Source organism: Garra rufa, chromosome 17, assembly GCF_049309525.1.
Source record: "Garra rufa chromosome 17, GarRuf1.0, whole genome shotgun sequence".
In the NCBI taxonomy this organism is placed as follows: domain Eukaryota; kingdom Metazoa; phylum Chordata; class Actinopteri; order Cypriniformes; family Cyprinidae; genus Garra; species Garra rufa.
The window spans coordinates 21,667,948-21,812,126 of NC_133377.1; the positions used below are offsets into that span (position 1 = coordinate 21,667,948).

General features: G+C 37.1%; 1 protein-coding gene across 3 annotated transcripts; it reads right to left on the reverse strand.

The window, feature by feature from the left end:
- Positions 1-5,577: 5,577 nt before the first annotated feature.
- col16a1 (collagen, type XVI, alpha 1) lies at positions 5,578-110,361 on the reverse strand. Of its 3 annotated transcripts, XM_073821331.1 has the most exons (71): positions 110,213-110,361; positions 104,874-104,967; positions 97,369-97,437; positions 95,274-95,391; positions 88,970-89,093; positions 86,441-86,722; positions 85,839-85,919; positions 78,979-79,053; positions 70,695-70,727; positions 66,939-66,974; positions 66,020-66,076; positions 65,594-65,629; positions 63,158-63,202; positions 62,977-63,015; positions 62,804-62,866; positions 62,125-62,169; positions 61,895-61,990; positions 59,991-60,029; positions 59,795-59,839; positions 59,477-59,512; positions 58,976-59,101; positions 58,150-58,185; positions 55,417-55,452; positions 55,182-55,292; positions 54,753-54,797; positions 53,929-53,964; positions 53,768-53,812; positions 53,272-53,322; positions 52,650-52,781; positions 52,475-52,510; positions 52,288-52,395; positions 51,940-52,062; positions 51,259-51,312; positions 51,139-51,180; positions 50,962-50,997; positions 48,341-48,394; positions 48,176-48,244; positions 47,834-47,887; positions 47,320-47,346; positions 44,276-44,332; positions 44,063-44,104; positions 43,584-43,655; positions 41,299-41,352; positions 39,715-39,756; positions 37,519-37,635; positions 37,279-37,320; positions 35,413-35,487; positions 34,334-34,378; positions 30,634-30,678; positions 28,951-29,004; positions 28,806-28,859; positions 28,177-28,230; positions 26,929-26,973; positions 26,487-26,540; positions 26,128-26,163; positions 25,898-25,960; positions 25,566-25,637; positions 25,396-25,449; positions 24,439-24,483; positions 24,180-24,224; positions 23,731-23,784; positions 23,199-23,252; positions 20,252-20,302; positions 20,072-20,161; positions 19,935-19,970; positions 19,177-19,221; positions 10,394-10,591; positions 9,046-9,109; positions 8,555-8,731; positions 8,384-8,461; positions 5,578-8,293 (listed from the first exon to the last, which is right to left on the reverse strand). In XM_073821331.1, exons 2-71 carry the CDS (start codon positions 104,947-104,949, stop codon positions 8,097-8,099), a joined length of 4,827 nt encoding a protein of 1,608 aa, XP_073677432.1. In that variant the 5' UTR covers positions 104,950-104,967; positions 110,213-110,361; the 3' UTR covers positions 5,578-8,096. The 3 variants fall into 3 exon arrangements, with proteins under 3 accessions (XP_073677432.1, XP_073677433.1, XP_073677434.1); XM_073821332.1 differs by lacking the exon at positions 66,939-66,974; XM_073821333.1 differs by lacking the exon at positions 41,299-41,352.
- Between the last annotated feature and the right edge of the window lie 33,818 nt (positions 110,362-144,179).

Below are 144,179 nucleotides of genomic sequence, written 5' to 3' on the forward strand. Positions count from 1 at the left end.
CAAGGAGAAGAGTGCAAAAAAAAAGGAACAAAAGGCGTTTGTGGTTGACCAAACTAAACCAGGATTTCCAGGGTAAGAACCTTTACAACATTTATGTTTGTTCTTATCATTTCTAGTCATGTAGGTGAAATATTAGGCTAATATACGGTGGCCGAGAGAGCTCAACGCACTGCAAACTTAAGAAAACACATGCAAACAGAAAAAACGACAACAAATTAAGAAAACATCTTCATCAGTTTGACAACACAGGCAAGTAGGGCTCGCTGCAGCCTGCGGTGGACATCCAACCCCGCCCACATCCATGTGTGACGTCAGACACCACGCCCACGTCAATGCGTCATCGTGTGACTCCCCTCCCCATCGGTAGCCTTAAAGCGGTGCATTTCAAAATACTTCACGAAATTTATCCATGTAAAGTAGCTCTTTCTAAATTCATGGACATTGATAATACCTGCAGTTTCTGTTAATTATATGCTTTCTTTAAAAGATGTTATCTGTACTTATTCTCATAAAAGTAAAATGATTGAGTACGTTGTTAACTTTTACATTTTGCAAGGCAAATATCATATTCATAAACAGAAATTTGCTAAATGCATACCAAAATGTAATTTATTTTTATCAGAAATAGAAGTTTTTTAAAAAGTCTTTAAAACAAATGAATACATTTGTTGTCACATTTCACGGAGAACTTTTTTTCTGGTTATGCTCCCACAATATAATTTTTGTATATGTAAGGGAAAAGGAAGAAAATTTGAACTATTGTTTAGTTGTTTCTAGGTTTTAATTTAGTTTTTGTTTATTTATTAACTTTTTATTTATACGTTTATTTTTTTTTTCTCTCTATGGTATTAGTTTATTTTTATTTATTTTTTTTTATTTTTTCCCCCTCTTATTACATATTGTATTACTGAATACAGATTAAGCTTGTATTTTGTGTATCTGGATTTCTATTTCAATATTTTTGTAATGTCCAATTATTCTTTAATAAAATAATAATAAAAAAAAGAATCCCGATGTTGCATGTGCAAGAATGGCGGAAGTATGTTGTATCGGGGATGTAAACAAAACAGTTTGTATTAAATAATACAAATTAAACCTAGGTCATCTTTCATATGGAACTAATTACATTCAAACAGCTGGTAAAACGCTTGCTTTGGTTGATTAAAGTTAGGAAAATGGTAATTGGTAATAAAACATTTAAACCTTACCCTATTTGTTTGTGTAATGACATAAATTCACGTTTATTATAATCGATTTTGACATAGCTTAGACAAGATCAGATTAGACGGACAATTAAGTTTTGTTATTGTAAAAGTAACACTTAGCATATTTTCATTTTCATCTAATTCTCTAAAGATATGTCCACAAATGTGAACATTGCTAATCATATTATCACTATTTTAATATGTGTTAATACTATTTAATATGTTGGATGTGTGACGTGTTTGAACATGGGCGTGGCGTCTGGCGTCACACTTGGATGTGGGCGGGGTTGGATGTCCACCGCAGCAGAGCCATTTAGAAAGAGAGTTGCGACACGCTTTGATCTCGCCGCCGCGCGGTCACGTGGTTCATGGAGCTCTCCATAGTTCCAAACAACTCCGCGCTGTCAATGTGTTTGAATGGGTTTAAGCAGGATAGACAACAGTTTTACTATATTTGCAGCAATTTCGAGTAATTATTAACACATAATGTGCATTGATTGTGTGTTGATAACTTCTCTGAATACGCTTTACAATCGCATTTATTTCTGGGGAGTGATAAAGAGACATAATTAATATGTCCTCATACTTTTTGGCAGTCAAATGTGATCAAACACCTTAAGTGTAACTTTTATTCAATTAAATAATTGTAATATATATAGTTCAGTTCTATTTAGTTAATATTTTGAGGAGTTTTTTTGTACTAAATAATACAGTATGTGCAATAATGATCCTGACCATTTAAAAGATAACATTTTCTAATATAGTATTTATATTATAGTTAGTGTGATATTTAAGGTAAAATACAGTTGAATGTGTATTTGGACATGATCAAAACACTCTTTTTTTATATGTTTCGATTTAACGATTTAATGTTAAATAAAAAAAAGTAATTTACTCGTGTTATTTTATGATATTCAAATATACAGCATAACTGAATATTATAAAAGGCAAGTAAAAATTGCATTTAACATAATGGAAAAGATGAAAACAGTGTTTAAAAAAACACAAGGCAACCAATTGCATTCAGCATACATTTTTATCGTATTTCTTGAATGCAGTCTTTACTGAAACTTCAACCTCCTACAGTGAGAGAAAGATCGCAGAAAGACTAAAAACGTAAAAATATGACAACTAGTATCTGGTTATGGTCGCTATTGCGGTGTTTTTCTCGTTATCTAACTGCATTTACAGTATAACTGTTTATTTTTTTAACGATAAACATTAACTATAACACGCTTCATAAAATACCACTACTGGTCAGTTTTCCGAGAGGTCAACTGATGCGTTAAAATGTTAAAAAATGCAGTAATTTCTTCAATTTACCGGCGACTGTGCTTGAGAAACGCAGAAATGAATGGGCTTCAATGGAGGAGCTATTGGTTGTTTGGAACTATTGGCCGCTCCATGACACGCTTTACTTCCGCATTCCTCAGTTCCTATGGAAGCCTATGGGAGTGTCGTAACTCTGTTTCTCTATGGCTCTGCACCGCAGGCTGCAGCGAGACGCTACTCAACACAGGCGCTGCAAATCCTCACAACGCAACCAAACTAAGAAACGCGCTGCAAACTAACAAACGCGCTGCAAATAGCACGGTCCACAACGGAAATGTTTCAGGGGGACCTCAAAAAGTGACGAACTCATCTGGGACCTGATTATTTGTATCACTATATTACCTGATTATTTATATCACTATCACCTTTAAGTGATACTATACTATCACTAAAAGATGATAGTTCACCGACAACACCTCTGCTCTGACCAACAGCCACTGAACAAATAATCAGGTCCCAGATGGGTTTGTCACTTTTTGAGGTCCCCCTGAAACATTTCCGTTGTGGACCGTGCTATTTGCAGCGCGTTTATGTGTTTGGCTGCGTTGTGAGGATTTGCAGCGCATTTCCGTGTTTGTGTTTGCGTTGCGAGGATTTGCAGCGCCTGTGTTGTCAAACTGATGAAGATGTTTTCTTAATTTGTTGTGTTTTTTTCTGTTTGCATGTGTTTTCTTAAGTTTGCAGCGCGTTGAGCTCTCTCGGCCACCGTACTTATATCCTAATTAATACTGCTTGTACGTATCTTTACACCTTTTAACTTTAGTTTGTTAAAATATTGCGCCCTTCCACGCTTACTAAGTCCTTCTCTATATAATTTAACAGCTTCCACTTTAGCAGCTATATGATTTAGCAGCTGCCTCTAAGTATGTGTCTAATTTTTTATTTACAACCTATTTTGGGTTCATTTTAATCCAGCCATATCGTATTTTTTAACCTGTTAAACAATAGTTGAGTTAAATAAAACTACCCAGAAGGTGGGTTAAACATTTCACCCAACGGGTGGGTCAAAACAACCTAACTTAGTCGCTGAGTTTTTCCATATTTCAGCATCCAGCATTTTTAGAGTGCATTAGCATGCATTCTACTAGCATATTGGCTGTTTATTAGTACTAATAAGCACATACTATCTAATTCTGCGTGACTATATTTTAGATCCCTTAATTATACCCCAAACATTAACTTTGGGACATCGCATTCCCATTTTCCACAAGCTGGTATTATTCTTTTAGGCTCTTCACGAAATGTCTGCAACATACTTAGGTTAAAGTTCCTCAGCTGTTTAAAAACAATTTTTACCTTCTTAAAACCTCTGTTCACAGCGACCCCTTTCGGTGCAGCATGTCGCTTAAATGATAAAGAGCTACTGCTCACCACACCCCTCTCTTCCGTCAAGACGAAAGGCAATTTGCAAATAATCATAAAAAAGATATAAAGTGCGAGACTTACTTCTAAAGGTGCAGCTGGATCACAAACAGTGGGTACATCATTGAGTTTGAACGTCTTAGCAAAACCTCCCTTCAATTTCCCTCATTTGCAGTCTGGAGTAACGTTAAATATGTGGGTGGCGTATTACCATCAAAAACAAAACTAATCCAGTGTGTGCTCAGAGTCTCTGATGTTGGGAGATTACTTTCACTTTTATATCCAACCACAAAACAAACACAAACACTTACACAAAACGTTGTTGCAACAGCTGCTGGAGTGCGGATAAAATGGGGGACAGCATACAACTGGTGGGCTGAAAAATGCTAATAAGGGACTGTCCATTACGGACGACTTGGGCGGGGCCAGAGCAGAATGACCTTACATATAAGGTCTATTAATCTCCTTATTGATATGAGACTGTTTAGGGTTTTTAAAGATTAAAAATAATTTGTATCATTGTATGTTGTATCATTGTAACTATCAGCTATTAATTAGCAGCAAATTAGGAGTTTTTGAGGCAAAAGTTGTAGTCAGTAGTTAATAGTCCCCAAACTAAAGTGTAACCCTATTTTAATTTTAATCATATTTATTTATTTAATTTTAGTCCATCCCTAGTATTCATTATGACCTCGAGCACGGCCATTTGTAAATTGTATGGGTCTGGCTTCCGGTCTCATCTGCATCCAGCCATTATTAGCTACACAAAATTGCTTGTTTTGCTGCTTGATATTGCAAATTGGTGTGTCTTACCATATTATTTAATGTATTAACTTAATTATGAACACACGGCTCTGCTGAAGAAAAAAACAGCCTAGGCTGGTTGGCTGGTTTTAGAGGGGTTGACCACCAGTTAAAACCAGCTACGTCCAGCTTAAACCAGCTAAGCCATGGCTGGTTTTAGCTGGGGTTTTTTCAGCAGGGTGTACCTAACCAGCTAAGACCAGCCTGGCCAGGCTGGGAAAGTGGCCAAAACCGCGCTAAAACCAGCCAACCAGCCTAGGCTGGTTTTAGCATTTTTTCCACATCACACTGCTGATTCATATTCTGAACACTATAGCTACAACATTGTTGCCTCTTTTCAATATAAGCAATCTTATTTCTATTTTCAAATGTATGCCCTCACCATCATATATGCTGTTATTTTACAATATGTTGAAAATTTAACTGGAAACTCTATACCCTTGGGCTCAATACTAAGTATTTCGACATTTCAGTCATCCTCTGTGAATACCCCTGGTGAAAAAAACAGCTAAAACCAGCCTAGGCTGGTTGGCTGGTTTTAGCTGGTCAACCAGCCTGGTTTTAGCTGGTCATAGCTGGGAGGCAGGCTGGTTTTAGAGGGGTTTTGGCCATTTTTCCAGCCTGGCCAGGCTGGTCTTAGCTGGTCAGGCTGGGAAACCACCAGCTAAAACCAGCCTGACCAGCCTGGCCAGGCTGGGAGACCAGCTAAAACCAGCCATTTCCAGCTTAAACCAGCTAAGACCAGCCAACCAGCCTAGGCTGGTTTTAGCTGGTTTTTTCAGCAGGGAACAAACTGTTTCTATGGTTACAAACTGAAGATAGGTATACAGATACATTGTTTAAGGACCGACAAGTGAACGAGTCCATAGAGAACTGCTTTCAAAACTTTTATTGCTTCTCTTAAGTTTCTTCAAAGAAAAAATTTGCACACAAATGACTTTACTTACAAATAGCGCTATGATGAGATGCATGATGATGAGGGAGATTTTTTTAAAGCTTGGATGAATACAAGGTTGAAAGTAACGTTCACTTCATGAAAACTGCAATTTGAGAACTGTGAATGGCTCTGCTGAAAAACTTTTTTAGCTATCCTCCCAATATAGATAGAGTCTTTCTCGCTATCTTCACACACACTCTCTTACACACAAACACACACAGACCGAGGGAGTGACAACGCAAGGATAAAGTGCAGAGCGTAAAAGCATCAGACTGGCTGACGCAGCAGAGAATCAGTGAGATGCTGTTTGCTTTAGAGATGACTGAACTGTGAAGGTTGGCTCCGGATGCTTAGGGCGACTAGCAAAGCATATTTGAGATTAGAGTGTTCTAGAAGCACATGATGGTTCAGCTGCAAGTGGTACAGTATATCAAAGTAAATTCAAGTTTAAGAGTCCAGAGTGGCGGTGGTAGAGGAGGAGATGGCATCACAGAGCTCATCGAGAGATAGGTGTCACTGAAATATTCTTATAAAAATAAAATCTCTTTCCGTCCTGTGATACGTCACAAAATTGCTTTCAAACCCAAAATTGCATAGAAAACCTACCTTTACAAAACATCCATTTGTTAGAGCTTATAAAATTATTCCAAAATGTCTGAGACGACCATAAAAAGGGCTGCCATGCTGATGTCAATTAAAAAAAAGTACAAAAAGCCATTACATATAAATATGAATATGTACAACACAAGCCCTTGGGGAAGTTCATTTAGCATAATTAACATAATTTAATTAGGTAACTGTATCTATGCCTAATGATAACCTCAAACTATTTAATATTAAACGGCTCACACTGTGAAAGGAATTATTCACTGGAAACAGATGGATATTTATGCCACATTGTCTTTGCTAAAAGAGTTAAATAGCAAAATTAGCAGCTGCCAAAACAACCCCTTCACAAAGATGTTATTTAATAAAAAATTACAAATTCAATACAAGCCCTTGAAACAGCATCTGTGGCATTTTTGGCAGAAAATCATTTTGATTCATACCTCATTTTGCAGAAAAAAGAATAATATTGAATGCCTGCCCCGTAGAATCACATTATAATTGCAAAACTGTCAACATTGTTTTCACAAACTGAGGTGTGAGTGAAAATAATTCCTGCATTAATCAACAGCATGCCATGGATGATTTTAACTTGTATTTAAAGGAAAAGTTCACTTTCAGAACAAAAAATTACAGATTATTTACTCACACCTTGTCATCAAAGATGTTCTTGTCTTTCTTTCTTCAGTCTTAAGAAATTATGCTTTTTGAGAAAAACATTTCAGGGTTTCTCTCCATATAACAGACTTCTATTGTGCCCACAAGTTTGAACTTCCAAAATGCAGTTTAAATGCAGCTTCAAAGGGCTCTAAAGTATCCCAGCCAAGGAAAAAGAGTCTTATCTAGCAAAATGATCGGTTATTTTCTAAAAACAAAATCCAATTTATATACTTTTTATCCTCAGATGCTTGTCTAGCTCTGCACATAATCTGTGTATTCAGGTTCAAGACAGTTAGGGTATATCGAAAAACTCCCATCTCATTTTCTCCTCCAACTTCCACTGGGTCAGTACTTGCAGCGATCTTTTAAAGTTGGAAGAGAAAATGATATGGGAGTTTTTCGACCTACCCTAACTGTCTTTAACCTGAATACACAGAGTGCACGCAGAGCTAGACAAGCATTTGAGGTTAAAAGTATATAAAATGTCATTTTTTTTTTTAGAAAATAACCAATTGTTTCGATAGATAAGACCCTTCTTCCAAGATCCTTTAAAACTGCATTTAAAGTGCATTTTGGAAGTTCAAACTCACAGGAACTATAGAAGTCTACTATATGAAAAGAAATCCTGAAATGTTTTTCTCAAAAAACATACTACTTTATGACTGAAGAAAGACAGACATGAACGTCTTGAATGACAAAGGGATGAGTAGTTTAATAGTTAATAAAGGACCTTAAAGACTGGTGTGAAATGTCAAACAGAAACCAATATCTTTTATGGGGTAAAGAAATGCTGAATGCTGAATAAATCTGGGCATCAGTAATGACTGTCAACATGTTTTATGTCCAGGGATCTAGAAGTCTTCAATTTACTATGATTGTAAAACACAAACTCAAAAATGATGGCATTTTGGGACAGGATTCAAGGGTTAAGGCACTCAAGTTTGGGATGTTGCACCGATTGTAGTGGCGTTAGCCTTTCTTCACTGGTTCATCAGCAGATGATAACTCATATATGTCCACATTGATGGTGAACCAGTATTTTGGCATTGCATCATGCGGAAAGGAAATAATATGAATCCTTTGGTTCTCCATGGATCTTCTCAGAAGCCTTAGCAGGTACAGGTAGGTAACTGTGAAAATGTCAATCAGTGGGTAGCATCCTCCATCTTTAACTTCTCTTAAACCATTTTCTAGTACATTGGACCTTTGGAAGATGGGCCCTTGGGGTGGTACTCCACAGGCATACTCATACAGTCTGATGGGTGGCAGCGACCATCCTTGCCCTTTTGTCCAGCTGGTCCTGGAGGTCCAGGAATACCAGGGATGCCCTGCTGACCAGAAGAACCTGGTGGTCCCATTTTACCATAACCAGGAGGTCCAGGAACACCTAAGAAGGAATCAGAAAGAAATTATGGTGGAACAAACATGACAAAGTTGGCAACATGACTTCCACTGGTTTAAAAACTTGGAGTCAGACCTGGAGCACCCGGAGGGCCAGTGTCTCCCATTTCTCCTACACCCTTATCTCCTTTCTCTCCTTTTATGCCAGGGGCACCTGGGGACACATAAGAAAGCATCCATGTGGAAGATTGGGCAAATTGAACATTGGACTGCTGTAGTAAACATTAACAATTTTGGTTCTTCTTACCGGGTGGACCCATGGGTCCCTGCCTTCCTTCACGGCCAATCTGCCCCGAGCGGCCCGGTATTCCTGGGGGACCTGGCATGCCTGGATTTCCATCTTTCCCTGGGGGTCCTGGTCGGCCAGGAGATGCAACCATTTCCACAGGCATCTGCATTCTGGACATGTAGTAGCCCATACGCTCTGCAGGAACAAATTTATTTAATTATATATTTTTTTCCAAACAGAGGATTGTACAAATATAATTTAACATAATGCCATACACGATTTAAGTTGTAACATGGTATTTTACATCAGAATATTGCTTTAATAGATACTAAAAGTGCCATAAAGACTGGCACTTAACTAAAGTAAAAAAAATAAAATAAAAAATCTTTTGAGGACTGGCAAAGAAATGTAATTATCCTAAGACACTTTCTCTGTGAAATAAGCCATCTGAAATAAAGTTTTAGTGTATTTCTCAGCTTCAATGTCTGGTTTTCCAAAAAATCTCTCACCGTCAAAGATCTTTATGACTTGTTGCCTGATGAAGGACCTTAAGTCATCGTAGTTTACAACAGCCTAGAAAAACAGATGCAATGTAAAGTTAAAATACTATGCTGCACATCTACTGTTCTGCAAACAAGATATATTTTGTAATTTTAGGGCTGTCATCTTATACACCTTATTTTTTTTTGTGAATTTTTGAGACTTATTATGACTTATTTGTTATTATGAAAGCCCATTTCCGCCACTGAATTAAAAAAAAAAGGTAATTGCGACTTTTTATCTCACAATTGCATGATATAAACTTGCAATTGTGAGTTATTAAGAGAAAAAGTAAGAATTACGAGTTATTAATTTAGAATTGTCAGATATAAACTCACAATGCTAAGAATTTTTTTTCTTCATAACTGGACTTTATAACCTCGCAATTGCGAGGGTATATCTGACAATTCTTAGGAAAAACTAAAAATTTCGAGATGCAAACTTGCAATTGTGAGAAAAGTCAGAATTGCAAGATACAAACATGCAATTCTGAGTAAAAATGCCAGAATTGACAGTTTATATCCTGCAATTCTGACTTTATTTCTCACAATTGCAAGTTTATATCACTTAATTCTGATAAAAAGTCAGAATTGCAAGATGTAAACTCGCATTTGCGTGAAAAAGACAGATTTGCCAATTTATTTCTCACAATTCTGACTTTATTTCTCACAATTGTGAGTTTTCATCATGCAATTCTGAAAAAAAGTCAAAATTGGCAGTTTATATTTTGCAATTCTGACTTTATTTCTTGCAAATGTGAGTTTACATCACTCAATTCTAGGAAAAATGTCAGATTTTCGAGAAAAAACTTTGATCTGCCACTTCATATCCGCAATTATGACTTCATTTCTTACAATTCTGACTTTATGTCACACAATTCTGAGGAATAAACAGTCAGAATTGCGAGATATAAACCCAAATTGCAAGAAAAAAAAGTCAGAATTGTAAGATAAAAAAAGGTAATTATGACTTTTTATTTTTTATTCAATGGCGGAAAAGGGCTTCCATATGTTCATTAACCGCTATAGGTAAATGTATACGACAATACATGATAAGAAATACCAGTCTGTAAATCCAAGCAGCGTGACTAGCTGTTCTGTACCACTAAAAAGAACTGGAAGCGAACAACACCGGAAGCCTCACACATCCAAGTTACAAACAAGTGCGTCCGCTCTCATGTTAAAAATAAGGTGGATAAGAAAAATAAAAAGGAAACACTGATTCTTAAAGTAGATATGATACTGTAGTTAGCAAACTCTTTCAGCCAGGGCTTTTTTTTTTTTTTTTTACCATGTACCATTACTAAAAAAGCCTCACATCATTTCCTGGGATTCCTGGTGATCCGGGGGCACCAGCTTGTCCAGGTGAACCAGGGCTTCCCCTCTCACCAGGGGGTCCAGCTGGTCCTATGATCCCATCTGGTCCTTTGGAACCAAAACCAAAGCCTCCTCCTGGTGGGCCAGGCCGTCCACGCTCTCCCTGGGGTCCCCTTTGCCCTGCAACTCCTGCTTCGCCCTGGAGAGGATCAAAGGAGCAGCTGTGATTTACCACACAGGTGATTCTAGAACAATGACCACAGGCTACTCAATGATCCCTGTAATAGCACCGCATAATAGGCTTTATATAGAAACCCATGCTCAGCACTATGCAGTCCACAACATAAAAACATCAAGGTCCATTCCATCTACTTTTTTTAATGATAAGGGTGACATGTGAATACAGTGAATGCTACAGTTGTGGCCTATAATTTCATTCTGGTTTGCATTCAGTTCCTGAAAAGCCTGCTGCTGGTTATGAACGGTTTTATAACTATTTTTGTAAATTAGCTATTGATTAATCAATGGCGCTTAGAGTAGACTGTAGACGGGTGAGAGATAGCTTTAATGGCTTGTATTGTTGCTTGTCTTTTCTTTGAAAACATTAAATATATGTATTTTCAAAATAATTTTAAATGGACAAAAAGTGGATGTGACCGTATTATTTGTTGTATGTGCTGTGCTATACTTCTGTTCCCTCACAGTCTCATTTTTATTTACATTTATTCAAAGTAAATATGCCACTAATTCCTCAAAAAGGTCAATTATTTTATTATATTATTATATTATATATTATTAACCTTAAACATCTGAAGAACATTACTGTTTCACAAAAGGTTCTTTGTGATGAAAGAAGTTCCCCTTCGGGAACGTCGAGCTGCGTCACTCCGCTTTGGGAACGCCTCCAGCGTGCCCACGCTCTGAATCACGTGTGAAATCAGTCCAATAGAGAGTTACGTATGACGTCACGGACGGGGTGACGTCAGGAGCCAGGAAGCTATAAAGCACATGCGGTGAATGCAGCCGGCAGCTTCTGTCTTTCAGTCGCGCTCTGTGTGAATTGTTTGTCTGTTAACACTGTTTTTGAGGCCAGTTTGCTTCACTTTTATTTGAGTGTTAACATAGATAGAGATGGGCGATAGCAAGCGTTTTAAGAAGTGTATTCCTCCGTGCCAACGTTACATCACGGCCGAGGATACACACGCTATGTGTGTTGCTTGCTTGGGAGTGAGGCATGCCCAGTCAGCCTTTGAGGAGGCTGACTGTGTGCATTGTTTGCGGCTTCCCCTCCGCACGCTTCGCTCCCGGAGGGCTCTTTTTGAGGAAGGAGCCCTCACCAGCGTTCCTCGCGGATCAGGTCCCGCTTCGGCTGAGGCTGAGCGGCGCCTGCATTCGTGGGGATCGCAACTGGATCTGGTATCGAGTTTGGAGACGGGCGAGCCCCTTTCTCCATCCTCCTCTGCCAGATCCATGCCTCTCTCTGGCGTAGAAGCCCGCTCGTCGGTTTCTTCTCGCCAGGAGGAGCACTCGCCGCTGCGTCTATCTTCCTCTGAGGAGGGAGATATGGATGTAGGCGAGCAGGCTGGAACCACGCCCGCCCAGCCACTCGAGTACGAGGAGTTAATGGAGGTGATCACCCGTGCTGTTGCCAAGCTCAACATCAGCTGGCCAGACGTGGTGACTGGTGAGCAGAAACCGACAAAGTTAAATGAGCGGTTTCTGCGCCCAAAAGCCCCACCTCCACGCCGAGGTCTGCCATTTTTCCCCGACCTCCACACTGAGGTGTCGAAGTCGTGGGGAAAGCCATTTTCGGCCCGTGTTCACGCTCAGTCTGCCTTCACATATTCCAACGTGGTGGGGGCTCGTGAGCACGGTTACGGGACGATGCCTCAAATCGAACAGACGCTTTCTAGCTATCTGTCCCCGAGTTCAGCATCGTCCCTAAAGACCTCGGCACTCCCCAGCAAGCCTTTAAGAACAACATCTTCCTTGCTGGGGAAGGGCTACTCGGCAGCAGGTCAGGCCACAGCCTGCCTTCACACCATGGCAGTGCTGCAGGCATACCAGGCTGACCTGTTGAAAGAGTTTGATGAGGGCGAGGACGGGGCGGCGGTCGATGTCAGCGAGCTGCGTCGTACCGCCGACCTTGCTCTGCGAGCCACCAAGGAGACCGCCCGTGCCATTGGGCGGTCTATGGCAGCCATGGTGGTCGCAGAGAGACACCTCTGGTTGACCCTGTCGGATATGAGAGACCACGACAGGGCCGTCCTGCTTGATGCCCCGCTTGTGCAGTCTGGCCTGTTCGGCGACGCGGTTCCCTCCGTCGTCGACAGGTTTCAGCAGGCTCGTCAACAAGCGGCGGCATTCCAGAGGTTTCTTCCTCGCCGCTCGAGCTCTGGGGCTGCTGGACGGGAGCAGCCCCGCCCGAGTGCCCGCTCCTCGTACCGAGAGGAACAAAAGCGGAGCGTTGCTACGCGGACTCCTCCTCGACATCAGGGGTCCCGTAGGCGCTCTAAGTCGGGGGCTTCTAAGCCTAAGGACGACCTGAGGGCCGTCCTTCAGGCGAAGAGGTCCTCGGCAAAGAAGCCCTGACGCCAGTGGCTCTGGGCTTCAGAGGGCAGGCCCCCCTGGGCTAGTAACATCTCCCCAGTGCCCTCTGGAGATCCGTTTGCTAACCCTGCCACCTCAGGTGCTTCAGGGCGCAGCGGTCTCCCGCGGTTTGTCCCCCCTGCATCCGCCCGTTCGCGTAGCGGGACAGGGGGACTCGCAAGCTCTAGTACCACCAGAGGTCAGCCTCGAGAGGCTGATTCCCTTAGTAAAGCATTTGGCAGCGTGGCAACTTCTGCCAAACGTGTCTCAATGGGTCCTGCAAACAGTAAAAAGAGGTTACAAAATTCAGTTCGGCGCTCGGCCGCCGCCCTTTCAGGGGATCACCACTACGGTCGTGGCCCCTCAGCAGGCTCTGGTGTTGGAACAAGAAGTAGAAACCCTTCTGAGGAAGGAGGCCATCGAGGTGGTCCCTCCTCATCTTACAGAGAGCGGCTTTTACAGCCGCTACTTCATAGTTCCAAAGAAGGATGGAGGGTTACGTCCTATTCTAGATCTCAGGCTGCTCAATCACGCAGTGCTGAGACTCAAATTCAAGATGCTTACTATAAAGCAAGTCATCTCTCAAATCAGGTCCGAGGACTGGTTTGTCACGATAGACCTCAAGGACGCTTATTTCCATATCTCCATCCTTCCACAACACAGGAAGTTCCTCAGGTTCGCTTTTGGGGGCAAAGCTTACCAATACAGAGTTCTTCCTTTCGGTCTAGCACTCTCACCCCGGACTTTCACCAAGTGTGTAGATGCTGCGCTGGCTCCTCTGCGACTCCAGGGCATCCGCATATTAAACTACATAGACGACTGGCTCATACTAGCGAAGTCGAGAGAACTGGCGGTTCGACATCGAGATGTCGTTCTCGCCCATATGAAGTCTCTGGGGTTAAGACTGAACGCCAAGAAAAGTGTTCTTTCTCCAGTTCAGAGAACCACTTATCTCGGTGTAGTCTGGGATTCAACCACGATGCGGGCACAAATGTCTCCCGCTCGGGTAAAGTCAATCCTCCATGCAGTCATGAGAGTCAAAGAAGGCCGATCACTCACTGTAAAGCAGTTTCAAGTACTGCTCGGTCTCATGGCAGCTGCGTCCAACGTGATCCCTTTTGGCCTGCTGCATATGAGACCATTACAGTGGTGGCTCAGAACCAAAGGGTTCTCCCCGAGGGGCAACCCATTCCGTTTGATCAAGGTCACGCGGCGCTGCCTTCGTGCCCTGAACATTTGGAAGAAAGTTTGGTTTCTGTCCCAAGGCCCGGTGCTGGGAACTCCTTGTCGTCGTGTAACACTAACGACAGATGCTTCGCTCACCGGGTGGGGAGCGGTCATGAGTGGCCACTCAGCCCAAGGTCTGTGGAGCGAGCACCATCTCAATTGGCACATCAATTGCCTGGAAATGCGTGCTGTGTTTTTAGCTCTAAAACACTTCCTACCAGACCTCACAGGGCACCACGTGTTAGTTCGCACCGACAACACATCAGTGGTCGCCTACATCAATCATCAGGGAGGTCTGCGTTCGCGCCCCTTGAACAAGCTGGCGCGCCAGATCCTCCTGTGGTCCCAAGGGAAGCTCCTCTCACTCAGAGCAGTTTATATCCCTGGACATCTCAATGTGGGAGCAGACGTCCTGTCGAGACAGGGGCTGAGGCCCGGGGAATGGAGACTCCACCCAGACGTGGTGGAAGTCCTCTGGAAGAAGTTTGGGAAAGCCCAAGTGGATCTTTTTGCGAGCCAGGAGACAACACATTGTCCCCTTTGGTTCTCTCTGTGTCATCCAGCTCCCCTGGGTCTGGATGCTATGGTACAGGCGTGGCCGAGGCTTCGCCTGTACGCATTTCCCCCGATCGCTCTGCTCCCGGGAGTTCTGGAAAGAGTGCGCCAGGACGGGATTCGCCTCCTGCTGGTGGCCCCGTTCTGGCCGGGTCGAGCCTGGTTCTCAGACCTGAGGTCTCTCCTAGACGGCCCGCCATGGGAAATCCCAGTCAGGAGAGATCTCCTCTCACAGGCAGGAGGGGCAATTCTGCACCCTCGCCCAGAGTTGTGGAAACTGTGGGCGTGGCCCCTGAGGGGGCACGACTCCTAGATTCCGGTCTCTCGACTGAGGTCGTTGAGACCATCCTTCAATCCAGAGCTCCCTCTACGAGAAAGACGTACACCAGGAAGTGGAATATGTTTGTCGCCTGGTGCAGGCAGCACCAAATCGAACCAGTTCACTGCCCGTTGGCTTCAGTGCTGGACTTCTTGCAAGCCCGCCTCTCGGCTGGCAATGCTCATTCTACTTTGAAGGGCTACGTGGCGGCCATAGATGCCTTCCACGCTCCCTTCGGTACTACTTCCCTTGGAAGACTTCCCCTGGTGTCACGATTTCTCCGTGGTGCACTGAGGCTGAGGCCCCCGTTGCGCTCACGTGTCCCTACGTGGGACCTGGCCGTGGTACTTGAGGCTCTTTGCAACCCTCCGTTTGAGCCTATGGAAGCAATTTCGGACAGGTTGTTGTCCTTTAAGACTGCCTTTCTGCTGGCGATCTCCTCTCTCAAGAGAGTGGGTGATCTACAGGCCCTTTCAGTGGCCCCCTCCTTTATCGACTTTGCCCCTGGAATGGTCAAAGCGTTTCTGCACCCTAAGCCGGGCTACTTACCCAAGGTGCCGTCAGCAGTGCCACGGCCCGTAGTGCTTCAGGCCTTCTGTCCTCCCCCATACACGGAGCCGGAACAGCAGAAGCTTAACTGTATGTGTCCAGTGCGAGCACTGGACACATATGTCCACAGAGCTGCCCTGTGGAGGAAGACGGACCAATTATTTGTGTGTTTTGGTCCTCGCAATAGAGGTCTTCCAGCTTCTAAGCTGACTCTAAGTCGGTGGATTACGGATGCCATCTCAACTGCTTACAAGTCCTCTGGTCTTCCCTCTCCTTTGGAAGCCAAGGCGCACTCGACCCGCAAAGTTGCGGCGTCCAAAGCATTCATGTCAGGGGTCCCCCTGCAAGATATCTGTAACGCTGCGGGATGGTCCACGCCGCTTACATTTGCCAGGTTCTACGAACTGGATCTCCCCTATACTCCGGGCTCTATGGCCCTCCTCTCTGACGCTCCCTCTACGAGCAGAGCTGTCTAATTGTGTTTTACTCCAGCAGACTCCTCATGCTTGATAGCAACAACTACACTGGGCTACTTTCGCCCTTCCCAACGGGGGCTGGAGATATCATCTTAGGCTACTTTCGCCTTTTAAATACGGGCTACTTTCGCCCTCTACCCCGGGCTACTTTCGCCCTTTTCGCCACGGGCTACTTTCGTCCGTTGGCAAGTGAGACCCTCGTTTCACTCGGGCCACTTTGGCCCTTCAGACAAGCTGACACTATCTGCTCTGGGCTACTTCCGCCCATATATTCAGGTGGGCTAAGGCCCCCTCTTCTACCAGGGGCTACTGTCACCCCCTTTTAACACGGGCTACTGTCGCCCTCTACCTCGGGCTACTTCCGCCCTATTTCCAGCACGGCTGAGGCCGCAGTGTCATGCTTGGCAGCATTTATACTCTGGGCTACTTTCGCCCCTTACTCTGGGCTACTTTCGCCCTTTTCCACGGGCTACTTTCGCCCGCTTGCGAGTGAGGCTGAGGCCCTCGCATCACTCGGGCTACTTCCGCCCTGCTGATATCCATTCACGGCTGAGGCCGCTTTATGCTTGAGAGCAACTATACTCAGGGCTACTTTCGCCCCTTTTTTTGACGGGAGAGGCTGAGGCCTTCGCTCCATTCGGGCTACTTTCGCCCTTCTTCTAAGACGGCTAGGGCCGCACATTACTCAGGGCTACTTTCGCCCTTCTTTCATGGGCTACTTTCGCCCTTCTCTCTCCACCCGCTCCACACAGAGCAGGGCTTGGAATTCTGGCGGCGTGGGCATATCGTTCCCAAAGCGGAGTGACGCAGCTCGACGTTCCCGAAGGGGAACGCCTCGGGTTTCGTATGAAACCCTAGTTCCTCTAGGGAACGAGACGCTGCGTCGCTTACCACAATTCTGGCATCCCTGCAGCGCTCCTGGTGGCAGAAGCTGCCGGCTGCATTCACCGCATGTGCTTTATAGCTTCCTGGCTCCTGACGTCACCCCGTCCGTGACGTCATACGTAACTCTCTATTGGACTGATTTCACACGTGATTCAGAGCGTGGGCACGCTGGAGGCGTTCCCAAAGCGGAGTGACGCAGCGTCTCGTTCCCTAGAGGAACTAGGGTTTCATACGAAACCCGAGGCGGTTCTTCAGATTCTAAAAAGGTTAGAAAGAGATGGCTCTTTAAAGAACCTTTGACTGAATGGTTCTTTGTGGAATCAAAAATGTTTCTTCTATGGCATCGCTTGAAGAAACTTTTAAAGCACTTTTTTAAGAGTGTAGTATTTATTAATATTTTGAATGTTTATACTTATATTTTCAATTCTCACTTTAATTTTAGCTTAACTTTTAAAAACTATGACTTTTTATATATACACTATCGTTCAAATGTTTGGGATCAGAAAGATTTTATGTTTTTTACAGAAATCTTTTATGCTAATCAAAGTTGAATTTATAATAAAATATGGTTGCAATTTAAAATTATGGTTCACTATTTTAATATACTTTAAAACATTATTTATTCCTGTGATGCAAGCTGAATTTTCAGCATCAATACTTTAGTCTTCAGTGTCACATGATCTTTCAGAAATCAATCTAATATGCTGATTTATTATTAGTTTTGGAAAACGATTTTTGCTGCTTAATATTTTTGAATTGAATAAAAAGTAAATGAAAAAAAAAACAGCTTTTATTTAAAACAATTTCTTCAAATGTCTGGGGTCAGTTTTTTTAATGAAATTAATTCTTTTCAGCAAAAATGTGCTTAAATTTAATTTAACTTTTTAAATTATTAAAAAGTGACAGTTAACTAGGCTTATACTGTTAGAAAAGGTTTATATTTTAAATAAATGTTGTTCTTTTTAACTTTTTATTCATCAAATAATCCTAAAAAAGTTTCCAAATAAATATTAAGCAGCAAAAACTGTTTCCAACATTGATAATAAACCAGCATTTTGTTATTAATTAGAATGATTTCTGAAGGATAATGTGACTGGAGTAAAAGATGATGAAAATTGAGCATTGCTTTACATGAATAAATTATATTTTACAGTATTTTAAAAAAGAAAGCCATTATTTTGAATAGCAATAATATTTCACAAGATCACAGTTTTTTCTATATTTTTGATCAAATAAATGCAGCCTTGATGAGCAGAAGAAACATCTTTAAAAAAACATTAAAAATCTTACTAATTCCAAACTTTTGAACAGCAGTGTGTATTTTTAAATGAAACTTATTTTATTTCATTTTCCAAGGCAACATTTCTTACATTCATTTGTTCCATCTAATATTAATATTTTGGTTTGGTTTAATTTTATTTCAATTAACCACAATACTTAAAAATGGCTTTAACTTTTGTTAACAATAACACTGCAGCTGAGCTTTTTTGTCCCACTAAAATTCATGGTGTTGTCTAACTATATTGGTTCAAATGCTAATTATTGCCAAAAGTTACATATTTAAGATGTGATTGCCCTCTAAATATCTTAAATGTAGTAATGTAGTTAGCTACTTTTGTTCTAACGGCTTGTAAGGTAGGATAGTTTTAACACTTTTACAGTTTCAAATAGCATTCGCAACACTAATGTTGTACAAGTAGCAGTCTATATAGAGAAAGTCACTTGTTTACACATTTAAGGGCTTCTGCTAATGGGTTGAGGGAAAAGCACTGCTCTCATCTCATTCACGCCTAAACTTCAAAAGCCTGACAGTGCTGTCCTGTCACAATGACAGATAGAGGCTCCTCTATGGCTTTATTACTGAGCATAATGGTGTCACTATGTAAGCTGAGAGTGGTGTTCAAACAGACTACTGTGGCAGATGAGGGAGGTAAAAACAAAGAGTGAAGGCAAAGTGAGGTTAGATAACATGCTCTTGTGATTGCAGATGGAGCCACCCGACAACTTCATTGAACAAATGTAGGCACACAAACTAACAGGATGTGTTGAGCATGCGTCAATGGGAAGGAAAAACTCTCTCTTATGCCTGAATAAGATGTATCCAAATGAAATGTGTGTGAAAAGATGTCAGTGTTCAATGGTGCAAACACATTATAACAGAGATGTGAAAACAACGCATCTTACCTTCTGTCCCTGCAGACCAGGTTCTCCTGGCAGGCCTGGGGCTCCCTGCGGTTACAAATAATTATCGGAGTGAAACTGGGACAAACAGTACAAGTTTTGGAGAAATAATCACGCTCTATGTGTGCAAAAACATTCCTATATCAATCAGAATGTAGTCGTATTTTGATTATGAATGTGAAAATATAATCCAAATAAGACAAAATTCTGTCTTACCCGTAAATAATCAGAACTCTGTGTCATACAAACTGATTATTTATTTATCTCTGTATGTTCAAATAAAAGTAATTTTTGTTATAAGGCAGAGGCAGTGCCTCTTGTTTCCAGACAAAATATCTAAAAATGTCTTGTTTTCAGAAAAAAGAAGTCAAAATTGAGTGAGTTTTTGCTTAAAACAAGCAAAATAACCTGCCAATGGGGTAAGCAAAATAGTATTATTTCAAGCAGAAATCTAGATTATTTATCTTACCCCATTGGCAGATCATTTTGCTTGTTTCAGGCAAAAACTCACTTAATTTTAACTTCTTTTTTCTGAAACATGACAATTTTTTCTTGTTTTAAGGTATTTTGGCTGGAAACGAGACAAAGAATCTAAGTAAGAAAAGCATTTTTTGCAGTGAAAACGTCCAACGATCAAATAAAAAACTATTGTGGCTCAAGGTGGAGATATATTCTTTAGATTTATGGCTTGATAAGATAATTATGTGTTTTACTATTTACAAAGTTTGTATAGAGAAGCTAATTAAAAAACATATACGTACGTCTTTACCGGCTGCTCCATCATTTCCTGGTTCACCCTACAGAAAGCAAAAAGTGGCAAAAAAGGTTTAAAAGAATAGTAATACAATGAAAACTTATGCTAAATATTATGGTAAACCAACTAAGTTTAGGTACTGACCATCAGCCCTGGATGTCCAGGCATCCCTGGTGGGCCAGGTAATCCAGACTGTCCTCTCTCTCCTGCCTCACCCTTGTCTCCCTTAATGCCCTGGGAAAGAATAAGAAGGCACAGTAAAGCATTCATACAAGTAATAACACCACTGATATATTATCTAACATATTATAGACTTTTGCTCACCACTCCAGGTGGCCCAACTGGTCCTGGTGGTCCTGCAGTTCCGGCAGCACCCTAGAAATTTCCAGTGGAATTGTTAATTTATCACATTTTATAATTATTACATTTTTATGAAACCTGTGATACTTTTTTAGGATTCTTTGATGAATAAAAGGTAAAAAATAACAGCTTTTCTTAAAAAGTAAAGACATTTACAATGTCACAAAATATTTCTATTTTAAATAAATATATTAATAATTAATACTCTTTCTATTCATCAAAGAATCCTGAAATAACAACAGTTTTTTTCCCCCAACAATTATAATAACCAGAATTGTTTCTTGAGCACCAAGCCAGCATATTAAAATGATTTCTGAAGGATCATGCGTCACAAAAGACTGGAGTAAGACTGTTGAAAATTCAGCTTTACCATCACTGAAATACATTTCATTTAAAAATATATTAAAATGGTTATTTGAAATTGTAATACTAATTCACAATATTTCTGTTTTTACTGTACTCTTGATCAAATTAATGCAGACTTGGTATGCATAAGAGAATTTAAAAAAAAAAAAAAATTCTGCAGCACCGTAATTTTTTGCACGTTTCACGGCAGTTTCGAAGTGAAATGTCCAGAAAGTGGCGCTAAATTTAGGCTAATTTAGCCTAAAATTAGGCTTTATTAATCAAAACTGTACCTGAATAAATACTTTGTGTGAAAAGGAATAAAAGTTGTTTGGAGTTTTACTGCCTCTAGTGTTATTTCAACTAGAAACTGCAGTGATTCATACATATAGGCAGTGGTGTATACCCACTTCTTTATCAGGTGGCTTTGCGTGCTGTATACCCACTTCTAAATACCCTCTGATGCGCATCATTCAGTAGTGTCCTGCATTAGCCAAAATCATGACAGTCCACCACATCCAGTTATATGTGGATAAATGTAGCCTAAAAATTCGCCAAAAACACCCAATAAAGACTATAGCCAGGTTTCCATCCAAGGATTTTCAGCGAAAAAATATTTAGCTCTTCAAAATCTAGTTGATGGAAATGCCATTTATCGTTAAAATTTCTCAAGTGTCGACAAAATCTTTTCCCGTTTAACTTAAGCGCATAAATTCTATATTGACAGTTTAAATGACGCAAAAATTTGTGTGGAAACTTTTTGTCCAGAAACGGGACTTTAACGCAAAAAAAAAAGTAGTGTCACATAACAGAATTAGCCAATAGACAGTGTCTGTTTGTGGCGTTGCTCACTTTAAAGCACCGTTTCTCTGTAAGTTAAAAGCGCATTAAATCATATTCATATTAGATTATATCTAAAATTATTTTACATAGGCCTATGGTAAGAAAAGTCGAGTTACCTTTCAGATATACATATCTTAATTTGCTGTTTCTTTGCGAGTTAAAATGTATTCATTTTGTACAAAAAGTACAACATTAATTCGTTTTGGCTTGTTAGCTTATATTTTCATTCTTGTTTTATTCTCGGTTCTGTTCTACAGTTAAATTTAAAGGATTTGTTGTAGAGTGATGGAAAGTAAAATAGCATGGTTTTTCAATATGTTTGGCTGGCTGTATTTTATAATGACAGTAAATAGGCTGCGTTCTCCAGTTAGTAGCTGCTTAATTGTGCGCCAGAGGCGCCGGCACGAACACTAAGTTTTTCCCCCCCTTATAAAAGTGCAAACAACTTACAATAGACTACAGTACTCCTTCTTTTGTGGTCATATAAGAGTTAGACATTATTCAAAACTATTCTAAATTTTATTTGTGTACATTCACAATAAAAACAAAACATTTTTAAAATGACGGAAACATGCCGCTTTCTCAAGAGCGCACCACAAAAATGAAACGAAATTCTGCAAATATGCTGCTACTTGTTGCAAGTTTTTTCTTTTGTTTTGTTAATTTATCAATTATTTAGATTATTAATATATTTCGCATAAGACTATTTATTTATTTTATATATTTATTAGCCTATGCTTTTCTCCGTTCGCAGAAGCGCTGCAGGTGATGTGACCATGTGAATCCTCAAGTTCTGATGTTCATACTGCTTTTTGCATGTATAAAATTCGTCCATTGAAAACAAATTTAGGTATTTTAATGAGTTAAAGCCACGTAATTTATTTGTAATTTAAAATAATCTTGTCGGTTAACGGTCTTAACAACCGTGGATTGTCGGTTTGGAGAAATAAAATAACTGAAATAACATTCCTATTTCCAATACAATCTAATAAAAGTTAATAAAAAAAAATAATAATAATGCAGCTGCACCTGTTTATGAAAATTACTTGATGCCCAAGTATCTAAATAATCTATAAACCAAGTACAAAAATAGGCTTGTTAATAGAAATAATTGTTTTAATTATTTAATTTTTTAATTATTTTTTAATTAAATTATAGCCTGTAGAATTTTTAATGGATAAAGAACAGGCTACTAGCCTATGATATTTGCGCAATAGGTGAAATTATGAATGGAAACAGTTTAAGGGCAACTTTTTTTATTTGCAATACACCAAAACTCACGGACAATTCGGATTTCAGGGATGACGTCGTCACGTACACCATAATGCCAGTTGGATAGAAACAGGCTGGAGTCAGCAAATTTTTTCTACGCATATTCTCTTTGTCGATATAAACAAAATATCACAAAACTGGGTGGAAACTTGGTTAGTGATGATGCAGTCAGGACCGTAGCGCCAGCTTGCTTTGAAATATATTTGATGATCGCGATGTGCCTGCGCCGATCCGTCTCCCGCACCCCACGGGAATTCATAAATGAAGCGTATACCTACTTCTCCAGGCACCACTACACCACTGCATATAGGTACTTTTTTTGTTTTTTTTTCAGTTTTGCAGAAATCAATATAGAGGTGCATATTTCCTATGAGCTTATGTTGAAAAAATCTTATTAACCCTAAGGTGTTGAATGGTAGTGCATATGTACAGAGATATTTTAAATACTTACCATATGTCCTGGAGCTCCAGGTGGTCCTTGTGGTCCAGGAGGACCATGATCACCCTGAAATGTAAGAAAAAAAAAGATTTTACTTATCAAGACATGTGTAAGTTGCATTCTCAACATTGCCACAAAGGAAAACCATATAACATTATATTATGGACATAAGTGTTAACTGTCTTCTAATTAATGGAGTAACTGTTTAAAGAGAATACTTCTGAATACATTATAGCCTATTCTGTTTAAATAGAACAGTGAAATGGCTTGGCAAAAAAGCCAACTGTCTTCTTTAGGTTTTGAGGTTTGTAACTTCCATAGTAACATGACAACACACATTAGGTATGTACAATGGGATCACACGCTTGCAATACGTTGGCCAAGAATTTGCATCTGTGTTTGTTTGGAGTATGTTACTGCACAAAGGGTGCTGACACTTATTTTCAGAGCATTCTTTCATTATCTGAAATCCACAGAGCATTTGTAGAGAAATCTATAGCCCATTTAAAGTGAAGTGCAATGTGTCTAATAGAAGACATCTTACCTCTAGACCAGGCCTTCCCGCTGCTCCAGCAGGTCCCTGAGGTCCTCTTTCTCCCTAAAGATCGAATTGAAGAAGAGAGAGGGGTGATGTAGAATAAAAGACAAAGAGATATGAAAAAAGACAGATTAATGTGAACTGTGGTGTGCAAATGGATGATTGTTTCCACAAAGTTTCCGCATTGTTTGGAATAGCTAATTGTCTTTTTTCAAACTTACACCATAGACTGACTTCAAAGTTGGCATGCAGGGCCATTCAGACACACAGAACAATAGGAAAATGCAATATTTACACTTTTGCAGTTGTCTTTGCTCATTAAGAGAAAGTATTTGAACATCAAAAACATTACAGGCAGGATCAATGGAAAACAGTCATTTTTTATTCATTTATGCACTACACATTTCAAATAGAAATAATAAAAAGGCTATGAAACTCAAAGAAAAGGCTCGTACTTTCATTCCTGGGAGACCTGTGTGTCCTTTCATGCCCTTGAAACCCTGGAATGAGAAACAGTTATACAAGTAAGCCTTTTCCAATCACAGAAAAGTCAAGTCAAGCTCCTCCTCAGAGATGCCCAATTAAAGTTGACTTTGTTCTTTGTTTCAGTCTTTGTTCCAACTGTTGATTTTGCTATTCATGTGCCACTGGTAAAATCTACAAGAACTTGGAAAGTGAAAACGAAGAAAAAAAAAAATATGGCACTGTTAATACCGGGATTCCTCTGAGTCCAGCAGGACCAGGCACTCCTGGCTCACCCTGTGGAATTGTGAGAATAAAACACAGTTAGAAATAGTCATTAGAATTAGTTTTAGGAATAATATGCACTACCAGTCAAAAGATTTTAAACAGTAAGATTTTTAAAGAAGTCTGCATTTATTTGATCCTAAGTACAACAAAAACAGTAAAAAAAATTTAAATTCTCTATTTGAATACATTTTAAAATGCAATTTATTCCTGTGATTTCAAAGAATTTTTTGCACCGTTACTCTAGTCACATGATCTTTCAGAAATCATTCTAATATTCTTTTGCTGCTCAAAACACTTTTATTATTCTGTTGAAAACAGTTGAGTAGAATTTTTCAGGTTTGATAAATAGAAAGTTCAGAAGCATTTATCTGAAATACAAATCATTTGTAACATAATTAATGTCTTTATTATCACTTCTGATCGATTTAAAGCATCCCTGCTAAATAAAAGTATTAATTTCTATACTTTCTTTCCCAAAAACAAATAAAATCTTTTGAATGATATAGTGTATAATGTTACAAAAGCTTTTTATTTCAGACAAATGCTTATCTTTGGATCTTTCTATTCATCAAAGAATCCTAAAAAATGTACTCAACTGTTTTAAACATGGATACAATAATAATATTAATAAAATGTTTCTTGAAGAGAAAATCAGCATTTTAGAATGACTTCTTAAGGATCATCTGACACTGAAGACTGGAGTAATGATGCTAAAATTTACATTTAAAAATATTCAAATAGAAAAAAGTTATTTTAAATAGTAAAAATATTTCAAAATTGCACTGTTTTTGCCGTCAAATAAATGCAGACTTGGTGAGCAGAACAGACTTCTTTAATAAAAATCATTAAAAATCTTACTGTTCAAAAACTTTTGACTGGTGGTGTAATACAAGTGGTTATAATATTTGTATATTTTCTGACCCTTATCCCTGGTTTTCCATCTTTGCCATCAAGTCCTTCCATTCCAGGTGGTCCCTTTAAGAAAAAAATGCATAACAATATGATTACTTTGTGAAAGTTTTAATTGTGTACAGAGACTACATAGCTATTAATGCTATTAATATGTCTATCCAGAGGATTCTGAGACTCACAGGCATGCCTGGGGCCCCGGATGATCCTGGGGGACCTGAGGGTCCCTGTGGGCCCTGAATTCCAGCAGCACCCTAAGGGAGTAGATAAAGTAAAGGTGAGTGCATGATTGAAATGCATATAAAATCCACAAGTCAAGCCATTTTATGACTAAAGCGTAGTATGTCAGAACGCTTGTTCGTGAAAGTGACCGTAAGTGAATGCAAATGATGAGTCATTTATCAAGTGTCATTGCTCATACAAGGATTTATTTCCAGCATGAGCGAGGGATGTCACTATGTTGTATAATTTCATTTATCAGTGCATGTTCATGCATTATAGTACTGTCACTTGCCTTCTCAGCTTTTGGTCCCGGAGGGCCCGCAGAACCTGCTTTTCCTGGGAAACCTGGAGGACCCTGGAGACACAAAGGCAACAGTAAGACATCTGGCTTGTTCCATTAGCATATTCAGAGATTATTTCAGAATTAAAGTCAAAATTAATTGCAGTTTTATATCTATAATGTGACATTTTCAGCGGGGGAAATGATGACTGAAAGATGACTGGTAATGACTGAATTCTCACCGGTTGTCCTGGGAATCCTTGGGATCCTTGGAAGCCCTGTAAACAAAAGACGGAAGAAGTGTTATTATGCGCACTGCAAATTCTAATCATAACAGCAAAATGAAGATAATTCACCTGGGAATTAACTAAGTAAATACACAATGTTATAAATATTCATTTTCTGGGGAAAAAACAGGTATATGTTTAGCACACGTATTAGATCTTGGGCTTGTAAATTTGAAGACGCAAACAGAACATCTTGCTCTACATAGGGTAATAAGGTATCATGAGAATGCAATATCAAGAGATATGACATATACAGAAACATATTTTAAAGAGACTAATTTTGTCTACACTATATCAGTAGCATGCTTCCATACCTGCTCTCCCTTTGGTCCCATGGGTCCTGCAGTTCCAGCTTCCCCTTTAGGACCCTGTGAGTCAAGGAAACATATTTTTGAACACTGTCAGAGTTTGTGAGAACAATGTTGAATCTACATGAGAAAGACAATCAAAGGAAAGAACAAAAATCAATGTTTTCCTAAGTTTTTGAAAATGAATCTATGAAATGTTTGAAGCTTGTTTGTTTGATCTGAGTTATTACTCACAAAGAGAATACAAAAGTGAATCTGGCTTCTAACATATATATTGTGCATGATTATTAGCCATCCAAGATAAACATAAGGGTTTGTTTTGAAAAAGCCAATGATAAAAAAGACAAAGCAGTGAAGTGCAGTGCTGTTGAGGGTCATGACTTCAGGTGAGAGTCTGTATATGTGAAGTAGAAAAAAATAAAGGCATTAAAAGTGGATGTTTACTCACTGCTGGGCCCACTGGTCCATGATAACCTGCAGATCCCGGTGGACCCTGTATAAAAACAGTGCAAAGTTTCAAACACTGTTTACCAAGTCATTATAAGATTTCCTTTGTGAATGCTCCTACATGGCTTTGAAACCCCAAAGGAGAATCAAAATAATAAGGTGGTCTGGAAAGTATGTATTTTTGTGCAATAAGTACATCAACATTGAACAGTTTGCAGGTCAGTAAGATTTTTTTTAAGGAATACTTCAGCAAGCACATCAAATTGATCAAAATGGAGCTCTATTTTAAATAAATGCTGTTGTTTTTAAAAAGCAGCTGTTCCATCACAGAAAAAAAATGTTTTCTATTGTAATACACTACCAGTCAAAAGTTTTTGAACAGTAAGAAAAGCCTACATTTATTATTTATAAGTACATCAAAAACAGTGCATTTATTAAATATTTTGTAATATTTAAAATAACTGTTTTCTATTTGAATATATTTTAAAATGTAATTTTTTGCTGTGATTTCAAAGCTGAGTTTTTTAGTAGCATTACTCCAGTCACATGATCCTCCACAAATCATTATAATATTCTGATTTGCTGCTCAAAAAACATTTATTAGTATTAAGTCTATAAATTCTACAACCCCCCACCCAAATAAAATAATACCGACTCCAAGCTTTTGAATGTTATAGTGTATAATGTTACAAAAGCTTTTTATTTCAGATAAATGCTGATCTTTAGATCTTTATATTCATTAAAAAAAATCCTGAAAAAATGTACTCAACTTTTTGTAAATATTGATAATAATAATAATAATAATAATAATAATAATAATAATAATAATAATAATAATAAATATTTATAGGATCATGTGACACTGAAGACTGGAGTAATGATGCTGAAAATGTAGCTTTGATCACAGGAATAATTTACATTTTAAAATATATTAACATAGGAAGCAGTTATTTTAAACTGTAAAAATAGTTCACAGTATTACTGTTTTTGCTGTATTTTGGATCAAACAAATGCATGCTTGGTTAGCAGAAGAGACTTCTTTAAAAAACATTAAAAATCTTACCGTTCAAAAACTTTTGACTGGTAGTGTATATTTTATATTTTGTATTATTTCACAATATAGCTGCTTCACTGTATTTTTGATCGGATAAATGACATAAAATTATTGACATTAAAACAGATCCCACTGAAAGCCAAGGAATAATCTGTGCACTTGAATTTTAGCATTGTTTAAAGAGTGTGTTCTTACCGAATCTCCTTTCTGCCCTGCAGTTCCGGGAGTGCCACGCTCTCCTTTAAGGCCCTGGGGTAAAAAACAATGATTTAAACCCACCAATTAAACAATTAACAGTTCTACCATGACAACTTTTGGAAGATTTTAGCATGGCGATGAATATGACAATGTTAATGTATTTGGTCTTGGCGGAAAAAATCTGCTACACTGCTGAATTGCTGCTGCTGTTGGTTATTGCTATTGTTGTAGATCAATACTGCTACAGGAACTTGCTACTGCCAATACATATGCAGATATGGTCTCTGAGACCATTTAGAACATACTGCTAGCAGATGTAGCAGATCTATACAGGTGGAGCTAGGGAGGTGGAGGGTTTCAGAGTTACTCTAAAAGCACTGTGAAATGTTCTAGTGGATGCTAACCTGCCACTTAAATATAAAGCAGCAAGCTTATTGGCTGCATATGTAACATGAACCAATCAGCTTGTGATAAGTAATTTAATGCTGTGAATATCATCAGTTTGCATTAACGACTCATCAGACTGCTTCATCTAGAGTTTCATGACAGAAATTGGCATTAATACAACATAATATATGATGTTTCTGCATCTGGTCAGATGGGAAAAAAGAATTGATACCACTTACAGGGAGTCCAGGTGGTCCCATGGTTCCAGGATAGCCAGGATTTCCTGGTGGACCCTTTGTAAAAATAACAACAGTCACTCAATAATACAATAATACAGCAAACTCTCCATGAGCTCCGTATTAGTATATATTCTTGAGTTCTCACCTGTTCACCTTTCTGTCCTGCAAGTCCATCTGTGCCTCTCTGACCTTGTTGACCCTAAGATTAAAAATTAATTTAGCAAAAAAGCCAGCAAAAATGCAAATGCAAGCATCTTAGGTCTATTCGTCATATGTGAAAGAAATGCTACATTAAATTAAACAACATCTTGCTGGAGAATACTTGTTTTTACAGCCCTGCATTTCACATCATTGTGATCTAAACAGCTAACAGCAAAACAAAACAGTTAATACACCTGCCAAAAGCTTGGCATTTATTTTCTAAGTGAGGGCTGAAAGTAAGGGGAATGAATTAATGAATCCTTCCTTCCTGCCATCTGCATTCCAGGAAAAGACAAATGATGCAGAGTTATTGTTTTTACCTTCGTAGTCACGGGACAAAACATGCCTATTAGCTATTGCATGCATAATGAAACAGGCATGGACCTGAGCTGAATCTCATATTGGACAATCCTTCAGTTAAATCCTCCTGCATAGAGCACTTAAAGGTTGACAGTTTTTACTTAATCGATTTGATACAAGGTCAATGCTCTTTATGCAGTTAACATAGAGATCAAAACAATAACAAAATAATAATATTTCCAGACAGACTGTTCTCATACTAATAATATTTTACTCTTTCTAAATGCATTGACCTTAGTCAAAATCGATTGAGAAAAAAAGTAAGTACATTTGCGCCCTGTGGAAGGAAAACAACATTTTTTTGTGAGGAAATTTTATTCAGCACGGTCAAGGACAAACGGATTTTAACTTCATAAAGACTTTCCCTTGAGGAAAAATAAAACCGCATAAATAATAATAATGAATTTAAAAGTTGCCGTCAGTGAGTTTTGAAAGTCTCAGACCTGCTTCACGCATGTTAAACCATTAAGTGTATTGCCATGTCTAGCAAGATTTGATCTCACTAGTTTAACTTTAATTTAGTTTAAGAATGATTAATGAAAGCAGTCCATTCTAAACTCTAAACAAGTTGTGAAACTGTCACAGAGCCAGTGTTTAGACTCTTCAGGAACTTGATAATAGCTCACTTACAGTTGTCTCTGCACATTAAACAAAAATAGCAGAGAGAGTATTTGACTTCATCTCTAAATAATAAGCTAGAAGAAAAAAGAAAAGAAATATCCCTCCATTGGCTGTCTCTTTTGGCAATGTCTTTCTGTTATTTTCCTGAATCTTGCTGACTGCACAGTCTCCTCAGCGGGTCAGTTATTTATCATTCTATTAGCGGATCAATTCCACAGAAAATTTCAATTTGGAAAACACTGGCCTACTGTAAATCTTTATTTTCTGCTTTTCCCTGCTAATAAGAAAAGAAAAAAACCTGCAACAAATCTACACCGCTGAGTTTGTTGTTTCAAACAGATTCGATTGAAGCAAATTAAAGAAAGTCAGATAAAGCTCACAAAGCATAACGCTGGACAAAATTAAAATAAAATCCATTTTGGCTCAGACTCAATTCATCTGCAAGCCCAAATCTCTGCTAAAACATGCCGTTGCAAAATAATCTGTCAGCAGCACATACACAATGGCTATGGAGAGATAATTGAACAAGTGCGGCATTGGAACAGTTCTATTTCACGAAAGAAGATGAGCTGCTTTTCTGAGGTAATTAAACATCTTCTGTTCGTGTTTGTTTCAGCTGATCGTGAGTTGGCATGCTTTGACTTACGGACAGTCCGGGAGGCCCTTGAGGACCAGGGAAACCAATATTGCCCTATAAAAGTGTGATAATAAAAGAGCAACAGTTAGAAATATATTACTTTATAATGGACACAAACAAGAAACAACCAAATAAAAGTCATGCAGCCTGTTTTACTCAGTTCTGAATACTTGGCACTAGTAAAGTGTGATGAAACTGTACTACTACTAATAGAATTGAACACAGAAAAACTATTTGTGTGATCCACTGTGCAACGCTAAGTGGATCAAGATTCAACTTCAGGCATGTGATTGGCTAAGGACAAAAAAGCAGGAAAATATACTAAGACACCCCCCCCCCCCCCCCCCCCCGGATAATGATTTGCGGTTGTTGGTTGGGAAAATTAACCGAAATGAGCATCCCTAATAGTTAGCAAATACAAGTAAGTTAATGTTAATGCAGCTTAAACATCCTGCCATAGTGGAAAATCACTCAAAATCGATCATCTAATCCAGGGGTCTTCAACTAAAACGGCTCGAGGTCCAGACAATTATATATAAAAAACTATTTATGTTTTTTTTTTTTTTTGCGAGACCAGGGTATCTGCAGCATATTTAATCTTAAATTCTACACATTTAAATACTTTTTTAAAGACCTGAACAAAATTTAATTAATAAATAAATAAATTATTAAAATGACTGTAAAAAGCATGATTTACAATTGAGATGCAGATTTCCCAAAACAAAAAAGATTTCTTAAATTATAAAATTCACATTCCAGCCTTCAAGAGTCAAAAGTATCAATTCTTATATTAATTTAAACAATTATTGTCAATCAAGTATTATATTAATTAACATATATTTTATTGCCTTAATAGTTTAAATTTGTATAACACATGATCTTGTCGATCCATCAGATAACATTTACAACTCTACGTGTTTGGTGCTTAAAACCATTGACTGATTTGTTTACATTGGTCTTTTTGACAACAGTAGACGTTCGAGCTGATAAAAAATGTCAGATCATTCTCTTCCAGCAGGAGGCGCTATCAGAATGATACACAAAGCAGCGCCGCAGCTGACTTTGAAACGCGCAGCGCTCATATTTATTCAATGGATAACCTTATAAAGTTCCATCGCAATTCTTGCCTTTCAGTCCCCACATTTAAGACCACCTGAAATAATTAGTCTTTCTTAACCCCTAATAACACTACAGTCATCAATAAATATGAAGAGCTTTATTTCAAGAACTGACTTTCAAAAACCCTTAGCCTACACAAAATACGTTTCTTTTTATTTTGCAGAAGAGAAATATTAGGGAAGTAAATTAATATCAGCATATGAAGTATATTCGTCTATCATTGTCTCTTAGAGAATGTGCACATTAGATGCTGAAAGCGCTGTTTTTACTTTCACTTTAATATATGCAGTTTTCACGTTGCTTGTGTGATATCCATTGGCTCACCGTCGTGGTTTAAAATATAAATATGTATAAAAATACAGTATAAAAAGATATATTTACAATATTTTGCGACGTAACCCCAAAATAATGCATTTTCCATCAACGTTTTTCACTCACTGAAAGCTACATCTGTCTGCCGATCTTTTCTCTCCTCACTGCACGGAAGATTGCACCCAAACGCTGACCCTAGTGTGCTTGATATAAATGTATTTATTAGAAATAGCGTTTGGCATTTTTTTTATTATTATTATGTCAAAAGCTTTCACGGTCCGCATGGACGCATCTTGCGGTCCGGAATCATACTTCGCCATCCGCCATTTGCGAACGGTCGCAAATACGTGACATAGGTACATTTTCAGGTCGAAAAATCCGGAATTCCGGATTAATCCGGAAAAATCACATCCCTGCAACTTTCAATGGGTTTCATGAGTTTGTTATGTTTGTTGCTTTTTATTTTCTTTTTCTATTTTACTTTGTTCTTATTATTCCATGGACAACACATTTTTTAAATAATCGTTTTCCCTCGCACTAAATCACTGTTATTTATATTTACGATAAGTACATTTAACTTTATTTAATAAATATATTTAATATTTAGCATGCTGTGGGAACACGACACACATATCTGAATCTAAATACATATAAATACACATGTAAATTGTGAATATATGAATGTAAATCAAAATATAACAATAAAAACCTTAATATATAAATGTAAATCATTATTATTTTCAAATAAATCTGAAAAATGATAAATCTGAAATTGTAAATGTCAATTATGAATATGTAGTTGTAATTATGAATTCAGATTAATATAAAAAATTTGATTTACTTCCATATATTCACAATTTACATTTATATATTCAGAAGTGCTTTCTGTTTCCTGATAAGTTCATGTTTTTTTCATGTTTCTTATTCTCATCAAGGCTGCATTTATTTGATTACTGAAGAAACAGTAATATTGTGAAATATTATTTCAATGTAAAATACCTGTTTTCTATGTGAATATATTTTAAAATTTAATTTACTCATGTGATGCAAAGCTGAATTTTCAGCATCATTACTCCAGTTTTCAGACTCGCATGATCCTTCAGAAATCATTCTAATATGCTGATTTATTATCAATGTTGGAAACAGTTATGCTGCTTAATACTTTGTTGGAATCTGTAATAATGTTTTTCAGGATTCTTAACAAGCCTTAACCAGCACAAAAACACACCCTTTAAATAAAAAGTTAGGTTAAGTTTAAAGTTTAACAGCATTTTTTTTTTAAATAAAGATAAAATCCCATTTAAAAATTCTTATTCTTATTTTTTTTTTAACGAAATCACTTTTAATCACCAAGGAATGTGTTAAATTAATAAAAAGTGATAGCAAAGACTTATATTGTTAGAAAAGATTTATATTTTAAATAAAATGCTGAAATCACATATTCCAAAAAAATATTAAGCAAAACATCTTTTTCCAACACTGATAATAAAAGTAATAAATCAACATATTAAAGCGATTTCTGAAGGAGCATGTGACACTAAAGCCTGGAGTAATGGCTGATAAAATTTTAAAATATAATAAAATAGAAAACTATTATTTTTAAACTGTAATTATATTTCACAATATTACAGATTTTTATGTATTTTAAGTAAATGGAGCCTTGATGAGCATAAAAACATTCTTAAAAAAACATTAAAAGTCTTACTGTTTCCAAACTTTTGAACAGGACTGTAAATATATATATACATCAAAAATGAAAACAAAATTAAATCAGAAAGCATTAATTGTATTAATCGTCTATAGTAACAATCTTCCCTAGCCAGTACACACAAGTGTAAATGGCCAACAAGTCTTAACTCTCATTTAAATGTCAAAATTAGGTTAGGGACTATTTTGAAAAGCATTCTGCAATTCTGGGCCAAACCTGTAGGGGCCTCTCTAACCTCACAACAAAGAGGAATATACTATTCTATCTTATTAGTCCATTCTAACTGAAAACACTAAACCTAAAAGAAGATAGATCGTACAAACAAACACTGCATTTGTGGAATTAACTGCTAGTGACTAAACAATTCATGCAGAACAACTGCCCATATGCTGCACTTCTGAAACAAGGGCTCAGCATTGGTTTATCTCTCTATGATATGGACTACACTCTGAAAGCCATCTGGGGTCACTCTGTCTCAGTTTCTAAGAAAATAGGGCTAAAAAGGTAATCCTGCAAGAAATGACCTTTTAGCAGACAATCTGAAGCGTAACTGTTAAAATAGAAACTTACCGGGGTTCCAGGTTGACCAGAAGGTCCTCGCTCACCTCTAGGACCCTACAATGAACACAGTCAAAGATAATGTTTTATAGCGTACAGGGGCAGGCAGAGCAACCGTTATAACTGTAGCTATATAATAATCTGTATTTTACACTATATATATTCACATATACATATATAACATGTTCATTTACTGTGATTAACTACTAAAAAATAATGGTAAAATGGTAAATGGTAAAAAAACTGTTAAAATGGTCAAATATTTTATACAGCAATTCAATAAACAGTTTGTATTTCCTCAATTTTGCTGACCTAAATAGTTTCAAACAAAGCTGCAACAGAACATTTATGCCTTTCAAAAACACAGCTGTTTCATTACTAAATGAATCCATGGTTTTGAATGAATCAAGTGAACCAATGATTCAGTGACTCGTTCATAAAGACAGTAACTTGATTAGTTTCTGAACACATTAGCTACTTTCTAAACTCAAAAATGCCTATTTAAAGCCTATTAATCTCACAGAATTAGTTACGCAACTCTAACTGCAGTGTAAATGCATTCATGCCATCTCTGAAGAGTCAGTGTTGTGTTGATGGCCACATTGTAGCCTTAACATTTTATGTGAAATGAGTTCTGTGTTAAATCAAAATGTTTGTTTTGGTTCTGTTTTGAAATAAATAGCAGCTGACTACGATGACTAAGACCAAGCAGAAGTCTCTGCCAACTGGTTGCATCAGCAGTGGACTGAATGAACGTGCAGGCGGTATGAAGTAATCCTACTATGCCTAACGCCCACCGACTTGTCTTCCAGCAAATCAGTTTGGACAACTGGGCAAACTTTACATCACCTAATCAATATTTATGAGCCAAGATGATAAGGCTTATAAATGTGTCCCTCCATCTTTTCAGATTATTCCTGAGCCTCTGAAAACACAAATCTGGGACAGAATTGGGGACAGAATAATAGAATTTTGAGTGTGCTATATATATCATGAAGTATTGTGTTGATAGCTTCGCAACAGTTAGGATGCAGCAAAGCTCTTGTATCCTGTCTAACAAGCACTGATAGTAATGAAGCAAGATCTCTCACCGGTTCTCCTTTGATCCCTGGGGTCCCTGGAATTCCGGGCATCCCTGGTGTACCAACGCATGGGCCACTGTTACCCTTTAAAATTACAGTTTTCAATTAAGGAACGCTTGAAGAATTTAAAGAGAAACACAAATGTGACCCTGGACCACAAAACCAGTCATAAGGTTAAATTTGACAAAACTGAGATTTATACATCATATGAAAGCTCAATAAATAAGCTTTCTATTGATGTATGGTTTGTTAGGATAGGACAATATTTGGCTGAGATACATCTATTTGAAATCAGAAATCTGAGGATGCAAAAAAAAAAAAATCAAAAAGACTGAGAAAATCCCCTTTAAAGTTGTCCAAATTAGGTTCTTAACAATGCATATTACAAATCAAAAATTACATTTTGATATGTTTACAGTAGGAATTTTACAAAAAATCTTCAGGGAACATGAACTTTACTTAATTTCTTAATGATTTTTGGCATAAAAGAAAAATCAAAAATTTTGACCCATGCAATGTATTTTTGGCTATTGCTACAAATATACCCCAGCGACTTAAGACTGGTTTTGTGGTCCAGGGTCACAAATAATGACTTTTAGGTGAAACAAACAGCTTTGTGTCAGTACAGTGAATAGTTGATTATAACATTTTTAAATAACTGAACAGTAGCTCAGCTGCTTTCATAATACTATATACAGTTGAGGTCAAAAGTTTATATACATCTTGCAGAATCTGCAAACTATAAATTATTTTACCAAAAATCATACAAAATACATGTATTTTTAATTTAGTACTGGCCTGAACAAGATATTTCACTTAAAAGACATTTACATCTAGTGCACAAGACAAAATAACAGCTAAATGTATAAAAATGACCCCATTCAAGAGTTACATACACTTGATACTTAAAGGAACACTCCACTTTTTTGGAAATAGGCCTGTTCTGGCAATATCACTTTTAGCATAGCTTAGCATAGATCATTGCATCCTATTGCTTCATTGGTCTAATAGGATTCAACGATCTATGCTAAGCTATGCTAAAAGTGATATCGTCAGAACAGGAAAACGGCTGAATGGATTTAAAAACGCTAAAAATCAACTTATTAACTCGGGGGGAGTTGGAGAATGAGCCTATTTCCAAAAAAAGTGGAGTGTTGCTTTAATACTGTGTTGTTACCTGAATGATCCACATCATTTTTTTTTTTTAAATTATAGTTGTTCATGAGTCACTTGTTTTTTTCTGAACAAATAAACTGCCTGCTGTTCTTCAGAAAAATCCTTCAAGTTCTTAATTTTTTTTATTTTTTCTGCATTTTTGTGTATTTGAACCCTTGCCAACAATAACTGTGTGATTTAAGATCAATCTTTTCACACTGAGGACAACTGAGGGACTCATATGCAACTATTACAGAAGGTTAAAATGCTCACTGATGCTCCTGAAGGAAACACAGTGCATTATCAGCCAGGGGGCAGTGAAAACCTTTTGAATTTAAAGATCAGGGTAAATTTACGTTATTTTGACCCCCCGGCTCTTAATGCATTGTGTTTTCTTCAGGAGCATCAGTGAGCGTTTGAACCTTCTGTAATGCTTGCATATGAGTCCATCAATTGTCCTCAAAATATGGATCTCAAAATCATACAGTCATTGTTGGAAAGGGTTCAATTGCACAAAAATGCTGAAAAACCAAAGAATTTGTAAGAAGAGGATTTTTCTAAAGAACAGCTGTTCAGGACAAACAAAGATGAACTATGAAAAAAACATTCCACTAACACAGTATAAAGAATCAAGTGCATGGAAACTTTTGAACAGGGGAATTTTTTATAAATTCAACTATTATTGTACATCTTGCAAAAACACTTGGTCCACAAACTTACAGGCACACGTGGTGCTTCTTCTCTCTGCAGCTTCTCTAGACACTGTAAAGGTGATCATAGAGATACTGTAGGTTTAGTATTATATGTTCTAGTATGAGCAAAACTACTGAAATAATTGAACAAGAAATCAAACTGCATGTCAAACAGAAAGCATAAAACAAGAGAACAAATCAATGTTATGAACACAAACCCACACCCTATTTAATACCGATCACATCATTCATCATTCAACCCTCTCACCCGTTCACATCCTTCTTCATGTTCGACACCAGGCTTGCCCATATCTCCCTTCTCACCCTTAGCGCCAACCATGCCAGGCACACCTGGTAGGCCCTTGGAGCATTCGCCACAACCCTCCTACAGTCAAGTATACACATGACACAATCACACATGTGTATGATAAGCTAATGAACAATAAAAACACAGCACCTGCATGCAATTACAAGTGAATAGTATTGGTGCATTGAAGAGTAAGAAGGTACAGACAGACTGAGAAAGATGCATGGAATGCAACACAGGATATTTTGAGATAGCTCACCCAAAAATGAAAATTACCTCCTGATTTTTTTCACCCTTAAGCTATTCTAGGTGTATATGACTTCCTTCTTTCAGATGAATACAGTTGGAGTTACATTCAAACAATGTCCTGGCTCTTCAAAGCTTTATAATGGCAGTAAACGGGCGTTGATATTGTTAAGTCCAATAAAGTACATCCATACATCATTAAAAAATGTACTCCACATGACTCCGGAGGATTAATAAAGGCCTTCTGAAGTGAAATGATGGGTTTGTGTTAGATAAATATCCCTATTTAAAACTTCATAGACCGCATTCTCTAGCTTTTGCGAACTGTTGTACACGCATTCATGAGAGAGTGGCGTTCCAGCGGATGATGCAGGACACAGACGGACCTGGAAGCGCAGAGGATAGAGCAAAACGAAACACCTGTCACAAATTAGAAGTACAAAACGAGGATTTGTAAAGAAAAACGGTGCCATGTGGAGTACTTTTTATGATGGATGGATGTACTTTATTAGACTTTAAAATCTCAACACCCATTCACTGCTATTATAAAGCTTGGAAGAGCCAGGACGTTTTTAAATTAAACTCTGATTGTATTCCTCTGAAAGAAAAAAGTCATATACACCTTGGGTGGCTTGACGATGAGTAAATCATGGGGTAATTTTCATTTTTGGGTGAACTATCCCTTTTAACAGTAAAAACTGTGCTCACACATTCCAGCTTGATGAAATGAAAAAAATTAAAGAATCCAAATATCAGCTCAAAGAATGTACAAGGTTTCAAAACCAAAAACTAGGGTTTGCAAAATAAGGGATTTTTGAACCAGCTCTGATCAGATTCTTCTGCCTGAACAGTACACATTTGCCAAGATATTTGTGAAAAAGATTACGATTAAAATATGTCTTATTTTAAGTGTCTTATTTTTATACAAACATCTCATAAACATCTGATAAACATCTAAACAAAGTTTTAAACCCTTTAAATGCATCTGCTGAATCTCTTCCAAACATACTTTTTACATCAAATATCAGAAAATGCTCTAAAGCTCTAAAATAATTAGTTTTCCAATAATTGTTTGAGGTCAAACTAATTTGTCACAAAATGTTACTATGATGTAAAAAAGAAAATAAATAATAAGAAGCTGAATTGTCCTCCCTTACATAAAAGCACTTTTGTGTTCAGGATTAGTAAGATTTATTATTTATTTATTTTATGTTTGTTTTTATTGAACAGCAAATCAGAATACTTGAATGGTTTCTGAAGGATCATGTGACACTGAAGACTGGAGTAAAAGCTGCCGAAAATCCAGCCTTGCCATCAAATTATGTTTTAAAATAATATTTAAATAGAAAACGGTTGTTTTTAAATGTAATATTATTTCAAAATAAGCTGTTGTACTGTATTTTTGATTCAAAATCAGCATAGGAGACTAAAAAATTGTATCGATCCTGAACTTAAATATTTTTTTTTAATAGCTTCACCATATAAGAATCATAAACTATGTATATACATGAATATGTTTCTATACGTATGAATTACATTGCAGCACTCAATTTTATGAAATATGCAACAGGGGTTCCCTGCTTCATCTTTCTATCTGCCATGGGGTCCTGGGCCTCAGAAAGGTCGAAGACCCCTGCACTAAAAATCCCACCTTCCAAATAAAAAAAGCATGCATTGCATAGATGTCTTGCTGTCTTGTATGTGTACTATATTGGCGGCAGAATATAAAAATAACATTTATTCACGCCACACCAACAATGCTAATGTGTATGTTTCAGCACACATTATATTTCCAGATAATACCAGTGTTTCCTTGCACACGCATACTAATAATGTCACAGAGAGAGAGATAAGTTGAACACGTGCAGTTAATACAGATAAGTTAGCATGTAGACCGGACCGTTAGCTTACCTTGCCAGGGGCAGCTGAATCCTGAGGCAGTAAAACAGGAGGCTGCAAAATGGAGGAGACAATCAGACATTGTGACTGCATCAAAAACACTTTTTTTTTAACAACAAGTGAATATGTAATTATCATCAGAAGTTCAGAAAGTGACTTTGATGAAATCACGGCAATGCAGTACACTAAAACTTATTTTTAAAAGCATTGCTCATTATGTCATTAATAGCAAACATCTAATTTTAATAATGGAACTATTTTGCATGAAATTATTCAGGAGAAAAAGATAAATTATTTCACATTATGCAACAATTATTTATTACGCTGTCATTTCAAAACAGTTTACTGACTAATTGCATCCATAAACATGTAAATGAAAATATAATTAATTATCGTTAAAAAAAACATTGTGCTACTGGTCATTTACAAGTCACTTTCACATCCTACTTTCAAAAGCACAAGTTTCAGAGCACAAAAGACTTTCACAAGGACAAAAAACAAAACCACAACTGATATGCAATCCTATATGTGGAGTATGTAACGAATCCCCAGAGTGTTTAAAAAATTAAACTCAAATTACACTTGGCCCATGTGGCCCTTTTTGTATAGAGGACTGAAATATTACTCGATCGACAGCTAAACCAGAGAACTTGACCAAATATGAGAGAGGCTCTCAGATGCTCTTAAAGGTGCTATGCAGAACGTAGATACTGATGTGCTTCAAGTACACCATCTCCTCTCAACACTGTCTGGTTTGGGCTCTTCACAGCTCAGTAAAGTGGTTATCCAATTAATCTACTGTAATTACAGTTTTAATATGAAAACTGGTTATCTTTTGCACTTTTAGTTTTTTAAAAGACCCGTTTTAACTCTATTTAATGAAACTATTTAATGTGTTTGGCTCTATAGAGCAGAATTATTTTGTATTTTAATAAACTAGCTTATTTGGGGGGTCTGTTTCTCGAAGGTTGGCGCACGAGAGTTAAAAGAATAACATGGTTTAGATCTGATTGTGCTCTGGAAGAACTCGGTGGTCGGAGTCTGCTGATAGAAGTGGAGCAAAGTGGGCCGGGACTGAAGTCCGGCCAAATTTCCGCTGCAGGCTGGAAGCCCGGAGCTCTGATTTCAGGATGGGCTTCGGGCCAGCTTAGAAAATATGCGTGCGGAGAGACAGGGCCATTAATGCCGAAATCCTGCTTTCAACCAAAGATCTAATGGCTCTTTCTGTATGGAACATCACTCACTGTAATGGCCACCGTAACCGTAACTCAACACAATGGCAGTGTTTACCATTACACAAAGCCTTGGAGACTGTGAGTTAACTCTGAAAGGGTAATGGGACATTCGGCAGCCATAAAGGACACACTGCAACAGAGACGCAGCGGTAAGGTTGTTACAAATGCTTACTGGTTCCTTTTTGTACTATAAAGGAGTCACTGTTGTCCTCGTGAATCACCGCTTGTGAGCTCTGTCTCCCCGCACCATTTTAGGGCAGGCCCAACCCGCTCCCCTTCTAACGCAGAAGTCGACCAACCAGGCTCCTTGCTCTGTGTTTATATGCTGTGATAAAGCTCCTCCCCCTGTCTGGTTACTCACTGCTTGGCCGGGTGGACCCGGTTTCCCTGGTATGCCATCGTTGCCAGGGATACCCTGTAAGAAGGAACTGAGGTTGAATTGGTTTAGCTTGTGGCCACAATCTGGACACCTCCTTCTCCAGCGGGGCAGAGGGAAAGTAGCCAAAGCCCTGGACCCTCTCCTGGTTTGTGTTCCAGCTCGGAATAGACATTTACATTTTTTCTTGCCTTTCTCTGTCTATTTTTTAATTTCAGCTCTGCTGAGGCTTGGGAAATCAACACAACACCAGGTTAAAGACCATTCAGTGCTCACGGTGAGATCACATGGGAGTAAATTTGCCAGTTTATCATTGCGATTTAAATGATGATGGATTGTAATTCCCATTGTATATTTACAACATAGCTGATAAAGATGAAAATAGACTCTTTAATTACTTAATTAAATACAGCAACCTCACAGTGAGCTCCTGCATGGTTTTTAAAAAGAAAAAGCAGCATGATCCCCAACTACAGTGCCTTGCGAAAGTATACATACCCCTTTGTTTTTTTCACACGTTACTGCCTAATGTTAAATTGCTTTAAATTACTTTTTTTTTTTCTCACATGAATCTACACTCTATACACCAATTGGCAAAGAAAACAACAGGTTTTTTACCTCTTTGCAAATTTATTAAAAATAAAAAACTTAAATGATTCCACTGCATAAGTATTCATACCCATAAATTTAGCTCAGGAGCAATCATATTGCTTGTAGATGTTACTACACTTTGAGTGAAGTTAACCTGTGGCAAATTAATTTGAATGGCTATGATTTTGAAAGGCACAAGTCTTAATAAAAGGTTCATCAAGCCACATATCTGGGGAAGAGTTCAGAATAAATTCTGCTGCATTGACGGTTCACAGAAGCATGCAGTCTCCGTTACCCTTAATGGAAGAAGTTCAAACTGAGCCAAACTGAGCAACCGATGGAGAAGGGCCTTGGAAGAGTGGTGACCAAGAACCTGATGGTCACTCTAGTTGAGCTCCATGATCATTTATGCAGACGGGAGAAACTTACAGAAGGAGAAACATCACTGCAACACTCCACCAATCTGGGCTTTATGGTGATGTGGCAAGACTCACACCTCAAGAAAACTACTTGGAATTTGCAAACAAGCAAATTGTGAGTTGTAAGAAGCAAGATTCTCTGGTCTGATGAACCTGAATTCCAAGCATCATGTTTGAAGGAAACCAGGCACTGTTCATCACCTGCAGAAAGCCATCCCAAAAGTAAAGTGTGGTGGTAGCAGCCTCATGCTGTGGGGCTGTTTTTCAGAGGAGGGAACTGAGGGACTCGTCAGAGTAGAAGAAAAGCTCAATGCACCAAAATACTGAGATAGTCTTAAGAAAAACCCAGACTGGGCAGAAGGTTCACCTTCAAACAGGATAATGGCCCTAAGAACACAGCAAGAGTGGCTTATAGACAACTCTGTAAATGTCCTTGAGTGTCCCAGCCAGAAACTGGGCTTGAACCCAATCAAACATTTCTGGAGAAACCCGAAAATGTCTGCCAGACACCATCCAAGCTGACAGAGCTTGAGGAGTAAAGATGTGAGGCGAAGAATAGCCAAAAGGCTGTAAAGCTCCTTCAGGTAAGTACTGAGTTAAGGGTATGAATACTTACGCAATGTACTTATTTCAATACATTTATGAAGTTGTGACAATTCTGTTTTAGCTTTGTCATTATGGTACATGGAGTGTAGATTGATGTGGCAAAAAAGTTATTTAAAACAGTTTAACATAAGGCAGAAAATGTGGGGGTATGAATACTTTCGCAAGGCACTGTACTTCTTTAATTAATTTATTAATTCGATTACATTTAATTCATATTTTTGAGCAATATTCTGCTTTAGATTACAATCTACATTAATATTTACATTTACTTTACATTGACTTTTAAAAGCACAGCCATTAAAAAAGCACATCCCACGGCACTCCCAGCCCCTTTAAAGCGTGCAGTTTAAACAGCAATGTTTTAATACAGCGCTTTTACAAACTACATTACAATTGCATGACATTACATTTACATTACATTACATTACATTACATTTAATTAAAGGCAGTATTAATCATTATTTAATCATATTAACAGTTGCTTTTATGTGTTCACTTTTACAGAAAACATTTGTGCATTTAAGTATGCTTTAGTTGAAGCCCAGAGTTACCCATGCAGGCCTTCCCAATACAGAAGCCCCACAAAGAGAGCAGGGTGGAGGAATAGACAGAAAAAGCAGAGCTACACCCTGATGCCTTCTGTGTAATACTCACCTGTGGGCCTGGGATTCCTACAAAACCTTGGGGCCCTGGGGGACCTGGAGGGCCTGGTGGTCCAGGAGGTCCCTAAGGCACATTAAACACATTGGAATGAAGTAAGAAGTCACAGAGTCACAATCACTCTCAGATTCCTTTTAGTCCATTAGCAGAGTGAAGGGATAGTTCACTCAAAAATTAAAATTCTTTGCGCACAAAAAGTATTCTCAGAGCTTCATAACATTATGGTTGAACCACTGATGTCACATGGACTATTTTAATGATGTTCTTACTATCTTTCCGGGCCTTGAATGTGTCAGTTGCGTCGCTGTCTATGCAGGTCCACAAAGCTTTTGGATTTCATAAAAAGTTTCTTAATTTGTGTTCTGAAGATAATCAAAGGTCTTCAGGGTTTAGAATGACATGAGGGTAATTTTTGGGTGAACTATCCCTTTAAGCAGCAGAAGGGAGATAAAGAGTGAAAAAGGATGTCAGACCTGAGGACCAGCCTGCCACCTGTTCTCACCACCTGGGACCCCCTGCAAGAAAAGAGTAATCAAATTGAACACTCTGAATGGCATCAGGTCTCATGATGAGATGTGAGAGATTTTAAAGGTTATGTTTAATAGCCCACATTCTTTGAGGGTGTATGTGTAAGAGTGTGCTAATGTCCCCCTGATTAACAACAATAAAATAAAGCATTAGCTCACAGGTCCACCAGCTCCAGGGGACATATTATTCACACAGTTGCACTCTCCTGGTTCTCCCTACGACACAGAAAAAAATGGTTACATTGAGTTGTACATTTTTTGGATTTAAACTGCCAAACTGCCCAATCCTGTTCCTGGAGATCTACCATCCTACAAAGTTCCGCTCCAACCCTGATCGAACACACCTGAACCAGCTAATTCATCTCTTAGGTAGCACTTGATAATTACAGACAGCTGTGTTGGAGCAGGGCTGGAACTAAGACTGCAGGTAGGTAGATCTCCAGGAACAGAATTGGGCAGCCCTGGTCTAGATTGTTTCCAGGGTAATCCTAAGTGGTTGATAAGGTATTCCTGTTGCACCTGTTGCTAGGTGTTTGCTTACTGGAACAAATTATACATTTAAATGAAATATATTCAAACTCAGCAAAAGTAAGATATAGATATAGAACATGTATGAATATGATGCAGAATATATTTGTTTCTAATAACCAATATCCATTTTTATTGTTTAATTTTTGCTTTTTGACAAAAACTAAACGATCATTTAGACTACAACAACAAAAATATATGCATTATATTATTATTATTATTATTATTAATAAATAAACGCACACTGATTTATTAGTAATACTAACAATAACAAACAATATTAAAATATAACAGTATTAAAATGTATTTGTGATGATTTAAAATATAATAATATTAATTTTTTGTGTTTTTGTAATTTTTTGTTTTTTTCATATATGGCTATATATAATTTTTATTCATTTTTATTCAAGTTTTAGGTTTAGCTATTTTAGAACATCAAGTTAAATTAAAATTAAAATAAGAAATGTTGGCTTGTCAACTAGCAAAAATAATTAATTATATCTTTATTTTTATTTTATTTCAGTTAACGTTTTTTATTTTATTAATTTATTTTATATTGTTATGGTGTCACTTTTATTTGTTTTTTTTTCATATATGGCTATATAATTTTTTTTAAAATTAATTTTCATTCAAGTTCTAGGTTTAGTTATTTTAGTACATCAAGTTAAACTAAATTAAAATAAGAAATGTTGCCTTGACAACTAGCAAAAATAATTAATTATATATATATTTTTTTTATTTTATCGTTTCAGTTCATTTAGTTAACATTTATTATTTTCTTTTTATTTCTTTTTCATGGTGTCATTTTTTGTTGTTTTTTTTCATATATGGCTATATAATTATTATTCATTTTTATTCATTATTGAATTTATTATTAAACTAAATTAAAATATGAAATGCTGCCTTGGCAACTAGCAAAAATAATTAATTATATATTTTATTTTATTTTCCGTTAACAATTATTTTATTTCCATTAACAATTATTTTATTTTTATGGTGTCATTTTTTTTCTTCATATTTTTTGTAAAAATAATTAATTATATATTAAATTAGATTTTATTGTATATATTTTTTTAGTTTATTTTATTTCAGTTAACGTTTTTTATTTTATTTTATTTTTAAATATATGGCTATATCTTTTGTATTAATTTTTATTTTAGTTTTATTTTTATTTTTAGGTTTAGTTATTTTATTTGATTTCATTTCAGTTTACGATTATTTTATTTTATTTATGTTTATGGTCTCATTTCTTTTTCATATTTTCATATTACTTTTTATCAATAATAATTAATTATACATTTCATGTTATATATATATATATATATATATATATATATATTTTTTTTTTTTATTTTTTATTTTTTTTTTATTTCAGTGAACATTTATTATTTCTTTTTATTTCTTATCTTATTTTATTTTATTTTGGTTTCATTTTTTAGTAGGTTTATATGGCTATTTAATTTTTTATTAATTTTTATTCCAGTTTTAGGTTTAGTTATTTTTGTACACCAAGTTAAACTAAATTAAAAAAAGAAATGTTGCCTTGGCAGATAGCTAAAATAATTAATTATATACTTTATTTAAATTAACATTTTTTAAATTGTTTTTAATGGTTATCATTTTAGCTTCGGTTTTAGTTAACTATTATAACAACAGTCCCGACATGCACACACACACACACACACACACACACACACACACACACACACACACACACACACACACACACACACACACACACACACACACACACACACACGTTGGGTTTACATGTTTTATGGGGACATTCCATAGGCGTAATGGTTTTTATACTGTACAAACCGTATTTTCTATGGCCCTACACCTACCCTACACCTAAACCTAGCCCTCACAGGAGATTGTGCACACTTTTGCTTCCTCAAAAAAACTCATTGTGCATGATTTATAAGCCTGTTTCCTCATGGGGACCTAAGAAATGTCCCCACAAGGTCAAAATCTACTGGTATTACTATCCTTGTGGGGACATTTGGTCCCCACAATGTGATGAATACCAGGTACACACACACACACACACACACACACACACACACACACACACACACACACACACACACACACACACACTCACTCACTCACTCACACACACATGTTACATTGTGTTTCAACATGACATGACATCGAAATTACAAAGGGTTCTGCTGTAGAATTCTATCCTAGCACTCAACTGGAATGACAGAGCACTTCATCACACTTAGGAGGAATATGCATCATTTGATATCAGCTGCCACTTTCCTCTGTGTTTAGACAAATTAGTCTGGGAGACAACAGAGGACATTAAAGAATGAAGCATTTCCAGGGCTTTTCTTTCGAGGTCTGTCTTTCCCATCTCCCTCACGCTCACTTCCTTTCTCTTTGATACTCCGTGATGTTGTCAGATTACAGATGACAGCTGTTATATTCACCAATTAATAGCCCTGTTTTAGCTCGAGGGCATTTTTAACTTTTTCAGCACTGTCAAACTCTTCTGTCAGACTTATGCGTCTGTTTGTGTCTCCAGGGTGGACACATCACTGTGCGTACAGACGGTCGCTCTAAACATTACTCCTCCTATCCATCGTTCCCTCCTCACACACTCATTCTCACCGCTTCGGGGAAGCTAAAAATCGCCTCCCCAGCTCACTGATCCAGACACTTACCTTGTCACCCTTAGGCCCAATGGGTCCCTGAAAGACAAGGAGAAACACACACACACAAAAGCTCAGTTAGACAGTGTTATTGTGTGTAACTCTTTAGGGCCAGCGAGATGCGCGTAGATCGAGGAGGAGCAGCGGCAGGTGACGTGATGCAAGCAGACAATGTGTTGCTGTTAGGGATCCAGACAGAGTCGGATATGACCCGAGTCTGTCTCTGGATTCGCTCCTCAAGCTCTCTGCGACAAAGCCTCAGGTAATTAACATCTGATGCGAGAACAGGCAACGCTAACTTTGCTTTTTTAATGAGACGAGCTCTGGCAAGGCAAAAAACTCTTGTTGCCTTTGTCTCAGCAGTTTACAGAAGTCCGTTTGATGCCGTCTCTAGACGGCAGAGCTATAAACAATGGACAGTATGCTTGGGTGAATTTGTTAATGACAGAGCGTGTGTCATAATATGGGAATAAGCTAGAGGAGTTATGCAAAGGATTGTTAAAGAGAAATAAATAAACTAACTTACATGACTCCCATCCTGTCCTGGTATTCCAGGCAATCCTTGTGCACCATTCCTACCCTGTGATACAAAATAGGTAAATCATTTAGTGCAAGAGACAAAAACACAAAAATAACAACAGTTATATCTTATTATGTCTCTATTTCTTATCATTTAAAAACAATATGTTGTGAACATGACTATGAGTACTAGAATACTTATGAAATATGTGCTTATTTTGTATTTCGTTATTATGCAAAACAGATCATGTACATTCATAATGGCATTCAGATATTAAATATACTGAGGAGAGCTGTCAGCTCTGGCTAGGGACAAACTTTTTGTCCAAGCTTTATCTCAGATTCTTACCGGGGGTCCGACTGGTCCCATTCCCATTGGCCCTTGTGGCCCTGGTGGTCCCATTTCTCCCTTTGGACCCTATTGATATCAAGTAATACATTAGGACAGCAGTGAGGTCAGGTCAAGTATGTTTTTTGGACTGAAGAGTACTGTGGTATTTTGTTGGTGATTTACCATTAGCCCCGCTGGTCCAATCGGCCCTGCAGGTCCCTGACGTCCTTCTGGACCCTGTAGGATACACATGACTGTTTTCACACATGGTTTCCATATTTAAAGGGCCGTTTTATTTATTATTGTGACTTATTATTATTATTTTGATTTTATTATTAAGTATCATACACTACTGTTCAAAAGAAAATAATAATTTTATTCAGAAAGAATACGATCAAAGGATCAAAAATTTACAGATAATTTACTCACCCCTTTGTCATCCAAGATGTTCATGTCTTTCTTTATTCAGTCATGAAGAAATTATGTTTCTTGAGGAAAACCTTGCTGGAAATTATCTCCATATAGTGGACTTTAATGGTGCCCCCAAGTTTGAACTTCCAAAATGCAAATTAAATGCAGCTTCAAATGGTTCTAAACGATCCCAGCCGAGGAAGAAGGGTCTTATCTAGCAAAACAATCTGTAATTTTCTAAACAAATTGACAATTTATATACTTTTTAACCTCAAATGCTCATCTTGTCTCGTCTCGTAGAAGTAATGCGTAGTCTGTGTAATCCGGGTCAATACAGTTTGTCAATACAGTCGGTATGTCGAAAAAAACTCCCATCTCGATTTCTTCTTCAACTTAAAAATGGTCCTACATGGCAGTTTGATCTTCTTTACAGGTTCACTTTGTAAACACTGGGTCGGTACTTCTGCAGCAATGTAAGGTGATTTTTAAGTTGGGGAAGTAAACGAGATGGGAGTTTTTCATTGCCTAACTGTCTTGAACCGGAAAAAACAGTTCACGCAGACATAGACAAGACAAGCGTTTGAGGTTAAAAAGTATATAAATTGTCAGTTAGTTTCGAAAATGACTGATCGTTTTGCTAGATAAGACTCTTCTTTTTCGGCTGGGATCCTTTAGAGCCTTTGGAAGCTGTATTTTGCAAGTTCAAACTTGGGGGCACCACTGAAGTCCATTATATGGAGAGAAATCCTGAAATGTTTTACTCAAGAAACATAACTTCTTATCGACTGAAGCAAGAAAGACATGAACACCTTGGATGACAAGGGGTGAGTAAATTATATGTAAATTTTTGTTCTGGAGGTGAACTACTCCTTTAATTTATCAACAGTGACGGTAACATTTAACAAATAAATGCTGACGAATCCTGAAAAAATTTATAATTTTTTAACTAAAATATTAAGCAGCACAACTGTATTCAACATTGTTAATAAGAAATGTTTTTTTAAGCAGCAAATCAGCATAACCTAAAACACCAGTGTGAATGTAATTTAGACTGAGACAGTATACCACAAATAAAAAGCGAGTTGAGTCCCCTTTAAAGTTCAGGTACGTTTTCTTAGTTAAGAAGCTCTTAATTTTGAACTCTCAAAATGCATTAGAGATAATAATTAAACTTTAAAATGTACAACATTTTCATTTTTTTCTAAGTCTTCATTTGTCTTTTTTAAAAATATCGAAATAAATACTGTATCGTGGCCTTTATATCGTGATATTATCGTATTGTGTTTTTTTGATAGCGTTCCATGCCTAATATTACACAATATTACTGTATCAAATACATTCAGTCGTGGTGAGCATGAGCAAAAGCATTCTAAAGGTGCCATAGAATGCATTGAGATAATATTTTAAATTGTTCTCTGATATCTACATACAAGGTATGGCATAGGAAAGGGCAAAAAATCTCCAGAAATGGTTTTACAGGTCCATTTACAATCCTAGGATTTGCCCCTAGAATGAAATGCTCTGTTTTTGCCTTATTTGGAAGCTTCATGAATATTAATGAACTCTGCTCTGATTGGCTGTTTCACAGCTCAACTCAATAGCTCACACATGGATAAAAATATATATATAATTAGGAGCTCTCGCCGCTTTTAATATGCGGTTTGTTGAATCTGCCATTTTGAATCGCCGACAATTTAGTCTCATTACTGTGATGCATGTGCTCTGTGTAAAGTTACAATGCAGAGGGAGTGCTTCTTACCACACAGGTTGAGCTGCTTCTCAGTGATTCTCAAGATCTGTAAATCATTCGCCATGATCAGCGCAGTTATTTCTCCATCATTCACCATCATCAGCGCACTCATCTCTCTGTTTATGTGGTAAGTGAAATCCTACAGTATGTATTGCAATGTAACAGGCTAGCGCTAGCATTAAGCTAACCGTGTCCCTTGAGTGGCTTGCCTTTTTTAACTGATGTGCTGACGTTAGTGATGATTGGGCGATGCAAATGTTGGAGGCGTAACTATTAACGATCTCGGGAAAGTTTCGTAAAAGTCGGTGTTATGTTGGAATTTACCTATTTTTCGGTGCTCTTTTGCAAACACTAGATTTATATAAGAAGGAGGAAACGATGGTGTTTGAGACTCATGGTATGTCATGTCCATGTACTGAACTGTTATTATTTAACTGTGCCAAGGTAAATTCAGTTTTCCATTCTATGGCACCTTCAAAAATTGTACCGACCTCAATTTGTGAACAGTAGTGTATGAGGCAGTTAACAGTAGACAAGCAAAAATATAGACAATTCAAAGAGAATGACATCTTCAAATTTGCACACTCAAAGGGCCAAATCCATGCGTAAACACCAAGAACAAGATACTTTTTTGTGCACTTACAGCAGCTCCGGGAAAACCTCTAGGTCCCTGCTCACCCTGAGTGAGAACATCAAAACATTACGAAGAGCTGGTGCATTTAAGGAATTATTTTATGCAACTGAGACCTGCACATTTCTCTAAAAATATTTTGAATAATAACACAGTTTTTCTTGGTGATTACAACAGCTATTCATTTACCTGCAGTCCTGGAAGGCCAATACCTGGAAGCCCAGCATCACCCTAATAATAAATAAACATAAGCATCACTCCACAGTCAATTTTATCACTCTTGCACACAGTGAAGGTTTGTAACTTTACCTGACTGCCTTTGAGCCCTGGAGGTCCCTGGACACCAGGAGGGCCTGCTCGACCCTATAAAATAAAGATTAAGAAAAACAGTTCAGACATGGAATTTTTGGGGCTGCTGAACAATTAAAAAATGAACTAATGAATCACTAGGTGTGTAAATTGGGTATTTTATCATGCTACAATCTGACATTGATTCTCTTACTTGCTGATATCTCAAAACCTGCCGCAATATGATTATGGTTTTATTAGATTTAGGGGCATGTGATTAATATATGTTGATATTATGGTATTATATGCCTATTTTCACAAATGCAACCAAAATACAACATCAATATTCAATTGAACTTTCACATTGTTAGTCATTCCATTGACCCATTGATCTGTATCAATGTATCATTATAACTCCATTAATTACACATTTGCCTAATGGCATCTTAACTAAGTACTATCAGTATTAATCACAGCATTCAACAGCCTATTTGTCTCATTTTATCATCTGCTAGCCCTAACTGTGTAGGAAAGTTGACCTTTCAGTATCAGTCATATATTTAGCACAAACTGTATGCTCCTAAGTTTAATATCTGAAGTTAGGCGTTTGTTTTAAACGTCTAACCCTATGTATATGCAATAGTCATACAAAACTCTGCTAATACATTAAGAATGAATGCATTTGTACAGAAAAACTCGCACCTGTTTGCCTTGTCGGCCCTCGCCTGGCAAACCTGGCTCTCCTCTCTCTCCCTTAGGTCCTGGAAAGCCAACAACATCGCCATTTCCTTCAGGAAGTGATGGACAGCTGTCACACGCATCTCCCTGGTGATGTAGACACAGATGCAATAAGAAAAGACAGAAAGCTTTCAAGTTGCAAGTAAGCAGGAATCTAGATGGCTTATCTTGCAAATTTAAATACAGTCATATAAAAGGTGTAATCTATTATATCAACATGATGAATGGTTATTAAAATATCTAGTGATGGCGCATAATTCACTGCAATGTAATTGATATGTGGCTGCATGATCAATGTTATGAGACAATGACCTTTTCTCCTTTTAGTCCATTAAGGCCGTTCCTGCCTGGTTCTCCTTGAGGTCCTTGGGGTCCAAGTGCTCCATCCACACCTGGGTCTCCCTGTAAACCCTGATCACCCTGCAAACATACAAAAAATCATATTTAACGCCTAAAAACTAATACTATTATTTGACAGTTTAAAAAAACAAAAACATACTTTTTCTCCTTTGAAACCTTGAAGACCTGGTGGCCCCTGTTGAGACATCCATTTTGAAACAAGGTCAGTGTGTTTTGGGCTTTTCAAATAAAAAATGTATACACTGATACACAAGAAACAACACCCCCCCCTTGACTCCTGTTATATAAAGTGATCATAAAATAGTTAGGCTTACCTGTTTGCCCTCAACTCCTTCTCCTGGTGGGCCTGGAGGTCCTGGAGGGCCACGTTCCCCTGTGAACTTTATCGTAGATGGGCCACTTCCCACCTCAGAAGTATCGCTTTGGCACACGCCACATGAATCCCCCTTAAATACAAAGCACATTTATGACATGTCTTAATAGTACAGGTACATTTGTAGCAATAGCCAAAAATACACTGTATGGGTTAAAATACACTATTTCTTGTATGCCAAAAATCATTAGGATATTAAGTAAAAAATATGTTCCATGAAAATAATTTGTAAATTTTGTACCGTAAATATATCAAAACTTAATTTTTGATTAATTGTATGCATTGCTAAGAACTTCATTTGGACAACTTTAAAGGCGATTTTCTTAATATCTAGATTTTTTTGCACCCTCAGATTCCACATTTTCAAATAATTGTATCTCCAAATATTGTCCTATCCTAACAAACCAAACATCAATGGAAAGCTTTTTTTGTAATGTATAAATCAGTTTAAAAAAATCTACCCTTATGACTGGTTTTGTGGTACAGGGTCACATTTATTATTTGTACCATATAAGCACATTCAAACACTTGTAATGAATGACAGAAAAACATGATTGACTTACCTTTTCACCTTTTGGACCAGCTGCCCCTATACCGGGTTGGCCACTATCACCCTGTAAAAAAATACACTCAATTTATTACATTTCTTTAAAAAAAAAATACTATACTATTATAAAACTATTATATATATTTCCAGTGTAATAATTTGAGTAACAAGTTAAACTGAAAAAATAAACATGAATTTCAGAATGTTTTTTCTGCATGAACTCAAAAGTTCATATAAAAAAGTTTCACATTTTAGGGTCTGTAAGATCTTGTAATGTTTTTTTAAAGCTCATATGTGCTTATGCATTTATTTAATGAAAAATGCAGCAAAAACAGTAATATTGTGAAATATTGTTACAATTTAAAATACTGTAATATATTTTGATATTTGATTTGCTCTGATGACAATGCTGAATTTTCAGCAGCCATTACTCCAGTCTTTAGTGTCACATGATCCTTCAAAAACCTTTACAATCAGTGCAAAATAAAAAGTCTTAAGTTAGGCTTAATCACCTTATCTCCTTTATTTCCACTCGACCCTTTTGGACCAGGTTTGCCCTAAAAAACATGAGCATCCACACATTAATCTAATACTGAGGTCAGCCATAAATCACAGATGCAAGTTAAAAACAAAAATAATATCTGTATAAGAATAAAAAAAAATAGTTACTTACAGTTTTCCCCTCATTTCCTTTGCTGCCTGCGTTACCCTATAAGCAAACAGAGTGTCAACAGAGTGAGACAAACATCTTCAGAAAAGACCTTTGTTCATCAGAACACAAATTAAGATATTTTTGATGAAATCAGAAAACTTTCTGACTGAACCTGCGTCGAAGACTGACAGAAGAAAAGAAATTGTTGAATAAAGTTGTTCTAAAAGTATTCTCGTAGCTTCATAAAATTAAGGTTGAATCACTGATGTCACATGGACTATTTTAATGATGTCCTTACTACCTTTCTGGGACTTCAACATGTCAGTTGCGTTGCTGTCTATGTAGGGTCATAAAGTTGTCGAATTTCATCAAAAATATCTTAATTTGTGTTCAGAAGATGAATCAAGGTATCACAGGTTTGGAGCAACATGAAGATGAGTAATTAATGACAAAATTCATTTTTGGGTGAACTATCCCTTTAAGCATGCAAATATAAATGCACTGGACAAAAACATTTTTTCTCAGAACTAACTTTTAGCAATTACTTTTAACCATCTGGTCCCAAGGTCATTTTTAACGGATGTATGAAGTCAGTGTTCTCTCCACACCGGTGCCCTAGAGAGCAACTACAGGTGTAGTTCATCCCATTAAGTACAGAGATGTTCCACTAAATCTGACAAGCAACATATTTTTGTGAAATGCTTTGTTTGAATTACCTAAAACAATGACATCCATATAGTTAAGTGTCCAAATACTTGTCGGGGTCACCGCATCTGCATGCGTACCTATCTGTATAGCTATGTATAAATTTAGCATCCAAGTGAATAAATATCTATTAGGTTTACCTTTTCTCCTTTTAATCCAGCAAAGCCAGCAGGACCTGGTTCTCCCTGTACATGAAAATCAAGTAAAGAGAAAGAAAAGAAAAAGAAAAGCAGACAATATCAGTGCATATTCTCTTGTTTAATAGACATGAAATGAAAGCCCTGGCTGATTAATTCCCCAATCTTCATTACAATCATTTTTAAAAGCATTTGTGCCTGAGGCTCAGATATGAGCCAAATGCGTGGAGTTATACAGATCAGGGTTGTCTGCGATTATGCATGAGCCAATATATGCATCCCTGCGCACTCATACACATCCACTGAAGTGGATATCAAAAACTGTTTGCATTGTAATTTACTGCACTTCAGGACTTGTGGGAGGAAGCGATGTGGAAGTTTTTAAAATGCTGTGTGCTGGATGTTAATGAGCAATCACTCCATCACATTCACCTGCTCTCCTTTCTGCCCAACACCTGGATCTCCCTTCTCTCCCTTTTGAGCCCGGTTCAAAATGCCAGCTGGAAGATCTCCAATGGTAGAGCAGCCAGAACATGGTTCACCCTGGGAGAACAAAGATGGCAAGACTTTGCAACTTAATTTCACTTCAGAACTTCTTCCAGTGTCAAGCAATTCACAAACAGTGAACAGATTCTTCATCTTTCTTGCCAACGCTTGGCAGACTCACTTTTTCGCCTTTGGCCCCGTCTACTCCTGGCTCTCCCTGTGAAAGAATCACAATGTGCAAGACAGTTTGTAAAAATGGCTCAAACTCTGGATGACATTTTCAATGACTCAGCACTCTTATATTCGAAAAAAAAAAGCAGGCAGTAGTTTAGTCTGGAATACACCGCAATATGCTGTAGTTGTCACAACGCACATCTGCTGACTTTTAAGAAAAAGCTATGCAACAGGAAGCAGCTATTAACATAAAATGGAAGCTGTTACGTTCAAAGTTACTTTGTCCTTATTGTTGTGTTTGCGTATGTTTGCTTTGTATTAATTTGGATATTTTCTGTCATCTTGAGGTTGAGCTCCGCCCCGTTACACCTGTGGCCTGTTTAGTGAGCGCTGAATTGGATATCAGGGGGATTCGAGACTGTGTTTGAGGCAGCTCCCTGTTTCCAGCACGTGTCCAGGACAGCGACTTTCTGGCTCGGTTGAGAGCATGACTCACACTCGTTTGGAAGCTCTGTGTTCCTGCTGATGGGCCATCTTTTACGAAACGCTGTATCCAGCGAGCTTCGTGCGTGTCTTAATGCAAGTCAGCCTCTGATGAGCGGTGTGTTTGTTTTTTTGTGTTTTCTGGTTGGGCTGTTAATTTGTTTGTTTTGGCTATATTTATTGTTTCGTGTCGTTTATTTGAATTAACGATTTAAGGCACATACCTGTTGCCGAAAGTGGCACGTGGGCTGTCTAGATCTGTTAAATAAAAGTTTAATTGATATCTGTGGTCTCACGTGTCCTTGTTATGTTGCTTAACCCCTTCCCTATGAGCACTTTTAAGCGGGGTTCGTAACAAAGCCCTGTTTCATTGTCTCTGTGTGTGTATGTGTGGTCAGTAAATGGTTTTCCAGATACAAACAACAAATAGGCCAAACAAATTAACTTAATAATTACTTTCCAGTGCCTAGTCAAAAATAAGTTAAAAACAGTCCTTTTTTTACATTTTGTCTGCTTTTTATCTTAAGTAACATGAAAACATATTGTAAACTCAAAACTCTGTTCAAAAAATAAAAAACTAAGCTGCAAAAATGTATCATTTGCATAGTTTATAATATTTGCACGTCACGTTTTAGTCAGTTACAGATATTGGCAATATTCAGATGTAAACATGAGCATGGATTGAGCGGTTAATGTACTACTGAAAATGTTGTTCTGCTAATTTACTCTGTCTAAACCATGGAAAAACGTGTGGAAGCTGCTAAATCATATAGAGAAGGACTTAGTAAGCAGAAAGGGGTGCAATATTTTAAAGTGAATAGGTGGTAAAGATACATACAATCAGTATTAGGATATTAGCCTAATATTTCAAATACCTGAGCAGAAATGATAAGCACAAACCCTGGAAATCCTGGTTCAGTTTGGCCAACCACAAACACCTTTTGTTCCTCAGTTTTTCGCACTCTTTTCCTTGATTTGTTATAACTTTTGGCTGTCTATAGTACTCCAAATGTTTTTCCAGGTCTGACTGATTAGTACAGGCCAAAACATGACAATAATTGGCCATTTTGAGCAACAATAATCAGCAAAATATGTGAGTTTCGTTCAGTTCAGTGGCACTGTTTACATTCAGTGCCACCAATATGGACGACTGATGCAATTCGTGAAAACACTCTATGCATTAACACATTATGCTCACATGTTCACAACAATGGCAGATATTCAGTATCCTGACCTGGGCAATAATAAAATAATGAGGAGGAAGGATATATACTAATAGTCTACAGCATTGTTTCTCATTTCCCATGCAAAGAGGATATTTACACTGAAATGTACAGTAGCAAAAACAGCCCAATTAATTCTAAGGGTCAGAGAAAGGGTGGGAAATGGTAATGTAAGCTAAATTATGACTACTTTTAGTGCAAGAAAGCCTGATGAAGATTATAAGTGGACCTCAGGGGAATGAAATAAGATGATAAAAAGAACTACACACACACTTTAAAATTTGAGGAAAAAATTACGAAAATGTGAGTGAAATTTATGGAAAAGTCGCTTTTAGGGTCTCAGATATATTGGCTGGTAGATAGCTAATATTTTAAAGGGATAGTTCACCCAAAAATGAAAATTCTTCATTAGTCATTAATTACTCACCCTCATGTCGTTCCAAACCCGCAAGACCTTCGTTCATCTTCATAATATAAATTAAGATATTTTTGATGAAATACAAGAGCTTTTTGAACCTTGTATAGACAGCAACACAACTGATTCGTTTAAGGCCAAGAAAGTGGTTCAACCTTAATTTTATTAAGCTACAAGAATACTTTTTGTGCCCAAAACAGTACCATGATGTTGTGGTACTCTCGTGAATAGAAGTGGAGACTGACACGGAAGAGAAGAAATTGTTGAATGAAGTTATTTTCGTTTTCTTTGTGCACAAAAAGTATTTTCATACCTTCATGAAATCAGGGTTGAACCACATATGTCACATGGACTATTTTATTGATGTCCTTACTACCTTTCTTGGTCTTGAATGTGTCAGTTGCATTGCTGTCTATGCAGGGTCAAAAAGCTCTCGGATTTCATCAAAAATCTCTTAATTTGTATTCTGAAGATGAAAGAAGGTCAAGGTTGAAGGACATGAGTAATTAGAATTTTTGGGTGAACTATCTCTTTAAGTTACAAAAGTAATTGTATACAATTTGAGGTACTTCTACAGCACAAACTCAAGGTCAAAGTTTCTATGCAGAAAGAAACTCACTTTATTTCCTCCTTTGCCATCCAGTCCAGCAGGGCCCTGAAAATAAAGGCATACAAGTATCAGTATCAGTCTCCCTAATCATGACACTAATGTCATCCTAGCTGACCGCAACTTCCCCACTGTAAATGTCCCGCATTTGCACTTTGTCACTTTGTCACTTTCTGCATCCCACGCTCTCACTCTCTATCCCATAACTAGGTGTGAGGAATAGATTGTGATGGTATTGGAAATCATTAAAGAGAAATGCGAACAAGCGCTTTATGGTATGCTGCATAGAATCCTTTTTTTTTTGTCAGAATTCTTTCCTTTCACCCTGAAGAAGAGAGAGGAGAAATTTTAATAGGCTAAAAAATGGAAAGGCCTTTACCGTAGTCATTGAGTAAAATGAAATCTGACAAAGAAAGTGGTGTAAACTTTGAAGGGGGAAAAGTTGATGGATTTCATGGATGATAGGAGAGACCTGAATGTTCCTGAAGCTGTAATGAAGCATGATAGAAGATCTGTTCTCCCTGTAAGAGTGTAGCGGAATGGCGACAGCATTACTTATTCAACACAACAACAGCAGGCGAAAAAGACCTTGCTGATTGTTGGCTTATTTCATTGAGCTTGGCAAACTCAAATATGGCGGGCCCACTGAGGTGAACAGCATTGTCAGCTGGATATTTTGCAATGATAAAGTGTCTACCAGGCACAGATTTGAGTATTGGAGGATAAAAGCCATTTCAGGATGCTACATAGAGCCATTTAATCAAACATGCTGAACGCTTTTTAGCTTTTTGTGATAAACACAAGCGATTTCTGGAGTTGGTTTTGAAAGTGAACTCACAGGTGGACCCTGTTCTCCTTTGCCTGGGGCTCCTGGTTCTCCTTTAGGTCCCTGCTTGCTCTGAAAGGCCACAGTGTTGCCAGTGGAGTCGAAAGAGACAGCTGGACATGGTTCACATGGTTCTCCCTGTAGACAAAAAAAAAAAAAAAAAAAGCATATAAATGGATTGTTCTACTAGAATTGACAATTTTCTGAAGATTTGTTAAAAAATAGGACTTGGACCCAACCCTATAGTGTATAATTAATGCCAAAATAACTTAATAAAAAAATTACTTTCATATTATCGTTAAAAAATGGCATTGCACATTTGTGTCCCATGCAAGAAAGAGTAAGAGATAGTAAATAATAAGTAATCATTTTTGGAAGAACTGTCCGTTTAAAAATAAAATAAAGCAATAACAGTCAAAAACATGCATTGTGACTTTCTGAATTCTGAGCAGACGCATAACAAGCAACAGTCATTTTCATGCAGAATCTGAAATTCCGACTTCTTAGACTTACCTTCTCGCCTTTAGGTCCCCAAGGACCTCTCGGACCCTGTCAGCAAAACAACCCACGTCATTGGGTATGCAAAAAATTAGAACCACAGAAGCTCATTGAGTTGCAAATGCAAATTATGTGCTGATAGCTCCAGTGGTAATAAAACTAATTATGGTGCTGATGATAGTAAACACATTTTGTCCCATACAGTGACAGAACAATCACGATAGTGATAGAAAATCAGGATAATTAGCATCTTCTGTCTTAGCAATTCAGCACACGTCACTGTTTCACATTGAAATCCCTCTATAGGTCAAAATGAGAAAAAAATGCACTTACAGGGTCTCCAGGCTTTCCGCCTTCACCAGGTGTCCCAGAATCCCCCTAGAAACGGAGAGAATGTTTTGTTGTTATTAGATATAACATTGCAAGGAACACAAGAAAGCTAATGGTGCTTTTTTATTAAAAATATGTTTAACATTCTCATCACTTTGTGGTCAAAGCAGGAAAACATGCTGTATATTACTAAACATACTTTTTCTCCTTTAGATCCTGTAGATCCACCAGGGGGCCCCTGTAAGATAAAAACAACTGTTTAGGAAGTAAAAAGAGTCAAAATAGAACACTAGAATACTGATAACTGTATAATGCCTAGTATACACTTTGGACATTTTTTTGTATGTTAAACAGTGCACTATATGCAATAGATGCTTTAACACTATTAGAAATATAAAATATGCAGTATGCCACCTAACATCAAATTACACTACCCGTCAAAAGTTTTTGAACAGTAATATTTTTAATGTTTTTTTTTAAAAAGTATGTTCTATTTCTATTCATCTATCTATGAAATATTTGTACTATTTAAAATAACTGTTTTCTATTTGAATATACTTTAAAATGTAATTTATTCCTGATTTCAAAGCTGAATTTTTTACATAATTACTCCAGTCACATAATTTGCTGCTCAAAAAAACATTTATTATTATTATTATGTTGAAAACAGCCGAGTAGAATTTTTTCAAGTTTCTGTGATGAATAGAAAGTTCAGAAAAACTGCATTTATCTGAAATAGAAATTTTTGTAACATTATAAATGTCTTTATCATCACTTTTGGTCAATTTAAAGCATCCTTGCTAAATAAAAGTATTAATTTCTAGATTTACTTTCCCAAACAATTTTGAGTGGTATAATGTTAGTGTATAATGTTACAAAAGCTTTTTATTTCAGATTCATCAAATTTTCATCAAAGAATCCTGAAAAAAAAAAGTTTTAAAACTGTTTGAAATATTGATAATAATAATAAAAAATAAGTTTCTTGATCCGCATATTAGAATGATTTTGAAAGGATCATGTGACACTGAAGAGTGGAGTAATGATCATGAAAATTTTGCAAAAAAAAAAAATTTAAAAGAGAAATTTTTTAATGTTTTGACAAAAGTCTCTTACCAAAAATTGCAATTGCAAATTCTTACCAAAGCTGCAATAAGTTTATATACATTTTATATACATTAGTTTATATACAGTAAAAACAGTAACATTTTGAAACATTATATATTGTACAATTATAGAAATCCTATGATGCAAAGTGTCACATGATCCTTCAGAAATCATTTTAAAATGCTGATTTCTTATCGTTACTTTTGTTGAAAACAGTTGTTGTCCTTAATTTTCTTGTAGAAACTGTGATACTTTTTTCAGAAGGGAACAACATTTATTTAAAATATAAATCTTTTGTATCATTATAAATGTTTTACTATCACTTTTGATCAATTTAATACATCTTTGCTGAATAAACATTTTAATTCAAACTTTTGGACACTAGTGTTTACCTCAAACACACACACTCTCTCTCTCTTTTATTGCTTTTTATTAGGTTATTATATTTTTTATCCAATTTTAGTGTAAAATATTTTAACTCTTGCCAGTCTGATTAAATATTAATTGAGAAAATATAATTTTCAACAAAATTTGATCATTAAAAATTAAAGGCCAGGTCACTCCATTTCACTTTTCTGCTGTATACCAAATATTCTAGCAAATGTCTACAGGAAAAATAACAGTGCAGAACACATAAATACTGCAGCAATGCTAGTGTATTATGCAAAGTGGTATACTATTCTGATTATTTTAGATTTTTGCCAATTCCGTAATGAGAGAAAAAAGAAATGCACTTATTAACACGGGCAGAAAAAAAGATGAAAAGATGGTCCAAAACCACTGACTGACAATAACAAAAAAATCAGTTACAGTTAGTCTCTGAAACTCAAAAACTTGGCAGTTGCAGCTATTTTTGCAACACTATTTTTGGAGGTTGGCACTATTTTCTTTCCAATAAAATCAAAAGCAATACACTAGAGAATACATCCAAAATTTAATAACTTTAAACGGTATTAAAACTGTCTAGGAAGACTGTATGTAATTGATGAATCTTCCTACTGGTGGTCCTGGTTTTCCAACTCCAGGAGGTCCAGGAGGTCCTGGACGGCCTGGTTCTCCTGCGAGCCCCTCTGGACCAACTACACCAGGAACGCCCTGTGAATTAATCAAAGCAGAGAAACACTTGCTGTGCATAACAAGCACTAAAGGTAATGACACCACAAAAGCAGTTCATTTATAGTATCCCAGAAAAGTATTAAATGAATCTCAAGAGGATCAGTCTGTTTTACCTTTTGTCCTTTAGGGCCCACCACGCAAATAGGATTAGCTCGACCCTGTGACATCCAAGACCAATAAAAGATCATTAGCTTGAGTTCATCTCAAACGTCGGCATTAGCACTATCACACTGCTTATATAACAACCCTCCAACAGGAATCAAACAAGTCACCGATGACTCAAGGCTTAGATAGATAAACAGTTTAAAAGCAAATTTCAAATATGCATTAGTCGGCTCGGCCATATTCGCCATCCCCTTAGCATGCTTTGTATACGGAATAGAAAAGATTAAGCGTAATGCGACCCGACTATCCATTTAAAAGAATCAATGAGCCTGCATTGATTTGTGGCTCTTTGTTGGCTTATGTAATCTATGCAGCATTAAGAAGATTTAACACCCAAAGAGATATCTAATGAGAAGAAAAGGCAGCAGTGAGTATATGGGTAAGACTCTAATGCATAAAGCTTTTCGCGGCTGAGCGCTGTGAATATATGGAGCCATTTTAAACAATATAAAAGGAAAGAGACTCTTGCATCCTTTTAAAATTAAAATATGTGCACAGAGACATATTGTGCATGCTATACAATTGCTGCAGCAAGACACTGAAATATATCAACAAGTCTGAATGAGACTTCAAATAGGGCATAAATATGAGCATCTTTGACTTTCACATCAAATTCTAGTCACTTACGTCTTTGCCTGGACTTCCGACCAGACCTGGGGCTCCGACTTCTCCTTTCTCTCCTTTGTCACCCTAAGTATGTGTAAGAGAGTGACAGACAGACAGACAAATGGAAACGAGTAAGCGGCAAGCTCTAATGCACTCATTAACAGTCATATCAACACGGTGCCGTCTTCTTTTACCTTCACTCCTATAGCTTCTCCCCAGTTGCCGGCCAGACCCTGAAACGTAAGAGAATGAGAAATGGGTGAATCAATAGCCAGAAATAGTATCAAGATATCCCCTCTGCTTCAATGAAGCCTGTTGAACAAAAATTCGATCGCCAACCTCTCGCTCTAAGACAAGGTTGGCACACACACTTACCGACTCTCCCTTCGCTCCTTTCTCCCCTTTAGCACCTTCTAAGCACTAAAACACACAGATACAGCACGTCAAACAAGTGACTAATTCACACTCAGTGGAGGCCAAAAATATAAGACCACAGTGAAAATCTGGAATTGATTAACTAATTTAAACCTGGAAATAATGTTAAAACAATACTAAGACACACAACTCATGCAGCTTGAATGGGGATAATCTAATCTGAATTGTGTGTGTGTGTGTGTGTGTGTGTGTGTGTGTGTGTGTGTGTGTGTGTGTGTGTATGTGTGTACCTGGTATTCATCACGTTATGGGGACCAAATGTCCCCACAAGGATAGGAATACCAGTAGATTTTGACCTTGTGGGGACATTTCTCAGGTCCCCATGAGGAAACAGGCTTATAAATCATGCACAATGAGTTTTTTTGAGGAAGTAAAAGTATGCACAATCTCCTGTGAGGGCTAGGTTTAGGTGTAGGGTAGGTGTAGGGCCATAGAAAGTACGGTTTGTACAGTATAAAAACCATTACGCCTATGGAATGTCCCCATAAAACATGTAAACCCAACATATGTGTGTGTGTGTGTGTGTGTGTGTGTGTGTGTGTGTGTGTGTGTGTGTGTGTGTGTGTGTGTGTGTATTTATACAACAGTTCTTTCTGGTACTTGAATCTGATTGGCTGAGAGGAGTGCGATATTCTAGTGATAACAGAACTGTTTTACCGTTTGTATCCTCACAGCGAGAGTCATGGCAGACACCCAAATCCACTATCCACTATTTTATAAATAATACTGTTTTGTGTTGAGTTTTATGAGTTTTTTAGATGAGAAAGTACTTGTTTAGACTTGGACCACAAAACCAGTCATACACTCTTAGGGTGCTTTCACATCTGTGGTTCGGTTCATTTGGTCCAGACCAAGGGCAACAAATGATACATTGTAGAATTTTTCTGCCGTTTTGGGTCCTTTTCACACCACAATGATCGCTCTGGTCCGAACCAGTTGAAACGAACCAAAATGTAGCCATGCGACAACATCCACATCAATCGTTGGCCAGATGTGTCATTGAAGGTATTTTCTAAACTGCTAAACAATGAGAAGATTGCGGTGTTTTTGTGAGTTTTCGAAAGTTAGGACCTAATATGATCATCTATGTTGGCTATGTTGCTAAAGCGCTAACGGTCAATAAATACTTGTTCTCATCCCATAATGAACAGTGCAGCTGACGGCAGCTGGATTAGTCCAAAAAGGCACAGTACTTTTTGCGGTTGGGTCTGTTCGAGTTAAGATGATGTTCTCGGTACGCTTCTTTGGATTGCTTTTGGTGCGCACTCGAGTGTGATTGCTACATTCACACCTGCCCAAACGAACTGCACCAAGAGGGAAAACGAACTCTACTGAGATTCAACCGAACTAAATGAGGCAGGTGTGAAAACACCCTTAAAAATAAAGGTGCTTTAAAAGGTTCTTCAAGCGATGCCATAGAAGAACCATTTTTGGTTCCACAAATAACTATTCAGTCGAAGGTTCTTTAAAGAACCATCTCTTTCTACCGTTTTTCACCTGAAGAACCTTTCTGTTTCACATAAGTTCTTCAAAACGGTAGAAAGAGATGTTTAAGGTTCGTTATGGAACCATTTAGACAAAAAAGGTTCTTCTATGGCATCATGAAGCACCTTTATTTTTAAGAGTGTAAGTGTCAATTTACATTTACATTTAGCAGACGCTTTTATCCAAAGCGACTTACAAAAGAGGACAATGGAAGCAATCAAAATCAACAAAAGAGCAATAACATGCAAGTGCTATGACAAGTCTCATTTAGCCTAATGCAGTACATGTAGCAAGTTTTTTTTTTGTAATTATATAATAAATAAAAAAGAAAATAGAATAAAAAAGAAAAAGCAAGCAAGTGTTAGAGGCCTAAAAATAGATAGATAGAATACCATAATTGAGATTTATACATTATTTGAAAGAATAAATAAGCTTTCAATTGATGTATGGTTTGTTAGGATAGGACAATATTTGGCCGAGATACAACTATTTGAAAATCTGAGGGTGCAAGAAAATCTAAATATTGAGAAAATTGCTGATAAAGTTGTCCAAATGAAGATCTTAGCAATGCATATCACTAATCAAAAATTAAACTTTGATATATTTACGGTAGGAAATTTACAAAATATCTTCATTGAACACGATCTTTACTTAATATCCTAATGATTTTTGGCATAAAAGAAAAATTGATAATTTTGAACCATACAATGTATTGTTGGCTATTGCTACAAACATACCCATGCTACTTACGACTGGTTTTGTGGTGCAGGGTCACATATTCATATATTATTATTATTAATAAAATAATAGCATAAAAGGTTAATTCATATCTTCAAATGATCAGTCTGTGCCAGAATGGTAATTTTCCAGGCAAAAACCATATTGACTTACTCGTCCAGGAACTCCAGCACCAGTACAGTCCAAACCCTGTGAGATAAAACAATAAAATAAAATGTGAACAATTTAAAGAACAATACCCCATATATACTTGTATCAACATTCCTAACAAACTTTTAAATGCTATGTATCAGCCCCCCTTCCCTCCCTTCATCCTGAAAAATCTTAATATTGTCTTCATGCAGGGTTATTCATTAATGTTTTTAATATATTAAAAGATGATGCCAGTAATAATGAAACTTTAGAGTAGTCGGCCAAGCTGGATCACTGGCACAGAAGCTAGCTTCTAATGAGGCATTTGTATACTATGCCAAAATAAACAGCGCTGCAGTCATTTATTCCCAGCAAGCCTGGACAGAGAGAGGGATTTAGCATACAAACATACTTATTTGGTATGATTCAGTGTTTGACATTTCTTACCCGGTCTCCTTTCTCTCCTTTGAGGCCTGACTGACCCGCAAAGCCCTCCTGAATAGCCTGCAACAAAATGAAGAACTTAATACACTTCATGTTTATAACATAATAACACAATTCCATATGAACCCCCTCTTGATAAAGCCAGCTTGGATTGAGCTGCTATGCAAAAAACATACAATGAGTGTTTACAGTGCCAAGATTTCAATTCCTACATGCAAATATGAAACAGAGCATGTGACGTGGTAAAAGCACTGATCAATCCTTCAAACTCTGCAACAATATTGAAAAAAAAAAAAACTATTCTAAATGCATTTTTTGTGCATTAACACTAAACAGTGCATGTGGGTTTGCAAGTGCATTGATAGATGCTTCTCATATAAACAAGTATAAAAGTATAAATACATATATCATAAGGGGCGTAGCAGCCAATTTAAAAGTGTGGGGGGGGGGGGGGGGCAGTATGGTGATGTTCATACAGTATCATAAATTCTAAATAGAAGAACAATGGGCATTTTACAGCACCAAAGTGGCAAATTGAGGACACCCAAGAGATTTGCGCTGTGATTGGCTAAATGTTAGTTCACTCAAATCTAAGTAACAAATCAGAGAACAATGGCGGAAATATTGGTGCTAGGTCAAAAAAAGTGCGGGGGACATGTCCCCCCCATCCCCCCCGGTTGCTACGCCCCTGTATATCATATAAAAGTTCCTCCAAAGCAGCCGCAAGTTTGGCCAACCTTTAAAGATTCATACTTAAGAAGTATAATGAATCCTTGCCAGATTTTTCGTAGACTTAAATGCATCTCTTTCCAAGGGCGTGATAACACAGCACTCATGCACTCTCATGCATACAAATTCTGCTGCCGATCTACACAGCCATTAAACATGCTGCACACATGACAAACTGAATGTGAATACCCACACTCGATCCCTCACTGAGCAGTACACAGCCTGCACACTGGAAAAAAGAGAAAACCAAGTAGTTCCTATCCATGACAATGTCTTTTTCGTGATTTTTGAAACCAGCTTTGCTTGATGTTGTTACATATGTTGGCCTGCGGGTGGCAGTGCAACATAACGTTAATTGGCATGGAAGTGCAGAATCGGGGGCGCGCGCACGAGGACCACGACTGCGTGTCATTTCAGCCCGCCGCGGTTCTCTCACGAGAGACAAAGATCAATAGGAACAGAAGACTCCTCACGGCAATGTTCACCAACGCCAGCTGCACAGCTATAAGGGAGGGGGGACACGCAAAGTCAAATACTTATAAATAGCTGTTAGTTTTTAGCGGAAGAGCACAATTAAAACAAAATCTACCACACGTCGAGTCCTGCTCAGCCAACAGGCGTTTAACGTGTATTGATGTGGTGAGGTAAGAGAGAAGGAGAGGAAGGGGCCCGACTCTGAGAACGGTTGGCTGACGCGCTGGGCTGATTCATTCTTTCCAGAGGTGCACACAGAAGAAAGCTACATGATGAAAATCAACTCTTTGAGATTTTCACGCACTCGCTCTGTTCGCATGAATGAATGGATTTATATGCCAGTCTATATTCTACTGTTAGACACGATATGGTTTTAAGAGGGTCTGTGTGTATGACCAGTTGTGCACTCAGTGCTGTAGAGGAATATTCTGGGTTTAAAACAATTTAAACTCAACCAACAACATTGTGTTGCCACATATTAAAAGCAAATTTAATTTTAAAAAACTAGGTTACAGTGAGGCACTTACACTATCAGTCAAAAGTTATTGAACAGTAAGATTTTTAAAGTTTTTTTTAAAGAAGTCTCTTCTAATCACCAAGCCTGCATTTATTTGATCCAAAGTATAGCAAAACAGTCAAATTTTAAAAGATTTTTAATATTTAAAATATATTTTATAATGTCATTGATTCCTGTGATCAAAGCTGCATTTTCATCATCATTACTCCAGTCTTCAGTGTCACATGATTCTACAGGAAACATTCTAATATATTAATTTGCTGTTCAAGAAACATTTTTATTATTATTATCAATATTTAAAACAGTTGAGTACATTTTTTTCTGGATTCTTGAATTATAGAAAGTACTACTTTTATTTAGGAAGGATGCTTTAAATTGATCAAAAGTGATGATAAAGACATTTATAATGTTACAAATGATTTCTATTTCAGATAAATGCTGTTCTTCTGAACTTTCTATTCATCAAAGAAACCTGAAAAGATTCTATTCGGCTGTTTTCAACATCATAATAATACATTACGTGTTTTTGAGCAGCAATACAGAATATTAGAACGATTTCTGAAGGACCATGTGATTGGAGTAATGATGCTAAAATAAATTATTACATTTTAAAATACATTCAAATAGAAACAGTATAAATAGTAAAAATATTTCAAAAGTTTACTGTTTTTGATGCACTTAGAATCAAATAAATGCAGGCTTGGTGAGCAGAAGATACTTCTTTAAAAACATTAAATCTTACTGTTCCAAAACTTTTTACTGGTAGTGTACTACATGGTGAATGGGGTCGATCTATAAACATTAAAATACTCACTGTTTTCATAGTATAGCCACAAGACATTAATAATATGCATGTTAACATTAATCTTGTGTGAGAAAAATGCAGTTCCAATTTTAACTTCTTTGCAATGACAATATAGACTCTAAATATAACTCTAAAATGATTGTAAAAAGATGAAAACAACTTTAGTTTTAACAGAAAAATTAATTGAAAAACTTTTTCTAACACTGTAAGCTTCACATGTTTACTTCCACTGCACCTCAGTGTAATCTCAAACTGTTATTTTTTGCTTCAAGAAAACAGAGGAAGATCAACGTTTGAATGATTTAGCAAATGTGAGGTTATTCTCATGACAAAAAGGAGTGGTCTTGTGAACTTCACAGATGTCTTAGGCTGCAAATCCAAAACATTATTTCTCTTAAAGGAACACTCCACTTTTTTTGGAAATAGGCTCATTGTCCAACTCCCCCCGAGTTAATAAGTTGAGTTTTACCGTTTTGAAATCCATTCAGCCGTTCTCCTGTTCTGGCGATATCACTTTTAGCATAGCATAGATCAGGGGTTTTCAAACCTGTCCTGGAGCCTCCCCTGCCCTGCACATTTTGTATGTCTCCCTTATTAGGCACACCCAATTCAGGTCTTGCAGTCTCTACTAATGAGCTGATGATTTGAATCAGGTGTATTAGATGAGAGAGACAAGCAAAATGTGCAGGGCAGGGGAGGCTCCAGGACAGGTTTGAAAACCCCTGGCATAGATCATTGAATCCTAAGAGACCAATAGCATCGCGTTCAAAAATGTCCAACGAGTTTCGATATTTGTCCTATTTAAAACTTGACTCTTCTGTAGTTATATCGTGTACTAAGACCGGTGGAAATGCAAAGCTGCGAGTTTCTAGGCTGATAAGATTAGGAACTACACTTCCATTCCGGCGTAATAGTCAAGGAAGTTTGATGCCGTAATATGGCCGAAGCAGGCGGAGTATTATCAGAAATGAGTTCCCAGCTAGTTTAGCATTTGCACATGTGCTGCGTGTTATTACTGCTCCTGCTTCAGCCTTATTACGCAGCAAACTTCCTTGACTATTACGCCGGAATGGGAGTGTAGTTCCTAATCTTATCAGCCTAGAAAATTGAAGCTTTGCATTTCCACCGGTCTTAGTACACAATATTACTACAGAAGAGTCAAGTTTTAAATAGGATAAATATCGAAACTTGTTAGTCATTTTTGAACGTGATGCTATTGGTCTAATAGGATTCAATGATCTATGCTAAGCTATGCTAAAAGTGATATCGCCAGAACAGAAGAACAGCTGAATGGATTTCAAAACGGTAAAACTCAACTTATTAACTCGGGGGGGAGTTGGAGAATGAGCCTATTTCCAAAAAAAGTGGAGTGTTCCTTTAATATAAAGTATATATCTGTTTTTATATTTTCAACTTTCTTTTTAATTTAAGTTTTTCTAATTGTCCTTCGTGCTTGTCTTTTATTTAGCTTTTTTTTGTAGCAATCTTAAAACTTTAAGAATTTAGGCTTTATGTATTTCTAAATTTTGTGTTGTTGTGTGTGTTTTCATCTGTTTCTATATCATGAAATGATTTTTGATAGTTCAGTTTTAATGAACAATAACAACACCGCTTCACAACAATTTGGCTGTTGACCCATTGTTTAGCTCCAAAAAATTTCCACTCGCATCCCACACAAATACTGGCATTTTCTGCCTTTTCATTTTATTTGAAAGAAGGTAATACCTTTTTTTCTTTGAGTCATAAAAAGTTGAGTGTTGAGTGGGTGCAAAGAGGGGAAAAGGTGACAAACAACAAGAGTTTTATGCACGAAACATGGGCGTTATTCTAGTATTGTGCCAGAGAAGCACATTTACCTAGCAAAAGCAAGTCCCTCTTATTCCAGGTGGTGTAATATTACACAATATGCTCTGCTATAAGTAGTAAATTATCTCATGAGTTTGTCAGGGTCAGTGTCAATGTTCTTCCCACCGCAACTCAGCACGCAGCAATTTACTTACCAATTAAACTGAATTCCTATAGCAATTGGGTGAAATCTGCTGGGGCCACAATTCTTTTTGTCAGGTTTGAAGCCTTATAATTGGGACTGCCTGTTGCCGTTCATGGCAAATAGAAATAAGTGATTCTCTGTTGACTTAATTCAAATAACTTACTTTTTCTGCCAGTTCCTTGGATCCGAGAATTGCCTGTAGACCATAAAAACAAAGAAACGGACAATATTAGAAATGTTAATGTTACAAACTTTAAAGGCAAAATGAATCAAAAGTAGACCCTATGCTAGGTATGTTTTAAAGCATGGCAACTAGTCCTGAGCTGGTTTTAAGCTGGTTGCGAAGAGAAGACCAGCACATAACCAGCTTAAACCAGCTCAAACCAGTTGCCATGCTTTAAAACATACCTAACCAGCAAATGCTGTTTTTTTTTTCAACATGGGCTACAAATCCAATAACCTTTAGATTAAGTTATCTTGCTGCAGATGTGGTTTTCATCAAACATGAAGAGAGATCACATCAACACAGATTTTTAAGGGGGATGTAAGAAAGAAGAGCTGAAACCTCTCAAATATGGTCTAGCAATGCCATCTCTCAGTTCTCATGCTTACTTACAAAGTTCTGCTGATCTGATGTTGGCGTGTTCAAGTGTTTGCTTTATATAGATTTGTTTGTATTGTCACTTTATTGTTACGCTGAGTTTCATCAGTATGAACAACAGTGAATATGAAGCTTATTTGAAAGAGAGCAAATGGGGAGGAGAGCTGGCAGGAACGGAGAGGGGGAAGTGCAGTGAGGAGGGACAAGATTTGAAAGAGAACATCAGGGACAGGCAGAAAAACAAAAGATGTGTTTGTGGAGCAGATGTGAAAGTAAATCCTCGAGTCATGTCCGAGAAGAGAAAGCAAACACAGCATCGGGAAGGCTAATCACACTGGATAGGCATGAAAAACCAAGGAGAAATCATAAAACAAGAGTATGACAGAAAAGTGCCTCAGTTACCTAATCTCCAGTCATATCCTGAGATCCAGGTTAGAAATTGCTAAGAGCGCATGCAAACATTAAAAACAGGGTTTCACAGAGAACACAAAATGGACATGTTGTCCATATAGCTACAGGCTTGCATGGGATGGAAGAGAATTATGATGACCTGTTCCAAAAACCCTGGTGGAATGAGCGCATGAATAATGCAGGAAACTTTGTTTAGCTGCAACCATGCAGCTCTCAGCTCATGAATTTCTCCCTGCCGGTGAGCTGAACAGAAAAAAGATGTGATGGCGGAAGAATGCTGTGCTTTGGTTTAAGTTACTTTAATGCGGGTGGATTGAGGATATGCGTAGGAGGAAGGGGTTAATCCAGAAGTAGGCTAATGCTAGCAGCGCCTAACACAGCCTGGAACTCATTACAGTTTGTCATAAAACACAGACTGCTACGGTACAAGACAGTAACCCGGGTCAGGGGAAAACATGGGAGCATGTGTGATTCTTTTTTTTTTTTTCTGCGCATATGTACCTCCAACAGATAAATAAAGGAAAGGGCTGGAAATATGTCTGTTCTGAACTTGAGCTCACAGATGTGGCACTGTCTGGTAAAGACTGTATATAAAAGAAATCCACAAATTAACAAACACATAATTACCATAATTTGTGTATGATCTGACCTACATGTCAGCAAAACATGGTAGTTTGTTCATAGGTCACCTATTATACTCCTTTTTACAAAATGTAATATAAGTCTCAGGTGTCCCCAGAATGAGTCTGTGAAATTTCAGGTCAAAATATCCGACAGATTATTTATTTTATAATTTTGAAAACGTCTATTTTGAGTTGAAGCAGAAACACACTGTTTTCGTGAATGCCTACTTAAATGCAAATGAGTGGCTGCTCCCCGCCCCTTTTTCTAGAATAGGGCTGTGCCTTTACAGCTCATACTGCCACAAAACATCTTTTTGGTTGCGATTATCATTTCTATCGCATTGAAATTATGCATTTTAAAGCCATTTCAGTTTAAAAGTCTGATAAAGTGTTTTCTAAGCGCACACATCCAAAGCATGTACAGTCGTGGCCAAAAGTTTTGAGAATGACACAAATATTGGTTTTCACAAAGTCTGCTGCTAAACTGCTTTTAGATCTTTGTTTCAGTTGTTTCTGTGATGTACTGAAATATAATTACAAGCACTTCATATGTTTCAAAGGCTTTTATCGACAATTACATGACATTTATGCAAAGACTATTTGCAGTGTTGGCCCTTCTTTTTCAGGACTTCTGGGCCAAATCCTGACTGATAGCAACCCATTCTTTCATAATCACTTCTTGGAGTTTGTCAGAATTAGTGGGTTTTTGTTTGTCCACCCGCCTCTTGAGGATTGACCACAAGTTCTCAATGGGATTAAGATTTGGGGAGTTTCCAGGCCATGGACCCAAATTTTCAATGTTTTGGTCCCCGAGCCACTTAGTTATCACTTTTGCCTTATGGCACGGTGCTCCATCGTGCTGGAAAATGCATTGTTCTTCACCAAACTGTTGTTGGATTGTTGGAAGAAGTTGCTGTTGGAGGGTGTTTTGGTACCATTCTTTATTCATGGCTGTGTTTTTGGGCAAAACTGTGAGTGAGCCCACTCCCTTGGATGAGAAGAAACCCCACACATGAATGGTCTCAGGATGCTTTACTGTTGGCATGACACAGGACTGATGGTAGCGCTCACCTTTTCTTCTCCGGACAAGCCTTTTTCCAGATGCCCCAAACAATCAGAAAGAGGATTCATCAGAGAATATGACTTTGCCCCAGTCCTCAGCAGTCCATTCGGCATACTTTTTGCAGAAGATCAATCTTTCCCTGATGTTTTTTTTTTTTTTGGAGAGAAGTGGCTTTTTTGCTGCCCTTCTTGACACCAGGCCTTCTTCCAAAAGTCTTGGCCTCACTGTGCGTGCAGATGCACTCCCACCTGCCTGCTGCCATTCCTGAACAAGCTCTGCACTGGTGGCACTCCGATCCCACAGCTGAATCCTCTTTAGGAGACGATCCTGGCGCTTGCTGGACTTTCTTGGACACCCTGAAGCCTTCTTAACAAGAATTGAACCTCTTTCCTTGAAGTTCTTGATGATCCTATAAATTGTTGATTTAGGTGCAATCTTAGTAGCCACAATATCCTTGCCTGTGAAGCCATTTTTATGCAACGCAATGATGGCTGCATGCGTTTCTTTGCAGGTCACCATGGTTAACAATGGAAGAACAATGATTTCAAGCATCACCCTCCTTTTAACATGTCAAGTCTGCCATTCTAACCCAATCAGCCTGACATAATGATCTCCAGCTTTGTGCTGGTCAACATTCTCACCTGAGTTAACAAGACGATTACTGAAATGATCTCAGCAGGTCCTTTAATGACAGCAATGAAATGCAGTGGAAAGTTTTATTTTGGGATTAAGTTAATTTTCATGGAAAAGAAGGACTATGCAATTCATCTGATCACTCTTCATAACATTCTGGAGTATATGCAAATTGCTATTATAAAAACTTAAGCAGCAACTTTTCCAATTTCCAATATTTATGTAATTCTCAAAACTTTTGGCCACGACTGTACACAGAAAGCAGCTGTCACATGGCATGTGAGTACTAAACTAAGTTCTGTTTGAAGTCTTATTGCGCTTAAACGGTCAAATACACACAAGTTTGCGTTAGAAACACACAGGAGCTACAAAAACAGTTGGTTTTGTCTGTGAAGGGTGAACAGCTGGGGAAAAATTTTATGTTTATATTAGATCTGTGTGGTAGCAGCTTAGTATACAGTAAATAAATCAATATGTACATTGCATTCTTGTCTCTGAGGTTGGGACTCTAAATAGTGTTCTGTGTTTGTCTGCACTGGTACACCGATGTCAGTTATGAAAAGAAAACGGCTAAGCTGTGGGTGGAAACGTTCAGATTAAGGGGTGGTAATACTACAATAAAATACCTTTACCACATCACCGCAATTATATGAATGACAGACTGCAACGGTTTGAGTTAAAAATCTTTGTTTGTGTTCTACTGAAGAAACAAAGGCTACGTCTACATTAATCCGTGTACATTTGAAAATGGAGATTTCATTTTAAAACGCTCTCCATCCACATTAGCATTTCCAAGCATTTTCCAAAAGTTTGCCATCCACACTGAAACGTAGAAAAATTTTAAACTTGCCTTACTGCACATGCGTAAAGCCTTCAAAAACTCACTGAGATTATACAGACATAATATGTTTTAATGCAATTCTTCTGGCAGGATTATTTTATTTACGAAAATATCCCATCATTCACTGACACGTCCATGCCAGAATAAGTTCATTTTTCTTACCCCATGTGATTTTTATTAATCATTCATTACATTGTGTTAAAGGCATAATATGTACGTTTTCAACCCTAGAGGGTGCATATTCAAAACAAACAAAGAAAGAAAGGCATAGTTTAATGACGCCGTGATTGAGTGTGGAATCAAAAGTTGTCTTCATCCACACACCTGATGCAGATATCATGTTTATGGATGAGCTAATGTATTACAGACTTATTAAGGTCACTGTGGTATGAAGCAGGGTGGGGCTGAAAGTCGTGGAAGTGAAACGAGGACACTGGTGCAATTGCTAATGAAGGATGAACAAGAAACATGGCTCGAAAGCAGAGGAGCTTTTATTATACCACAGTCAACCACTTCCGCTTCTTCCGGTAATGCTCATATAGGAAAAAGCAGCGCTGTTTTATCATCATAGATACATTTAATTGTGTTAAAATTTCTGTTATAATGCTACTCTATGTTTGTTACCTGTCTAATAAAATGCATAACATATTAAAGTGTCATTGGTGTTTCTATGTTTTCTACAAAATAAAACCAGAAAATCAAGGGTGGTAATGCAATGACACGATTCGTTACACTAGTTAAAATAGCTTATTTCTCTGGATTTAAACATTCTTCGAAACATTTGGGATAATGCAAGTACACAATTTAGCTAAATATATAACACTGTTGTAGTTGCTTTTGGATATTTTAATGAAAATCTTACATATTGTGCCTAGGGGGTAAGCAAAATAAACATTTCAATATCTTATGCCATTTTGCTTCTCAAGCTAATTTATCTCATTGTAAAGATGTTTGCTTGAAAGTAAGATAATACTCATTTTAAACATTACATCTGCGGTGTATAAATTGTGCAATGCTGTCTAAACTTAGACAATTGCTCAATTTGGCTGGCATGATCAAACATTAATTTCTTAGCACTGCTAACATAGGGCTAGAATGAGTAAACACTGAGACAGGAAGTGGCATGAAAGCACACAAAGTGATACATCTAATGTGGACCAAAGGAGCTAATTCCTCTGTCAGTATGGCAGCAAGGATTAAGGGAGCATTTACACCACGAAACCATTTTATATCATTTCCACCTCAAATCTCCCACTGTTCTCATTAGAGAATAGAGAGTGATTCATGTTGAGACATTTATCCACACAAAGCATGCGCTGAAGCAACACTTCATGTTGGTGTACTTGTGATTATGTGTAGACGTAACAAACTGCTTTGAGTGCGTTTGGCTCCAATACAGGGCCCTCTGGATATAATTATGTCGCATGTGTGAGTGTATATGAAACAATACACGTGGCAAACTTAGAAGATATGTGACCAGTTGGAGACCAGCTGAAGTACCTTCACCAACTAGCTTTTTATTAGCCCTGCTAATGATCATGACTCACCGCTGCCAGGAGAAACAACAAGAGCAGCCCACACCAACATCACAAATCCTCTTTTCCACAGAGGACAAGTTACTCCCCCCATATACACACAGCTTGCGTTAGCAATGAGAAACTGCTGATGAATTGTGTTTTCAGGGGAAAATAGCATCCAAATACCTGGTTTAAGTGGAAGTCATCGTTATCTGGAAAAGGCTTAAGGTTATTCTCGGGGAAGGTTGAGACAGAAATGCAGAAAGATGTGATTTTTCAGCAGTCAAATTGTTTACTCATAGCTGCTGATGTAAACCTTAGCTTGACTTCATGCAACTTTGATAGAGTTTTGTTTATAGTGTATGGCTGGCTAGCAGAAGGATTGTTTTTAAAGGAAAATTTCACCCAAAAATGAAAACTATCATGTTACTCCAAACCTGCATAAAATTTCTATTTCCATGAAACACATATGAGGCATTTATGCCTGATTTTCTCTTTTTCCATAAAATTAAGGTTGATAATAACAGCCTGCTGTCAAGTTTAAAAAAGTATTTTTTTATATATATCTTTGTGAAAGAAATGTTGAATAATATAATATAATATAATGGATTTAAATACTTACATTATTTAATGTAAACAATAATTGTATGAATTTTTTTTCTTGTGATAAAAATTCCCTTTTCATTCATTTTTATTCATTTTATTCCTTAAATAAAATGATAAATTTTGACCCACAAAAAATAAGCATGTTAAAAAATATAAATATAAAATATAAAATATTAAGGCATTATATAATGTAAACACTAAATGTATGATTTTTTGTGATAAAAATTCCCTGTTAATTTTTTGCTTACAAAGCCTTAAATAAAATGATACATTTTAATATAAATATAAGATTGGCCCACAAAAATGAAGTATTTTTAGATATGTTAAATTATATGAAATATAATGTAATATAACATTAAACAGATTTAAATATTTTTAAATATTTTTAAATATTAAGACAACAAATGTTAAATTATATATAATATAATATAATATATAAGCAATAATTGTATATAGTGATAAAAATTCATTTACGAAGCCTTAAATAAAATAATAATATAAGATTGACCCACAAAAAATATGTTAATGTTAATATGTTAAAAATATGTTTTTTAATGTATGTGTGTGAAGGAATCATAAAATATATAATATAATATAATAATAAACATATAGTAGTATAGTATAGGTATTTCATAAAATATATATTTGTAAAATAAGTCATGAATTATATTTATAATATAATATGAAAATAAACAGATTTAAATATTTTAAAATATTAAAACATTATATATGTAAACACTAATTTTATGAATTGTTATTGTGATAAAACATTCCCTGTGCATTTTTTGTTTACAAAGCCTTTAAAAAATGATACATTTTATGATACTTTTTATGTTTGTGAAAGAAATCATGAACATAATATAATATAACATAATATAATATAATATATAAGCAATGATTGTATGAATTTTTATTGTGATAAAAATTCCCTGTGCATTTTTTGTTTATTTTAATATAAGTAAGTAAAAATATGTTTTTTTTTAAATATATGTTTGTGAAAGAAACCATGAATTACAATATAATATAATACAGATTTTATTATTTTAAAATATTCTATAACTTAAACAATAATTGTATTTAATGTTGCATTTTAATATATATAAGATTGACCCACAAAAAAAAAAAAAAGTGGGTTGAGAACCTAGCTTATTAACTGTAGATTAGGGCCAACTATTCAAAAGACTTTCAAAATTACCACTAATAACTAACTGGAAAGAAAAACCACAAGAGCAAGAAGGACAACATGTACATGCAGGAACAAATGTGCATAGACAAGAAGCGAAAGAGCAAGTATGAAAAATAAAAGAGCTGCGGAAGCGGAGAACGTTTGATTTCAGCATTTCTACGGCCCACTAGGCATTGTTCACAAGAATTTACATTCATTTCCAGTTTCTGCAAAAGAGTTCATTCAACTGCCTGCTAGCGGGATGCTTAATGGCCACTAACTGTGTCATTTTATGTTGAATATTTCAGGCTGAGAAATATTTATCAGCCTAGATCACATCTTCAGCTCATCATGCCATCTATTTATGTGCTGTAATACTGCTGGGATGCACCATTCAAGTGTATGAAAGTATGAAAAACTCAAGCGGGTGCTGCACATTAATATATCATTAGTATATTCACCTGGAGAGCCTGACAAACCTATTTTAGGAAGATTACCTCTCTGGGCTTTCAGAGAGATGCACACCATTTTTAATTGTTGGTTCATGTGCACAAATGCATTTGATGGATGTCTTTGGTTCTTGTATATCTACGTTATATTTTAAAATAGCGTGTGGAATAAAAAATACAGGTCTGCTTGAGGCCTCTTCAATATGTTCCATTCCATTGCATTCCTGCTGCTTTTGAACGCGAGGATGCATCTTCTGTCTACGCCCCCTTTAATAGCTCCCACTGAGAGTAAGTACGTGTGTGTCTTCAAACACTTCAAACCCTCTCAAGATCAGGATCCCACATTCAATAACTAACAACCCCTCTCTTAATTTCTGTAAGATCTTTTCATTAGATGCCCTTTCAGAGACACTTTTAATGGTTCATTTTCAAGAGTTGTTTTTGCAAATGAATGAGTTCACGCACTGTATTTTAATAACAACATTTCAACAAATTAATTGCAAGAGATTGAGGATTTCTAATCGTCAAATTAATTTACCTCAGCGAAGGGATTGTGCACAAACTCCACCTGGTTCTCTGCGGCTCGTCGACTCTTGGGAGCATCTGGTGGGCACTACGGAAGCACAAAGAACACAGGTCAAACCGATTTGAACTAAAATTAAAAAAAACATTTTCAGTACTTTTGTTGCTTTTATTTCTACTGTTTTCTGCTTACTTCTGCTTTAATTTACTATCATTTCAGTTTTAGTCATTTTAGTATTTCGACTTAAACACATTTCAGCTAGTTGCCAACACATTTATTTATAAAATCTCTATTTCAGCTTTATTATAATTACTAAAACTGACTGTCCAACCAATTTGATCAAAAAATTAACTATTAAAAACATTTTCAGTACTTTGATTCAGGGTTTCCACTGACTTTTCCCTGACTTTCACTGACTAAAAAGCTGAATTTCCATGACCTATAATGAACGGACCCATCCATTTGCAAGCTTTTTTTGACTTGTTTACAGATATTTTAGTACAAAACACACATACACACTACTTTTTAAAGGGGTCATATGATGTTTGCTAAGAAGAGCATTTGTATTTGTTGTAATGCAATTTGTTTATGCAGTTTGAGGTTCAAAAAACATATTTTCCACATACTGTACATTATTGTTTCTCCTCTCTGCCCCACTTTTCTGAAACGTTTCGCTTTTTACAAAACTCATCGTCGATGGAAACCGAGGTGTTCTCTGATTGGCCAGCTATCCGGTGCGTTGTGATTGGCTGAATACCTCAAGCGGGTGATAGAAAGTTATGCCCCTTACCATACCGTTTCTCGGTGTGACGAGACAAACAATAAAACCCATTATAAACAAGGCATTTGTTGCATCCAGTGGGGATATAACTACTGATTATAATGACTCTTTTTAGACGTTATGTTATGTTGTGCCACGCCGTGTAAACATAACACCATGTCTGCATTTGCGATCGTAGAATGAGAAACAACAAGCACTACTCTACACTGCTCAAAACTCACGTTTGAATACTTACAGGCCGTCAGTCAGAAGCGCAGACTGTCCCTGCAACACTGGAATTGCCGCACTTTATAGCCTTAACCCTTTGTGTTCAGCTGGCATTGTAAGCTGCTCTCTTAGGTTCAGTAAACAGTCGTCCTTGAAACTCAAATATTTGCGTTGTACACTGTTGTTAATATAACTTAACAACTGTTTTCTAGTTGCGTCCTCATTTGGAAGGCCAAACAATGTACTTTCGCTTTCACTTTCGCAATGAAACACACTGCGTCTCCACAACATGGCAGCTGCAACACTACTAAAGCCAGTAAAAGTTATGCCTTCTTTCTTTCCATATACATATGGGCGGTGTTATGCTAATCTACCCACACCGTGACATGGACAATTGGGGACGTGTTTGAACGAGACATTTTTGGGAGGTGTGGCTGAGTCTTAACTTTTATAATAAATATCTATTTGATTTTGAGACTTTAAGCTTTGCAACTTTACACATCCTACTATGCACAAACAGTTTGTAACACTCCAAAGACAAAGGAAAACAAGAAACTGCATCATATGAACCCTTTAAAGTAAATTTTATTTCTACTGTTTTCTACTTATTTTTGAATTTATTTAATATCATTTCAGTTTTAGTTTTAGTCATTTTAATATGTCAGCTTCAACACATTTCAGTTATTTGCCAGTACAACATTTCTGTTTTGGTTTATTTTTGAAAGTATTTAATCTAATATTTCTATTTCTATTTCAGCTTTTTTAATTACTAAAACCGAGTGTCAAACTGATTTGAACTAAAATAAAGCTCTTAAAAAACATTTTTAGTACTTTAATTCATTTTATTTCTACTGCTTTCTACTTTTTATTTACTATCATTTTAGTTTTAGTAATTTTAGTATTTCAACCTCAACACATATCAGTTAGTTTCCAATGCAACATTTCTAATTTTAGTTTATGTTAAAGGAGTAGTTCACTTTCAGAACAAAAATTTACAGATGATGTACTCACTCCATTGTCATCCAATATGTTTATGTCTTTCTTTCTTCAGTCGTAAAGAAATTATGTTTTTTGTGGAAAACATTTCAGGATTTCTCTTCATATAATGGACTTCTATCCTGAAATGTTTTCTTCAAAAAACATAATTTCCTTATGACTGAAGAAATAAAGACATAAACATCTTAGATGGCAAGGGGTGAGCACATTATCTGTAAATTTTTGTTTTGAAAGTGAACTACTCCTTTAAGCATTAAATATAATGTTTATATTCATTTCAGCATTTCAGCTTAATTTTAATCACTAAAACTAACTGTCAAACCAATTTGAACTAAAAATAAACTATAAAAAATCCGTACTTTAATTCATTTTATTTCTACTTATTTTTGCTTTTATTTACTATCATTTCAGTTTTAGTTTAATCATTTTAGTATTTCCACTTAAACACATTTCAGGTAGTTATCAATGCAACATTTAAATGTTTTGTTCACACTAAAATATTTAATCAAATATTTATATTTCAGCTTTATTTTAATTACTACAATCGACTGTCCAACCAATTGAAACTAAAATCAAACTTTAACAAAAAACATTTTTATTTAATTTATACCGTTTTCTACTAATTTCTATTTATCTCTATTTTTTTACTATCCTTTGAGTTTTAGTTTTAAAATTGGCTTTTTTATCTCAACTTAAACCCATTTCAGTTAGTTGCCAACATATTTCTGTTTTTTTATTTACATTAAAGAATTTAATCTAATATTTATAATTACTAAATCCGATGGTCAAACTGATTTGGAATAAAATTAATCTATTAAAATAACATTTTCAGTAACTGAAATAAATTGAAGTATAATGTTAAATGAACATTTTTAACTTAAAAACTTTAAAACTTAAACAAATATAATAACAATAAAAAAAATAATTAATAAAATGGTTGAAAACAACAACACTGGATTTGATTTAAATAACAACAACAACAACAACAAAAATCCTTCTAATGCACGCCTACTGCTATTGATATAAATCTTTCAAGACATCTATGATGCAAGAAATCTTTTCCTCTGCATCTTAAAATGTAATCGCTGACTCCTCTGCTTTTAAAAAGTGATGTTAGAGCGCATGCATTCAAGGGGGAAATAGTTGCCCTTGTTTCCATTTTAAACACTGCTCACAGGGAGCTTTGAGCATTCGCCCCAAAACTACAGAACACAAAGAACTTTGTTGGCTTACATTCAAACCCACACAATTGCAACCATGTTGTTTTAATCACATGGTTTTAACGTTATTCATACCTTACCCCACAATTAGGCAACTAACATGTAAATGGAAGAATCGTCTTTCCAGACTAAAAATGGTCCATCTGGCACGTAACTAATGATGTCTAATAGTTGTTAGCTGTGACATATTCTCTGCTCCAAAATTGCATCAAATTTCGAAATGGCAGCTCAGACTTGGCTGTACCTATTCCCACGTGCGCTTCCTTTGTCAAATAAGTTTCGCAGGTGACATTTCCCTGATCTCTGCCTTCTTTACTATTCCAGGCTGTGGGTGGCTGTATGCTTTTCATACAGGCTGAAGTTATCTGCAAGTGACGCATTCCTATGAGCCTTTTCGATTCAGCAAGCCCTGCCAAAGCTCTGATCAATTCAGAGAGGAGAAACGCACCAAATTCCAAATCCTCAAATAAAGCAGCACTCCCACATCGATGACTCAAGTGCTGTTTCTCCACCACAGCCGTCCCGATGGAAGCTGAGTCGCTGCTGGAGCTTGATCCATCAAGTACAACTACAACAATGATTTCTTGACAGAAAGAACACATCCGTTCCCTCAGCAAAACATGAGATTTGCCTCCACTGTGATCATTGAAAACATGTGCGGATGTTTCATCAGCTTGGGTGAAATGTTACTTGACAATACTGCAAAAACACTCACCATTAAAAAAATTCTTGTAGCTTAGACTGCGGTAGGTTCAAACAAGTAGAACTATACAGCCATCAGTTTGATTTACATGCATGAGACCATGAGATTGTTAACTGACTCTGCAAATGACTCAACTTTCACAGTTACAGTTGAAAACTGCTTCACATTATTATTCTCTGTCTCTCCCTCTTGTTTTTTTCCCACTGTGACAACTGAATTTATTCTTGTATACAATACCATTCAAAAGTTTGGGGTCTTGAATTTGTTCATGTATTTATTTATTTTTTAAAGAAGTCGCTTATGAATGAAAGCCTGTTTTTGCCAATGAAATCGCAATGGATACAAACTTGAGAGATAAACTCACAATTCTGACTTTTTTTCTGACTTACCTCACAATTGTGAGAACATTCTTTTTTCCCCCTCAAAACTGGTCTTTATATTTCATAATTACGACTCGCGAAAAAGTCAGAATTGCGAGAAAAAAGTCAGTTTTATCTTGCAATTCTTATTTTATTTCTCTCAATTGTGATATCACACAATTAGCTTAATAACTTGCCATTGTGTGTTCTAAAGTCAGAATTGCAAGATATAAACTTCTGACTTTTTGACTTAAAATTGCAACTTTATTTCTCATCATTTATATCATATTCAAGTTTATATCACACAATTCTGACACCATTTATCAGAGTTTGTGTCATGCAATTCTGAGAAAAAAGTCAGAATTGCTAGTTTGTCACGCAATTGTTAAAAAACAGTCAGAATTGTGATACAAACAAAGTCAGAATTAAGAGTTTTTATCGCAATTCAGATTTTATTTCTTACAATTGTAAGTCTGTATCACGCAGTTAACTTAATATCTTGCAATTGTGTTATAAAGTCAGAATTGCAAGATACAAACTTCTAAAAATTCTGACTTTATTTAGTAGAATTGCAACTTTATTTCTCATCATTTATATCATATGTGTGTTTATATCATGCAATTCTGACACCATTTCTTAGAATTGCGAGTTTGTGTCATGCAATTCTGAGAAAAAAGTCAGAATTGTGAGAAAAAAGTCAGAATTGTGGCACAAACAATGTCACAATCGAGAGTTTATATCACGCAATTAACTTAATTCTGACTTATTTTTTATACCTGCAACTTTATTTCTCTTAATTTATATCATATGCAAGTTTATATTACGCAATTCTGACACCATTTCTCAGAATTGAGTTTTGTGTCATGCAATTCTGAGAAAAAAAAAGTCAGAATTGTGAGTTTCTGTCTCGCAATTGTTAGAAAAAAAGTCAGAATTGTGAAAAAAGTCAGAATTGTGAAAAAAGTCAGAATTGTGACACAAACACAGTCAGAATCGAGAGTTTTTATATCGCAATTCTGATTTTATTTCTCGCAATTGTAAATTTATATCGGGCAATTAACTTAGTAACTTGCAATTGTGTTATAAAGTCAGAATTGCAAGATATAAACTTAAAAAAAAATTCGGACTTATTTTTTATAACTGCAACTTTATTTCTCATCATTTATATTATATTCAAGTTTATATTACACAATTCTGACACCATTTCTCAGAATTGTGAGTTTGCGTCATGCAATTCTGAGAAAAAAGTCAGAATTGTGACACAAACAATGTCACAATCGAGAGTTTATATCACGCAATTAACTTAATTCTGACTTATTTTTTATACCTGCAACTTTATTTCTCTTAATTTATATCATATGCAAGTTTATATTACGCAATTCTGACACCATTTCTCAGAATTGTGAGTTTTGTGTCATGCAATTCTGAGAAAAAAGTCAGAATTGCGAGTTTGTGTCTCGCAATTGTTAGAAAAAAGTCAGAATTGTGAAAAAAGTCAGAATTGTGACACAAACACAGTCAGAATCTAGAGTTTTTATATCGCAATTCTGATTTTATTTCTCGCAATTGTGAGTTTATATCACGCAATTAACTTAATAACTTGCAATTGCAAGATATAAACTTCTAAAAATTCTGACTTTATTTCTTAGAATTGCAACTTTATTTCTCATCATTTGTATCATATTTGAGTTTGTATCACACAATTCTGACACCATTTCACAGAATTACGAGTTTGTGTCATGCAATTCTGAGAAAAGAAGTCAAAATTGTGAGTTTGTGTCACGCAATTGTGAGATAAAAAGTCTTAATTGTTTTTTATTATACTCACCAAGATTACATTTATTTCATCAGAAGTACTTGAACACTTGTACTCTAGTCTTCAGTGTCACATGGTCCTTCAGAAATAATTAGAATATGTTGATTGGGTGCTTAAGAAATGTTTTAGTGATTTCAGTATTTCAACTTCAACACATTTCAGTTAGCTGCAACTTTTTAAAACATTTTTTTTGTTTACATTAAAATATTGAATCTAATATTTCAGCTCTATTTTAGTTACAGAAAAAAAAACATTTCAAATAGTTTAATTTTTTGTGAACTATTGCCTAAAATGTCTGGGGAAAATATATATATATATATATATTATATTTATTTTATTTGTGGTTGTTCAAGACACGCAGATAGCCATTAATACTGAGCCTTGCTTATCCTTTATGCTACAAATGAAAGACATTAATGACAGACTGATTTATCAAACTAATTAAATGTTGAAAATCAGTGAAACTGGCCAATTAGTAGACTACCCTTCAAATAACAGATTACAGAATAACAGAATTGATTTCTTTTTTCTTCTTAGAGTCCAAAATACACAATTTTTTACTTTATGTTCATTTTCGATTAACACTGTAAAATTAAGTACCATTTTTGTTGTGTAGATCTCATTTTTAAACTTTAAACTGCCACCCTGCTCTCTATACAATGGCATAAAAAGCCATTTTTCAGATAAAACTCTAATAAAAATGAATTCCCTACACAAAACCCGTTTGAAATTTCCCTTTAACACCATGTATAAAAGCATTTTCCAGTGTTTTCAACAGTTCAGACTTTATTACCCGAGCTCCAGGAATCTCACAGCAGGCCTCCTGGATTGCCAGAGTGGGGTCACAGTACACCATCACTTGCTGGACGTCAATCTGAAGAAAGATAAAGAGAAAACGAATATTAAAAGCAGAGCAAGAACAAAGAAAATGAGCTTTTTAAATGCTGGACCCCCACTGCTTTACATATGACCACTTACATGATCATTTCGCTAAGTGGTTGGATTAACGAACTAATTCATTAGTAATGGATGAAGCTCGGTTAGCCTAGCAAGGGCGGTTATTTTAATCTTTTTCGAGCTGAGAGAACTCAGTAGCATTAGCCCTAAAGAGAAGCGCCCGTAGTCTTCCTGTCTCTCATACATCCACAAACACGCCCCTGCCACAATTCCCCGGCAGAAGGGATGCCTAGGGCAAAACCTGCGGGAAGCCGGCATATACAGTAGGAAACATCTACTTCCGACTACTCTATTAGCAGCGAAGCTCTCAATTATCAGAGGAGCCGGAAGCTTCTGCAGTCGTTCATCTAATTGACATTCTCATACGGCAAGCCTCTTCCTCCGTAAAAGGTTCCGAATACAGCCTCAATCGTTTGTAGGAACAGCAGAGGTCCTCACCTCCACAGGAGCAGCATCAGTAGCCCTCATACCCATCAGCGTGTGTCCATTGATGGGTAACTGGCCACGGAGCTCCAGGGGCTTGTACTCAATGGAGCTGCAGTCCACGTGCAGAGAGGCCGCATCTCTCTGCAGACTCAAAGCCACCTTGTGCCAGCGCATGTCCATCAGGGATTCCACACCGTCACCTTCGAACACGCACCCCACCATGGATCCTTCAGGGTCGGCCCCTCTCGCCCGCAGGGCCAGGCTGCCATCTGGACCATTCCAGTCCAATGAGAACTAAAGGTGTGATAAATAGGAAAAAAGACAGTTTTATTTAGAAAATGTGATTATGTTGAAGCTATAGCACAGGCATTTTGCCATACCTGTCGGCCATTAATATTTTTTTATCAGCTATGTTTTTGTATTATTTTACAACAGTACATTATTTAGCTCTTTATCCTGTCAAGAGTGCATATAACCTTTTAAGATTAAGATGCTTGTCTTAAGGCATATCTTTCTACATTTTCACATTTCTATTAGTTATTTATTTAACTATTTCTTTAACTTGATTTATTTATTTGCCAAAGCCATAGTTCTTAGATAATTCTCCCATAGTGTTAGTATTGGTGTAGGATAATTAAGAACTATCTTTAAAGCTTTAACCCTTAAATGCATACCTCGGGTCTTTAGTGACCCAGGACGTCATTCACTACCCTCTCCCTCTTGCGTTTTTCAAGTTTGACATCAACTTTCTTAGTATTTCTCAATCTATTCTTTATAAACAATATAACAAAAAACTAGAGACCTTAGGTGTGTAATAGTGTAAGTATATTTTTTGTGCGCAAAAACAGTTTATTAGACAATAATGACGTGATGTTTCACTCATAATCATCGCAGGCATAAAACAAAAAAATATCATCAGCAAAAATGTAACTGGTTTGAATGGATTTACTGCAGAGGAATTACTGTATGCAATAAAATATAAATGCCATTTGATGGTGGATGTGATGAATAAGCTGTCAGCGATCAAAATATGGACTTTGAAGTTTATAGTTTTGAGAATAAGGTTGAGATCGCAAATATGAGCCAGATGCTGAATGTACCGTGGAAGCGCAAAACATTCATGGATTTAAGGGTTACACATTAAAAAATGTGTATATTTGAGTCAGAAATGCAAAACCAGCATAAAAATCATAAGCAGCATGGCTAGGTAACGTATGCTATAAAATATTTCTAAAACATGTATTAATCTTAGTTAATGATAAGTTTAACATTTGGTAACACACTATTAAAATCTAAAGTTGTATCTGTTAACATAATTTAATGGACCTGAGCTGACATGCACTAGCAAGTAGTATTTTTATTGTCGTTGACAAAGATTAATAAAAACTGTAACAAATTAATTGCTCATTAGTTAATTTTAGTTTTAATTTTGTACCTGAATGAATCTGTGTTTTGAACAAATCGATTAAGTGAATGATTTAATGCCTCATTTATGCAAGTTTTAGTCTAGAATGAATCATGTTGAGTTGATTAAATTAATGATTCAATGATTCAAAACAGACGAAATCACAGAATCCAATCATAAAAATTAAATTTCCTGTATACCATGGAATGTCACAGAATTTGACAAATTTGGGCTGAATAAATCAAGAGTAGGTCAGTACACTTAAATCAAAATGTGACATGGACAAGTGTCTATGAATGTTAAGCCGTGTTTAACTGTCTGCCGCCTCAATATATGAGTACAGGGACACATAAACAATCTCTAGAACTGCTCTGAGAGTCACTTCATTAGCATTTTACTTTATTTTATTAAATATTGTCATATCATACAAACAGTAACTTAAAAAGTTAGTAAAAGTTAGAAAAGAAAGTTTGGTTTAACTTGAAGAAATTGTGACAGAAATATATTACTTAATGTCATACTACTGCTACTACTACTACTAATACAATTATTATTGAAACATTATTTAGGAATATGTAGCAGAAAAATTATTTACCAGAATTTATTTACCAGAATAATGTAAATACACAACACATTATTTCTGTTTTTTATAAAATCAATTAATTAGAGATACTTTTGATTATTAAAACTTAATGAAACTGTTAAAATGTAATACATAAAATTAATGGAAATCACAGAATTTGGTAAAAAATAAAACTGAATTTGAGGGAAAAAAAAGTATTTTATAGGGCCTTAAAAATTTTGTTAAACTTTTAATAATTGCTGTTAAATTGTGTAAGCTTCATTATTTTAACTGATTAGACATGCTTTTTAATTAATATATATTTTAATTTAACCATTAAAACAGAGTCTAGAAAAATTTAACAGAAAAAAATGAAATCCAGAAAAATTAAAATAGAAAAAAAATTAATTTGGGGGGAAAAAAAACTATCAACACCACTCAGTCTGTCACAGTATCACAATATTAAAAAAAAAAAAACAATCAGCAATTAGTGTTTTATAATTTAGCATGTAGCTCTACAATTAGCAGTTTCTGAAAGCACAGTATATGAACTTGAGGGGAAATTGACACACACCTGAGGATAGCCCTGCTCATCAGAGATCTGGAACAGGTAAATGTTATCATTCAAAGACTTTTTCTTCAGCAGCAGGGTGAAGACCAGGGTGAACTCTTCTGGAAGTCCATGAGGAAACACTTGACTGAGGAGACAAACGTGTGGTTAGACTGCAGTACACGTACAAACACATAAATGTGGAGTTGTAAGAGTAAGAAGTAGGAGTATCTTTGTATTAATGGTGCTGTGGATACAGATACAGGGATAACCCCTGACACTAATTTTGAAAAGAAATGCAGCTCAGCCAACCTCATCTTCATTCTCAACTTCTATCTCTCGCTAGATAAACAGTTTGCCAGCCTCTTGATGGGTCAAGGGCAGGCAAACTCCAGGAATGTGCTTACCATCCTAAATAGACTACACACACACACACACACACACACATAGACTCAGTACTGGAGTTTATTCATACACAAGTCATAGAACAACGGGAAGCTGATCATAACCACATAAACATGCATACATAACACGCACAACAATGAGCAGGTAGCGTGTTTGCCTCTAAAACGAGATGACAATGATTTATAACAGAGACCTGGAATCCAAAGTAATAACAGTGAGGCCGGCCTCCTCAAGGAAAAAAAATGAAATCAGGACTAAACACTAGAGAGAGAGAAAGAGAGAGGTTGTACAGTACGAAACTTGTTATGACATGAATGAAGTACATATCCCTTTCAAAGATGTCTTGTAGATATTGCTGAACAAAACTACTCCACTGAAAGGGCCACCATAAATTTAGAGATTAATGATTTTTATTTCATTATTGGAGTCCCATATAACAGGTCTTTATATTAGGAATAGAGGTGCATGATATACAGTTAAAGTCAAAAGTTTAAATGCACCTTGCAGAATCTGCAAAATGTTAATTATTTTACCAAAATCATACAAAGTGCATGTTGTTTTTTTATTTAGTATTGATCTGAATAAGATATTTCACATAGAAGACATTTACATATAGTTCACAAGAGAAAATAATAGTTGAATTTATAAAGCTGTAACTCATATGCAACCATTACAGAAGGTTCTAATGCTCACTGATGCTCCAGAAGGAAAAACGAAACAAGGTGAATGTAAACTTTTGACTTCAACTGAATGTTGAAAAGTAACTAGGAATGTTTAATTTTTTTTTTCAATGTCAATGATAATTATCAGTGAATTACAGCTAATATGTTTAGCCAAAATTTGATTTCTGTCTTTTTATTTTATAATTTTTGTTTTTCCATAATATGTGTGACCTAAACAGCCTTAGTGTTTTTAGCCAAGTTAGCGTGTCATGTTGCTCTGTAATGATTATCTCAAGAATTACACTTTGGGCATGTTTTAATTGGACTCATCTGCCAAAAGTAACAAAATTTTCATATTCTGATAATATTTCTGCATTTTTAAAATAGCTTTAAAGGGGACATCCACAAGTTACAGATATAATTCTTTAGAGTTTTAATGAAATGTCTGCAACATACTTTGGTTAAAATTCCTCAATGGTCGTGTGAAACAACACGCTTTTCACTTGTTAAAAACAGCTCTGTTCACAGCGACCCGTTTCGGTGCATGGCTCTTTAAATGATAATGAATTACTGCTCATTTCGCCCCCTCTTCAGTTTTTTTTTTTTTGTGTGTATTCAGTGGCGCATTACAATCAAAAACAAAACTAATCCACTGTGTCCTCAGTGGCTCAGATGTCGGGAGAAAATACAGATCCTGTTGTGGTTATTATGATCATATTTCGTAAGTGTGAAGTTCAGAGGTTTTAAACAGTATTTGGCATCAAGTAAGAAGTTTTTAATTAAGTACTAATTACTTAGAAAAAACTCAAAGCTTCGTTATCAGTATCAGCCACAACAAGATGCCGATTATCAGTTATTCTTATCAGCCTCCAATTTTTTGTACTTCTCCTTGGATACAAACACAAAGACCTGAGTAAACACTCAAACCTACGCCCTCCATCTCTCTCCCAGGTGAGGTGAAATTCGAGATAAAGGAAAGCAAGAGGTAGACAGTTCTATTACAATCTAAGTCTAAGCTAAGAGAATGACTAACACAGAGGTGGCCGAACAATTTAAAAACCATCTACTGCTATCAAATATCAGAGACCAACTGACAAGACTTTACATTAAACTTTATCTCACAGAAAGAGAATGTAGAAGACCATTTATGGAGGAAGAATCCTGTTTTTTTTTCCTCTCTCTGCAGTAAGCCAGCCATGTCGAGTGAGTTTAGAGCACAGGCTCTCGCTCTCTCTAGCTGAGATGAGATTTAGAGCAGGAGAAAAAGAGCTCAGGTTTCAAATGGGGAAGGCACCTGGGGCTCTGGAAAACCCATTCTTATAGAGGAACTCCCTGATGATGGGGGGATTTGAGTATGTCTGTGTGTATCTTTGCCTTTCCTTTTAAAGTTTCAGAAGGTCAAACTGTACAACTTCCAGCCAAAAGATAACTATTATTGCAGCTAGAGGAGATGTAGGATAGAATGAGAAAGTGTTTTTATGATAAAAAAAACAACTAAAAATCTAACCTTGTTTACATACTTTTGTATATTAAGTATGACCACATTTTGTGACACGGTTGTGATCTATTCTGAATCTCACATAAGCATTCTCCAGAGACCTCCAACCTAACATCTGGATCCAAATCCCTAACCTTTAAGTAACATTTCTTGAGATGCACCATCAGCACCAAGACAAGCTGCATCACATCCTCATGTTTATTTGCAACTGCCAAGCAGAAGAGAATGTCAGCCAGGGAACAACCATCATTTCATGGTGGGGGATAAACAGCCATTCAAGCACTATTACTGACAACAGACCACATGTCCAAACACATGAAAACAAATGGGAACCTATCCAGGAGGTAGGGAGAGAAAGATAAGAATTCATCTTCATGTCTATTATAACATTATAAATAACTTCATGTCACTTAAAACATCTACAGGCTTCAAACTCTTTAGCCCTTTTGGAAAGAATTTGTTTTCTAGGTGATGAATTACACTACCGTTCAAAAGTTTGGGATCAGTACATTTTTATTGTTTCTTTTTTAAGAAATTACAGTAATACTTTTATTCACCAATGATGTATTAAGTCAATAATTAAAAGTTTATTAAAAGTTAATAATATTTCGAATAAACACTGTACTTTTTAAACTTGTTATTCATGAAAGAATCCTGGAAAAAAAAAATCACAGGTTTCAAAAAATATTTGGCAGCACAACTGTTGATATTATCTAACATCGATCATTCTAATAATAAATCAGCATATTAGAATGATTTCTGAAGGATCATGTGACACTTAAGACTGGAGTAACAGCTGATAAAAATTCAGCTTTTCATCAGAGGAATAAATTCTATTTTAAAGTATGTTAAAATAAAAAACATTATTTTATATTGTAAAAACATTTTGCAATATTACTGTTTTGTTTTCTGTATTTTTAATCAAATAAATGCAGCCTTAATGAGCATAAGAGACTTCTTTAAAGACTATTACAAGTCTTACTGACCCCAAACTTTTGAACGGTAGTGTATATGTGTGTGTGTGTGTGTGTGTGTGTGTATATATATATATATATATATATATATATATATATATATATATATATATATAATCAGGGCTGGAGCCAAGGGAGGCAGTGCCTCCTCAAAATACTGGATGAGAAACAAAAATTGCTTTATAAATAACAACGCAAATATTACAAAATATATCATTACAAAGTAAATAAATCACTTGTTTAGTGGGGGGGAGGGGTAATTGCGAATGAATGGGGGAAAGTCACGTGACAGGAGGCAATGCCTCATTGCGATATGATTAAATATGACTGATTATGATCGACTGTGATTGGTTCATGGGGTAAATCCCACCTATTTGTGCGTGGTCTGTGTTCGTAAATCAGTCTGAATGAACAATATGATGGCATTATTGGAAAGTCTAATCAAAAAAAGTAAGTAAACAACTCATGTATTTAGATATTACCACTTTGTTGCATCAAAATAAGACTTGAAATGGCCTGGAAACATGATCTGTGGAAGTTTTAGTGAGTAATCAGGTTGGTGAAATGTGTCTGTGACCAATATTTACTGAGTTTTGATGAATGATGATCTAAAATTTTCAAAAATAGTAATAGTTATGATGATGAATATGATATATGAAAATGATTAAACCAATAGCAATTTGGATCAAAATACAGTCCCACTTTCTCCGTAGTTACAAAAACGTCCTCCAAAATGTTAACAGAGGTAGTTAGAGGATAATGACTTATTCGATTTGTATATATTGTATATTAAACTCCGCTTTTAACCCCGGGTGAAGGTATTTTTCATGCTTGTAATATAGAAGCTATTATTAAAACAGGAGTTTTGCTGTGTTAAAGGTTTAGTTCACACAAAAAAAATGAAAATTAGCCCATTATTTACTCACCCTTGAGGCATCAATAGTGTATATGACTTATTCCTCTCAGACAAATCCAATCAGAGTTATATTTAAAATGGTTCTGACTTTTCCCAGCTTTTAATGGGGTCATAGGGTGCCCATTTTCCACAAGTTGATATGATTCTTTAGGGTCTTAACGAGAAGTCTATAGCATACTTTGGTTAAAATTTCTCAATAGTAGTGTAAAAACACTTTTTGTCATTGTCATTGACATCAGCCCTTTTTAGAGCGAGCTATTCTGTTGCATGTTCCTTAAATGCTAATGAGCTCTGCTCTCCCCACCACTCTCTGCCGTGAGATGACGAGCTGTAATGTTTACTTTAGATTAGCCACTTTAGCTGTGAAACTTGCTAACTAGCACATTATTAAGAAAGGCCATTAGTAAAGATGCATAAAAAAAACTTGCTGTGGGTGAAGTTGCCATCACACCGACAAGAAGCTGAGAATGTGGATTTTTATCATTGTAGGGTGATTGTGTACACAAACTGCTAACACACATTAATGTTCAAACAACATGTAAAAGTGAGTTTTGCATCCCCTTTAATATAACTCTGATTGTATTTGTCTGAAAGAAGAAAGTCATATACACCAAGGATGCCTTGACGGTGGGTAAATTAACCTTTTAACCCCACATTTGTGTGGCAAACATGTACAGTGCGAAACAGGCATTAGAATATTATGGCTACATGTTTAGCAGCCGACAACCAATCACGTGCCTCACATTCACATGCTTTAGTCAGGCACGGAAACATAGCACTTTGTATAAACAGTCGCTTCAGCCCATCAGAGAAAAAAAATGACAAATATCAATTGATGACAGAAAATGCATAAATTGAAGTAAAGAGACTGTTTCATTTTAACCTTTATAATTAGAAAGTCAAAAATCCTGTTTACTTGACATAGGGTTAACATTTTTTGGTGTGAAAAGCCCTTATGAGATTCAAAAGTTAACTTTTACAACACAAAGTCACGTAACGCTCTCAGAGAAAAGTAGTCCTGTCCGAATGGAGCTTTTGAAGGACACTATTTTTTATGTGTGAATTCATGATATAGTGTATACGCTGCAGATCGAGGACAAAAACAGTATAAAAAGGTTATACATTCCAGCACAAGAGTGAGAGCTTCAATATTACTCGTCTGACCTATTTGGCTCGAACACTCATGCTCTCATTTCTGTTAAGTCTACATGAGAGAAGCATAACAGGAAATTCTAATAAGGAACTGATGTGTAGTCTAAACCAATGCAAACTGACTTTCTCATCCCAACATACAGGACCAGATTGCTGAGAGAAAACAGAACCCGTTAGCTTATATCATTGTAATTTTTCATTTACGCACGGCTCAGTAAAAGCATTGTCATAAAACGGATTGTTGCTGTGGCTTGAGGTCTCACCAAAAGCACTTAAAGTTATTGTTAATAAAAAATTTAACAGCATTTCTGTGTAAAAGCACAAAGCAGCGTGTAATCCTCTGAAATGTTTATTTGCAGCTAGACAGACGTAACTTAAGGAGGGAGTCAAAATCTCTCTGGTGACATTATTGCGATTCTTCATGATGCTAGTGTAAATGTTAGACCAAATAACAGTCAACGGCCAGGAATTTGAGGCTTGTAGTGACCTGCTAGAATATTTTGGTAGTTTTGCAATTCTGTCGTATTGTACTCTATGTTTTATTGCTTTTAGATATAAGATGAACAGGCTCCATCGTCTGAGAAAGAGTGAAAATGTAGTTATTTCTAAAATTGACCCTGAAGGGTCACAGAAAATGATGGAAAATTACTTTCTCCCTCTTAGAATCTCTGAGGAAAAATAGATAGCAATACAAACAAAAGAGGAAAGATAAAAAATTTACTCTGTAGGTTGGATGAGTTGTACTTTCCCAAGGCGAAGGATGACAGGCCCTCTGGGGTTTCGGATCTTCTTGACCTCGCTGTTCTTCAACAGGGAGAAACGGCGCGCCAGATTGAAACCTGCAGATCGGGCAATCAATCCATTTACCACCATTCAGGCTAATAAATCAGTGAGCTGCTAGTTGACATGTCCTATGCTATGTATCAACTCTGCTGTGGCATTTTTCAATTCATGTAAGGTCAAAGGAGGGACCTTAACACTGGGAGCATTTATATCTTTCGGCTCATGAACAGAATCTGTTCCTTAGAACACCTTTATGGGCAGTTGGGCTTTTATTAAGTGCATTAAAAAGCTTGAATTATTACAGATGGCAGTACATTCACATAATTATGTAGACTGAACTTCTATCCCATCATTTGGATATATTATGCCAAATACTGGGGCCATTTAAAATTGTTTTTGCATTCCAAAGGAAGCCAGCATTGATAATAATAAGAAATGTTTCTTAAGCACCAAATTAAAATATTAGAATGTTCTCTGAAGGACCATGTGACACTAAAGACTGGAGTAATGGCTGTGGAAAATTCAGTTTGACATCACAAATTATGGAGCCCCTAAGGGGACATGGTAATGCGAAATAACATGAGATGGAAGGAAAATGCTTCTGTGCTCCCTCGAGAAACTTTGCGTATGCTCGTAAAACTTCTGTGGTGGAAATAATATAAGGTGGGAAGAAAAACATTTTCCTAATATCTCTTTTTTTTTTCCAATACCATGTCCCTCCATAAAAAAAAAAGAAATTAAAATCAGTTTTTTAAAATTCTAAAATTATTTTACAATAATTTAATTTAATGTATTTTTAACAAAGTTTGAAAGCAATTGTCAGTCCCTCTTTTACCTGCAGAAGTCAATAAATTGAATGAAAAATCACAGAACGCAATTAAAAGTTCTGTGTAAATGGCCACTAAATAGTTTCAACATTATGCAATTAAACAAATCATGACAATACAGATAGTTCCCACAAAAAATAAAGTTGTTGTCTACTCATTTATGTCAAACCCCATGTTTTTAGTTAACAATAACTTCTGCGTCTTCTTCACTTGTGTTTTTGTTCGGGAGATTCTGGTCTCATTCAGAAGATCTGCAATAGCACTTTTTATTTGGACTTTTTCCCCTCGCAATTGGAAAGTTTGCATCTTGCAATTTTTTTTCTTAGAATTGTGAGATTTAAACTCAGTCAGACATGATTTTCGAGTTCAGGAAAGTGTCTATAAACTCACAATTGTGAGTTATAAATCAGAATAGTGGGGCATAAACTCACAATAAAGTCAAGATAAAACTCGCAATTTTGACTATTTTTCTCGCAAATGTGAGTTTGCATCTCGCAATTCTGACTTTTTTCTCGCAATTGCGAGTTTATATCTCACAATTCTTAACTCACAATTCTAAGAAGAAAATTAAAAACTGCAAGATCTAAACTCACAATTCTGCGGAAAAAAAAGTCAGAATTGTGAGTTTATATCTTGCAATTCTGACTTTATTTATCAAAATTGTGGCTTTATTTGTCAGAATCCAATTTATATTACACAATAATGACTTTATAACTTGAAGCTGTGAGTTTATATATTGCAATTCTGACTTTATAACTTGCAATGGTGAGTTTATATCTTACAATTCTGAGAAAAAAAGTCAGAACTGCAAGATGTATACTCGCAATTTTGAGAAAAACTCCCAATTACCTTTTCTATTCAGTGGCGGGAACGGGCTTCCATATATAACAATGAAAACACAGAAAGATGTAAAAAATTGTCTTGGCAAGGAAGCCTTTTCTCATTAAAAAATGAGATAACTCGTCAATGGCGGGAAAAGAGTTAAAACATTTGGAATATAGTGTAATTTGTAATGTAATTTATTGCCTGTTTTGGATCTTGACAACCTACCACCACTGTTCACTTTTGTTTTATGGAAAAAAGCAGGTTGGACATTTAACAAAATATATCCTTTTGTGTTCCTCAGAAGTAAAAAAAATATCATGTGGTATTGAACAACTTGAGATAAAGTTTCTTTAAGGGAGTTCTATTAGTAGCAGTATTTACCTGTAATGTTGTGTCTGGCAGTTTGAGGAAACTTCCATTCTTCTACCTGTATGGACGGGCAGCTGACACCTGTAGAAACAGAGAAGCAGTCAAGTTGCAGCAGATCCTTGTCTTGCTACTGGTGAACACTTTTGCATAAAACAAATTGTACACCCGATCATGAGGAGTCCTGTCAAAACTTGGTCCTGACCATGAGGTGAACAAGTTGAGGCGATCAAAGATTGTCTGAGGGGAGACAGACACCATCTAAGATATAAATGGAGCTAAAAATAACACGCTCTTGTCTGGAAGAATCACTCTCCCAATCTCACTGCCTGGTGGCAAAGACAATGACAGGTGGTCTGACGCACTTTCAGCTGATGGACGACATATGAAAAAGACTGAACTTTAAAAAGGTTCAGCCAAAGTACATCCTATAATATGGCACATTCTGTGGAATTGAACGGTTTGAACCTTCAGTAAGGATGTAACACATTTGTTGGTTCACTTGGTGCTTCTGTGTGTGTATGCATTAATATATTCAATAATAGAAGTCGAAAAAAAAGTTGAAGAGGCAGAAGCCACAGAAAAAGTCGAAGAAGTAGAAGTCAAAGAAAAAAGTCGAAGAAAAAGTCGAAGGGGCAGAAGCCATAGAAGAAGTCAAAGAAGTAGAAGTCTAAGAAGTAGAAGTTGAAGCAAAAGTTGAAGAGGCAGAAGCCATAGAAGCAGTCGAAGAAAAAGTTAAAGAAGCGAAAGCCATAGAAGAAGTCAAAGAAGTTGAAGTCAAAGAAAAAGTTGAAGTAGAAGTCGAAGAAATAGTCAAAGAGGCAGAAGCCATAGATGTCGAAGAAAAAGTCGAAGAGATGGAAGCCACAGAAGTCGAAGAAGTAGAAGTCAAAGAAAAAAGTCGAAGAAAAAGTCGAAGGGGCAGAAGCCATAGAAGAAGTCAAAGAAGTAGAAGTCTAAGAAGTAGAAGTCAAAGAAAAAGTTAAAGAGGCAGAAGCCATAGTAGAAGTCGAAGAAAAAAGTCGAAGAGGCAGAAGCCATAGAAGTCAAAGAAGTTAAAGTCGAAGAAAAAGTCGAAAAGGCAGAAGCCATCGAAGAAAACAATAAAAAAAAAGAAAATCTGATATTGATAGCAAATGATTGGCATTCAGAATCAGAATCAGATTCTGAATTCATCAGAATCATTCAGAATCAGAATCAGAATCAAATTCATTTTCACAACTAACAGTAACTGTGGGAGATATTGGATTTAAATTTCACTCAAAATGTTGTTTTGATTTATTATAATTCTGTATATATCTTTCCATACCCTTTTTCATGTTTCACAAACACTGAAAAGTTCAGTTTTGGACAAGGCATTTGAAAAAAGACTTTTTCTTTGTGAAGAAGCATGTCAGAGGCGCCTGAGACAAGAAGAGTTTTTAATCAGCACGGTTTGATTGGCTCAAAGCCACGTACATCAATCAATGTGCATTAGCAAGTTACTGCTGTGGAGCGAAACTGTCACTTAGATGTTTCAGAGATCAGATGAGAGTATGAGAAACTCAAGCAATAACAGAGAGAAGCAGCTCAGAGCCCTCTTGTTGAGCTTCTAGTGGCGGAGGAGAGCTGGTGATGGGTTTTCTAACTCATATTCTTCCCCTGTCAAGTTACAAAGAGCTCTTTTTAAATCTACAACACCTGAATCTCTCTGCAGCTAACTCAGCACATACAGATAGGGAGGAAATGTCTTCAACAAAAACTTATCTGACAGATAAAGAATTCATTTTGAATTGTTCTCGCATTTTCACTTTTTGAAATCAGACAGGCTCGGCTAAATCCCTTTTCTTCTCGCTTCTACAAAGCCCCTCTGCTTTCACACGGCAAAAAGGCGGGATTAAGACGCGGAGATGTCAGGGAGGAGATAGGAAAGCTGGAGGCGGCTCGCGCTCCCGAGGCAATGATGGAAAGTTGAATGCAAGGGGAGGAGAGGTGCATTTCAAACGCATGGAGAACAGACACGTCATCAAGCAATGCAGAGACAGTGCTGTAGTTTGAAGTGGAGAGAAGATTTTTGGGGTTTAGGATTTCACAGGTTAAGATTCAGCATTCTTTTAATTTGGAGATACCTGTATGAGCTGCTTCACCAGAGACTGTTAGACACTTTTGAGGTTCTTAGAAATAAAAAGTCCTTTACTTGCCAGGAGAATGAACATACATTTTAAAAAGGGTAAAAGAAAAAAGTTAGAGGGAGAAAAAACATATCACCTTGCCAGGATTCAGTCAAAACGTCTCCTCATTAACATTATCTTGAAAGCTCATAAATGTGAAATATTGCGCCCTACTCTTGTTCAGAATCACTCCCACAGCCTCTGCTCTATTTGTCCCTGATTGCGTATTGTTTATTGTATATTTTTAGGTCTCAGAGTTGGCCTGGAGAAACTCATTAAGGAGAAAGTCAATTGGGGATTTGCGCAGTTGGGGGTGAGAAAAGTCATCCTAGAGATCAGCCATCCACACTGTGAAACACAAACCCTGGGTAATTGGAGGTGAACGTGGGAAAAGGTTTTGGTTGGGGTTAGTTTGTTAGCTTGTTCAATCATGCATCACTTCTGAGCACAATTTTACATAGTGATGAAATGGTAAATGCTGCAATCAGAGCAGAAATACAAAAGAAAGAAGCCATGTAAAAGTCACATAAAAATGTCTGAACATAATATTTACGAATATAGTATTTACAAACGTGCATAAAGTAAGTAAACAGCATTATTTTGATTTCATGTTGACTTTAACAATGACCTAATGTGGTTTGATTGAATTCATCAATTAAACAATTTTAAAGGAATAGTTGACCCAAAAATGAAAATTCTGTCATTAATTATCACCCTCATGTCATTCCAAACCCATAAGACCTTTGTTCATCTTCAGAACACAAATGAAGATATTTTTGATGAAATTCAAGAGCTTTCTGACCCTGCATAGATAACAATGCAACTACCATGTTCAAGACCCAGAAAGGCAGTAAGAACATCGTTAAAATAGTCCATGTGTTATGAAAGTTATGAAATTTGGCAGACATATAGAGGACAGTCTCAACATTAACAATAGCAAGTTTGGAGTCTCTAACTCAAACTCTCTAGTGCCACCAATGGTCCAAAAATTGTACCAATGTTTATGCTATATAACTTTTAAACCGTAATGTCTAGAAGGCAAATTCTTCTTTTTGATCTGAATCCTTGGCTCATGCCGACACAAGGAACACCATAAACATCATAAGGTTTAGTTTTTTTGCTATTTCTAATAGTTCATAAAACCTACTTTTTTTGAACCAATCCTACATGGTTTTTCTGATTTTTACTAAAATTGGCTCAGATTATCTTCAGACCATCCTGGCAAAAATTTATGGAAGTCAAGATGATAAGTCAAACTGTTCTTGAATAACGCGTGAACGAATTTGACGAATAACATACAAAAATGGATGTGAGGCTATATCTCCGCATTGGTTTGGCCTATTGAGACAAAACTTGGTGTGTGTTATGTCAAACATGACCTGAGGCTACCTGCACATTTTCGGTGATATGAAAAATAGATATTTTTGCTTATAACTTCTGAATGGATTGGCCAAAGATCACAAAACTGCTCTCTTTAGATTTGAGAGGAGCATGGCGAGTCGAACCATACCTAATTTACCCATGTCAGCCTTTTTGGGTGTCAGCCATTTTGAATTGTATCATAAAATGCAATATTTTACGAACACACTGGCATATTGTTACGAAAATCGGTATGTGTCTTCGGCACCATGCCTTGACAGTACTCAAAATGTTTGTGGTTGTAAAGCAATTTTTAAAAATGCTAATAACAGTTGATTACAGATTACATTATTATTGTAATGAAAGTCATCTCAATATATTCCTTGGTTCATGCCGAGAACATCGATACCAATTATTCCAAAATTGGCCGAACTTCCTCTCCACCATTTTAATTAACGTTGAAAACATTCTTTTTCAAACTCCTCCTAGACCATTGGTCCGATTTTTACCAAATTTGACCATCTTCAGACCATGCTGGCAAAAAGTTTTGGATTTCATATTGAAGTACGAGACAGTTTTTGCATCAACAAATTTGCTGGGAAAGATGCCAAACACCTATTGGCCAAGAGCAACAAACCATTGATTAACCATTAATTATGAAATTTCTAAAAATGCTAATAACTTTTTATTGCATTAGCCTATTGTAATGAAACTGGTCTTAAAATATTCCTTGGGTCATGCTAACAACATACATACCAACAACACCATAGTTGGTTGAACCTCCTGTCCACTATTTTTATTTATGTTGAAAACCTACTTTTTTGAAATCCTCAATAACCGATTATCCGATTTTATCTAAAATCGGGTCAGATCACCTTCAGATGGTGCTGACACAAAGTTATGCATTTTCTGCCAATAGATGAAACCGTTTTTGTATAGCAATGCAACAAGTTTGAGCCATGATGCCAAAATGACACTGAGGCTTTATTGCTGCAAATCTTTGACATATTGACACCAAACTTGTGTGTGTCATTGTCACCTCACATTAAACACACCACATTGATAACAGTGTCACCTATTGGTCAAAAGTGATAACCCAATAAATCATATTACTAGTGGTTGTTTTTTTATGATTTTTCACCCATTTGACTATAATCATCTTGAAATGGCTTCAATTACACATTGCTTCAGCTGCTCTGATGCTTGCTGCCTTGCTTGCCTAATGCTTAACCCATTAATTGCTGCTTGCAGCTATATTTGTTTTTGTTTTCTTTGTGCACAAAAATTATTCTCGTAGCTTCATAAAATTAAGATTGAACCACTGATGTCACATGGTCTATTTTATCAATGTCCTTACTACCTTTCTGGGTCTTGAACATGGTAGTTGGATTACTGTTTATGCAGGTTATTCAGCTCTCGGATTTCATCAAAGATATCTTAATTTGTGTTCCAAAGATGAACAAAGATATTACGGGTTATTAGTAATTATTGACAGAATTTTCATTTTTTGGGAGAACTAACCGTTTAAACATAGGATAGCAGTTTAACCATACTATTAAACCATGCAACATATTTGTTGCACACTAATGGGAATAAAGTTTTATATGCTCACATTTCAGTAGAAGACTAGCTACATTCAGGTCAGACTTGCATTATTATAATAATAAGATAAAACAGCACTGTTATGTAATACAAAAAAAAAAAGGTGGTGTTGACATTTCTCACTCCTGCCTCAAACCCCTTAGAGAGCCAACTTGAGAAGAGTCTAACAAGCAAAGGTGCAAAAACAACATGTTCTAAGAGCATACAGTGATGAATGATAGAGGACAAGTCCTTACAAAGTCTAAACTGGAGATTCTGCCTCTAAACAAGCAAAGCTTCTCATGTTTCCCAAAATTATTAGAGCACAGTCCAGTGTTGTATGAAGCCATTAGGCAGTAGTTCCAATATGATGGTCTCCAAAACTCCCAAAACTGAACCTAATTACAATGAGAATACAAAAATGCTATTAGTCAAAAAAATTGTCCAGTCTCACTGTAATACTGAGGGGCACCAACTTACTACTCAGTTCTGTTGCATGAGAAAGTAAGGGGGAAAGATGGAAAGGTCCCAAATTTCCATAACCATATTGTTGGGACATAGCCCTGGCAGTCTAGAGAACAAGGCATGGCATCACTCTTCAAACACTGAGCCATTTTCCACAGTTCCTAGTTCATTTAGGCTTTTTATCCCTCCTTTTGTATTTTAAGTATTACCAGACCTTATAAAAGTATAACATTTAAAAGGAAATTGTAAAAAAGAAGCAATGATTACTTTAAGTTAACTCAAATTTGGCTTGTCCTCTCTGATCTGTGCTATAAGGAGCACAGATATGTTCAGCACAAAGCAGATGCAGTCACAGAAGGCTTCACTAAAGAGTGCATTCAGCTAACCAATGATATGAAGTCAGGCATTCCGATTCTTTTGAAAGATGTCATGTTGTTCAAAACATATGACTTTATTTCTTTCATGAAACATTAAAAGACATTTTAAAGAATCGTACTAGTCACACAATTATGATGCTCAATTTCAAGCTTCAATATGCAAAAATAGAACAAAGTATCATAGAAGTGGCCCTACAACTTATATTTCAAAGTTTCTGAAGCCTTGATGTGAAAGTTAGGCATCTTCTTGTTAGCCAAGTTCTTAAGAGAAGCAGTGACACATGATTTCTAGGGATGGGAATCGAAGACCGGTTCTTGTTGAGAACCGGTTCCCAGTGTTTCAATTCCTTTGAATCGTTTGCAAAATTTGCAAACGATTCCCTTAACGATTCCAGTGGGCACGAATGACGTCATCACGTGCATTGCGTAACTTACGCACGTTGCGTAGCTTACGCTCAGTCAATAGTAAGCATGGCGCCTAAGCGGAACAAACGCTCAAAAGTCTGGTTGTATTTCACCAAAAAAGACGAAAATAGAGCAACTTGCAATACTTGCAGCGTAGGTATTTCATCAAAGGGAGGAAATACCACTAACATGCTAAAACATTTGCGCACACAGCATGCAATAACAATAAAAGAATGTTGCATTTTCGATCTGCTCCGGAGTAACAGTTCTCAACGTATATATATCTATGGTTCTCAAGCCAGCAGCGTCACTGGCTGACAGTTCTATTTTTGAGTTCATATATATCCTTTTAAAAAGGAGAATTTTAATTTCTATTAGAAAATGTTGGACATTCTTGTAGAATTGCCACAAAATAATTTATGTTGAATTTTGTTAATTTTACAGAAGAATATTTAGTTTATTATTTAATAAATTTTTTCATTGGTGAATGGTGATGGTGATGCTAATCAACAATTTGTTGTCCCTTTTCTTCCAAATGAGAATCGATAAGGGAATCGATAAAGAATCGAATCGTTAAGCAGAATCGAAAATGGAATTGGAATCGTAAAAATCTTATCAGTTCCCATCCCTAATGATTTCTGATTTTTAGTGAATCTCTTTATCTGGTTCACAAAACAATCTGAATGCTTTGTCCATGAATCAAATTGCTTCTTCAGTTCAACACATTCATTGATCCATTCAAAGTGGTTGTCAAGTTCAGTGGATAACCACTTTAATGTCTGTCTGTTTCTAAAACAAAACTATGGTTTGATTTGTACAGACTTGGAATATAGTTCACAAGCTGTATTAAACACTTTTATGATGCTTTTGAAGCATAATTCTTTCTGAAGCTTGAAAGTGTCCGGCTCCACAGGGACTATCAGTGAGGGCCAGAACATTTCTTCAAAATGTCTCCTTTTACATTCCATAGATGAAAAAAAAAAAAAAAACCTAGGGGTTTAGAATGACATAAGGATGAGTAAATGATGACAGAATTTTCATTTTTTGGCTGAACAACCCCTTAAACTATTCCTTTAAATATTCATAATGTTATGTTGGCAGCAGTATGAATTAAACATACAGAATCTTAGCTGTTTGAACTAGCCTTAACAGTCATCCTTTGATTTGGAGACCAGGCCCTTACCTTCAGCTGACGCCAGATGACCCCCATGACCCAAGCAGATGGTGAGAAGCACCAGAGAGGAGCAGATGACCCTCATGACTCCCTCCTTCAGCTCCTAACCATGATAAAAAAGAATAAGTGAACAGGTGAGATGGAAACTACTTAAGCAGACAGAGACGAATGTAAATAATCAGGAAACAGGTGTGTTAAGAAATATTGCCCCAAGCTCATCCTTATTGGTATGTCTTATGACACATTGCGATTTTTTTTACATTTAATACCATACATCTGCAAAAAAAGAGCATCTAAATAATTGCTGGAAAGAAAGCATGTGGGAGCAGTCATAATCAATACAGCGGTTAAAGGCCAGATTAATAATGGTGCCTATTAGGTTGGATGGGTGCTTTTTTAGAGTATAAATTGTGCTAATGATCCAAAGAATTTCCAATAAAGCTTTGTAACCCGTGACGTTTGACGATTATCATTACCGTGTCCATCTGTCCCTCTCAGTAACAGTGTCATTTCTCACATACACAGCAACACAATGGTTCACCACAATGAATGTTGAATTTACGCTGTATACTACCTGCTATGTATATATATATATATATATATATATATATATATATATATATATATATGTGAAATAGAAGCCATTATCCACTATAAATGTTTCAAACTGCTCATCTGTTTCATTTTTAATTCTTTCAAATCGCATCCAGTTATCATAAAAATGGTAATTTGCATTTTTAATGCCATTTCATGTAAAAATCAAATAATTGAGTCAAGAGAGGCATGTTAAAACATGCAGCTGATATTAAAAGTAGGACTGCATTGTGGGATACAGCATACTGTACATCAAGTCATCCAAGTATTTTATGCACAAGAAAAGCTGTGTGTTATGCAGAGTACACTACATAAGCTTGGGGGTTGGTAAGATTTTTAAAATGTCTTTGAAATTAGTTAACAGAGGAGATCCCTGTTAACTGCATACACTTCTGACTAATGGTTAAAGAACTTCTAGAACTACTAATAACTGGGCGAATAAACTCTAAGCGGTCATTAACAGAAGCTGAAGACAAACTCAAAGAGGAGAAAAAACTGTAGCAGAGCAAGATCGCTGTTCACCATGCACGAAATATCAGAAGAATATCTTAAAAACTGAATTGGGGGGTTAAATGAATGTATTTCTGAGGGGAACTGACTGTCTTCAGAAAAGTTTGATGGAATTTTCTTTTCATCTTACCTCCATATAATGCATATTAATATAGTAGAGCTGCTTTGTTTACAGCACTAACCAAGGAAATGCTGCATCGCTGCTGTTCCATAAGCACCACCTGCTGTCAGAGACTGTATTTGCACTCTCATTCATCCCGTCTGCTATAGTCACACTATTCTATTGTTGCTTATTTATGTAATCTAAATTACATTAAAAACTGCTCATGCTACATGTAGCATGTTTGTTTGGATCGTGATTAAAATGCGGTGGTTCTGCAACTTTTTCATACATTCTGGTTCATATAAATGATACAGATACAAATTTTTGGTCAAACCACCCAGTACTAAAAATGTTTAAAATACAAATAAACAAAACAAAAAAGAAGAGAACCTTGTTTTGTATGTGTACTAAATATTATGTCCAGTCTTGGGAAAAGTTGATTTAAGAGTAATGCATTATCGAACTAATTCCATAACTTAGTTACTTTTAATGGAAAGTAATGCATTATGTTACTTGTTAAAAAATCTATTTTTGGCATTATGTAAAAGTCCTTTCACACCCAAAATGAAATGAATAAGCTTCAGGCTAAAGGAAATGTAAATTCAATTATTAACATATTTCATTATTGCAGGTTTGAGTCATATTCTGAGTTTGCATTTCACTGTTTTTATTTATTTTGAGGAATCCTGAATCTGTTTTTGTGCAAGTAAGATGAATAAGTGCATGTATATGAGATATGAGCTAAATAAAAAAGCTTTCCATTGATGTATGGTTTGTTACGAAAGGACAATATCTGGCCAAGCTTCAACTATTTAAAAATCTGACTAATAAAAAAAAATAAAGTTTTGATATACAATAGTAAATTTACAAAACATCTTATCCTTGTGATTTTTAACATAAAATAAAAAATCGATAATTTTGACCCGCACACTGTATTGTTGGCTATTGCTACAAATATACCCATGCTACTTATGACTGGTTTTGTGGTCCACTGATTATGTCAGTGCATATGGAGGGATACAACAGATTTAACTGCTTGTAACAAAGAAATGCAACCAAATGGACTATCAAGCATGTCTCAGATTTAGTTACATGTGCTGAAAGAACCAAAACCACCTCACTCTCCTCTTTACAGACATGCTGCTCGCTCAAAGTGACCCTCACCGGCATGTCTGGACATGAACCTGTCAGAGTGATGCATTAGTCACAAAGCCCTAGGGGGTAAGGTCTTCTCCTCGTCCTTTAACGGCTTTCTTGTAAATTTCAGCCCGTCGGTGATGTTTGCGGAGGCAACACCTAATCTGCATCCTCCGACTGAGGTCATACCACCTCTAGGCTCTATACCAGTTGAGACACCAAACGTAAAGATGTCATGTGAAATAACACCACCTCAGAGTAAACGCATTACCTTCTCTCTGCCGTCCACACGTCTATTCGTATCATTCCGATTCAGTTATTTACAAAGCTCTAGCTCGCTTCTCACTGCAAAATCAACAGTGTTCTTGTAAACAAGACAACATCCATTTCAGGTGAGTGAGGCGGAGATACTCCATTACCTGAATTCAATGCCTCTGGGCAATTTCTCATTACCATTCGCTTCCACGCACAGAAAAAAGGAATGGAAATTAAAGCTTGTGCTTGTTTTGTTCCCTTTTCACTTTGTTTGCCGCGCAACGAGAACAGCTGGACCACGCAGATAAAGGAAAGAGTCTCTCTTGCGTTCTGTCTTGGCTCAGTGCCCGGCAATCTGAAGTGAATGTCTATAGTCGAAATGACAAAAGCACTAGTTAGGGAATCAAGTATGTGGGTTACAAACGCACCGGGGCGACAATTCACAGTGCTTCAATGAAAGATTGATAGTTACAATCAATCTATGCATGCGAAAACAATAATTTGCGACCATCTAAGAGAATGGCTAAAAGCGACAATGTGCATTTTTAATAAACAAGCGCTTTAATTAGCTATTGTTAAAATGTCTACAGTCATTTTGTTTTGCAGACCGCTGACATGAAGGAGGCTGTCAAGAAGGCGCGTAGTGTGTTGTTTTCATGTCAGAGTCTGAGCGCTCAGGGAAAGAGGGAGCGTGAAACTCTCTCTCTCTCTCTCTCCCACTCTCTCTCTCTTCAGAGCAGTGCAAACAAGGGACAAGCAGCAGGTTTTATGCCTATTTTACCTATATAGTGCTGTCAGTTAATCACTGGGTTGTGAACACCTCTTAAACATGTATTTTGGGAATGCAGGGTGCTAAAAATGTCATTGGTGTGAAGGTCTAATGATATGACATTATAAACAAACTAAAAGTAAAAAACAAAGTTAAGCTGAACATAGTGCATATACCAAAATTTTTGGTAACAGGAACCTGCGAGCAAAAGAGACACATCAAACACAAGCAGAGAGCAATCCAGAGAGATTTATAATGGGGTCTGTGGCATTTGTAATCATGTCTGCGGCACTGTTTAACCTTCAATTACAGCTGTTTTGCAATCATTCTTTTCTAAAGGAGCATTTATCTCTTTTTTTTGTACAGAGTCTTCTCACTCAAGGCAGAGACTGGAACTGGTTTGCTTGAAGCTTGGTTTATCAAACTAAACCTAATTATTGATGGAAATGCGTGCATTGCAAATCCAGCAAACGGGAATAGTTTGTGTCTACAAGTTTGCAAAACGTCTCCTCACCTCGTCTCCCCCTGCATTAGCAGCAGATGGTTTTATCATCAGATAGACCATGCATTTTTTCCGCTCCCACAGGCTGATTTTTTAAAAATCCCTTTGTATTCCCCAGGCACAAAGTGTGCTGAAAAGGTTTAGATAGAGATTATGAATGAACTATGGTCTGTATCAAATTTAAAAGCACCTTGCCTTGGGGTTGCATTAAATAAGTGTCCTTTAGATTACACTTCGAAAGTTGCATCATAACTGACAAGCAATATTTGCAATGTCTAATAATAATAAAAAAACATATCAGAGAGAAGTGAGAGATTGCACAGCTGCACAGTGCAGATGCATCCCCTCCTCCTCATATTGTCAGCATCACAGGGATGTGATCATATTCCAAACGTCACAGTGACACGCAGCTGTCCAGATGCGCGTCTGGAAAGAGTAGCGCGCATTCTAAGACATTATTTTATTTTATATATTACTTTGGTAACACTTTATTTTACGGTTTCTTAACTAGTTGCTTATTAGCATGCACATTACTAGAATATTAGCCATTTATTAGTTACAATTAAGCACATATTAATGCCTTTTTCTACATGACCTTATTCTACATCCCTAATCCTACCCAATACCTAAACTTAACAACTACCTTACTAACTATTAATAAGCAGCAAATTAAGAATTTATTGAGGGAAAAGTCGTAGTTAATAGTGAATTAGTGTTCCCTATTCTAAAGTGTTACCATTACTTTAATCAATACTGCAATGATTTGTTTAAAAGTAAAAGCAAATACAATGTACGTAATATTGTCATTAAAATCCCCCCCTCATGCAGCCTATGTGGTTTTACTATATCCTTGCGTTTTTCTATTGTTTGCAATATTTAGTAAAACTAAATAAAACACAGTTGTTTATTACAAAAGTGAACATTTCTCTTCGTTTTGTCTGTTTTTGTTAATTAGACCACAAAGCAAAAAGAAAAAAGTAAGAAAGCGCAGCTATCTGAATACCCAGCGCGTTGTAGCTAATGCTCCACCGCTGGGGGGCCAAGATTAGGGCAACAAGTCAAAAAGTTTTTACCACAAACCAAAGTAGTAAAAAGTGCAAAAGAGAAACATTTGCACTAATTGCATGTGCAATCCGACAGCACGTTGCACATTAAAAATATCATGAAAACAGCACTGAATTACGGTGTGAGCGCATTTGAATGATGAAGGAAATAAATCAAATTGGTTATAACTGATATCTGTCTGATATAGAACGAATTCCTATTATTTCCATCCATACAAAGCATTAAACGAGCGCTTAAATGCATACAGTATGCATACAGTATATTGTCTAATAAATTATTTGGTAAATTATATGGAATAGGCTACAGTACATCCTATGTCCCGTTTCTAACCTAAATAGAAAACCTAATGATATCTCCGTGGAGTTTGCGTGAATCCTCGTCGATATGTCAGAAGCAAAAACGCACAAATTTACCTTCTGTGATCGTTAATCCAAAGAATTATGACCACATTAATCCACAGAAACTGTTCTTCGTGTAATCCAGTTTGCTAAAGGAGCTTCCAAGAGTCTTCTCTAGTGTGGATAAAGTTTTTGCCTGGGAGTTCTCTCTCTCCAACTCCTTATTCCCCTCCCCTCAGAGTTGTTTTAATAAACTTTCCCTTCACTGTCGTTCCCCGATGGGAGAATCTCCAGAATACGCTTGATGACATCATCAGCTGCTCCGGCTGAGTGTGTGGAAACGCGCCGCAGGCTTTTCTTCTCCCTGCCGCCTCCCACAAGTCCTGCTTTGTTTGATTTCTTCTTTTCAACTATGATTCCACGACTGAGGAACTTATCTGAGGTCATGCTAATGCAGACAGCGCTGCGGATTAGACGGGTCGTCTGTGGCTGCACACCAAAGGCAAAATATTACAAACTAGGCTACTGCCACAGTTTTGATGGTAACCATATGGCTAAACGGCAATGGGTCATCTGGTCCTTGTTCTGTTGGTTCAATTTTGGCGGTAAACCATGTGGATTGAATTATCATTGTTTCCTGTAACTATGTGATGTTTCATTAACAAATTTCAGGAGGAGCTCGCGCAGATAATTAACACGGCCAATTCATCATCAGCAATCACTCCCTATCCAATCACTCTCCCTATCCCATTACTACAGTCCCTTTAAATAACCAAGCAGTCCTACCTTCAGCTATCTCTGATTCCAGCATTGGCACTCCCAATCGCCGCAACATGTCCGAGATTCACTCGTCCTCCGAGGATTATTCCTCTGATACAGACAAACCTGCAGCTCATCCGGCCTTCATCCAGGTCGCCGCTCAGGCCACCAGCGCTCCACAGGATCCACTAATCGAGCCCGCCGCTGCATCACGGAGCCGCAGGCCCTCACGCACCGCTGCTGCTCGCACTCCGAGCAGTGTTGTTTTAGTTTTAGTCAACGATGGCGAAATCATTTCGTTGACGCCACTTTTCATGAGGATAACGAGCCGATGACGAGATAAAAATGGCTCGTTGATGACTAAAACATGACGAGACGTGCGTGAGTTTTCGTTGATGAGACGGGTGGTCCGTCAGACGTTTAAAATGCATGACATTTCTGCTTATCGTGCATGCCAATCAAAACCTTAAACGTTTTGATGCCGCTATGGCAAGCCGTTTTAGCATTAAATACTCTTTGCCATACTAGCATGGCAAGCCGTTTTAGCATTCCATCCTTGTTTGTCTTTTATGTTTTAAAACATTCCTTATTGCAATTATTGGTGAAAATAGTCGATCCGGAAGCTCACATTGTGTTGAACTAGATCTGCTATTTTCAGAACTTACAAGTGACACTACCCAACAGCAAAATACTTACTGACCTACATTAATTTGTTAAAAGACTTTTTCCCCTTTTTAGACTAAAACCTTTTTGGCTTTCGTCGACTAAAATTGGACTAAATCTAACAAGCATTTTAGTCCATAAAGACTAAATCTAAGATGGTTGTCAAAAAACAACACTGCTCCGAGACGCCAGCTTACGCTTATGCAGAGCCCCCTACTCCACGTCAGGACGCAGCAGAAGGCCGTCACCGAGCTTGGGCCACGCCCCGGACACCGCAGTCTCCAGCCACGCCCATCCCGCTCGATCCTCGAAGCGGGAGCCCGCCGCTCATGCTGTCAGAGAGCCGGCCATCGCCTCCATAAGCCGCCGCAGCAGCACGAGCTCGCCCACTCCAGCAGCCGATTCCCGTCCGCAACCCTTGCCCCTCCTTTCTCTCCCATTCTCATGGCCCGCAGCACCGCCTTCCGCTCATAGCACGAGCATTCCCCCGCTCATGCCACAAGCACCGGCGCTCCCCATTCCCCCTCTCTTCCCTTCTGTTTCCTCCGCCCCAGGAGCCGTCCCCAGCGCGAGCATGTCTCTATCCTCGCAGGCTCCGACGCACGCCATTCCCCCTCTCTTTCCCCCCTTCTTTTCCGTCCCAGGAGACGGCCGCAGCTCAGGTTTACCGCCACTACCGGTCCCGGTAGCCACTTTCCCTCCTCCTCAGGCCCGTCCTCCCTTCTCATTGGCCTCAGCCACACCCCTTCCAGCCCCGCCAAACGCTTTAGCGCAGGAACCTCCCCCAGTTTCCAACTCCATCAGGACCCAGATACTAGCAGGTCTCACACATGGATTCCACCCCGGCGTCCTGAGCCTCCCCTCCCAAAACCTCATCTGCCCAAATCTCCACTCCGCTCTCACCGAACCCGAAATAGTGGACGGCCTAATTAAAAAGAAATAGACTCAAATTTCATGATAGGCCCCTTTTCTGTTCCTCCCTTTAGCATCTATCGAGTCAGCCCCATCGGTGTTGCCACCAGAAAATTCTCAGGCAAAAACGCCTCATAATTGATCTTTTATCTCCGCATAATTCCCCATTCCTTAGCATTAACAGCCTCATTCCACTTGAAGAGTTTTCTCTTCACTATCACGACGTCGACCAAGCCACTACCTTGATTAAAGCAGGTCGCGGCGCTTGGTTGGCCAAAGTCAATATTACTTCTGCTTTCAAAGTTACGCCCATCCACCCAGATTTCTGGCACTTATTTGGCATTTGCTGGAAAAACGAATTCTATTTCGCCGTCCATGGAGCTGCTATCCATTCTGGGTCATCTAAATACCGCGATGCGCATCATCCCACAAGGCCGCCCCTTTATCTCCCATCTCCTCTCCCTCTCCTCCTCCGCCCACACCCTTGAGGACCGCATTTCCATAACTGATTCTTGCCGCAAGGAGCTCAGCTTATGGATTTCCTTCCTTAAACAGTGGAACAGCTATCGTTCTTTTACAGCAATTTGGTTTCTTCCCCAATTGATATCGAATTATATACCGACGCCGCCCTCTCCGTCGGCTTTGGAGGTTTCCTCCGGGGCCGCTGGTTCGCTTCTACCTGGCCCCCAGAGTTGGCAAATTTACCCCTCCAGCTATCATCCTCAGCACTATTTGAGCTTTACCCATTAGTGGCCGCAGCTTCCCTATGGGGCAAAGAATGGTCCGCCACCAGCATCGTCGTCCAATACGACAACGCAGCTACCGTGCACTGCATTAACAAAGGCCGTTCCCACTCCCCCGTACTCATGCCTTTGCTCAGATGTTTGATTTGGATTTCAGCTCGTGACCAATTTATCATAACTGCAAAACACATCCCCGGGTCAAAGAATCAAATCGCTGACTCTCTCGTTTTGTTTTTCAGAAATTCAGATCGCCGGCTCCAGAGCGGACCTGCTCCCAACCCCAGTCCCTCCTTATTCAGAACTGATATTCCCATAACCCTCCCCCTAAGGCCTCTTCTCGAAGCATCCATCGACTCCATTCTCCAAGCAGTCTCCCTCAGGACTCTCCAATCCTACCTCACAGCGTGGAAATGCTTTAAAACTTTCCACGCCGCCTACAGCTTACCTTTCCCCGTTTTATCCCTGCTCACTGTCACCTCATTTATCTCCCACCTCAATTCCCATAAAAACCTCCAAGCTAGCTCCATCAAAGCATACCTTAGCGGTATTCAGTTTTTTCATAAACTGTGTCACGGCTCGCCTTCCCCTCATATAACTAATTCCCAGACCTCCCTTCTCATCAAAGGCATCCAAAAAACCCAGCCCAACCGCCCAGACCCCAGACAACCTATCACTTTAAATATTTTGACCAAATGCATCTCCTCCCTCCGCAAAGGCTACCATTCCATCCACACTGCCCACACACTGGACGCCATGTTCATCCTGGCTTTTTCGGTTTCCTCAGATGCTCTGAGCTCGCCATTACATCCAGTTTTAACCCAGCCATTCACCCCACCATCTCCGACCTAACCGTGCTAGACGGCGATACCATCTCTTACTTTATTAAACAAAGCAAGACAGACCAAATAAAGAAGGGCCATTTCATTTATATTTTTAACCTCCAAACTCCCCTCCAACCATTCCAAACCCTCCTAGCCTTCCTTTGCCACAGGAAATCCCAATCCTCCCTCCCCTCTGACCCCCTCTTTACTGATGATGCCAACTGCCCTGCCACACGCTTCTGGTTCCAAAAGCACCTGAAGTCTGTCTTGCTTCTCTCTGGTACCCCAGCAGACAACTTCTCCAGCCATTCATTTCGCATAGGCGCAGCAACTACAGCCGCCCAAAAAGTTCTCTCCCAACAGCAGATCCAAGCGCTCGGCCGCTGGTCATCTGAAGCTTTCAAGAGCTACATTCGAGCAGATCGCTCTTTTATCAGGGAAACACACCAAACCCTAATCGGCCAACCCGTTCTACCGCCAGCCCACCCCCGTCCACGCCATCTCTAGCCGCTTCAACCACCCCCTCGGCGTCCCTTTTCCTTGGGACATCCTGCCTTCGTTAAAACCCCAGCTTATTCCCCTACGCGCAGCAATGCGCGCCCCCGCTGGAGCCCCCCTTACGCACAACAGTGCTCGCCCCGCTTTTCCCGTCACGCTCAACATCGCATGGCTCCTGTTCAAGCCCCCGCTTATCCCCTATACGCGCAGCAATGCACGCCCCCGCTGGAGCCCCCCTTACGCACAGCAGTGCTCGCCCCGCTTTTCCCGTCACGCTCAACATCGCATGGCTCCTGTTCAAGCCCCCGCTTATCCCCCTATATGCGCAGCAATGCACGCCCCCGCTGGAGCCCCCCTTACGCACAGCAGTGCTCGCCCCGCTTTTCCCATCACGCTCAACATCGCATGGCTCCTGTTCAAGTCCCCGCTTATCCCCTATACACGCAGCAATGCGCGCCCCCGCTGGAGCCCCCCTTACGCACAGCAGTGCTCGCCCCGCTTTTCCCGTCACGCTCAACATCGCATGGCTCCTGTTCAAGCCCCCGCTTATCCCCTATACACGCAGCAATGCGCGCCCCCGCTGGAGCCCCCCTGACGCACAGCAGTGCTCGCCCCGCTTTTCCCGTCACGCTCAACATCGCATGGCTCCTGTTCAAGCCCCCGCTTATTCCCCTTACAGAACAGCAACGCCCGCTCATGCTAAAGCCACCCCGCTCGCTCCCCCCATGCCGCAGCAACGCCTGCTCATTCTAGAACGCCCCGCTCATTCCCTTTACGCACTGCAATGCCCGCTCTCACCATAGCCCCTGCTCGTTTCCCCACGCCGCTGCATTGCCCGCTCTCGCTAGAGCGCCCCGCTTATTCCCCCATGCCGCAGCAATGCCCGCTCTTGCTAAGAGCGCCCCGCTTATTCCCCCATGCCACAGCAGTGCCCGCACGCACCGCAATGACCGCTCTCGCCGCAGCCCCTGCTTACTTTCCCACGCTGCAGCAATGCCCGCTCTGACTAGAGCGCCCCGCTTATTTCCCCATGCCGCAACAATGCCTGCTCTGACTAGAGCACCCCGCTTATTCCCCCTTTCACGCAGCAATGCCCGCTCACACTAGAACGCCCTGCTTATTTCCCCATGCCGCAACAATGCCCGCTCTGTCTAGAGCGCCCCGCTTATTCCCCCTTTCACGCGGCAGCCACCGCTCAGTCCCCTTTAGCGCAGCAAAGCCCACACATCCTAGAGCACCTAGCATGTTTCCCCTACGCCACAGCAGTACCCACCCCCAAGAAAACGCCATTCTTCATTCCCCCTAATTGCCACCCCACATAAGGTTCTCTTTGCTTTTCCTTCCCTAGCAGTGCCCGCAGCAGCTCCTCCCGCGCTTCCCCGCCGCTAATCGTCCAGCATCCCTCCAGCTCAAGTTAAGCTTTTTGGGGGGCCACCTGGCTGCTGTCCTGCAGTTATTTTGCACTTTGGGGGAGCGCTATTGGGTTCGGGCCAAAGGCCGAGCTCGGACCCCTCTCCCTGGGCAGGGGGAGTGCCCCGGGCTCGGGAATGACTACCGAGCTCGGAGCCCTCTCCCGGACAGCATGCCAAACACGCTTAACTTTACGCTGTTTATTATATGCAAAAGCGAACTAGTGAAGTGATGTTTCATTAACAAATTTCAGGAGGAGCTCGCGCAGATAATTAACACGGCCAATTCATCATCAGCAATCACTCCCTATCCAATCACTCTCCCTATCCCATTACTACAGTCCCTTTAAATAACCAAGCAGTCCTACCTTCAGCTATCTCTGATTCCAGCATCCCTCCCACCCCCCCTGTTTATTTTCTCCTCACCTCCAGCCAGGGGGGGAGCGCTATTGGGTTCGGGCCAAAGGCCGAGCTCGGACCCCTCTCCCTGGGCAGGGGGAGTGCCCCGGGCTCGGGAATGACTACCGAGCTCGGAGCCCTCTCCCGGACAGCATGCCAAACACGCTTAACTTTACGCTGTTTATTATATGCAAAAGCGAACTAGTGAAACGCTTTTAATCGAAATAAGTAGTTTACCCTAACAAGAGTTCAGTATGACAATCATAACTTCCTCCAAGAATATTACCAATATTCAAATATGGTGTGCATATTTGTGTCCAAATGTCCAAAAGTATTCTGAAATACACAATATTGATGAAGCAGTAGGTAAACAATACCTGGAAAACAGGCTGCATCCACTTTGAAGTGTCCAGTGAGTGGACAGTTTACATTCCTATCATTCCATGGGATCTGTGGAGATTAAAAAAAAGACATGTTGTGCTTTGGCTGGTAGACCATTTACAGCAATATCCGTTTACTGACATTTTAGATGCACAACACTCAAAAATAAAGGTTCCAAAAGGAGGTTTTCATAGTGATGCCATAACCTTTCAGTGAACAGTTCTTTGTGTAAAGAATATTTTAATAATCTAAAGAATCTTTTTTCTATTATAAAGAGCATTCTGTGAAATGGATATTACAGTTTGAGTGTGGAACCATAAATGGCAGTTTAAAAAATCTTTATTTTTAAGAGAGAAGAGTAACATTAATCTAAGAAGGCACCAGATGTCAATAAATGTCATGCTGACGTTGGGCCAGACGTCAGACAGACACTGCCTTTTGGTTGAAAATGAAAATCGGGTTGACGTCAGTATTTGAAGTCAATTTGATGTTGACTTCATGGATTTTGGTTACCCAACCTAAAAACAACAAAATATCAACGTCAGCTGACGTCAGCATTGGATATTAAGTTAAAAAAGGAGTTCACTTCTAGAATAAAAATTGAAATATGATTTACTCACCCCCTTGTCATCCAAGATGTTCATGTCTTTCTTTCTTCTGTCAAAGAAATTATCTTCGGGAAAACATTTTAGGAATGGTCTCCGTTTAGTTGACTTCTTTGATGCCTGCAAGTTTGAACTTCCAAAATGCAGTTTAAATGCAGCTTCAAAGGGCTCTAAACAATCCCAGCTGAGGAAGAAGGGTCTTATCTAGCTAAATTATAGAATTACAATTTATACTTTTTTAACCTCTAATGATCATCTTGTCCAGCTCTGCGATGTAATACTCTGTGTCCTCCGATTGAATACAGGTTAGGTCGAAAAACTCCCATCTCATTTTCTCCTCCAACTTCAAAATCATCCTACATTGCTGCAGAAATACCGACCCAGTCTTTACAAAGTAAACGTGCAAAGAAGGTCAAACACCCTTTACGAAACAGCAATGTTGGACGATTTTTCACAGAGCTAGACAAGACGAGCATTTGAAATTGTAATTTTTTTAAAGAAAATAATCTTTTGCTAGGTAAGACTATTCTTCCTCGGCTGGGATCGTTTTAGAGCCGTTTGAAGTTGCATCTAAACTGCATTTTGGACGTTCAAGCTCACAGGCACCATAGAAATCGACTATATGCAGAACATTCCTGAAATGTTGTCTTCAAGAATCACAATTTCTTTACAACAGAAGAAAGACATCTTGGATTACAAGGGGGTGAGTAAATTATCTGTAAACTTTGGTTCTGGAAGTGAACTTCTTCAACGTTGAGATTAGACATTTGGATTGACATTGAACTTTGGTCACCCAAAGTTTTACCAAATATTAATGTCTTATGATGTTGTGTGCCTGCTGGGATGAGTCATTAATAAATTGAATAAAAAGTTAAGTTAACAAGCTACTTGCGAATTACAGTATGAAAGCGTTCAAAATAATATGAAAAAAATCAATCTAATACAGCACAACATTCATAACATTTCTCACTGAAAATAAATTGTGAGCAGCATGTAGTGCTGTACTTGACCACTCACTTCAACTGTTATTCGCCTGCCCATGGAAAAAGTTTCTTCACCTGATAGAAGTTAAAAATAGAAAAGTGATATAAGTTATTCTAGTGTCACACAGTTCCAGTACACATAAAATGAGTCCTGCTCCTTATATAAAGTTTTGCTCATTAGTTTAGCTACATTCTTCTCATAAATGTGCATACCCCTTGCATAATCTGTCAAATGTTTAGCATTTATTAAAAAAATGACAAACTCTTAAAATATGTTTTAGCACTTCCTTGAAGAAGTTGCATATCAGATACCTACATATTTCCCCTAAGACTTAATAAATTAATTTTCAAAAAATATTCTTTCTTAATTAATGACTGTTTGCAGCCTTTTGTGACAGTTCCCTAAATTAATTGCACTGAGTGCTGGGTTTTAACTTTATATGGCCATACTGGAGAGGAACTTGAATGTGCAGAGCATGCTGGGGAAAAAAAAATCACAGTAAGTGTGCAACAAAAAATAAATCATAAATGTCTTAGAAGACAACAAACAGTCATGAAGCTCAAGGAATCAACACATGACATAAAGAAAGAAGGGCATGAAAACATTTGAACACAACATATTATCTGATTTAAGTAATAAAGTAACAATTGCTACGATCTCTAATTCTTAATTTAATCTTTTCTAGACCTTGATGGCTTAATAGCCAAATTAAAAGTCCTTGGGAAATAAGAACCCCTGGTTTGAATTATTTACACAGGTTGTGTTGCATCACAATATACTGTAATACTAATGCACTGAGCCCTAGATGTCATTTGTGTCTAGTTAAACTTCTTGCACAACAAAGAAACTCTAGATTAGTCATGGCTTGATAATGTCAGCTTTAACAACCCAATACATTTCATTGAACAAGTAAAATATTGAGCAACAGAGAGTTGCTGAACTGCTTCCTCATGAGGCTTTTAGCATCTTCTCTAACTATTCTGCATGAATGGCATAACCTTTGACTTAACCCACTCATCTGTGTCCTAACAATGACTTTGTTCTCCCAGAGTTCAAGGCATCTTGAAAAACAGGATGTTAGTGGCTGCATGGCTGCAGCAGTGACGGGAACATCTGGAAAAAAGGTGCTTGACTATTCTCCTGTGTCTTCCAGACCATAGCAAACATAAGCTCTGCAGTCCAAAATTGAAAAATTAGGATTTAACAGAGCATTCAACTGGAGATGTCCATAATGTATCGTGGTTCAGTCCCAGTGAGTGAGAGGTGCCAGATCTTAAATACTAATGCTGCAGCAGTGTGTTCCTCACCATATGAAGTCCAACATTCCCCTCAGTGATTTTGCTGTGCTGTTTGGAACGATGATGGACAATCTTGATGTCATCTTGTAAAATATAGATGGGATGATGTAAACAATGTTGTAAAAAACACACCCAGGGGGATGCAAGCAAGCAGCAGTGGTGCTGGAGCGCAGCCAATACGTGTTTCATCTGCAGTTAGACCATTAAATAATATGACAGAGAGGACTAGCATTCATATTCAGTCTGGGTTCTACATATCAAAGTTTTTATGATTCCCTGTCTGGCTTTGGCATCGGCTTCCAGCCATGTTCTGTAAAGCAACAGAGAAGGATGCGGGAATAGCTTCCCCCACAGAGAACCCTATGCACGAGAAAGCTTCAAAAACATCCAGACTTGTCTTAAAAATATTTGTAGAAGATATTTGTTGGTAGAATGGTGAAGTTATGACTAAACTAAAATCTGGTAACTGTCTTAAAGGGATATTTCACCCAAAAATGAAGATTATTTAATGATTTAAGCCATCCATGAAGCCATCCTAGGTGTATACGACTTTCTTCTTTCAGACGAATACAATCTGAGTTATATTAAATAATGTCCTGGCTCTTCCAAGCTTTAAAATGGCACAATAAAGTGCATCCATCCATCATAAAAAGTACTCCACACAGCTCCGGAAGGTTAATAAAGGCCTTCTAAAGTGAAACAATGTGTTTGTGTAATTTGTCCACAAGTGGTTTCATGCCAGTATTCTAGTATGATATGTGTGACATTATGTCTAACATTTCTCAAACTTGTGAAAACTTTTGTGACAGAATATAGTCATTTGCTCTAAGTGTGGCTAAACAACTTTCAGTCAAGAGGAATATTTACGAGGAATGTCCTTTTCTGCTTGCCCATAAAGCCTAGGACATACTGTAAGACTGAAAATAGTCAGCATTCATACTGGATTATAAATTCCTGAATTTGAATTGAGGCAGAAAACTTAAAGGGATAGTTCACCCAAAAAATAAAATTCTGTTATTAATTACTTACCCTCATGTCATTCCAAACCTGTAAGACCTTCATTCATCTTTGGAAAACAAATTAAGACATTTTTAATGAAATCTGAGACCTTTCTGACCCTGCAGACAGCACCGCAACTGACACATTCAAGGCCCAGAAATGTCCAACTGGCACACTCAATCTCTCATATTCCTTGGACCATCTTAAGTTTTTGTTCTTCACTCTTGAGCCAAGCATTTTTGTACTTTGGCCATTAAATTCCTTTCAATACAGGTTTGCACTTTTAAGAGCGAGAGGGCTTGGCCATAGATTGGCAAGGACATCCAAAAATATGTATTTTTTCTCACCAAATGCCCTTGTAGGATTCTCAAATAGCATTACACAGAGTCAAGTCCATGCTCAAGGACTGGGCACATCTATCCAACCACACAATTGGATTTGATTTCAAGGTTCAGCAGAGAGTGACAGATATGAATCATCTAATCTATGAGCTTGAACACAGACCCTTAGACACATTTGAGAGAAGCTACAGCTATTTACTTCTGCAACCTCCCTTGATGCTTACAAATGAAAGTTGGGCCTAAATATTTACAGATGCATTGCAAAACAAAATGCTTTTAATTTAAATATATTAGCAACATATATGCAAAATATAGCATTTTATATATACAATAGTGTGAAAAAGTGTTGCCCCCCTTCCTGATATTTAATTTTTTTGCATGTTTGTCACACTTTAATGTTTCAGATCATCAAACAAATGTAAATATTAATCAAAGATAACACAAGTAAACACAACATTCAGTTTTTAAAGGTAAAAAAAAATCCAAACCCACATGGCCCTGTGTGAAAAAGTGTTTATCACACCTGAGTTCAGTTTCTCTAACCACACCCAGGCCTGATTACTGCCACACCTGTTCGCAATCAAGATATCACTTAAATAGAACCTGCCTGACAAAGTTGACAAAGCCTGACAAAAACATGGAACATTGGTGAACCTTCCCAGGAGTGGCCGGCCGACCAAAATTACCCCAAGAGCACAGCGACGACTCATCCAAGAGGTCACAAAAGACCCCACAACAACATCTAAAGAACTGCAGGCCTCTCTTGTCTCAGTTAAGGTCAGTGTTCATGACTCCACCATAAGAAAGAGACTGGCCTGCATGGCAGAGTTCCAAGACGAAAACCGCTGCTGAGCAAAAAGAACATAAAGGCTTGTCTCAGTTTTGCCAGAACACATCTTGATGATCCTTAAGACTTTTGGGAAAATACTCTGTGGACTGACGAGACAAAAGTTGAACTTTTGTAAGGTGTGTGTCCCATTACATCTGGCGTAAAAGTAACACAGCATTTCAGAAAAAGAAACATCATACCAACAGTAAAATATGGTGGTGGTAGTGTGATGGTCTGGGGCTGTTTATGGACCTGGAAGACTTGCTGTGATAAATGGAACCATGAATTCTGCTGTCTATTAAAAAATCCTGAAGGACAATGTCCAGCCATCTGTTCGTGACCTCAAGCTGAAGCGAACTTTGGTTCTGCAGCAGGACAATGATCCAAAACACACCAGGAAATCCACCTCTGAATGGCTGAAGAAAAACAAAATGAAGACTTTGGAGTGGCCTAGTCAAAGTCCTGACCTGAATCCTATTGAGATGCTGTGGCATGACCTTAAAAAGGCGGTTCATGCTTGAAAACCCTCCAATGGGGCTGAATTACAACAATTCTGCCAAGATGAGTGAGCCAAAATTCCGGCACAGTGCTGTAACAGACTCATTGCAAGTTATCACAAACGCTTGATTGCAGTTGTTGTTGTAAGGGTGGCCCAAATAAGTTAAGTTTGGGTGGCAAACACTTTTTCACGCAGGGCCATGTGGGGTTGGAATTAGTTTTCCCTTCATAATAAAAAAACATCATTCAAAAACTGCATGTTGTGTTTACTTGTGTTATCTTTGATTAATATTTAAACTTGTTTGATGATCTGAAACATTAAAGTGTGACAAACATGCAAAAAAATTAAAAAAAAAAAATCAGGAAGGGGGACAACACTTTTTCACACCACTGTATATATTAGTAAAAATATCAATGAAGCTAATTATGAATTTGCAAACAAAATACTGGTGACTTAAACATGATTTACAGATGCTTCTGACTTTTTTAAAGTCTTCTAAATGAGTGTCAGGTCATTTTTTTGTGTGATTGTGAAAGCAAATGTGTAATAAAACATTCATCAGTTGAAACCCTTTTATAAGGGCCAACTGTCAATAAGTCGTTTTTCACATCCCTATAAAAAAAGCCAAAAACTGCTTTGCATAATGAAGGCAATGTAGCACTGTTACTGTTACAAACGTTTCCAGCACGGAAAAGGAAGTTCTGGCCCTAAAATCTGCTGAACTAGGAACCTTTAACATCACAGGCCAAGGGGGCGGATAATTAAGTTCACTTTCAAAACAACAACCCAATTGAACAAAGACTGACACAAACACAACTCCTATCTCTAATCTCTATCCAAATGAACAGGTGGGGTGTCAAAGAGAGGAAGAAAGGGGCAAGATAAGTGGACAGATTTGTGGTGCATGTTAAAGTTTTCCTTCACAGTGTTAGACAACATGGCTGACATTTCTGCCACGTCCAATGCCAAAGAAAAAGGGAAAAAAAAGATCAAATGGCCAACTGACACATATTCAGAGACTTCCCATTTCAGTTCATTTAGTCAGTGAGAAATGGAAAAAATGAGGGGGAGATGATTATGGAACTTGCTGAGATGGCAGAATACAGTCATGACCACAATATCCAATGGAGATTTAAGCACTTACAAATGGGTTACTATTACATAAGACTGGAAACTCAAACAATGTCTACAAATGCACAACTGATACATGAACTTTGTAGGATTTAAGCTGTGAGTTTGGAACAGATTTGAACTAAAGGATTTGAATATGAATGAATCTGATTGAGTTTAAGACTTTGGTAAACACTTTTCACAAGTTTTAGTGACATATAGATTCTATTCTGTTTTATTAGATGTGGATCAAACAACAGACCCATGCAGAAACCTGGAGCACATCGATGGGATAGACAGCCTCTTTGGGAATTCCTTGCACACTCACAAATTTCCAATTTTTCCAGACATCCTTCCAAACATGCACCGCAGAGTTGAACCTTACATGAATCCTGACTCTTTTTGCCAAATGCATTTTCCAGTCAAGATGTAAAACAGTCTTTCTTCACAGTCTGTTTTTCGCTTCTCTTCCAACTTTCATTTTGATTTAAACCCTGCAGCCATTTTACTAACACAATTTAGCTTCACAAACGACTTCACGCAAACTTTCAAGGACTTTTAAAAGGCTTTTGTACTGTAGTTTGCTAGGTATGCCAATCTTTTACACTTTAAGAGTGCTATTATTGTCAGATCTCTCTTCCCGAGCAACAAAGATGATAATGACAGGATTTAGAGACAATATAACCACTCTCAATGCCAAAACTACCGAGATAAACAGAGTTAAAGACTAGAATAGAAAACAGCAAAAGGGAATTGAGTCTCAAATGTGCCACTTTCGTAGCAATATTCTACATTCTTATTTTGCCTAAGTATACTACTGTCATGTTCTGAATATCAATATGGCTGATAACCAATGGCCAAAATTTTTCAATTAGTTACTTCAGTTAATTAGGTGCATCACCTGGGTATTTAAAGTGCCGTTTTTCTTTCTGGATTTTTAAAAAAAACGATGTAAATTGAGATGAACCTAGTTTTTGTGAAAGAATCACTTGAGTGATTCACTGACTTGATCATAAAGACTAATTTGTTCGAAATTGTGCCCCCTCAGACATTAGTCATCAAAGCTTGGTAAATATTGGTCACAGACACTGAGACTTACTCTCAACTTCACCAAGCTGACTACTCAGTAAAAAACTCCCACAGATGACATTTTTAGGCCATTTCAAATTTAGTTTTGATGTCACAAAGTGGTTATATCTAAGTGTGTGAGTTAACTTACTTTCTAAAATTAGTCTTTCCATTGATGCCATTATCCACAAGTTTCCTACACCACATGAGTTGCATCAAAAGTGGGAGCGTCTTCCAGTTCAAAGTAAACAAGCGGGACTCATTCAATTACACTCATTCAATAAACAGTTGACAGGAGTGATGGGCAAATGAAGCCTTGTGAAGCATCGAGCCTTTCCTCTGACTGTTTTGGGAAAAGATTCAAAGCTTTGAGAGTGTCGCATATAGCGCTATCTGGTGGTTAGTCAAAAATAAAGCAGGCAAAAGCCTGTGTAGTTAGAAGATACAGTGGGTACAACTTAGAAGTTCTTTTTTACAGTAGAAACTTGTGGATATTGTTCATTCAAACTAGTTCACTTATGTGCACTAACACAAGAGGCGGGATTAATCGCATATTAACCATTTACAGCCAAACATAACCAGTCACATCCAATCATATCGTGATGGAGGCATTGCCTCCTCTCACGTGATTTTCCCCCATTCATTTTTAATTACCCCCCAAAAACCCATGGCATGTTTTAGGGGGTCTGTTAAAACTTAATAGGCTCAAGGGAGGCAAGAGAGACGCGGACACCCGCTGTAACTTTACTCGCTGATGTCGCTGTTGGACAATGTTTCTTTAGAAAAAAAAGAGTGATTTATATGTAAGGAATAATTAAATTATTTTCTAAGAATTCAATGGGCGAAGTCAATTATTCCGTTTATACTACGGTTACCACACCTCAAGACATCGATCAGATGATATATTTCAAGACATTCGTCCAGTTTTTGTCCTTAAAATGCTATTGTGTTTAGGATTAATTTCTTACGCAGCTCATCCAACGCCTTTGTTACTAATTCCAAAACCCCTTTAGACCTAGTAACAACACTTGAGCAGTTAATAACAAAGTTTAGACAGACAGGCAGACAGATGGCAAGAGAGAGGGAGAGAGATATTAAGCTGGTGAATTAGCTTTCTGAGTTTCTCAAAAGTGATCGGCAGCAGTGTCTCTACTAATAGTAAAATTTAATTTAATTTTCTTCAAAACCACACCGTTGTCGCATGTGAGAACTGTCATGTAGTTTTTAAGTTGTTAATCGTCAGAGCAGCGCTAAAAACATTAGCGCGTATGCTAACGTGTGCAAACTCTATGTATGTGCATCTGTGAGGGAGAGAGAGTGGGAGAAATAGAGTATGTGCTTTCCGTACATAATAAAATGTAATTTTGTGGCAAAAACATGCAAATAATCAGTCGTTTTTATCCTGTTGTTTACTGCATTTATTAGTTTGGCCAGTGTCGTTGTGGGTTTTGGTTATTTTGCTGTTTTAGGCTGTTTAAGGACCTTTGAAATAACTGAAATCGTGTTCCGATATGTAATTTTTTCCCTCATCCAATATTTTGAGGAGGCACTGCCTTCCTTGCCCCTGTTATAGGCCTAATATTCAGAAATAGTGACAGTATATGCATTTCTAGTGTATGTTTATCGTTCAAATCATATTTTAAAACTATAAATGGATAATTATCTGTTTTATGTGGCTGAAAGATCTGTGCAATTACTCACATTGGAGTTCAAGTCCTGCTATTGTTTACTGCATGCCACCATCTCCATTTTTGACTTTCTTTACAAATCCTCAATGTGGCATGGCATGTGTGACTGTGGCAACAATTTATTAGTTAAAAATAAAATTTTTTTTAGAAAGTAAACAAATAACACAAAGGTTTTCTCTCCTTCCAGCACTATTAGCTCTAGTCCATTTTAATCCATTTTATGTGATGTGATTAGCTAGGAAAGACCTGGCACTGAAATATGAAGTCTCAACAAAGACTATGCACCTGCCTTCCACACTTTAAAAAATATTGGCCAACTTCTTTTCTTAAGGTCAGATCTGATTAGATGATTTCGCTTTGGTTCACACCGAGAACCAAAAAAAAAAAAAAAAAAACTGCATTGGACAGTATTATATATCTTCCATCTCAGCCCAGTTGCTTGTGAGGCGTCTCTTACACATCAACTATGCTTTCCAGCTGAACATTAAAACTTGGCTGAAGTGGACTACTGATGTGGCTCTTTAATTAGCTTGAGGCAGCTTGAGCACTAAATCATTTTAAAAAAGCAAAACTGCACTTGAAAGAATTGCTTTGATGCACCTGGAATACATACTGATGCTTTTGGCTGCCCATGTAATCGAGTTTGTAGGGCTTAAGTCATTTGAATGCAATATATACACTACAAACACGCCAAGGGCTATGCGTTATATGCGTGCACTCGTAGGTAGCTCATAAACAAATACCTGGAAACACACACAGATACGCTGACAACACAAATTTGATCAAACGAAAAACAGTACAATAGAACAATGCAAAAAATACATATATACGAAATCAAAAAGACAGTATTTTCTTCTCACTAGAGTCATCCATCCCTGTCCACTGGTCTATAAAACATGCAGTTAGTGTCAAGCCAAATCAATAAGAGCATGCCTCGGTGAGTCCAGCATAAATATCCCTCCCCTACGTCCTCTGGCCTGTTCGTTCTGCTCTTATCCCATTACAGTGGCCTGGGCCTGGCGGAGGTGAGCCTTGTGAGAGGCTGGTTTTGATAAACACTCAGAATGGAAGACCTGATGAAAGGTGACTTTTCCCAGACCGGTGAGCCTCTGGCCTTGAGGGATGCAATTTTTGATAAATATTTAAATCTAAGCGGACGGCAGATATGTACTCTTTGCTTTTATCATTTTGTCAGGGAGAGCTTCTTGTGCTCTGTTTTAGCTCTGGGTTCGGGGTCTCTCTGGAATAACAGTGGTTGACCTGAAGTGCTTTAGCTCAGTTCACCAATAAATCAAGTAAAGTGAAAGCACTGAAGCGCTCAAGGCTCCTTGTTTTTATGGTACGTGTGCCAAAGAATGGACCCAGGCAAGCTCATGCTTGATAAAAGAATAGTTCACCTTTAAAAAAATAATAAATAATAATATGTCATTAAATGTCCTTATGTAGTTCCAGAAATGTAAGATTGTGATGGTCACTTCTTCCAAGCAATTACAATGAATGAAAATAACTGAGACTTTTAGTAAGCTTTAAAAAGCACACAAATGCACTAGATACATTCACATAAAATATGTTTACATATAGTCCACAAGATAAAATAATAGTTGAATTTATAAAAATGACCCTATTCAAAAGTTTACATACACTTGATTCTTAATACTGTGTTGTTACCTGAATGATCCAGAGCTCTTTTTTTTGGTTTAGTGATTTTTTTAGTGCTTCTAAACTTTAGTTTAGTTTAGTGACTATTACAGAAGGTTCAATGCTCACTGATGCTTCAGAAGAAAACACGATGCATTAAGAGCCAGGGGGTGAAAACTTTTTGAATTTGAAGAACAGGATAAATTAGACTCATTTTGTCTTCTGGGAAACATGTAAGTATCTTCTGTAGCTTCTGAAGGGCAGTACAAAAAAAAAAAAAAATGGTATTTAGGCAAAATTCTGTTCAAAAGTTTACACCCCTGGCTTTTAATGCATTGTGTTTCATTTTGAAGCATCAGTGAACGTTTGATCCTTCTGTAATAGAAGCATATGTGTCCCTCAGTTGTCCTCAGTGTGAAAAGATGTATCTTAAAATCATACAGTCATTGTTGGAAAGGGTTCAAATACACAAAAATGCTTTAAAACCAAAGAATTTGTGGGACCTACAGTAAAATACAGCAACAGTTAAAGTTTTCAGCACAAACAAGGGACAAACAATGCTAAACCAAAAAAACAAAAAACAAAACAAAAGGAAATAACACAGTATTAAGAATCAAGTGTGAGTAAATTTTAAATTCAACTATTATTTTCTCTTGTGCACTATATGTAAACATATCTGCAAAATATCTTTTTCAGGTCAGTACTAAATAAAATAAATAAATAAATAAATAACATGCATTTTGTATGAACCCTTATTTTGGTAAAATAACATTTTGCAGATTCTGTAAGGTGTATGTAAACTTTTGACTTCAACTGTAAGTTACAAATGAAGTGGTCCATATGACTCACGCGCTACAGTCTAATTTGTTTTTTTGCAGAAATACAAGCTTTGTATGTAGGAATGTAACGATCAGTAAGATTATTAAATGTTTTAATGATTTTAGGAGTCTCTTAGGGTCATCAAGGCTGTATTTATTGGATCAAAAATACAGATTTTTTTTTTATATTTTTAATTTTGTGAAATATTGTTACAATTTAAAATAACAGTTTTTTTTTTAAATATAGTTTAAAATATAATTCCTATGAACCAAACCACAATTTTCAGCATCATTACTTCAGTGTCATATGATCCTTCAGAAAGCATTAAAATATGCTGATTTATTATCGATGTTGGAAACTTAATGCTTAAGATTTTTTGGGACCTGTGACACTTTTTTCAAGATTCTTTGATGAATAAAAAGTTAAAAACAAGAGTGTTTAAAAAAATTAAATATTGTGTTACAATATACACTACTATTCAAAATTTTGGGGTCAGTAAATATTTTCTTCCTCCCTTCCTTTTTTTCATTCTTTCTTTTTTAAAGAAATCAATGCTTTTTTTTTTTTTACTTTATTCAGTAAGGATGTGTTAAATGGATAAAAAGTGATAGTAAAGACTTACATTGTTAGAAAAGATTTCAATTTTGAATAAATGCTGTTCTTTTCAACTTTTTATTCATTAAAGAATCATGAAGTATCACAGGTTCCAAAAAAAATTAAGCAGCGCAACAGTTTCAACTCTGATCATAAATCAGCATATTAGAATGTTTTCTGAAGGATCATGTCACACTGAAGATTGGAGTAATGATGCTGAAAATGCAGTACTGAATCACAGAATTAAATAAAATTTTAAGGTATATCATTAGAAATTGCAATAACATTTCACAATATTACTGTTACTAAAAAACATTAAAAATCTTACTGATCCCAAACTTTTGAATGGCAGTGTGTGTATATATATATATATATATATATATTTAAAAGCTTTTTAGTGAATCATTGATCCAGTTCACAAAATGAACGATTCTCTCAAAAATCATACTCATCTGGCTGTCAATTTCAACTCAATGATCCGTAGCAGTAAATGACTGCGTTTTTATATTTTTCCCTTCACATAAAGCTATTGACACCAGAGAACTTTAAATACAGTGCATAGGTCATACTGACCATTTTTATAACACTTCAATTGTGCTTTTTTGAAGCTTGAAAGCTCCATTCACCATTCACCGTATGATACTGCCACCACAATAGAAATTTCTTCAATGCTTTCACTATTTTTTATATTCCTCCCTGTTCTAACTTACATCCTACTTCTGTGAAAAATGTCTAAAACTTTATATTGCTAGCACTTCTTGTATTATTGCTGTCAAAAAGAATCTCTTGTTGAATTTGGATAAAAGTGTCGGCTAAACGAATAAATATAAATGTACAAAACCAGTCTTTTCTCTTTTGCATTTCACAAAAGAAAAGAAAAACTTTTGACGGTGAAAAAGCAACAGAATTTCCTTCTAGGGCAAACTTTAAGATCAAATACTTGGGCCTGCTCACAATCAAACTTCTAATCAAAATTAGATTCGAAGTTTATAGACTAAACAATGATTTTATCTGTCTCAAATAGGGACGGTTGACAAAAAACAAAAAGCATTCAAGCCTAGAAATCATCTTGTGTATAAAAGGAAGTAAAACTTTGCAGCTGGAGGGAAAGCGACAGAGAGAAAGTGAGAGCAAGAGACAGTCAATGAGAGAAAGAAAGAGGAGCCTTGGGCGATGAGGGCTGATGGGGCAACATGAATGCTCACATCCTCTCCGCATTAGTATCTGCAGTGGTACTGCGCCAAGCAGCAGATGTGGAAAGATCAGTGTGCTGGGAAATTATGCAAATGAAAAGGTGAAGGCTATAACTCACGGATTGATTTAATGCTAAATTATGTGCGGGAATACATGAATGGACTTTGATAAAGCACGGTGCATTCAAAGGTTTTAGTTGAGCGTGTCTTTCTCTGAATTCTTAAAATCTATTGCGTTTGCATCATCCCCCACGTCACTGACACCCACTCCCTTTCTTTTGTTTTACCGTGCGCATTAGTCGACTCCTAAATGATTGCTGCAGTGTTAGGGACAATGTAACACTTAACATTAAATGAGATGTTGCAGACTAGATTAATGCTAGTCATTGTCTTTTATTGCATAAACAATAGTGCATCTGAAGGAAGTCTGATTGCAAGTGGATCTGGGACACTGGGATCTGTATATAATGCAATGATGCCCTAGTTCCAAGGCAGACACAACAGACACACCCCACACACCTGTCAGCTATTGATCAAAGCTCAATAAAATTACTCTGACATAAGCATACGCCATAGTTGCGTTGCCAAAGAATAGGCTGTTGAGTCCTACATATTGAAGAAAACACATTAGCCCCTTGCTGGTAAATATACATAAACACACTATTCTGCTACCCAAAAGCCATTTTTCTCCAGTAATAACCTTTTAAATGGTTTAATTAATTAATTTATTTATCTGAAAGCAAGATTATGTATCACTAATATATGGAATACGCATTTGTAAATATATTATGAGATATTATGAGATGGCATTGCAATTGTAAGATGTAAAGTCATAATTTTGAGATATCGTATTGTGAAATATAAAATTACAGTCATAAGAAAAAAGCCGCATTTGTGAGATAAATAAAAAATTGCAAGGTGTAGTCACAATTGTCATGATTATGAGATAAGTCACAATGTGAGATATTAAGTTACAGTTATGACATATAAAGTTACAATAATGAGATATAAAGTTGCTACTGTGATATATAGTCACAGTTATGACAAAGTTATAAAATGATAAGTCACGTTGTAAGATGTAAAGTTGAAGTTAAAAGATACATTTGTAATTGTGAGATATTAATTCATACTGAATATGTACATCTTGTTTTTCTTTTTTACTCTGAAGCTGAAACAAGCTTCCATCTTAATATTACCATATATTTAATAGTTGTGAGACATTAATAATAATGCTAATGGTAATAGCTATTATTTCATAGCTATTATTTTATTATAATTATGAGATATATAGTTGCAACTGTGATATACAGCCATGATAATGAGATATCAAATGACATTGTGAGATATAAAGTCAGTTATGACATATAAAGTTGGAATTATGAGATATAAAGTTGCAACTGTGATATATAGTCGATTATGAGACATTAAGTTACATTGTGAGTCATAGTCACAGTTATGACATAAAGTTGCAACTGTGACAGTCATAATTGATATATTAAGTCATATTATGAGTAATAAAGCTGCAACTGTGATATATAGTCATAAATGAGATATTACGCCATTATGAGATATAAAGTTGCAAATGTGATATATAGTCATAATTGAGATATGAAGTCACAATTTGAGATAAAGTTATGACAAAGTTGCAATTATGAGATATTAAGTTGCAACTGTGATATTTAGTCATAATTATGAGATATTAAGTTACACTGAGATATAGTCACAGTTATGACATATTCATAATTATGAGATATAAAGTTGCAACTGTGACATACAGTCATAACTGAGATATTAAGTCATATTATGAGATATAAAGTTGCAAATCTAATATATTGTCATAATTGAGAAATGAAGTCACATTATGAGATATGCAGTACGTTATGACCAAATTGCAATTATGAGATATAAAACTGCATCTGTGATATTTAGTCATAATTATGAGATATTAAGTCACATTTTGAGATATTAAGTCGCATTATGTAATATGAAGTTGCAACTGTGATATATTGTCATAATTGAGATATTAAGTCACATTATGAGATATAAAGTTATGACATTTAAAGTTGCAGTTATGAGATTTAAAGTTGCAACAATGATATATAGTCAATTATGAGATATTAAGCTACATTGTGAGTTATAAAGTCACGGTTACGACATATAAAGTTTCAATTATAAGATATAAAGTTGCAACTGTGATATATAGTCAATTATGAGACATTAAGTTACATTGTGAGACAGTCACAGTTATGACATATAAAGGTAGTTATGACATTTAAAGTTGCAATTATGAGATATAAAGTTGCAACTGTGATATATATAGTCAATTATGAGATATTAAGTTACATTGTGAGATATTCGCCTTATTCACCTGGCGGCCATTTTGAAACTCGAACGCCGTTGAGGGGTACACAAACCCGGAAGTTTGACTGACACATACGATCTTCAGAGATTCGGCTGCAATGGAAACTCCAGTGTGGACCACCAATCTTTCCTGTCTGCCCAAATTAACAATACAAAATGTGGAGCAGTGGGCCAGTACCGACTGCAACACCCCCGGGCAGTATTAATTAAGGGATACAGTAACTGGATCGAAGGTTTTATACACGACATTGAAGGTATGAATGGACGCTAATTTACCTCAGTTTCTGCTGGCTTGTAATGACATGGAGAGTATGATTATTAGCGACCTTGGGTGTCCTGAAAGGCGCTTTAAAAATAAAATGTATTATTATTATTATTATAATCATATAATACTTGGGTGTGTGAAGATTTTAATATATTTAATAATTGTTTTTATCTTGTAAAGCACTTAGTTATTAGACAAGGAAAGGTGCATTGTTGATATAAACTGAGCAGTTTGTCCACTTAGCACTATGACACCTGTATGTTGTACGGTGCCTCATTTTTCCGCACCGAGGGAAAACACCTAGCCCTCACAAATATGCGTGATGGGGTCCTATTAACTGTCAATTAAACACATGTTAAGTGTTAAATAATGCTCCACATTTTGCATTGTTAATTTGGGCAGACAGGAAAGATTGGTGGCCCACACTAGAGTTTCCATTGCAGCTGAATCTCTGAAGATCGTATACATCAGTCAAACTTCCGGGTTTGTGCACCCCTCAACGGCGTTCGAGTTTCAAAATGGCCGCCAGGTGAATAAGGCGAATAGTCACAGTTATGACATAAAGACCTGGTTTCACAGACAGGGCTTAGACTAAGCCAGGATTAGGCCATAGTTCAATTAGGACATTTAAGTCATTTTTATAAACATGCTTAGAAAAAAAACACTACTGGTGTGCATATTGAGACAAAACAAAGGCACTGATATATTTTAAGATCAATCAGTGCAATTTTGTTTCAGTTGAAACAGCTCAGACTTACATTTTAGTCTAGGACTAGGCTTAAGCCTTGTCTGTGAAACCGGGGGATAAAGTTGTAATTATGAGATATATAAATTTGCAACTGTGACATACAGTCATAATTGAGATATTAAGTGACATTGTGAGATTTAAAGTAAGTTATGACAAAGTTGCAATTATGTGATATTTAGTCATGATTAAGAGATATTGGCCTGGTATCATAGCCTGACAAGCCAGACCCACATAAATGTAGGGTCTGGGCACTCTCCATAGACAGCGCTCAACCGGAGGGGCGGGATAAACGGTTGTCTTTCAAACTCCTTCTCCACGCAATAGGATAGCGCTACAACCAATCAGAGCAACGAAGGAGGAGACGTAGTCAGAGCCATACAAAGAGTATGTATGGCTCTGGACGTAGTCAACTCCAAATATACATCCTTCTTTTGTAAGAACGACCTCAGTGCAGTTTCTTGTGAAAAGCTTAAAGTCTTTCAGAGTGGCGGCCAAAGCCGATTCGAAAGAAAGTTGTTCGCTAGCAGCAGCCATCGCTCTCTCTCTCACGCGTATGTAATTCACGGAACCATAGACTGACGGAACTTATGGTCGCAGGTCAGTCGTCATCATGTTAAACCCGCCCACCGACTCGTGATTGGCCCGGTCGATTTTGGATTTTTGGAAATCTCAAGTGAACGGAGAGTTACTAGACTGCCCTTGGAAGCAAATGTAATTTGCTGCCGCTAGGGGCGCGTCTAGATTCTAGGCTACTGGTATCATAGACTGGGCTTAGACTAAACCAGGATTAGGCCATAGTTCAATTAGGACATTTAAGTAATTTTTATAAACGTGCTTCGAAAAAAAAACATTACTGGTGTGCATCTTGAGACAAAACAAAGGCACTGATATATTTCAAGATCAGTCCGTGCAAGTTTATTTCAGTTAAATTATCTCAGACTTAGATTTTAGTCAAGGACTAGGCTTAAGCCGTGTCTGTGAAACCGAGGATTAAGTCATATTTTGAGATATAAAGTTGCAACTGTGATATATAGGCAATTATGAGATATCAAGTTACATTGTGAGATATAGTCAGAGTTATGACATATAAAGTTGCAAATATGAGATATAAAGTTGCAACTGTGATATATAGTCATAATTGAGATATTAAGTCATAATTGAGATATTAAGTCATATTATGAGATATAAAATAAGCTATGACATGTAGTTGCAATTATGAGATATAAAGTTGCAACTGAGATATATAGTCATAATTATGAAATATTAAGTCACATTGTGAGATATAAATTAACAGTTATGACAAAGTTGCAGTTAAGTTGCAATTGTGATATATAGTCATAATTATGTGATAAGTCATTAAAAGATAAATTTGTAATTGTGAGATACCAATTCATACTGTATATGTATTTTACTCTGAGGCAGAAACAGGCTTGCATATTAAAATTACTATCACATTTAGTAGTTGTGAGACATGAATGATAACGATAACGGTAATAGCTATTACAGACATTCTTGGAACAGCATGTATTAAGAGAAAGAAGCAAAAACAGGAAGAGAGCGCATATGTGTTCCAGATGCTGTTAGTTTGACTCAGCTGATCATTCTTATCACAAGAAGAATTTAAACACAACACACTGTCTGCCGCCGATCTGCATCACACCACGCTGCCCACCCCAGACACTCGTGAAAATACTCTCCGTCCGTCTGAGAGACCGAACCCCTGATTTATGAGGCTGTTGTTCTGTTCATTTTTACGGCGCACCATCAGTTCCAGCGTGAGCGGATTTATGCACTTTATCTCTAGATAGAATCCGGCTGCGCACAGGATCAAGGTATTATTGATTGTCTCCCAGCCATTGATCCTATTGAGTGGATAGTTAAGCAGTCGTCCCCTGTGTGGCTTTCAAGATGAGCGCAAGTACTAGCTTTATTGGGGAGAGTGGGTGGTCTGCTGTCAAGGGCACTGGCTGAGACTTGCACATTGTAGGCGGTTTAGAAACACCTGTCCTTCCTGAATAAGAAGGGGGGTTTTTAGCTTCCCAATACTCACCAAAAATACAAGGAAATACTATATAAGGCAACTTCCAACGCATTTTATACACAAACACGCATGTATCCCATCCTTGACCGGACACATGTAGTCGTTTCTGCAGCTGCTCGCATTTGTAGCCCCACTGCTCTGTGGAGGCTTGATCACATTTGACTTTGTGCTGTTGTATGTGCTCAGCGGGGGGGCCTTATTATCTCTGTAACACATTGCTCTATTTTTGTGATCGTGCCTTAACATCCTCCCTCTTTCTTTATCCCTCTCTCGCTCTCCCTCATTCTCTCTCTTCTTTCGGAGGGGGTGTGGGTACAGGAATAGGATTGCAAGCGCTCAGAGGGCCTCTGAAGACTTTATGTCCTCTGATCTCAGCGTGTATTCCAAACAAGCTAAAGAAGCATAGAGAAAGCAAGTGTGTGGGTTTAGATGAGGGGAGGGAGGATATGGCAAGCATGAGTGTGTAAACAAACATACGCTTTAACCCTCAGCCAAATGCGCAGAGAGACTTAGCTAGAAATGAGAGATCCACAGGGTGACAAGATGATTCTCAAGAGGTTGCGTGCAGATGTGGTCGTCCATGGACACTGGTGACTATCTGAGTGATGTGAATTTTAGTAATAGAAATGAAAGTGTTCCTTTGCCACTTGGGACAAAAGAAAACACATTTAAACAAGTTAGCAAAAACCATCTGGTTTTGCTCAATAAAGTCGTGTCTCAAACTCACATCACTAAGGCTGCTCCAACAAACAGACTGTTTACAATTTAACCAAACTACAGACATATGGAAGCCCATTTCCACCACAGAATTTAAAGGTTTATCTCACAGTTCTGACTTTTTTCTCAGAATTGTGTGCGATAAACTCACAATTCTGACTTTGTAACATGGAATTGTGAGTTTAAAAAGTCAGAATTGTAAGATAGACTTGCAGTTGTAAGAAAATAACATTTTCCCCTCAAAACTGGAATTATATAACTTGCAATTGCAAGTTCATATCTCATAATTCTGAGAAAAAAAAAGTCTGAACTGCGAGTTTATGTCACACAATTTTGAGAAAGAAAGTCAAAATTGCGAAATCTAAACTCGCAATTGTGAGAAAAAAGTCAGAATTGCACATTTTAATATATAGCAAATATTTCTTGTCCTTGCTAGTTTATATCAAGCAATTCTGAGAAAATTAGTCAGAATTGCGAGTTTATGTCACACAATTTGGGAAAAAGAAACTTGCAGTTGCAAGAAAAAAAGTCTAAATTGCGAGATATAAAATTTAAATTGTGAGAAACAAGTCAGAATTGTAACATATAATCTTACAATTGTGATAAAAAAAAGTCAGAATTGTGTAAGTTATTTAAGTAAGAATTGCAAGATATAAAAAAAGTCAGAATTGTAAGATCTAAACTCACAATTGTGAGAAAAAAAAATTAATTGTGAGTTTATATGACACAATTCAGAGAAAGAAGGTCAGAATATTGAGATATACACTTGCAATTGCAAGAAACAAGTCAGAATTTTGAGATATAAACTCGCAGTTGTGAGAAAAAGTCAGAATGGCGAGTTTATATCACACAATTAAAAAAAAAGTAAGAATTGCGAGATATAAACTTGCAATTGTGAGAAATAAAGTCAAAATTGTGAGATATAAACTCAGAATTGTGAGATATAAGCTCGCAATGATGAGAAAAAAGACAATTGTGAGATTATGGCTACATTTACATTAATCCGGATACATTTGAAAACGGAGTTTTAATTTTAAAACGCTCTCCGTCCACACTAGCGTTTCCAAGCGTTTTCCAAAAGTTTCTCATCCACACTGAAACGTAGAAAAACATCAAATTCGCCTTACTGCGCATGCGTAAAGCCTCCAAAATTATACAGACGTAATAAGTTTTCACGCAATTCTTCTGGCGGGATAATTTACGGAAATATCTCATCATCCACTGACGCGTCTATATCACGCTCATTCATATTTTATCTGAAAAGCAGTTGTCGTCATGTTTTGCAGGACAGCAACTGTGAGTAAATTTTCCGTCATCATTTTAGGACTGTAATTTGAAGAGTGTACAAGGTAAATCTCTTTAGCAGCAGTGTGTGAATAGCACAGGCACAATTACTGGTGTAAACATAGATATCTATTGGAACAATATGCGTCACATGACTATAAATATGCGTCATCGTTTTCAAAAGCCTCCGTTTTCACAGTCCACACTACAACGTGAAAACGGCGTTTTCTAATTTATCCACTTTGGCCGGAGTTTTTAGAAATAATCGTTTTCTGTGATAAAAACGGGGTTTTCGTGTAAATGAGAGGCCAAACCGCAGGGAAATATCTGCGTTTTCCCTTCGTGTAAACGGGGCCTATATCTCACAGTTCTGAGAAAGTCAGAATTGCGAGATATATACTTGAAATTGCTTGAAAAAAGTCAGAATTGGGAGATATAAACTCACAATTGTAAAGAAAAAAGTCAGAATTGTGGGTTTATATAACACAATTTTGAAAAAGAAAGTAAGAATTGCAAGATATAAACTTGCAATTGTGAGAAAAAAGTTGGAATTGCGAGTTTATGTCACACAATTCAGAGAAAGTAAGTAAGAATTGCGAGATACAAACTTGCAATTGCGAGGAAAAAAGTCAGAATTGTGAGATATAAACTCACAATTGTCCGAAAAAAAGTCAATTGCGAGTTTATATCACACAATTCGGAGAAAGTAGGTCAGAATATCAAGATATAAACTTGCAATTGTAAGAAACAAGTCAGAATTGTCAGACATAAACTCGCAATTGTGAGAAAAAGTCAGAATTGTGAGTTTATGTCACAATTCGGAGAAAGAAAGTAAGAATTGCGAGATATAAACTTGCAATTGCGAGAAAAAAGTCTGAATTGTGAAATATAAACACAATTGTGCGGAAAAAAAAGTCAGAATTGCGAGTTTATTTTACACGATTCAGAAAAGAAAGTAAGAATTGTGAAATATATACTTGCAATTGTGAGAAAGAAAAATCTGAATTGTGAGATAAAAAAAGACAGATCGGAGAAAGTCAGAATTGCGAGATATAAACTTGCAATTGCGAGAAAAAGTCAAAATTGTGAGATATAAACTCGCAATTGTGAGAAAAAAAAGATAGAATTGCGAGTTTACATCTCACAGTTCGAAGAAAGTCAGAATTGCAAGATATATACTTGCAATTGCGAGAAAAAAGTCAGAATTGTGAGTTTATATCACAATTTAAAAAAAGACAGTAAGGAATGCAAGATCTAAACTTGCAATTGTGTGAAAAAAGTTGGAATTGTGCAATATAAATTTTTTTGTGAGAAAAAAAGTCAGAATTGCGAGATATAAACTTGCAATTGCAAGAAAAAGTCAGAATTGCGAGTTGGTATCTCGCAATTATTTCTCGTGGTTGTGAGCTTATATCATGCAATTCTGAGAAAAAAGTCAGAAATGAGAGATTAAAAGTTGCAATAACCTTTTTTTTTAATTCCATAGTGCGAACGGACTTCAATAGAATTTGAACGCAATGGATGTCTGTTCTTGGATGGATAGATGGATGGATAAATAAATAAATACAATTTTTATAAATGCATACACTGATTGAGATACAATTACAAAGCGATTTGTCTCACCACATTCAAGAGCTCCAAAATTACATTTATTGTTTGAATTTAAAAAACATAATAAACATAAATGAAAAAAACATAATTTACATGATTTGAAAGACACTTAGTTTCATATAAAGTGTAATATAAATCTGAAATCAAATTTAGCTTATTGCATTTTGGTCATATTTATGCATCCCCTCACTTCCTGAATTTCAATATCCAACACTTAAATCAAGAATCTTAGAGTTACCAATTTAAAGCTTTGATCACAAAGCTACAAAATAAATGTATAAAGAATCTTTAGCCATTAGGTACTATACTCGATATGAAAAAACCTTTTTAGGACTGTGCTTCGTCTTAATGAGCCCTCAAGAGAAGTGAACAAAACCACTTCTAGTTCTTAAAGAAAATTAGACAATAGCCTTTCTAGTCTAAAACTTTGTAATCATCAGACCCAATGAACTGTTAACCCTCATAAATAGCTAATGTGATCAGCCTCTTTTATTTGTGGGAAGCAAAGGCTTGATTGTAACTGTATGTCAGCAGGGAATTTTAAAATTATATATTCTTTAGTCCTAGTCCATTTTCTTAGGTTCCTGGGATTGCTTAATGGCCCCAATGGCCAAGTGGCCAATTAATAACCATCATTTTAACAGCTTTTAGCTTTTTAATAGGTTTAAAATGGTTTGTTTATTAAACTGTCGCATGAAAAACCAAACCTGGCTAATCCTAACTCCTTTCCCAAAGAGGCATTGGGGATGTGCACATTTGTGTATGCTATGCAATTAATTTAGGATACTAACTTCACCCATAGCCAACACTGCTTTCAAAATTAGCCAATTATCTGAGTTTCACAAAGATTCAAAGCAGGGTAAAGTCTTCTGTGTACAGTGTCTTGGCTACTGTAGCACTGTACGATGTGTCATGCACAGTGAAGGATCAGAGGTATGGGGACTTCAGAAACCGCAGCCTTGAGTCTCAGTGCAGCTGTTTGCAGCCTAGATCCGCCTCTTCGGATTAGCGAGGCAACTGAGATGCCTCCTTTCAATTTTTCATGATGTTTACACAACTCAGTGTTCTTCAGGGAAAGATCAAGGCGATGCTTCCTGTCGTAGGATAGAAATATTTATCACCTAATTTTTTGTCTCTCTCTTATGGTGTAGTATTGGGTGAGGAAGGATCGAAAAAGAGGACAACTCCAAGAAATGCATCATTTTTAAAAGCTCTACTTAGATATAGCTGACGCAGCTGTTAAGTTAACCTTAGTCAGTTAACTTACCATCTGCCTTGTTAGAGCGCTTCTATAAAGTGAATACCACTTTATTCACTGCATAATTCAGAGAATATGCATAGCTTTAAAGCTGAAGTGAATATTTTTTCCATGCTAAAATACTTTTCCTCTTATCCCAACTGGATATCCAGTGAGTAGGGTGAGACCGGAGCTGGTTGTAACAAATCAGTTTAACCACTTAGAAATTAAAAATGCACTTATTTACAGATAGTAAAAGAAAACGTGTTACAATCATCCAAGCCTTCCTTAGAAATCAGTAGGGTTTGCATTTACAGTCAAGCCCGAAATTATTCATAACTCTGGCGAAATCTGACTTAAAGTTACTTTTATTCAACCAGCAAGTTTTTTTGATTAGAAATGACACAGCATCTCCCAGAAGATAAGACAATGTACAAGAGGCATCATTGTTGAAAAAATTATTACTCATCTTTTATTTACATTTGAACAAAAAGTGGCATGTCCAAAATTATTCATACCCTTCTCAATAATTAATAGAAAAGCCTTTATTGGCTTTTGCTGCAATCAAAAGCCTCCTATAATTGCTGACCAGCTTTTGCATGTCTCCACTGGTATTTTTGCCCATTCATCTTTAGCGATGAGCTCCAACTCTTTCAGGTTGGAGGGTCTCCTTGCCATCACCCTGATCTTTAGCTCCCTCCACAGATTCTCAATTGGATTTAAGTCAGGACTCTGGCTGGGCCACTGCAAAATGTTAATGTTTTTGTCTGCTAACCATTTCTTCACCACTTTTGCTGAGTGTTTTGGGTCATGGTCGTGCTGAAATGTCCACTGGTCCACTGTTTCTCTTCAGACTGCCTGATGTTGTTGTTGAGAATTTTGATGTATTGCTCCTTTTTCATGGTACTGTTTACTGTGATTAGGTTTCCTGGTCTACCGGCTGAAAAACACCCCAAAACATTAGGTTCCCACCACCATGTTTGACAGTGGGGATGGTGTTCTTAGGGTTGAAGGGTTGCTAGGATGCTTTAGAACAGCTTGGACTATTTGGAATGGTATAGAACTCTGGATTTTCCCATAGACTGTGACAGTTTGCAAAGGGTATGAATAATTTTGGACATGCCACTTTTTGTTGAAATGTAAATAAAAGCTGAGAAATATTTTTTTCCACAATGATGCCTCTTGTACATCATCTTATTATCTTTTCATTTCCAGTAAAAAAACCCCGCTGGTTGAATAAAAGTAAATTTAGGTCAGAATTTGCCAAGGGGATGAATAATTTCGGCCTTGACTGTACGTTTAGTCAGTTACCTAGATGTGTGGCCATATTGGCAATACTCGGATGTAAACAACAGCATGAATTGCATAGGTAATGTACTACTGAATATGTTGTTCTGCTAATTTATGCTGTCTAAACCATGGGAAAAACATGTGGAAGCTGTTGAATCATATAGAGAAGGACTTAGTAAGCAGGAAAAGGCGCAATATTTTGACAAACTAAAGTTAATAGGTGGTAAAGATACGTATTTATTAAAAGGGGTGCACATAAGTGGTTCGCAGGTCCGCATGCGCAACTAAAATAATAAAATGCACTGTGTAAAAACCCTCAGATTACGCATTTGCATACTGAGATGGTTGACAGCTGTTAATACTACAAATACTATTTAAGATCGACAAACTTTAATACTGTATAAAATTTTTATTCTAGTTAAAAGCATAATTTTCAAAGTACAATGCAAAAAGAAGTGTTTCCATTACAGATTTGCCCAAAACTTTGGCAATATTTTATAAATGTTGATTTAAAAGTATTACAAAATGATGGCGTTTCCATTAACCAATGTTATGCAACTAAAACTATTTTTTCCTCTCTCGATAAGTCATGACAATGGATTTTTGTGGGATTTTGGCTATATTTATAGGTTTAAAAATGATGAATAAATAAAATCCAATGATATTATTATCACTATTATTACTTTTTTTTTTTTTTTTTAGAACAAACACGAATGTTGTCAAGATTCTTGCCTTGGAAGTCCTCGTTCAGTTTTGCCAAGCACAAACGCCTTTTGCTCCTAAGAATGTGTTTTGCACTCTTCACATTGATTTGTTATTACTTTTGGCAGTTTATAGAACTCCAGATGTTTTTCCGGGTCTGACCGATTTGCACAACCCAAAACATGATAATAATTGACCATTTCCAGCAGCAATAATTAGCAAACTATGCAAGTTTTGTTCGTTTTACTGGCTTTGTTTACGTTCAGTGCTGTCAATCTGGCCGATTGATGACGTGTCGTGAAAACACTCTATTAGCACTGTTTGGTGCTGCCACAAGAATTACACACTTCATTAACAACAGTCCAATCCTCTAAGGCCTCTTTAAGCTTCATTACATATTCTTATACAATATCAGAAATCTCCTTAGCTTCTGGTTCATGCCTCAGTAAAATCCCAACATAAAAGGCTGAGCTGCTGTCTGGACTTTAGATGGCCTCTTTTCTCAGTTCCGTAGCGAATAACGATGTATCTATTGGAAATGGTGTTAAAATGCCCCACCATTAGCAGACTTGTCTTTTGTAGAATAATGCTAAACTGCGGGAGGTGACTTGCTACATTAGCATTCACCCGACTGACTACTTTCCCCTATAGCATATGCTTTTTGCCGGTCGCTTTCTCTCTGTTTCCCTTCCTCTGCACTTCCTCCTTATCAGTTAGTGTTTAAGATGATAATTGACATTCTCCGACAAGATCAGCAGCGGAAGAAGCAAATAGGGCCATTTAGACCGCAGTCTATTCAAAAAACGCCTGTTGTTCCTTCAGTAATTACACTGCGGTTGAAAAGATCACCATTGCTCATTGAATTCATATCAGATTAAATTGAAGTGGCAGCTGAACTGTCCATGCTGCTCATCTTCAGTGAAACTCTGCTAATTTAGTTAGTTATTCTCTCAGTCAAGCTTGCTTTCATTTTCTGTATGCCCTTATCTTTGACCTTTTACGCATTCCCCCTGCTTTTATCATTTTCTCCTTTCTATACCCCATTTCAGTTGGTCCACTTTGGTGCATCATTTTCATCATCTAATTGTTTTTCTGTCTTGCTTTCCTCTCATCTTTTTAGTGGCACACATAATGCTTTATGTGCTCAGACTGCATGATTGTGATGTTCCATAGCAAACCATCCAACAAAGAGAGATCTGTAATGAGTGCTTTCTCAGTTCGCAGTTCTCCCATGCACCACTTGGAGGCAACGTTTACATGGTGGAGCACGTGCGTACGCCTACCGAACGACTGAAGCGGTTTTCTTTGGCCAGCCACACTACACAGTCAGCCACCCCTAAATCAGGCCAGATGAAAACAGATGCTGGATGGAAATGTCACAAGTGTATCTCAAACTGCCAGCGCATTAACCTCCTTACCCAGAGTGCCCTGCTCCCCTGAGGCCTTTACTGAACTCCATTGATTAAAAACACTAGCAGGTTACGAGACATAACAGCGAGAGAGAGAAAAAAAAAAACAGAGTAAGCAAACAAGATC

Excerpts from the sequence above, each read along its gene's own strand:
- col16a1 (XM_073821331.1), bottom strand. The coding sequence starts at position 104,949 with ATGAGGGTCATCTGCTCCTCTCTGGTGCTTCTCACCATCTGCTTGGGT. Across the intron at positions 86,723-88,969 it reads ATGAGCAGGGCTATCCTCAG|TTCTCATTGGACTGGAATGG; the intron begins GTGTGTGTCAAT and ends TCACACCTTTAG. Across the intron at positions 59,102-59,476 it reads GGGGACCTAAAGGCGAGAAG|GGAGAACCATGTGAACCATG; the intron begins GTAAGTCTAAGA and ends TTTTGTCTACAG.